This window comes from Polypterus senegalus, chromosome 1, assembly GCF_016835505.1.
Source record: "Polypterus senegalus isolate Bchr_013 chromosome 1, ASM1683550v1, whole genome shotgun sequence".
NCBI classification, from domain to species: Eukaryota; Metazoa; Chordata; class Cladistia; order Polypteriformes; family Polypteridae; genus Polypterus; species Polypterus senegalus.
The window spans coordinates 335,366,186-335,510,364 of NC_053154.1; the positions used below are offsets into that span (position 1 = coordinate 335,366,186).

Consider the following 144,179-nt stretch of genomic DNA (forward strand, 5'->3'; position numbering starts at 1 on the left):
TTTCTGTGCTGTGATTTGTTCTGAAACCCGACTGAAATTTATCAAGAATAGCAGGTTTATTGAGGTGGTCATTTAACTGCATAATGACTGCCTTCTCTAGAACTTTACTTAAGAAGGGCAAGTTAGAGATGGGTCTAAAATTTTCAAGAGCCAAGGGGTCGAGATTATGTTTCTTAAGTAGGGGTTTAACTACAGCAGTCTTAAGACAGTCTGTGAAGACCCCCGTATCTAATGACAAATTTACTATTTCAAGAACATTATCAATTAGCACGCCTGATACTTCTTTGAAAAACCTTGTTGGTATCGGGTCAAGGACGCAGGTGGAGGGTTTCAGTTGAGAGATTATTTTCTTTAAATCAGGTAAATCTATCCTGGTGAAAGAGTTTAATTTGTTTATAACAGGATGCTGGGGTTTAGGAGGATCCTTAGTGTTGGGGAGATATACTATGTTATTTCTAATATCATTAATTTTTTGATTGAAAAATACAGCGACAGCCTCACAGGTTTCACTGGAAGCACTTAGGAGGCATTCCTTTGAGTTACTTGGGTTTAGTAGGTGATCAATTGTAGAAAAGATCAGGTGACTGACTTGGCCATTCAAGAATTGTCCACTTCTTTGCTTTAATAAACTCCTGCGTTGCTTTGGCTGTATGTTTTGAGTCATTGTCCATCTGTATCAAGAAACGCCCGCCACCCAATCAATTTGACGTCATTTAGCTGATTTGAGCAGACAGTCTGACTCTGAACACCTCAGAATTCATTCGGCTGCTTCTGTCCTGTGTCACCTCATCAATAAACACTCGTGTCCCAGTGCCACTACCAGCCATCACACTGCCTGACTCCACCGTGTTTTACAGATGATGTGCTATGCTTTGGATAATGAGCTGTTTCACATCTTCTCCATACTTTTTTCTTGCCATCATTCTGGTAGAGGTTGATCTTGGTCTCATCTGTCCACAGAATGTTTTTCCAGAACTCTGCTGGCTTTTTTAGATGTTCTTTAGCAAAGTCCAGTCTAGCCTTTCTGTTCTTGAGGCTTATGAGTGTCTGGCACCTTGCAGTGCACCCTCTGGATTTACTGTCATGCAGTCTTCTCTTTATGCTAGACTTGGATATCGATACGCCGACCAAGCCCTGGAGAGTGTTGTTCACTTGGCTGGCTGTTGTCAAGGGGTTTCTCTTCACCATGGAAATGATTCTGCGATCATCCACCACTGTTGTCTTCCGTGGACGTCCAGGTCTTTTTGCGTTGCTCAGTTCACCAGTGCTTGCTTTCTTTCTCAGGATGTACCAAACTGGAGATTTTGACACTCGTGATATTGTAGTCATTTCTCAGATGGGTTTTTTCTGTTTTCGCAGCTTAAGGATGACTTCTGTCACCAGCATGGAGAGCTCCTTTGACCGCATGTTGTCTGTTCACAGCAAAATCTTCCACATGTGAGCACCACACCTCAGATCAACTTCAGGCCTTTTATCTGCTTAACTGATAAGACATAACGACGGACTTGAACACACCTGCCATGAAACAGCCTTTGAGTCAATTGTCCAATTACTTTTGAGCCCTGAAATGAAGGGATTGTGTTAAAAAAATACTTTAGTTACCTCACATTTTTATGCAATCGTTTTGTTCAACTCACTGAATTAAAGCTGAAAGTCTGCACTTCAACTGCGTCTGAGTTGTTTCATTTAAACTTCATTGTGGTGATGTACAGAACAAAATTGAGAAAAAAGTTGTCTCTGTCCAAATATTGATGGACCTAACTGTAACAGCAGGTCAGGTCACCTGGAGAAAGTCTCAGATGATTCTGCACTTTATGGGGGTTACTGATAAGGGGGATATGAGAGAAAGGAGAGGAGTTTCCCCTTGGGATTGATAAAGCTGATCTCATGTAGTCTCAATTAAACAGACAGCAAGACGTGAGAGCGCGCGACCTCATGAACTATCTGCTCAGGAGCACAAGCTCAAAGTTCTGTATCGCCCAAAGAAAAAACGACAACTGGAAATACGCTTTAGTTAAACAAGTGTTTATTTAAACAGAAACACAAAATATTTTATTAAAAAAAAAAAGGAAAGAAAAGAGATGGACCTCTCGAACCGCCGTAATTATAGTGTGACCCTCTAAAAACAGTGATTGCTTTCGATGAAAAAAATAAAATCCAAGCACATTCATACAATTAGAGACCAACATCGTTCTTTTCCTCCACATGATCAGAGTTTCTATCCGTTCAGATTCCCAGGGTGACCCCGGAAATAAGAAAAGTGACTTCACTCCATCCCGGCTGGCTGGCTGGCTGGCTAGCTGGCGCCTGCTGGCATTTCGTTTCGCAGTACGTCCGGTGTGACCTGCCGCCCGCCAGCTTTTGCAGAATTAGTTGAAAATGAAAATCCACGTAAACAAATGAGCAGCTAATTTGTGTTTTTCTAAAAGCCTACGACATACGGTGACGCCCTACCCGGGCAGCCATTTAAAAACCGGAGAGGGAGCTGAACGTATTTTAAGCATAATATGGAAATTAAGGGTAGGGGGTCATTTGCAGTGCCCAGCTGTTGCCAAGCAACTATGAAGAACTAGAAGGATGGCATAAAAACCGCAGAGTTGTGCATTGATTGCTGAATCCAGATCACTTTTAAAGAACAGGGCAGTGCCCACCTTAAAAGCTCAGGGTGCCCAGCATGCCAGTTGTACTTTAGAGGAACAAACCCCTCAAATTCACAGCATTTCAAAAATGACAAAGACAAGTGTGCAAGAGTCCCCATACTTTGATGCGACAAATAAAATGATTGCCATTCTAAAAAGTATGATGCGCTAAGTGCATAAAATCAGCTTATCCAGTGACCATAAAGACGTTCATTTTACAGACTTCTCCGATTCTCCTAAGCCTCGAGAAGGAGACGCCAAGGTGGCAAGGAGTGCAGTGGCCGACCTCGTTGGTGACAAAACAAAAGGCCGTCACGCCGAGAGACCCCACACGATACAAGAGGGCTGCGCTTGACACAAGTCTCTCATCCCGGGTGACCCCACTTAGGCTAAAACTGTGCCGGGCAGCGTTCAGGACTCGGACCCCACCAAGGTGTTCAGGTAGTGTGGACGCTCGGTAAACTTTACTCCTATTGAAAAGCGAAGCCAGGCTTTGGCTCATGGGGTCCGATGACGACTCTCTTGAGCTTCTCTTCACAGCTGATGCAAATGCCACCCCGTCACCCTCACCACCCCCCAAAACACAATGGAAACTCCACTGGCCAAGCGCGGCATTTCTGCCGTTGCTCTTCACACACCCAACCTCCTCTTCTGCTCAAAATAGGCGTTGAATCTCGCAAGAGCATAGTCCTGTTAAAAAATACAAAAAAAAACACAAAGTTAGAAAAAAGAAATAGTTTACTTAAAAATGAAACTTTTACATATGGCATCATCTCACACAATTGGTGAGCAACCAGAAGGCACACTGATGAAACAGACTGAAAATGGGCAGAAAACGGCTGGATGGAGATAAAAGCTAAAATGAACTCGGGATCACAAACACTGCCACCGTACAGCAAAAGAGAAGGAGAGAGCTTAGGAGTGGGCACTGATACAACACATTGCCACACCCGCCACACGACAAACCGACAGCCATGCGATGGGTGACACCTCAGCACCACACCAGTTCAGATGGAGTGGAACAGTGGGAGGTTTTATGGTGGCTGAGGTGCCAATGTTGGAGGGCCGACATGCAGGGCTGGATGCAGATTAACATCATACCCGGGATGGAGCAATTAGGCTTAAGGGCCCAGGGGTTTAAATGCCAGCTTGGGCAATAAAAGTGCAAGGCACTGCCATGGGTTTAACTCCCTCCTCCGAACAAGATGTATAGGAAGACACAATGTAATAGATAAGATAGATAGATAGATAGATAGATAGATAGATAGATAGATAGATAGATAGATAGATAGATAGATAGATAGATGTGAAAGGCACTATATAATAGATAGATAGATAGAAAGACAGACAGATAGATAGATGAAAGGTGCTATATAATAGATAGATAGATAGATAGATAGATAGATAGATAGATAGATAGATAGAGGAAAGGCACTATATAACAGATAGATAGATTGGTAAAAGGTGCTATATAATAGATAGATAGATAGATAGATAGATAGATAGATAGATAGATAGATAGATAGATAGATAGATAGATTGGTGAAAGGCACTATATAACAGACAGACAGTCCAGCACCTCAGCCGCTCTACTGCCCTGCACTGTTCAGCCACCTTTGGGTCGCAGTCGTCATCTTGTATCAAACTTTCTCCAGGACTCAGTAAAGGAAGTTGCCCCCCGAGCCCCTCTGGCCGTATGCCACATATTTTCTTAATTCCCGTCAGTCACAATGATTACATAAACCAGGCTGCTGTGCACTTGTGCTTAAAACAAGCTAATCCCCTGTTTGCTTTGGCATTACGCAACAAGCTTTTCCTTCCTGCTGTGTTTTAACATTTAGTTCACATTTCTCACAGGATGTGCTGGAAATTTACAGATAGCTGCCTTTATTTATTTATTTGTTTAATTAATTTTTTTTTTACCTAAAAGTATTGATGTAAACATGCGAGCTGAATAAATACTAACTTGGCATGGAAGCATACTGGCACACTGTTGCTTTGGATTCTTACTTAGGAAGGAGAAACTGGAAGACCCATCGATTAGCACCACAAGAGGCGCTGGGCACTAAATGAGTGACTGAAGGACAAAAGAAAACGGAGCCTTGGAATCAAAATGACACCTCTGGGGGAAGCTCACAAGATTCATTTGGTAGCACATCACTGACTGCGCTGCCCTAGACTGGCACACTGCACAGTGGGTGGTCTGTGGTTGAGTTGCACAATGACAGCCTGCAGATTCATTCATTTTAATAAAATGGGCAGCATTGTCATAAACAAAAACACACTCTGTTTGCACGACTGAAATCATAAGACAATAAAATCTATAGAAAGTGAAGGGGTCTGAATCCACTGTAATTGAAATGATTCACGCTGATGATGAAGACTTCCAATCGGCGAGGTGTGCGAGTTCACCCACCATTTAAGTTGTGTCACAAAAAGATCCGCCAATTAGTCACTAAGAAGGGCTCAGCCATCGAGCCCCAAGTGTAAATGAAAAGCTGCGAGGGTCGATGTGCACACCTGAGCAAAGGTATGGCAGATCACCAAGGGTACCTTCTGAATTCACTCTTTATAACTTAACATTCTGTTAGCCTTCTTAATGGCTTCTGTACAGTTTCTGGATGTTGTTTCCTACGACTCGTAGGTCCATCTAATGAGGGAAATAATCCACCTAATGAAAGAATAAGTGGCTGTGTGTCTATCAGGTTGCAATGTCGCTGTATTTCCAACAGATGGAGCATCACTAACATTAGATAGATAGATAGATAGATAGATAGATAGATAGATAGATAGATAGATAGATAGATAGAATTAACACTGCTCATACAAATCCCATACCAAATGCCATATAACACAGACATTTGCATTGCATTTGTCTTTCCAACAGATGGCACATTACACACATTTAGTAATATAGTAAAATAGTAATTTGGTAATAAAATGAATTGCATTGGTCATTCCAACATCACAAAAATTAAAAATGCTTTTTGCAAATGCCACACCATATTGCATACAACAAAGACATTTGGAATACATTTTATATTTCAAGACATGGTGCATCACAAATATTTGCAGTAATAAAATATACTGCACTTGTCATTTGAAGGAGTGGTGTATCACAAGCTTTAACATTGCTTTTACAAATTCCTTACCAAATGGCATATAACAAAGACATATACATCTCATTGGTCATTCTAACAGATGGTGCATCACAAGCATTTGTAGTACAAAGTAATAAAATGCACTGGATTTGTCATTCCAACAGAATACCACGAACATTAACACTGCTTTTTGGGAATCCCATACCAAATGGCAGATAACAGAGACATTTGAAATTTCATTTGTCATTCCAACAGATGGTGCATCACAAGCATTTGTAGTAATAAAATGCATCAAATTGGTCATTTCAACATCACACACATTAAAACTGCTTTTTGCAAATCCCATACCATATGGCATACAACAAAGACATTTGGAATACATTTTACATTCCAAGAAATAGTGCATCACAAACATTTGCAGTAATAAAATATACTGCACTTGTCACTCAAAGACGTGGTGCATCACAAGCTTTAACATTGCTTTTACTAATTCCTTACCAAATGGCATATAACAAAGACATTTGCATCACATTTGTCATTCCAACAGATGGCGAAACACAAGGATTTGTAGTACTGCATTTTATTACCACAAATGTTTGTAATGCACCATGTGTTGGAATGAAAAAACAAAAAGCATTTTACTTACTACATGCATTGCAAATACATTCCAACAGATGGTGCACTACAAAGGTCTACATTGATTATTTAGATTTCCACCCACTTGAGAAAGGCAGCACAGCTACAGTATACTTATAGCACAGTTGAATCATATTCTGGCCAGCCATTTGAAGCATTAAGATTTATTTCTTTTCCATCTTTAATGTATGACTCCTTTGGGCCTAACTGAAGGTCAAGTGCCAAAAATAAAGGACAACTTACCATATATCCAAACTCAATGGAGGAGATTCTGGCCTGTATGATGGACCACAGTCCCCAAAAGAAATGAGATGCCAGGGCAAACCTACAAGGGTTCAGAAGAAATTTTCATTACAATCCATTTATCTGCTGAACATTTGAGTCCAGATTTGGAGCTCTGTTTCCAAGTTTTCAGTTAATACATTTGCAGGTGGTGGAGGAACCCAACAGAGAAGTTAAAGTCAGGTTTGCCCTTTGCTGTGATAACGTTAAGGTGTTGAAGCTCACAGTTTGTTTCAACCCCACGTGCAAGAGACATGGTGGAGCAACACTTGGTGGAGGTGTCAGAATGTGCAACTTTTCTGCTGTGGGACTGTGAGAAGCCCTGGGGCGCGTATAGGCCCCCTAACCCCGACACAAACAGGCAGGACACCAATTGCCACACAGCACATGGTTCATTTACACAGCATTGCCACAGAGCCCAACACAGTCCCTTTGGCCACCAATCCTTCCACCACCACTCCTCCTCCCGACTCCGGCCATTGAGTGGTGGCGACTGACTCCAGGTACCCAACGAGCTTCTTCCGGCAGCACTTTGTGCCATACGCGGAAATAGGGCCCTATAAACGTCCAGGTGCCCCCTTGGTGGTGGCCACGGGCTCCAGCAGGGTTGAACTTCCATGCTCATAACCCGTGGGCCCACTGCAAGCCAAGGGGGGCTGCCCTCTGTCGGTCCTGGAGAGAAACGGTCTTGCAAATACTCTCTCCTCCTCCCGGTCCTTCAATATTCAGGGCATCCCAGCCAGGTAAGGGCTCTGGCCATCCGCACAACTGATATGCACGTGGACTAGAAATGGATGGATAAAGTGACTGGCTTTAAAGATGAAGAGTGAGAGATGAACAGGAGTCTGTGTGTTTGGTAATAAGGGTTGGTGCTAGTAAGACATGTGGCACTATATGATAGATAGATAGATAGATAGATAGATAGATAGATAGATAGATAGATAGATTAAATGTGCTATAAGATAGATAGATAGATAGATAGATAGATAGATAGATAGATAGATAGATAGATAGATTAAATGTGCTATAAGATAGATAGATAGATAGATAGATAGATAGATAGATAGATAGATAGATAGATAGATAGATAGATAAAGGCACTATATGATAGATAGATAGATAGATAGATAGATAGATAGACAGATAGATAGATAGATAGATAGATAGATAGATAGATAGATAGATAGATAGATAGATAGATATTAACACTACTTTTTGTGAATCCCATACCACATGGCATGTAACAGAGACATATGCAATGCATGTTAAATTCCAAGAGATGGTGCATCACAAGCAGTTGCTGTAATAAAATACACTGCATTTGTCATTCGAACAGGTGGTGCCCTACCCGGCCAGGGCGTGAACATTGTGGAAGGACCAGGGGAGAGAGTGTGGTCAGGGTGTTATCTCCCCCGGGGATACTTAATAGAATACTCCCAGGTGCACCTGCCTTCATTCTGGACGCCAGAGTCGGGAGGAAGAGGGTGAAGCTTGCCAGGGGAGGAGGAGGAGGAGGAAAACGAGAGAGAGAGAGAGAGAGACAAGGACAAAGACAGGAAGAAAAGAAAGTACTGTGTGTTGTACTTTATTGTACTACGCTGCTGAGGGGAGCGATTGAGGAAACGTTTCCCCTGAAAAATAAAGGTGCGTTGTGCCAGACTTGTGCCTGGTGTCTGCCCGTGTCAGGTTTGGGCGACTGATGCGCCCCCTGCAGACCACAACACTTCTAATATGAGAGGAAATCACAAAAATAGCCATTTGCAGTAAGACGGTGTGTGAACAGAAAATTTAAAGGTGATTTTTGTGATTACAGAAAAGCATATTCCCAAAGTTGATGATTTGCATTTATTTAAAGAGAATCAACAGCATATATGAAAATAAGCATTCTATCCTCGTGCACGTCAGTACAGCAAGGCTTAAGTCACAAAAAGGCTTGTGTCTGTATATTTTTTTTTTTCCTTAGCAAGCTGGAAACCACCAATATTTCATGAGCCAAGGTCAAGTGTGTAGAGAGCGGCTGACAGGCAGAACCCCCCCAAGTCTCTTCTTCCCAGGTGGTGAATGTGAGCCGAGGATTAGAGGACTAGAGATAATGGTGGCAGGAACTGGATGGGTTCAAGGTGAAGAGAGGGCCTGTCATGTGGGCATAATAGATAGAATAGAGTGCTGCGCTCATTAAGCTGGGAAACATTGGTGGAGCTAATTAAGAGGCAGGGCCGAGACGACGGGAAGGTGGGAGTCAGATAGGGGAGACAGATGAGCTGAGTGAGGAGAACGTTTGATAAGAAGTCTAATACAAGTAAGGCAGCCTCTGATTTGAGTTTGTATGTGCATTGATTCTGCTGCCTGTCCTGATGACTCCGAATGCCTTACTTGGACTAAAGGTGACTGCTGATTGCTGAAGTCCCCAGTTTAAGTGTCTGGGTTCCAATCCGCCAAAGCCTGTGCCACTGACCGCCATCCACGTCACATATCACCCGACTCCTATAGGGTGGTCCAGATCTACAAACCGGATTCCAAAAAAGTTGGGACACTATACAAATCGTGAATAAAAACTGAATGCAATGATGTGGAGGTGCCAACTTCTAATATTTTATTCAGAATAAAACATAAATCACAGAACAAAAGTTTAAACTGAGAAAATGTATCATTTTAAGGGAAAAATATGTTGATTCAGAATTTCATGGTGTCAACAAATCCCAAAAAAGTTGGGACAAGGCCATTTTCACCTCTGTGTGGCATCTCCCCTTCTTCTTACAACACTCAACAGACGTCTGGGGACCGAGGAGACCAGTTTCTCAAGTTTAGAAATAGGAATGCTCTCCCATTCTTGTCTAATACAGGCCTCTAACTGTTCAATCGTCTTGGGCCTTCCTCTTTATGATGCGCCAAATGTTCTCTATAGGTGAAAGATCTGGACTGCAGACTGGCCATTTCAGTACCCTGATCCTTCTCCTACGCAGCCATGATGTTGTGATTGATGCAGAATGTGGTCTGGCATTATCTTGTTGAAAAATGCAGGGTCTTCCCTGAAAGAGATGACGTCTGGATGGGAGCATATGTTGTTCTAGAACCTGAATATATTTTTCTGCATTGATGGTGCCTTTCCAGACATGCAAGCTGCCCATGCCACACACACTCATGCAACCCCATACCATCAGAGATGCAGGCTTCTGAACTGAGCGTTGATAACAACTTGGGTTGTCCTTGTCCTCTTTGGTCCAGATGACATGGCGTCCCAGATTTCCAAAAAGAACTTTGAATCGTGACTCGTCTGACCACAGAACAGTCTTCCATTTTGCCACACTCCATTTTAAATGATCCCTGGCCCAGTGACAACGCCTGAGCTTGTGGATCTTGCTTAGAAATGGCTTCTTCTTTGCACTGTAGAGTTTCAGCTGGCAACGCGGATGGCACGGTGGATTGTGTTCACTGACAATGGTTTCTGGAAGTATTCCTGAGCCCATTCTGTGATTTCCTTTACAGTAGCATTCCTGTTTGTGGTGCAGTGTCGTTTAAGGGCCCGGAGATCACGGGCATCCAGTATGGTTTTACGGCCTTGACCCTTACGCACAGAGATTGTTCCAGATTCTCTGAATCTTCGGATGATGTTATGCACAGTTGATGATGAGAGATGCAAAGTCTTTGCAATTTTTCGCTGGGTAACACCTTTCTGATATTGCTCCACTATCTTTCTGTGCAACATTGTGGGAATTGGTGATCCTCTACCCATCTTGGCTTCTGAGAGACACTGCCACTCTGAGAAGCTCTTTTTATACCCAATCATGTTGCCAATTCACCTAATTAGTGTTAATTGGTCTTCTAGCTCTTCGTTATGCTCAAATTTACTTTTTCCAGCCTCTTATTGCTACTTGTCCCAACTTTTTGGGATTTGTTGACACCGTGAAATTTTGAATCAACATATTTTTCCTTTAAAATGATACATTTACTCGGATTAAACGTTTGATCTGTCATCTACGTTCTATCACAGATAAAATATTGACATTTGCCATCTCCACATCATTGCATTCAGTTTTTATTCACAATTTGTTTAGTGTCCCAACTTTTTTGGAATCCGGTTTGTAATTATGAAACTTTTAATGCAATGCAGAAAAACAATACAAGACAATAGAATTGTTTGAAATATCTTAGAATAAACGAAAATGGACTTAATTCACTGATTTTGCATGTACTGCAGTGGGCTGGCGCCCTGCCCGGGGTTTGTTTCCTGCCTTGCACCCTGTATTGGCTGGCACTGGCTACAGCAAACCCCTGTGACCCTGTAGTTAGGATATAGCGGGTTGGATAATGGATGGATGAATTTTGCATGTAATGTGCCACTTGTCCTCTATTCAGTTGGATACAGCCTCGGAGTAATAAACTTAATAAGTTCTAGCATAATGAAAATTGCATAATCAGATCTGGACCACCCTGTATTCCTCCTGCAGGTGGTGGGGCTGACCCTCCACATTGAGAGGAGTCAGGTGAGGTGGTTCGGGCATCTGATTATGGATACCCCCACCACGAAGCCTCTCTGTGGTACAACCAGCTGGGAGGAGCCCCCTGATGTGGAGACCCAGGGCTTGCTGGGAGGACTGTATCTCCCCTAATGGCCTAGGAACACCTTGGGATCCCACAGTATGAGTTAGCAAGTTTGGCTAGGGAAAAGGACATTAGGTCTTCATTGCTAAGACTGTTGCCCCCCAACCCCATGACGACCACCTCGGATAAGCGGTGGAAAATGAATGAATGAATAGAACTAGGAATCAATTTCTATTTTGTATGCTGTGAGGTAACTGTCGTGTCCCCAGAATGTCTTCAATGACGTGAGAGCTTTTTAATGCCGGTGGCGATCGCAGTAAAATAGCAAGTTGAGGCGAAGCAGTAAGTTGTGTTCTCCTATATAAGGGGTCTCCAAAAACGTCCGCATGCTCCCTGAGCAAGGATGGGCCGAGGTTTGCCAACATACCAAAAGATGCATCAGTGCATAACGGTCCCCCAAAGATGAATCGATACAACCCGGGGCATTTCACCCTCGACATTATCTAATTAAAAGAGTCAAGGAATGCGGTCAAATCTCATTACGTAAAGGCCAAGGCCGAAAACCACTTCTGATTGTGTTTGATCTCCGATCCCTCAGACGTCACGGTCTTAAAAACGCTCACGCATCTGTAATGGATACCATGACATGGGCTGGGGAAGGCTCCAGAAAACCTTTTGTCAGTCAACGCCATCCTCAGACACTGCTGGCAAAGGCTTTTGCTATGCCACGCAGAAGACACACATCATCAACACTGTCCTGATGAGATGTCTTATCTCAGACGGGAAGTTGCGAGTGGAATTGCGTGTCAACATGTCAAAGAGTTTTTGGAGAAATCAGCTGTCGTGTTCTCTGGGATAAGAGAGAATAAAGACCACCGAGCTGTTATCAGCGTCAGGTCCGAAAAGCTGGAGTATGTTTTGGTATGAGGGTATGTCAGCGGCCATGGCATCTGGGAGGGCACCATGAATGCAGAAAGAAGTGCGCAAATTTTGGAGCAGCAGGCAATCCCATCCAGGCGCCGCATTTTTCAGCTGGACTACGCCAAAGCACATTCGGGCCGAATTACGAGTGTGTGGCGGCGTAAAGCGGAGAGTGTGGGTATGAGATTAGTCTGCCCTGTGTGGCACATTAAGAGGCCCAAAATACGTCAGCAACCCACATAATGGATGAACGAGGGAACATTCCGTTCAGCTCCTGGCACACCCTGGCGATGCGCGCGCATTGACCTGTCAGATCCTTACCCTCGGGTGTTAACTTGCTACTTAATGCTGGTTAGACTGGCAGTGCCATTCAGAGAAACAGGTTTCTCCATCTCCTTAGCATTAACGTGCCATCACTGCCAGCCATCAGTCTCCTCTCCTTTTCACCAAAACACTTGACCATGACGTCCCTAACTGAGTCTCTTCCTTCTTTCTACAGAAACGACTGCTTGATACTAATCAGTCAGGCGTCAAGAGCGGGCACTCTGCCAAGCTCCCTTTTGGTGACACATTCCAGCAGGTAAGAGCTACCAACACGTCTTATCTTCATCCTGCCAGATCCCTCCTCGGCCTTCAACACAATCAACCCTCATATCCTCCTTGCCACCCTGTCTGAGGCTGGCACCACTGGGACTGCCCTCAGGTGGTCTGAACTCTACTACTGCCCCCTGGCATGAAGCGATGGCATCAGGCGAGCCCCGATTCAGTGACACGTCCGCTCTTTGTCCTCAGCAGGTCCTATCACCCACTCCCATGGTCTTTCAAGTCAGGATGCCTCCATGTCACACTGGGAGGACTGGGGGAGCAAACACAGGCCAGAGCATTACCTCCCCATGAAGCGCTAGATGGCAGCCCACCACCGGGTTACAGCAGTGCCTCTGACTCCCACAGGGCAGGGCTTCATGGGAGTTGGAGTTTGGTGCAGCCCTTTTCGGACCTGTGAGCGCCACCAGGGGGTTCTGCAGGTGCTGCTGACCCTGTATGTCTTCCTTCTGACACACCCGGAATTAGGTCATCAAGCACCTGGAGCACTTCCGGGTGCCTTATAAAAGGAGCCAGAGTCGGGAGGAGGGAGATGAAGCTTGCTGGGAGAAGAAGAAGAAGAAGAGCATGGAGTTGAGGTGTGCTTGTGTCGAGAACTGTGTTTGACTTGTGGGGATTGTCCTGTCACACCTCTTTCCAAACGGCCCCTCAGACTGATGTTTACTCGATAACATTGACCTCTGTTATCAGTCACGAATAAGCAAATCAATGTAAATGTAAATGTAAATTACATCTGCAAAAGCTGTGAATAGTTTTGCATCCTCCGCACAGACGTGAGCAGACAAGACAGCCAAAGCATGGAAGACAGCAGCAGGCACTGTGGCCCTCAGCAGTCAAGACATCACCCAACTTACCTGTTGACTTCTAGCAACATCTCCTCCTTTATTTTAATCTGATCGTCTTTGCTTAAATGCAGATAACCTTCATCAGATTCTGCCAGGTAGCTCGTAAAGAAATGAAGCTGCAAAATGACAAAAAAGAAGGAGACATGAAGATGAATGAACAGCCTTAGCAATGTGCTTCACGCTCGGCAGATGTCACTGCTGCTCTTTTTCTTACTGTCATGACATCCTTTCGAGCAGAACCCTGATAATTTTAAGCAGGTTGTCACTATCCAAAATTTTTGCTTCACCAGCAAGTACCACATTATAAGATTTCAACTAAGGTTTAGATCAAGATTCTAGACTCAGTCGTTTGTAATTGTGTGATAGTAGGACACCATCCTTAACATTTAATTTTAAACTAGTTGTCTAAGATGGGTGGAAATCTAAGTAACCAACACAGACCTCAATGTTAACATTTGCAGTTGACCATTTATTAGAATGCATTTTGTAATAAATGTAGTAATAAAATGCATTGCATTTGTCACTCCAACAGATGGCACATCACAAACATTTGTGGTAATGAAATGCATTCCATTTGCCATTCCAACAGGGGGGGGCGCGTCATAAACATCTGTAGTAATAAACATTATTCAAAGTTTTTGTCTGCTTTTATATGCATTTTTATTACTCTTTACTCTTTTAATATTGTTTTTTGTATCAGTATACTGCTGCTGGATTATGTGAATTTTCCCTTGGGATTAATAAAGTATCTATCTGTCTATCTATCTATCTATCAGGCATTGCATTTGTCATTTCAGCAGATGGTGCATCACAAGCATTTGTGGGGTAATAAAATGCATTGCATTTGTCACTCCAACAGATGGCACATCACAAACATTTGTGGTAATGAAATGCATTCCATTTGCCATTCCAACAGGGGGGGTGGCGCGTCATAAACATCTGTAGTAATTAACATTATTCAAAGTTTTTGTCTGCTTTTACATGCATTTTTATTACTCTTTAATTTAATATTGTTTTTTGTATCAGTATACTGCTGCTGGATTATGTGAATTTTCCCTTGGGATTAATAAAGTATCTATCTGTCTATCTATCTATCTATCAGGCATTGCATTTGTCATTCCAACAGATGGCGTATCACAAAGATTTGTAGTAATAAAAGGCATTGCATTTTTCATTTCAACAGATGGTGCATCACAAACATTTGTGGTAATAAAATGTATTTAATTTCTCAATCCAACAGAATATATATATATTTATATATAGTTGTATTATAATTTCTGAGTGGAGTATTCCTCTAACAAATGAATAAATAAATCTGTAATCCTATCAAATGTAAAATATCAAATATAAACATTCAAAAAATATCAAACAGAACAATTACATTTCAGACAATACACTTAAATGTGATAATCTATGGTTTGTCCAAAGGCAAAATGAAACTCTAGTCTGCCCTATTGGAGAGGCAAAGAACATAGCGTACCTGTTGAGCTTTTGTGGGATAGCTCCTTAAACTGGCTTTGAAGAACGGGAACTTATCGTAGGTGTAGTCATACATCCATTCACAGAAATGGTTTCCAATATCAAAGCCTCTGAAAAAAGAAGAATGAGATGCACAACGTGTCACAAGAGCTGACAGAACAGAACAGAACAGAAAAGCAGAGCAACACACCTAATTCTGGGAATAAAGAAGCAGAAGCGCTGTTGGGGTACAAGTCTCATCAGCACAAGTCATTGGTCAGTAAGAAGAATTAACTTGCATTACTAATTTCTTAGCGGACATTAAATAATAGAATGATAACAATTCCCTCTTCTATGCCAATCCAATGGCTTTGATCAGTGCTATCCAGGTTGGCCCTTGCCCCCATGTAACCATACCCTACTGGTTGTAAGATGGACTCTCAAATGTAACAAGATGGGTGTGAGGCGTCCAACACAGAGCCAGAAGACTGGCCAGGGTCCAGCCCGGAGAAGGTTCACCCAGTCCAGCTTACTCAGAACTACGACTAGCAGGCTTCGGCCTCGCAGGGCCCAACCAAAGGAAGGTAGCAAAATAACCAGAAAAGTCAGAGAAAATAGCAAAGAGCCACACAAGAGGGAGGATGGTCGTAAACCCCTGGTGTTTACAAGATAAGTAAAACAAAGAATGTTTATATATTAGGATCTTTTATCACAAAATAGAAAAAAAAAACATAAAGAAATGTTCAAAAAAGCAAAAAGAGGGGAAAAAAAGGATTTATGAAGTCATGAACTGCTTATGAAGACAGGACTCTTAGCCAATTAATGAGGAGGAGAGGTCCTTTCTGGAATTAACGGTTAACAATATTTTAGCAAAAAATGCAGACGCTTTGCTTATTTTGAACATGTGACTGGCTAACGGACATGTAGATTACGCGGCATGGGTAACATTCTCTTTTTTCCATGGATGTTTATCTCATCGTTTGCCATTGTACAAAACAGGTCGCTACTAGATTCCACTACATTATAAGCTTTTCCCTCTGTTTCTGCGTGAAAACGTGAGATTAAAAACGTTTCTTGGTCATCACTAAAAACAAATTCCACGGGGTAAGCAACTCATTTTTGGGTGGCGTATGCCTTTCAAGACCAGAACACTCCAAAGAAAACATCACAACTTTCAAGACTCCTAACCCAAAGAAATGCAATACTCTCCTGATCTGAGCTCACTCTTCTCGGGCCTGCAAAAGTCAGAGGGTGGCCCCGCCTCCCGAGGCTCCACCCACAAAACACAAGAAAGGGAGGCACATTTAAACGACTGTACGTAATAATATTGGCTTGTTTTTGGGGTGGGGTTTGTTTTATTTATGATAATGTAAATGTTTTGCTGATTATTGATTAATAAAGTCTTTCTTCGACTGAATGTTTTGGTGGCTGCGCTTTGCTTTTTTTTTTGTTGTTTCTCAAAGCAGCTTGTAGTCAGTGGGCAGCAATGGACATGTGTGGGAGTTTCATTCATAGCAGAGGGAAAAGCGGAGAAACTGGGGGGGGCAGCGGTGGGCAAAGGGGTGGGGGGTCTTGTAAAGTGAACACTGTGCCAGTCAAATGTTTAATGAGCCATTTTCTCAGCAATGCAGTGAGGTTCAAACCTCGGAGCTCCATTTTATCACGTAGGCAGGGTCTTGGTCATAGCAGAAGTCATGGATATTTACTCAAAAAAAAGTCGCATTAAGACGCGGACGCCGGGTCAACAGGGCGAGCTTTAAATTGTTGCAATGGAGCCAGATGGGCTGCAGATTCCTGGGCATGAAGTGAGATACGTGTGAAAAAGGAAGTACGCCTCACGAGATGTTGTTCTTTTTAAACACGTGTGAACATATCAAGATTTCATCTTCATTTAAACAGGATCTTTAATAATAATAATAATAATAATAATCCTATAGTGAGTGGGGAGCCACTTGAACCACCACTAATGTGTGGCATTCACCTGGATGATGCAATGGCGGCCATTTTTGCACCAGTACCTTTGCCACACATCAGCTGTTAGGTGGTGTAAGGGTGACAGAGAGAAAGAGAGAGAGAGAGAGAGAGAGAGAATTAGAGACAGGAGGTGATTTGGGGGCCTGAATGACCAGGCTGTGGTGGGCAATTTAGCCAGGACATCAGGATACACCCTACTTTTACCAAGGATGCCCAGGAGGCTTTAATGACCACAGAGAGGATTTCGGTTTTCCATCTCATTCGAAGGACGTCGCCATTTGTACAATACACAGTTACCGCCCCCCCGTTGTCACTGCACTGGGGTATCGCAGTCTTCATTCGGACCACAGGGTACTGGCTGGGTAAAGACGATATAATACGATGAATGTCATACCACGTTTACATTTTGCAATTCATTGCTTAATTTCATTGGAAAAGTAAGTGCCCCCGTCTATTTACCACAACCTCAAATTAGGTTTACCTAATTAGATAACAGGGACTACTAAGGAGGGACAGAGGGATTTAGAAACTGTAGAGAGAGAAGAGCTGCCGAGATTAAATAGGCTGAAATGAAACAAATCACCAGGACCAGATAAGATCGACCCTCGAGTTTTTAAGGAGACTAGCGAGTGCAGATAGAAACCCTCAACGCATATTTCTAGGAAGTCACTGCGCACTCGAGAGATTCTGAAGGACTGGAAAATGGCAAAAAACGTCTCATTATATAAAAAGGGTGACCGGCCGGATCCATGCAAATATAGGCCAGTAAGCGAAACGGGCATCACTGGAAAATTAATGGAAGGAATTATTTATTTTTTTATTTTTTATTAATTTTATTACAATCGATACAAAGCAATCAAGTTTTTACAAAGAGAAAAATTGAGTTAAGAACAGATCGATGCCCACCCCTGAGAGAGAGAGCAAGCCAAACGGTGTTAAATTTAAGGCTTGTAAACAACACCTAAATTAATAAATTCTCTGTGCTTTATGAACTTATTTTAAAATATTACTGATTACTGATCACACAATGAGCTTAATTGGTGTCCATTTTTTTTAGTGCGTGATCGTGTGGTGAGTCACGTATACAGAGCAGAGAAGATTTGCTCCTTGGTTGGCAGGTTCTGCTGAGGGTCCCATTTAAAGACCCTCTGCCAAAGATGGCTAATGGCCAACCCACCACCAACTAAAGAACCTGCCTGTGATGTTTACCACGCAAAGCTTGTAGGCTCAAGACATTGCTACATTAAGCCCCCCATTACAGTAAATCTCATGGCTCTGACTCGATAATTTAACCCAGCTGGTCTGTGTGCCCGCGTCAACTGGCCCTGCCCTGCTGAAACCCACATGAAGGTTGCAGCAAGAAAGCAAGAAGTCTTTTATTTACCCGCTGCAGTCCATGGCTTCTTTCTCTTTCACTCATACTGCTCTCTGGCTCACTGCCCAAAACTTTTGGCTGTGACAAGCAGTCAGGCGCAACCTCATTTCCATTTTTTTATTTTTTTTTATCACAAGGGCTTCCTAAACCGTGTAGGTGCCAGGAAGGAAGGACAGGCATCCTGGCTGGCATAAAGACTGGCTTCATACCCAGCCAGGGGGGCATAACAGATGGACTGGGCAAAGTGGATTACCGGGAGCAGTTCATTTCCCCCACACGACAGGTGGCAGTGGCCCTCATGGCTGAACCCGATTAGGATGTCCGCAGGGTAGCACAGGAGTTAAGAGTCCAGAGATGTAGCCCTGTCGGGGTCTTTGGGTACCGCCAGAGGAAGGCAGCCGTGGTTTGTACTCTGGACGACCTGGCTGTGACACCTGAAGCAGTTTCTGGGTCAGATTCAAGAGAGCTGCTGCCTGCTGCCACACTTGATTGAGTCCGATTCGGGAGGCACCCTCATCTTATATAGCAAGGCCAGTCCGATGTCAGTGTTGAAGGGCTGGCCTAATCACAAGAGGCGGGGCCAAACATATCACAAGTGAAGAACCACCCTCATTCCAAGAGGCGGGGCTGGCCTAATGTCAACACTAAAGAACCTCCCTCATCTTATGTAGCAAGGCCAGCCTGATGTCAGTGTTGAAGGGCTGGCCTAATCATAAAAGGCGGGGCCATCCTGATGTAACTGCTAAAGGACCGCCCTCATCTTATATATTTTGGGGCTGGACAGTTTATCTTTCACTGGTTCATTAACATTTGTTACTCTAATATAAGGACTGATTTTATGAATTTTTGAATTTACAGCTCCTCTTTCGGATTACCATTGGCATTTGTTTGCGGTGTTTTGTTTTTTTTTGGTTTTGTTTTGCTATTTATTTGTTCTTTTTAGTAAATCTAAATATATTTCATTATTTGTAATGGGAGCATGGGGACAACGGTGTCTACAGCTCTGCCTCCTCACTGTTTTAGGATACCTGGCCCCTCGTTCTCCAGGTCTATAAATGCACGTTGGCTTCTTTCAGAGTTAATGGGGGGCTGTGTCAGCACACATCCCAGTGTTGAAGGGCTGGCCTAATCCTAAGAGGCGGGGCCAAAGTGATGTCACAGCAAAAGGACCACCCTTAGCCTAAGAGGCAGGGCAAGCCTGATGTCAACACTAAAGAACCGCCCTCATCTTATTTAACATGGCCAGCCTGATGTCACAGCTGAAGGACCACCCTCATCCTAAAAGGTGGTGCCAGTCTGACATCACGGCTGAAGGACCACCTTCATCCCAAAAGGTGGTGCCAGTCTGACATTATGGCTGAAGGACCACCCTCATCCCAAAGGGTGGTGCCAGTCTGACATCATGGCTGAAGGACCACCCTCATCCCAAAAGGTGGTGCCAGTCTTGACATCATAGCTGAAGGACCACCCTCGTCGTAAAAGGTGGTGCCAGTCTGACATCATGGCTGAAGGACCACCCTCAGCTTATGTAGTTTGGGGCTGGACAGTGGATCTTTTCAGTAGTTCATTAACATTACTCTATTATAAGGACTGATTTTATGAAAATTTGGATTACCATTGGCATTTGTTTACTGTGTTTTTTTTTTGTTTTTCTATTTCTTGGCTCTTTAGTAAATCTAAATATATTTCATTATTTGTAATGGGAGCATGGGGGGAATGGTGTCAACAGCTCTGCCTCCTCACTGTTTTAGGACACACGGCCCCTCCTAGCACACATTTTTTTTATGTGTTCTCCATGTCTACAAATGCACATTGGCTTCCTTCAGAGTTAATGGAGTTGGGAGGGGGGTTATGGGGGGGCTGCGTCAGCACACATCTGACAAAGGAATCAAAGGTAAAGTTTATTCCCACACCCTAAAATGGTTACGAAGAACAGAAACAATATGACTTGAATCTTCCTTATAATACATTTTTTTTTCAGCGTGGGAACTGCCTTTCTTTATTGTTCCTTTTTTATATTGTATGTGTATGAAATGAATCAATAAGTTACATTCATTGTACGATGTATTCATGTTTTTTGTCTGTTGTTGGTATAGGATTACTGTCACCAGTCTGAGGGAGACGTGCAAGGTAAGAATTGCATTGTTTTGTGCCGACATCACAATACATTCAAACGCGCCCTTTAAATTCTGATACTCCAGATCTTCTGTTCACATCCCAAAGACGTGTTAGATGTTAGGAATTGATCCTCAGATATGGAAAAAAGTGACTCCATAAAAGGACGAAAGGTAAACAAGGTGTTGTAACCAAGCCAAAAGTCACTACCCTGAACTTAGAAACCTAACGTCAAAGTCAAAACTCGGAACTAAACAAACAATAAACCCACAAACGACTTATTTTGTATTCTGTAACATCCACAAACTCAGACAATCCAGGAGTCAAAATCGCTGCCCTTATACAGCATATGTAAGTGTCAGGATTTAGCCAGGGTGTGTGTCACGCATACGTGTCATAGGGTCACCCTCTCAGAGCTTTCCAGGTGTGTACTACTATCCTGAGCCAAGAGGGGGCGCTGCCACTAACTGCTTATCTTTAACTGCCTTTTAGTTTTTTATGTATTTTGTGCTGTTCTGTTATGATCCTTGTACTTTATGGATGGAGACCTCAAAATATGGGGTGAGCACGATGTCACCCCTGAAGGAACACCCTCAACCAAATAGGAAGGGCCAGCCTGATGACAGTGTTGAAGGACTGGCCTAATCAAAAGGAGTGGGGCCAACCAGATGTCACAACTGAAGGACCACCCTCATCCCAAGAAACAGGGTGGGCCTGAAGTCTGTGTTGAAGGGCTGGCCTAATCACAAGAGGTGGGGCCAAACTGATGTCAACATTAAAGAACTGCCCTCATCTCAGTAGGCGTGGCCAGCCTGAGCTCATGCCTGAAGGACTGGCCTAATCACAAGAGGAGGGGCCAACCAGATGTCATAACTGAAGGACCACCCTGATCCCAAAAGGTGGGGCCAGCCTGATGTGAACACTAAAGAACCACCCTCATCTCATGTGACAAGGCCAGCCTGATGTCAAGCGGCGGGGCCAACCAGATGTCACAACTGAAGGACCACCATCATTCCCAAAAGGCAGGGTCAGCCTAATGGCAACATTAAAGAGCCGCCCTCATCTCAAGAGGCGGGGCCAACCTGATGTCAACATTAAAGACCTGCCATCATCCCAAAAGGTGGTGCCAGTCTGACATTATGGCTGAAGGACCGCCTCAAGCTTATATATTTGGGGGCTGGACAGTGGATCTTCCAGTGGTTCGTTAACATTCAAAGAGTTTTACTCCACTATAAGGACTGATTTTTCTGTTTTTTTTTTAGATTTATTACTTCTGTTTTGGATTACCATTGGCATTTGTTTGCTGCTTTTTTTTTTTACTTTTTTTGTTTGCTTTTGCTATTGTTTTTTGTTTAGTAAATCTAAATATATTTCATTATTTACTTTATAAAGGTTCTGCTTTGAACACAATTCTGGCATGGCACTACCACAATGTCCATGCCAAACATGCCACTGACCAGAGATAATCAGGCACCTGTCCTAAAGGGTAGGCACACAAGTGTTCAATCTGAGGACACACCAGACTAATATGCTCTTGTCCTGGAGGGGACGCCATCTTGTTTTCAGGGCACTTTAGTGCTAAATGAAGGCTCCCACCCGAGTGACCGGCGCCTGTTGCAGAAACAAGGCTCACTCGGATGCACTCCTGCATAATGTTAGATGTCACACACACGCACACACTATATAATACTGTATATTATGTATATCTGTCATTATGTTGATACTGTATGCATACACATTCCTTTTCATGAATAACAAAAATTCATTCAGAAATATAATCAAGTGGGCTATAGTTTACTGTAAATTTCTTTTTCTATGTAATTAATTTCAATTTGATAATTCATTTATTAAGCCCTGCAGGGATTAAAGTCAATTCCTAAAACTGATGATGAAAAACAGACTTCATCCAAGGACGCTAGTCATAGTGGACCCTAAGCTATCAACTTCCCAACAGTGTTCAGACGCCATTAAGAAGGCTAACAGAATGTCAGGTTATATAGCGCCTTGATGTGTGGAGTACAAGTCACAGGAGGTTCTGCTCAGGCTTTATAACACACTGGTGAGGCCTCATCTGGAGTCCTGGGTGCAGTTTTGGGCTCCAGGCTACAAAAAGGACATAGCAGCACAAGAGAAGGTCCAGAGAAGAGCGACTCGGCTGATTCAGGGCTACAGAGGATGAGTTATGAGGAAAGATTCAAAGAGCTGAGCCTTTACAGGAGATGAAGAGAAGGCCTGACTGAAGAGTTTAAAATGATGAAGGGAATTAGTCCAGTGGATCGAGACGGTGACTTTAAAATGAGTTCATCAAGAACACGGGGACACAGCTGGAAACTTGTGAAGGGTAAATTTGGTACAAACATCAGGAAGTTTTTCTTTACACAAAGAACGATAGACACTTGGAATAAGCGACCAGGTAGTGTGGTAGACAGTAAGACGTTAGGGACTTTCAAAACTCGACTTGATGTTTTCTTGGAGGAAATAAGTGGACAGGACTGGCGAGCTTTGTTGGGCTTAATGGCCTGTTCTTGTCTATAGAGTTTTCTAATGTTCTAAAATGGCATATTCGCCTGGGCATTCATCTACACAGAGGGGCAGTTTAGAGTCAACAGTCAACCTAACTGGCATATCTGGGAAAAAAAAACACACACAGACACACACGGGCACGGGGAAAACATACAAACATCGAACTCTTTCTTGTCTTTGGATTATGCGCTGCAGTTGTTTGCTTTGGGATGCCTTCTGATTCTTTAAGTAAATTCTTTTAGTAGCACAACTTTGTTTTGCCTTTTAGGCCTGAGGTTTACGGTTCCCCTCCCCTTTTGAAGGACATTTTTTTGTGTTTTGGTGCCACTGGTCTATTGCCAAGCTGTTGTTCTCCTGCCTATGGAAAAGTAATCTCAGATACCGGGAGTACTGGAGTCATCAGTTAAAAAAATTCTGTCATCAAATTCTGTTGTTAGAATGACCAGCACAGAGTGGCCAGCTAGTTGGCTGAGATCTCCAGCACTGTCACTGTGTGTGACTTTCTATCCATCCATTATCCAACCTGCTATATCCTCACTACAGGGTCACGGAGGTCTGCTGGAGCCAATCCCAGCCAACACAGGGCGCAAGGCAGGAAACAAACCCCGGGCAACAATTAATTCAAGGACCGATGTTGTCGGTTTCTATTTATGTTAATCTTTAATAACAGAACTTTGTCTTTTGTGTCCTTTCAGGCCTGGGGTTTACGGTTACCCTCCCCTTTGAAGGACCTTTTTTTTGTTTAGGTGCCACTGCTCTACTGCCAAGCTGTTCTCCTACCTATGGAAATGTCATCTCAGATACTTGGGAGTATTGGAGCCATCAGTTGAAAAAATTCTGTCATCAAATTGGACGGCCAGCACAGACTCCATATTAGAACGAGAAGCAGGGAGTGGCCAGCTAGTTGGCGGAGATCTCCAGCACTGTCACTGTGTGTAACTTTCCCCTTTACAATTTTCATCTTCTCTATTGTCAACTGGCCATAGTGCAACAATTAATTCAAGGACCAATGTTGTCGGTTTCTATTTATGTTAATCTTTAATAACAGAACTTTGTCTTTTGTGTCCTTTCAGGCCTGGGGTTTACGGTTACCCTCCCCTTTGAAGGACATTTTGTTGTGTTTAGGTGCCACTGCTCTACTGCCAAGCTGTTCTCCTACCTATGGAAATGTCATCTCAGATACTTGGGAGTATTGGAGCCGTTGGCTGAAAAAATTCTGTCATCAAATTGGACAGCCAGCACAGACTCCATGTTAGAATGGCCAGCAGGGAGTGGCCAGCTATTTGGCCAAGATCTCCAAGACTGTCACTGTGTGTGGCTTTCTCCTTTGCAATTTTCATCTTCTGTGTTGTCAACTGGCCATAGTTCAACAATCAATTCAAGGACCGATGTTGTCGGTTTATATTTACATTAATCTTTAGTAAGAGAACTTTGCTTTGCCTTTTATCCTTTCAGACCAGGAGTTTACGGTTACCCTCCCCTTTGAAGGACATTTTTTGTGTGTTTAGGTGCCACTTCTCCACTGCCAAGCTGTTCTCCTTCCTATGGAAATGTCATCTCAGATACTTGGGATTATTGGAGCCATCAGTTGAAAAAATTCCGTCATCAAATTGGACGGCCAGCACAGACTCCATATTAGAACGAGAAGAAGGGAGTGGCCAGCTAGTTGGCCAAGATCTCCAGCACTGTCACTGTGTGTAACTTTCTCCTTTGCAATTTTCATCTTCTGTGTTGTCAACTGGCCATAGTTCAACAATTAATTCAAGGACTGATGTTGTCGGTTTCTATTTATGTTAATCTTTAATAACAGAACTTTGTCTTTCGTGTCCTTTCAGGCCTGGGGTTTACGGTTACCCTCCCCATTGAAGGACATTTTTTTGTGTTTAAGTGCCACTGCTCTACTGCCAAGCTGTTTCTCTACCTATGGAAATGTCATCTCAGATATTTGGGAGTATTGGAGCCATCGGTTGAAAAAAATTCTGTCGCCAGACTGGACTGCCAGCACAGAGTAGTAGAGCATGTGGAGACACTACTGAGGTCCTCTGCTCCTTCTCGCCAATTCAGGTCTGCCAGTGAATGACGCCTGGTGATGTCACCTCTTTGTGGCCTCAAATCTCAATCCAGACACTTTTCATATGTAACTCCTGGCTGGTGGGATGAGCTGCCCACCTCCATTCAAACTACTTACTTCCCTCAATATGTTTATGGAGGGATGGAAGACCCTCGACTGGTGAATTTTTGCCTGATTGACATAAGTGGTTAGGTTTTGTCACTTAGGAACTGTAACTCGCTTGTAATAATCAATTTTGTCACACCCGTTCCCAAGCAGACCCCCTAGACTGATGTCTACTCGATTATGTGGACCTCTTCTGTATGCCATGCTCTGTATGCAGTGTCTGCTAAGTGAATAAACTTAAATGTATAATGGAGATGGACAGGGCCGGCTCAAGTCAAGGATACATGAGGCCCCTATGCAGTGTGGGTTACAAGTGCCCATCTACAAGGGAGTGCCCCTTTCAGAACCACAGTCAGATTGACGAAAGAGGATGGGGGGGGGGGTTTGTTGTCCCCCTTGGCCTTTTACTGGAGGGAGTTGGACCATTGTACTGGGAGGGGGGCATCGCAGCATAACTCCTAAACAGGGAGTGCTGGGAGATGAAGGGGGTAATGCCAGCAGCCAATGCCACATGCATGCGTCCACCTGAAGCTAAGCATGTTTAGGCCCAGCCAGACCACCTTAGAAAAGCTTGATTAGCTGCTGGAAGAGGTGTTGGCTGAGGCCAGCAGGGGGCGCGTACCCTGTGGTCTGAATGTGGACCCTAATTGCCCAATTGCAGTGACGGGGACACTGGGTTGTAAAGATGGATGAGACATAAAATCGACTTCTTGACTCTCTGTGGTCATAAAATATCCCTTCATAAAGATTAGGGGGTATCCAGATGTCCACTCTGCCACCCACCCAATAATCCCTTGGCTCTAGTTAGCTGTTTCTCTCACCACTTGCTCACCTAACAGCTCACGTGCGGCAAGTGGACTGGCACAAAATGGCTGCCGTCGTATCATCCAAGTGGGGGCTACACAATAGGGATGGTGGAAGTGTGCAAAAACGCTATATAAATGGAATATCCATCAATCCATCCATTATCCAACCCGCTATATCCTAACTACAGGGTCACGGGGGTCTGCTGAAGCCAATCCCAGACAACACAGGGCGCAAGCCCACTGCAGGGCACACACACACACACACCAAGCACACACTAGGGACAATTTAGAATCAATTATTATTATTGTTATTAATTCAAGGAGGGGCTTTGGCACCCCTAGGCCGGTGCCCGGCCCTGCAGGTGTGGATGCAGGAGCACAAGTATGTGTGTCACCATCCCATGACGGGAGATGGCAGACAAAAGCCACACAAAGAACTGATGACGACGATGGCGACTGCTGCTGTCACCTCTCCCTTACCTGTAATTGTAGCTGCTGTACTCAAAGTCGATCAGCATGAGTTTCTGCTTTTCGGATTTCTCTCGTCCCTTTAACAGTAAAATATTACCTTGAAAAGAGAAAATGGTGAAGATAAATAATTCAATTGTTCCTCCCACTTCAAAAAACACAACCTCCATTTCCCACAAAGTCCACTAATACAAAACAGCAGATGATCACGAGACACTTTGGCACAACTGACTTAGGGGGGGGTAGTGGGGGGAGGGGGGTGGTCTAGGGGGCCTTGAGATTTTTTAAAACATTCCTGAGAGGGAAAAGAAAAAAAAAAAAAAAAAAAAAGCACAATGGCATTCGGTGGCCAGCAGTTTGTGTGTATGGGGGAGGGGAGGGAGGGGACTTGCATGAAATGAAAGGCGGTGGTCCGGCTTCGACGGAGTGGGCCGTTCGTGCAGTAAAAGTGTAAAGCATGTAACCGAGGAGCAGACCTCGTGAGGACTGGGATGTGTTATGAATGCAGGGGGGGACACACAGAGGGGCCGATCCTGCACAGCTTAGGGTCTAAAGTGCAGTGGCCTTGATCACTGGTGGGGGGGGGACCTACGGGCTTCTCAAGGCCACACTGTCTTACATCTTCACCGTTGACATACTTCACAAATGGCCTGTCTTGGTCTGATTTTCTTTACCAATTTCAGAATGCTGTCTGGCGGCGGTCCCAAGGGCTCGCAGGAGCTGCCCAGTATCACTGTGTGAATGGGAGCAGCTGGCACACACAAGTGATGGCACACCATGATAAGTGGCCACAGGTGCACACTGTCGTGTTTAAGCCAGGTTTCCTCCTCTTGATAATATCTGAACTCTTTTTATTTAGATTTTTGTGGTCCGTCTCCCGGCTTCAAACAGTTTCCTGTTATGCGTCTCTCGGGTGGTTTCACCGTTTTAAGAAACTTCTCCATTTCCTGACATAACATTGTATCTGTCATCCCCTCCAGAAGACCCCACAGAATAGGCTGGAATCTCTACGTGTCTCACGGATATTCCAACCTGGATGGAGGTGGACCATCTCCAGCTCAACCCGACAAAAGAAAGACCCCTCTAGTCTAGTCATGGTGATGGGGGTAACAGAAGAAGATGACGAGGACAGGGAGATATGGAACAAGATGATCCGCTGTGGCAAATCCTAACGGGAGCAGCCGATTGAAGAAGATCAGCAGTACAGAGTAACACGGATTGTGGAAGAGAGCTGAAGAAGAGAGTGCAGGCAGGGTGGAGTGGGTGGAGAAGAGTGACAGGAGTGACTTGTGACAGACGGGTATCAGCAAGAATGAAAGGGAAGGTCTACAGGACGGTAGTGAGACCAGCTGTGTTATATGGGCTGGAGACAGTGCCACAGGAGACAGAGCTGGAGGTGGTAGAGTTAAAGATGTCAAGATTGGCACTGGGTGTGACGAGGATGGGTAAGATTAAAAACGAGGACATTAGAGGGTCAGATCAAGTTGGACGGTTGGGAGACAAAGTCAGAGAGGCGAGATTGCGTTGGTTTGGACATGTGAGGAGGAGAGATGAGGGGTATAACGAGAGAAGGATGCTAAGGATAGAGCTGCCTGGGAAGAGGAAAAGAGGAAGGTCTAAGAGGTTTATGGATGTGCTGAGAGAGGACATGAAGGTGATGGGGGTGACAAAAAAATATGAAAGAAGATGATCTGCTGTAGCAGCCCCTAACGGGAGCAGCCGAAAGAAGAAGAAGACAGTAAAGGTGGCACAGCCAAGTACTGTATTACTTTTTGGTGGGGGGCAATTACTTTTTCACAAGGATGACATTGGCGCAGGGTAACTTTTCTTTCCTTTAATAAATTGAATGACCGTTTTAAAACAGTGCATTGTGTTATCTCGGGTTGTTTTTTCTATCCTACAACATTTGTTGTGACGAAGTGTTCTGAATAATCCAAAAGTACAGAGTTGAAGGGGATAACAGCCCAGAGGCGATGCATCAGCACACAGACCCAACAATGAAACTCTAAGTAAGTTCTCATTTATACAATTGTCCTGGAATAACAAACCTAAAATGTTATCTTTTATTAAGACCCAATGGAAAGAATGTGTTTAGGTTTTCTATCCCCTCTTTCTCTTTCTATTTTTTAAGCTTTCTGGTCTTATTCCAATACGCAGTATGGTCCGGCTGAGCAAAATGAACACACATAAAGCCGTTGTCTTTATTTTTTTGACTCTCAATCAGTCTTCAGTGTTGGATAAATCTAGCTTTAATGGAATTTCTCATCTCGGCGGAGTGGTGGCTGGGAGGCTAGGTATCAGTACTGGCAATTGGAAGGTATGCCGGTTTGAATCCTGTAAATGCCAATAGGGACCCTTCTCTGTTGGGCCCTCAACCTGCAATTGCTAAGAGCTTTGAGTATTGAGAAAAGCGCTATATACAGTAAATGCAAAGAATTATTATTATTATCTTACCAATACAGATGAGATGACTGGCTTAGCACTGAGTAGCGTAAATACCATTGGTTCAAGAAGAGGAAGAGAGTGAGGATCAAATGGCGGAAGTTGTAAAAGGAAGACTGCAAGATTGAGTTTAGGGAGGAGGTGAGACAGGCACTGGGTGGCAGTGAAGAGTCACCAGATAGTTGGGCAACTACAGCAAATGTAGTGAAGGTGACAAGCAAGAAGGGTGCTTGGCGTGGCATCTGGAAAGAGGAATGAGGAAAAGGAAACCTGGTAGTGGAATGAGGAAATACGGGAGAGTATACAGAGGAAGAGGATGGCAATGAAGAAGTGGGATAGTCAGAGAGATGCAGAAAGTAGACAAGAGTACAAGGAGATAAGGCGCAAGGTGAAGAGAGAGGTGGCGAAGACTGAAGAAAAGGCATATTGTGGTATCGCGGGTCTGCGGCTTCCCGAAAAAAAGGTCGGGTTATTAAATCCGAAGAGTAGTGTCGTTCTCCATGGGAGCGATTGCACGACCGCGGGGAGTTAATGAGGTGATTGGAGCGAGTCGCACCTTCTCGTGTGGGTGCAGTCATTCTTGTTTGCCTCACCGGCTTCCTGCGGTGTGTAATTAAGACGCTGTGCCCACGGAGGCAGAGGTGTATGTATATACAAACGGAGGTACACCAGAGTGGGAGGATAAATCGTGGAAAAAAGAGAGATCGAGGAAGTAAAAATGAGGGGAATAGTCAGTCTAGGTGGGAGGATCTGGCCACCTATAAAGGAGACATAAGGAGGGATATAAGGAGCGTTTGGCCGATGCGCTCTGGGGCTAGTTTGCCCCGCTGACAATCAGTGAGTGGGGTGAGCAGGAGAGGCGTCATCCCGTTGGATCTGAGGAGCGACTACGGGTGCATGAAAGATCACGGGAGGAGAGATCAACCTTGTCGGTCTGGCAGTGATGTCCGTTTGGAGGCCAAGGCGGAGGTTGACAGAAGGAGCTCGTGGTTGTTGGGTCTCCGCGGCTGTGAGTAATGGTGACCCGGGGAGAGAGTGATGGAGGTGGGCCAGAGAATAACAAGGGAGTGAGAGACTGCATTTTTAACTTCTACATTTTTAACCTCAGATTTTAAAGGATATATCCCCTGGCTTTGAGAGATCTGTCCCCATTTGTCAGCTCGTCTCGGTGACATTATTGACGGTGTTGGGTTCAGGGTTCCCAAACGGACGAAGAGAGCATGGAAGAGAACCCGCATCGTCACACATATGATGAGTTGCATGAGAGGTTGGACACTACTATGGAGGGAGAAAAGGACCAATGGGATGCGACAGAGGGGCCGAGCTGGGAAAGATGTGCAGCAGGTTAGGGAGATAAAGGATAAAGATGGAAACGTACTGACAAGTGAGGAAGAGCGTGTGGAGCAGGTGGAAAGAAGACTGTGAGAGGCTGATGAATGAACAGAACGAGAGAGAGAAGAGGTGGGATGATGTGGAGACCGTGAATCAGGAAGGGCAACGGATTAGCAAGGAGGAAGTAAGGACAGCAATGAAGAGGATGAAAAATGGAAAGACAGTTGGTCCAGATGACATACCTGTGGAATCAAGGAGGTGTTTAGGAGAGAAGAAGAAGAAGAAGAAGAAGAAGTGTAAATACCATTGGTTGCCATAATTTGAATTTTTTTTTGTTTTCCTTTAATAAATGGTGCATCGTGTTAACTCGGGTTGTCTTTTCTATTCAACTACAGTTGTTATGAGATCAGAAGCATTAAAAGTGTTCTGAATATTCCAAAGTGGATGAAATCGCTGTGATACTTTTTCATGGCACCGTGTTTGTGTTCTCGCTTTGGATTTCTAGCTGGAGTCGCTCATTGCTGGCCGCGTTGGCGGACCTCACGCGTTTTATTCCCCCAGGTTTGGGGGAGTCAGGCCATGACGGAGAGACGCAGCCCCCGGCCTTTTTATTTTTGCCCTGACAGGAGAGACGTTTAGCAAATGACAGCTGGGTGGCTCGGCTATCAGAGATCAAACAGCTCGGTCGAGTCCTCCTGGAGTGGCAGATGCGATGTGATGACACTTTCGTTTTCAAATTTAGTCCCCCTTTAGGATAGCCATGCGACCCAACTGAAAAGCTGCCCAAGGACACCAACATGTTTGAGTGGCGGTTTGGGATTCCAAAGAAATGTCCTCAGGCTTGTGGATTTTAGAGAGGAAGGGAAGAAACACGTTAAAGACACCGAGGGTCAGACACCTACCTTCCTGGCAGTCGTTATGGCAGAATACCACCGGAGACGGGGTCATCTCAAGCAAAGCTCTGCCAAGGAAGAGAAGAGAAAAAGAAATCAATAAATAGTAAAAAAATGCTGAGCTTAACAGACGTTCTTCTGATCAATCAATCAATCAATCAACATTTATTTCTATAGCACATATTCATACAAAAAATGGAGCTCAAAGTGCTTTACAAAATGAATAGAAAAATAGAAGACACAATAAAAAATAAACATAAGTCAACATTAATTAACAAAGTTAAGGGTAAACACTAAACTTAACGAAAGTTAATCGTTAGTGGAATCTGACATCCATTGAAACGCATCAGTCACACTCATAGGGAAAAAAAGGCTTTCTCATTCTCAGTGCGCACTTTTAATTTCACAAATGTTGATAGTACGCAACGTCGGTATAAAACACAGTTACTTCATCACACCACTAGGGGCAGCACAGCCACAGCTCTCCTCCAGTGATGCGCCCGACAAACCTCCAATGAGGTGCAGCCGCCTTCGCCTTTATGTGGCAGACATGTTGGGCGACCCACCTGGTCTCAATTTTCGCACCTCATGCAATGTTCTTATTATGATCTTCGATTTTTATAAATTTATCTATTATGGAATTTTGAAAATAACAATATGTGATGGACACCCGGGCGTCAGCCTGCACAATATCAGCCTACACGATCACAATGATCAATTAAATCAGCGGTTCTCAAACTTTTGTATTTCGCGCCCCCCTTTTTCTACCTGGAATAATTCTGCGCCCCCCCCACATAATATAAGAGAGATGAGAGTAACCCGTGATACAACTAATAAAGGTATGATACTCGCGCGGTGTCGTGTCGCGGTATCCTATCATTTTTACTTCCATAAGATTTGCATGTGTTCGGCTAACTTCGATGAAATATTTGCAATTTATTTTTTTTATAGTGCCTTAATAACTGTTAAAATGCCTTGTGTGGTTTTTGGTAGTAATTCTAATCCCCAAAACAAAGAATAAATTATTTATTCTTATTTAATTATCTTTTTAATGTAAGGAAATTATTCCGTTTTTTTTTTAATTTTTAAAAATCTTGTAAACAAGGACACCGATGAAGTCAAACTGCGCGAGATGAACGTATTTTCATCTGACAAATATTAGACTGTTGTTAGTTGTATCATGAAAATAACCGAATACGCAGTAAATTATTTCACTCAATTTGGCAATATTGGCTACCCTGCCAATGTGGTGCAGTCGCGTCGCATTATCACCTGATCTACTGTCACCCGAATGTTCGCGACAGATAACGATACGTCTCGAACTTCCTGGATTGAAAATACGCGACTATAAAAGCAGCAGCAGCATCGGCGCCGCTCGTCATAGAAACAAACTTCAAACAGAAAAGGAGCTCCGAGTGTCTCGATATCTCGAGTATCAAACCAAACCTGGACAGGCCGTGTACTTTAAAGCTGGCACATATTAGTCATTAGATCTGTGCCTTAGAAATGTTTTATTTTAATTTTAGTTATAATGCATTCGTTGTGATTATATGCTTGCAAATTTAAATTTGAAATACAAATGTAAAAAATTAATTTTGATGTCTTGTTCATTTATTCGCTGCCCCCCTTGTACAGCTTCAGCGCCCCCCACATTTAAATGAATTAAATCAAGGTTTTATTTTAAATAGCTCCAAAAAGTACAGTCGACCCTTGACATACGACCGGCCTGACATACGAACAACTTGATTTACGACCAAAATGTTTATTTTGATTTACGACCAACATCTTGCGTTACGACCCGAATGCGGTCACGTGTATCCGATTGTGCGATTGTAAACAAACAGCCGAGAGCGTTCGTAAGCGCCAGTTGGAGCCCAGATACATGTGTTTGTGGACGTAATTTTGGTCAGTGCAGTGATTTATCTAAATATATAATTCACTAAGACCATGGCAAGCAAGATGCATAATTGCTAAGGAAGGAAGAGAAGGTAATGAAGGTAAAGAAACGAAGAAAGAAATTGTGCAGAAATATGAGAGTGGTGTTCATGTGACCGATCCCGCTAATATCGTATTTACTCATGTACCATGCACCCTCGTGTAAGACGCGCACCCTAATTTTTACAAAGACAATTGCGAAAAAAATTTTGCCCCGTGTGCAATGCGCGTTGTGATTGTATAGGAAGCGTTTAGAGAGAGAGCGAGCACTGTTGTGCGAGTGCCCGAGCAAGCGAGAGAGAGGGAGAGAGCGCGAGTGGGCGAGCGAGAGAGAGAGAGCGCGAGTGGGCGAGCGAGAGAGAGCGAGTGGGCGAGCAAGAGAGAGAGGGAGAGAGCGCAAGTGGGCGAGCGAGAGAGAGAGAGAGCGCGTGTGGGCGAGCGAGAGAGCGAGTGCGAGTGGGCAAGCGAGAGAGAGAGTGCGAGTGGGCGAGCGAGAGAGAGAGAGCGCGCGAGTGGGCGGGCAAGCGAGCGTGAGAGCGCGAGTGGGCGAGCGAGAGAGAGCGAGGGCGGCGGCGAGAGAGAGAGAGAGTGAGTGGGCAAGCGAGAGGGACAGCGCGAGTGTGCGAGCGAGCCCAAGCAGAAGAAGTTTCCACGTGTATGACGCGCACCTGATTTTCTAATGCTGATTTTTGGGAAATAAATACGATATGTACAGCATGTCGAAATCCATCATCTCGATAATTTTACAAAGAAAAGATTTGCATAAGGAGGCTCCTTCTAAACAATAACCATCTTCTGTTTCATTCTCCTTCTCCTCCCTTCCTGCAGCCCAAAGATGTCAAATTAAATGGCGAGTACAGTATGAAATTGTTGTTTTTGGTAGGCTACGCACTTTTTATAAGTTTTTGGTTAGTGCATTAGAAAAATTATTGGTGTTTTGGTAAATTACGCGCATTATACAAACACATTACTTTAACATGGCCTTTTTATAACTTCAGTTTATCTTAATACTCTGTATGTTCAATTCATCATAATAACTATTCATGGTGGCTCTAAAATCCGTACTGACCCCAACTCTCTCTTCTGTTTCTTTTTCCAGTTTCTTTGTGGTGGTGGCCTGCGCCACCTCCACCTACTCAAAGCATCAGGATGCACCAACAATGATGGATGGATTAAAAGCCAGAAGTCTATGTGACCATCATCATCAAGCCCTTCCATGTCAACCCTAAATCCGAAGAGGACTGTTTCATTTATGTCAGGTAGAATGCCCAGAGGGAACTGGGTGGTCTCGTGGCATGGAATCCCTACAGATTTTATTTTTTTTCTCCATCCATCTGGAGTTTTTTTTTTGTTTTTTCTGTCCCCCCTGGCCATCGGACCTTACTCTTATTCTATGTTAATTAATGTTGACTTATTTTATTTTCTTACTGTGTCTTTTATTTTTCTATTCTTCATTATGTAAAGCCCTTTGAGCTACTGTTTGTATGAAAATGTGGTATAGAAATAAATGTTGTTGTTGTTTTTTTTATTATGAAAAGGTTAAGTAAGTGTTGCTGCCAACTTGAGTTACAATCAGCCCTCGCGAACGAATTGAGTTCGTAAGTCAAGGGTCCACTGTATTACACAAAGCACAAAAACATGCTCCACAATATACCCTGTCATCACCGCACTGCCCCTCTACCTCCTAAATAAGGGAGTGCAGTCCCTTTTAATTGCAGACCCGCGAGTACTGCCGGTGCCAGGGCGGTTGCCCAGTGGAAGTACTTCCAGGTCACCTGGAAGTCCGTTATCAGAGTAAGGAGCTTGTTTCCCTGCAACGCCCTCTTGTGGCACCCCGTGACCCCAGCAGGACTGCCCTGCCATACTACATTTCCCACCATGCCCTGCTCTGCTGGACTACATTTCCCAGCATGCCCTGCTGGCTTCCCACTGGGTGTGGTTATCTAGCGTACTGGGGGATTACAATTCCCTAGTGATATCTCTACTTTTATATCTGTTCCTTCCAGGTCTGCTTCCTTGCAATATGTATGATAACAAAATTAGACAGGTGTATAAATGTGGGCCCCCCAACAGAGATATGACATCAATACTTAGTTGAGCCTCTACATGCTGTCCTCCTGTAGCCTCTGATGAGTGTCTGGACTCTGGATGGAGGTATTTCTGACCATTCTTTCATACAAAATCTCTCCAGTTCAGTTCAATTTGATGGACAGCCTGCTTTAAATCATCTCATAGATTTTCGATGATATTCAAGTCAGGGGACTGTGACGGCCATTCCAGAACATTGGACTTCTCCCTCTGCATGAATGTCTTTGTAGATTTTGAACTCTGTTTTGGCTCATTGTCTTGTTGGAATATCCAACCCCTGAGTAACTTCAACTTTGTGACTGATGCTTGAACATTATCCTGAAGAACTTGTTGATATTGGGTTGAATTCCTCCGACCCTTGACTTTAACAAGAGCCCCAGTCCCTGAACTCGCCACACAGCCCCACAGCATGATGGAACATCCACCACATTTGACAGAAGGTAGCAGGTGTTTTTCTTGGACTGCGGTGTTCTTCTTCCACCGTGCAAAGTGCTTTTTGTTCTGACCAAATAACTTGATTTTTGTCTCATCAGTCCAAAGCACTTTGTTCCCAAATGAATCTGGTTTGTCTAAATGAGCATTTGATACAACAAGCGACTCTGTTTGTGGTGTGAGTGCAGAAAGGGCTTCTTACTCATCACCCTGCCATACTGATGTTCTTTGTGCAAATTGCTCTGAATTGTAGAACGATGTTCAGATACACCATCTGCAGCGAGATGTTCTTGCAGGTCTTTGAGGTGATCTGTGGGTTGTCTGTCACCATTCTCACCATCCTGCTCATATGCCGCTCCTGTATTTTTCTTGGCCTGCCAGACCTGCTGTGTTGGTTTAACATCAACTGTGCCTGTGGCCTTCCATTTCCTGACTCCATTCCTTACAGTTGACACTGACAGTTTAAACCTCTGAGATGGCTTTTTGTAGCCTTACACTAAACCAGGAGACTCAACAATCTTTGTTTTCAGATCTTTTGAGAGTTGCTTTGAGGATCCCATGCTGTCTGTCACTCTTCAGAGGAGAGTCAAAGGAAAGGAAGCACAACTTGCAGCTGACCACCTTAAATACCTTTGACCACTCATGACTGGACACTCCTGTCTATGAAGTTCAAGGCTTGACGAGCTCATCCAACCAAGTAATCAGCATTGAGAAGTGACAGGCATTCAAATCAGCACAATGACAAGGGGACCCTCATTTTTGCACAGCCAGTTTTTCACATTTGATTTAATTTCATACAACTAAATACTGCGTCACTAAACATCTTTGTCCGGAAAACACCGCAGTGCTCAGATGTTCCTAGGAAATGAAAGGCTGACAGGCTGAGAGGGGTTCCCAAACGTTTTCATAGGACTGTAGTCTACTGATACGCATTTAACCAATCTGCCGTGTAACCAATCGCCAGTTTTCACATTAATTCATTTGATTTCATCGTTTCTCAGTGTTAGGATCGCCCATGTACTCATTTCTTCTGTTGATAACCCTTCGTGATGAAATTCAATAGGATTTGGACATAATATGTCTTCTTTAACTTAAAGTGAGGAAAACGTTAAAATTTATAAGAGCTGAGAGCGCAGGAACTCTGATGACAAAAGCATTGACACGAATGAGAGGTGAGGGGACTGTGGGCGTGGCCTGTTGAGAGGAGGGCGGGACTTGAAAAAATCTCATGGCCAAAGTCTCATCTCGCAGGACTTGATAAAATCTCTCTTCCAAAAAGTTTTGTCGCATCGAAAGATTTTTTTATATAATAGAGGGATTTGCAAAAAAAAAGTCCTGTTTTCACTGTCACTCTGGGGGTCTTGAGTGTTGCTTGATGAGGGGATAAAAAAAATGAATGGAAATGATTAACAAAATGTGAAAAAAAGTGAAGGGGCCCCAAGATTTCCTGAAGGAGTTATATAACATATTTTTATTACAATGCCCTTGTATTTAAAAAAAAAATGTTAGGTTTCAGCCCGATGAGATGGTGTGGAATGTCAGTAAAGTAACACAGAAAAAAAAATAAATCTGGAAACATCGCCGATGGCTCCTATAGTCGCACTCGTAAACTACAGCAAAAAAATAAGGCTGCAGTGCAAAGAATGAACCTGTGACTGGTGGCAAAAAAGAAACACAAATAACAAAAGGTTTCACTTCTCACTGGGCAAACAATGTGGGCACTCAGTAGTGGTGCCAGCCTCTCTTAGCAGCAGCAAGTTTGGCAAGCAACCTACATGTCCCCGTTCCTATTTATAGAGCAAGCAGAAAGGATACAAAAGAGAAGGGAAGGGAGCCAAAAGCATGCCATCTTTGTGGATTACATCCGTTCAGCAGACATCCTAATCCCCCCAACTGTGTCTCCTCTGCTAACAGGGCTTCAGATCAAACCCACCAGTTTGTTTTTTTTTTTATTAATTTTTGAAATAACAGTTTAACTAAAACCGAGAAAGTGGCGACGTGCAGGACTCCTCGATGTGACACGTCGTGCTCGAATTGCGCCGACTGATTGGCTGCTGGAGTGTTTGGTTAATCAATTCCATCACTCATTGGCTAGTGGATTCATTTATTCATCCATTCATTCATTGGTCAACTGGTCCGCCTTTGGATTAACTGACTCACTTTATGATTGGCTGCTAGAATGCTTGGTTCATCTATTTAATCACTCATTGGCTAGTCGCTTCATTTTGTCCTCCATTCATTCATTGGTCAACTGGTTGTTATTTGAATGATTGATTCATCTATTCAATTACTCATTGGCTATTGGCTTCATTTATTGTTAGCCTGCCCACCCTTTTGGATTAACTGGTTCACTGACTGATCGGCTGCTGGAGTGTTTCGTTCATCAATTCAATTACTCATTGGCAAGTGGCTGCATTTTTCCCCCATTCATTCATTGGTCAACGTGTCCACCTTTGTATTAAATGGCTAGCTTTCTGATTGGTTGTTTGAATGCTTGGTTCATCTATTCAATCACTCATTGGCAAGTGGCTTCATTTATTCATTTATTGTTAGACTGCCCACCTTTTTGGATTAACTGGTTCACTGACTGATTGGCCGCTAGAATGTTTGGTTCATTAATTCAATCACTCATTGGCTAGTGGCTTCATTCATTCATTGATTGACAGAGTGGCCAACCGACTTCTGATTGGATTCATTCATTGAGTGTTTGACAACTGACTGCGTGTTTATTGGATTCATTTTTCATGATTTGTGTGATGCCCGACTGACTAACTGACTCGTTCATTCATCCATTAGCAGATTGACGCACTCGTTTGTTAATTCAGAATCCCCAGTGCCCCAGTGAGGAACACAGCAGTCATTTCTGTTGCATCCACATGCGTTCCCCCACCCAGATATCAGATAAGAGAAGGAAGAGGGGGGCCTTACTTGAGAGTTTTCAATTCCTGCGGTAAGTTGTAGTTCAGAAGCCGATTAAATTTTCGAATGTGCGACTCCCTCGTGAAGCTCAGCCTCATCACTTGGTTCAGGTACCTGCAAGAGAGGAATTGAAAGGTGACACCATTAGCGCTCAGAGGAAGGCTCCTTCGGTGGCCAGCATTTCTGCTCAAGCGTGCCATTCGTTTATTGTCAAATTCCATTCCTTCATTGTCTCAACTCGAGTCCAAAGTCCCAACGATCAGCAGCTTCTGATTACAAGGAGCTTTTCTGTTTTCAACTGTCACGTTAACCAGATGAACTTTGTCTCCACCGTACAGTAATTGAGACTTTGGACCCCCGCATACCGTGATTTATACACGCAACACTTGCCTTTTGACCTCTGGGCAGAAATCGTGCAGAAAGGCACATCTTCACATTTCACGCTACAGTCCATCAGTGTCACTTTTTTTTAAAGTTCAAGCGCAGGCACGGCAAGGTGGTCTGCCTGGGGTCACAAAAGGGGGGCTTGGGGGAGGTGAGATGTACACCCTGGAAATCAGCGTAAAGCACTCAGAGGCCTTCAACCCTCTGCACACTCAAAATTGGATATGTTTGACATTTCTTCCCATCGATCTACACTCAGTACTCCGTAACAATAAACTTAAGACGTGTTTTCAGACAGATTCCCAAATTTATTAAAAATCAAAAGCTGAAATCTTTCATTCATAAAAGTATTCGGACCCCTTTACTGTCTGACTTATTGTGTTGTAAGTTTCATTTCAAATGGATAAATGTGCCCTTTTTTGCCCACCAATAACCCTTCAGGACAGAAAGATTTGCAAATTTATGGAAAATCAAAAACTCCTTCCTAGGTGGCACTCCACACTCTGCTCTGGTCCATTCTATTTGCTGTAATCCTCCTTGAGATCTTTCTAGAACTTGACTAGAGTCTGCCTGGTGGCAAATTCAATTGACTGGGCATCATTTAGAAAGCCCCACCTGTACCTTTGTATAGAGAGTACCACCATCCAAACTGCATGTTGGGACAAAAAACCAAACCATGAGGTCCAAGGATCAAACCTCCACGATCAAACTGTGATGAAGTGTGGATCAGGGCAGGAGGTGTGGCAGGCGGCTGGGGCTTCTGAGAGTGGAAGGACCGGGAGAGGAGCAGTATCTCCCCTGGAACACGAGTCGGGGCCACGGGAATAGAGCATGGACGACTCAACCATATGGGGGCCTGTGGCCACCACCAGGGGGCACCTGGACATTTGTTATGCCCTGGACTGCAGCACTTCCGCCACACCAGGAAATGCTGCCTGGAACAGGAACTAGGTACACCCAGAGTGCTTCCAGGTGACCATGCAGCACTTCCAGGTGCCCATGCAGCACTTCCAGGTGCCCATGCAGCACTTCCGCCACACCAGGAAGTGCTGCAGGAAGGTCATCAGGGAGCACCTGGAGGACATCTGGGTGATGTATAAAAGGGGCCACCTCCACTCCATTCAAGAAGCCGGAGTCGGAAGGCAGAGGATGAAGTTTACGTGTGAAGGAGTGAGGGCGGCAGAGAAGAAGAAGAGGATGATGAAGAAGAAGAAAGAAGGACTGAGCTGTATTTCCCCTGGAACACGAGTCGGGGCCACGGGAGTACAGCTTGGAAGACTCAACCCTATGGCTGTTGGTGCACTGTGTCAGGTGCTGTAAAGGACGGAGAAAACTAAAAGCATGTGTTTGGACTTCCATGTGTTCTGGTGTCTGTCTGTAGTCTGTAGATAAAACCATTTGGAAAGCCCAGGATCACAGTGGCCTTCAGAATTGTGAAACTGAAGATGTTTGGCGTCACCAGGACTCTTCCTAACTGAACAAGAATGGCCGTGTTTGGGGGAGCGGGGGTTGACCAAGAATCCAATGGTCATTCCATCTGAGCTTCAGAATATTATGTCCAGTAATTTGAGTCTGATGACGGGCAAACATTCAATGATAGACACTTGGGCCGGAAATAATGTTAACTGCATAGTAGTCTTTTTTTTTACTGAGAGTTCTGTCCAACAACTTTCATCCATCCATCCATCCATTATCCATCCCACTACAGTATATCCCAACTACAGGGTCACGGGGGTCTGCTGGAGCCAATCCCAGCCAACACAGGGCGTAAGGCAGGAAACAAACCCCGGGCAGGGCGCCAGCCCACTGCAGGGCGAACACACCCCTACACACCAAGCACAAGGATATCTCCAAACCCCACTGTAGTGCCCCCCTGCTGCCTAGAAATACTGCCCAAACATTATTATATTTATCTCAATACATAACACAGACGTCCACCACCGAGATGGGAGAACTTGTCAGAAGGACAGCAGGTTCTCCAGTCTCAGCAGTATTCCATCAATCAGCCGTTTAGGGTGGAAGCCCATCTTGAGCAGAACAAATATGACTGCATTTAAAGGTTTCCTTGAGCGTAAGGTCTGGTGAGACAACAACTGAACTCGTTGGGCACTATGACTGGTGAAGTCCAGGCACTGCTCATTAACTTAACACCATCCCTATAATGGGACATGGTGATGGCAGCATCACACCATGGGGAGAAGGAGACTGGCCAGCATTGCAGGATGCATGAAGACAGCCGAATACAGAGAGGTCCTTTAGGAAAACTACTTTAGTGTGGATGCCACCTCAGACTAGGGCAACAGTTCAACTTTCAGCACCACAATGACCCAAAGCAGTTAAGAGCATATGATAGCTAAAGGGACACTGAGACCACGAGGAGAAAGATTCTGTAGGTCTGATGGGTCAAACACTGAACTCTTGGGGCAGAAGTCCAAGCACTATGCCCAGTGAAGACCTCCATCCCAATAATGAAATGTGGTTGTGGCAGCATCACACCAAGAGGACAGGGAGACTGGCCAGAATTGAAGGAAAAGATGAATACAGCTAAATACAGAGGTGTCCTGGAAGAAGAGGCACATCACCTCAGACTGGAGTGACAGTTCAATGACATGAAGAATAAAGCCAAGACAACACTGGAGTGGCTTCAGGACAAGTCGCTGAGACTCCTTGAATGGACCAACACTGAAATGCCATACAACATCTGTAGAGAGAGAGAGACCTGAAGATGGCACTTTACAGACGCTTCCCATCTAATCTAAGGGAGCTTGAAAGAATCTACCAGGCAGAAGTGGATCAACTGCCCAAATCCAAGAGTGCAAAGCTTGTAGGGACTTATCAAGAAGACTCAAAGCCGGGGGCTTCTACACAGTACTGGATGAAGGGTCTTAATACTTCCAGGAATGAGAGATTTCAGTTTGTGATTTTTGAATGCATTTGAAAACCTTTCCAAAAACGCGTTGTCACTTTGTCATTACGGGTAATTAAGTGTAGATTGACGGGCACAAAAAAGTGGCAAAGTTCTCCATTTCAAATTAAGGGAAGTGGTCCGAGCACTTCCTGAATATGTTGCAAGGAATCCGTTGTCACTGTAACATCAGTTCCCTCACTTGGTTGCTGCGTCCAAGCCCATTTCATTTGACCTGGGCCACAGAAGAACGATTGGCACCCCACAAAAGTAAACTTTTAAAATACAGTAGATGGATGGTAACAGGAAGAGTCTACATTCTCTATTAGCGTGGACAACTGATTACTGGAGAGGCCTAACATTCTCCAATCAGAGTGTCAGAGGGCCACGGCAGACCCCAAAGGTACATCTTTGAGGTCCCACGATTAACATGTGCATTTTTGAGGGTTTAAGAGAGGTTAACCCACACTGACAGTGAAGAAGCACAAGACTTGGAGCTGTGAGGCAATGGCGCTAATCACTGCGTCACTGTACCACCAACAGACAGCAAGATGTGCCAAAGAAACCACACGTCTAAGAAATCTTTGAAGACCCCAGTCTGTGACTTGCTCCGAATCGGCTGCCTTCCAGACTTTCTGATTTTCAGCTCAGATTTGTGAATGTGTTGATGGTTCTTTATTTTCTTGTGTGACAAGATGGCCAGAGCCAATTACCCGGGCCGGGATTCTGGTTGGATGGAAGGACCAATGGAGAGACCGTATTGAGACCCGCCTGAACCCCGGTTGTTATAGCACCACGGATCCCTGCAGGGAATGCTGGGAGTTGTCGTCGAGCTGACTACGAGGAACCGCTTCCTCCAGACCTGGAAGTGCATCCGGAAGAAGGTCGTGAAGCACATGGAGCACTTCCGGGTGACCTATAATAGGAGCCGCCCCACCACCAGTCGAGGAGGACAAAGCTTGCAGAGAGGAAGAGAGAAGGCAAAGAAGAGAGAAAGAAAGGAGTGTGTTTATTTCTGTTTGGTATTTTGTATTGTGCTGTGTAGTGAGGAGCAGAAGGAAAACTGAAGAATAAAGAAACGTGCCATGCTGAACTTGTGTCTTAGCCGGTCTGTGTCGGGGTGGAGGGAGCTGTACGCCCCCTGGTGGGCGTCAGTCAGTCATTACCCAACCCGCTATATCCTAACACAGGGTCACGGGGATCCACTGGAGCCAATCCCAGCCAGCACAGGGTGCAAGGCAGAAACAAATCCCTTGCAGGGTGCTAGCCCACCGCAGGGCACACACACATACACACACACACGGGACAATTTAGGACGGGCAGGGTGCCAGCCCACCGCAGAGCACACACGTACACACACACGGGACAATTTAGGACGGGCTGGGTGCCAGCCCACCACAGGGCACACACACATACACACACACGGGACAATTTAGGACGGGCAGGGTGCCAGTCCACCGCAGGGCACACACATACACACACACACTAGGGACAATTTAGGACCGGCAATGCACCTAACCTTAATGTCTTTGGACTGTGGGTGGAAACCCACGCAGATGAGGGGTGAACATGAAAACTCCATGCAGGGAGGACCCAGGAAGCGAACCCAGGTCTCCTAACTGGGAGGCGCAGCGCTACCACTGTGCCACCGTGCCACCCACACTTGCAATCAATGTTATCTAAATAAAGATGAAGAGGCTTGCTCCTACTTCTCCATTGTTCCAAACAGCCACTTGGGTTCCTTGTTAAATGGCATTCTCATTGCATGGAATCTGGCCATCTTCTCCGCTATCTCCGCTGACATGTCTGGAAGGCTCAGCTCATCCGTGTCCAACTTGCGGCTCTGAAAAACAAGCACAGCTGGTCAGGGTCTTCTATTTGTGGTGTTAGCAAGTGCCGTCTTTGCCGATCTACAAGGGAAGGACGTTATTTTTGTTTTCCCCAGTCATCACCAGGGCACATTAATGAGGTCCGTAAAGTTGCTATGAAGGGTGCAGCAGCTCTGAGCTGACCCTCGAGTCGGATTCGTTTCATTTATGTATTTGGCATACGTCTTTACCCAAAGAGACTTACAACATTAATGATACAATTGATTATATTTCTTTTTGGTTTTCCGATTGGAGCGCAGGCAGGTCATGTGACTTGCTCAGGGTCACACAGTGTCAATACCGGGGCCATCTTAGGGTTTGAAGTCTTGAACCTTAACCACTGCGCCACACTGGCTGCACTACTGGTGGCAGGTGAAATTTATTATAAGTAAATGTAAGATTTTAAACATAGGAAGTACAACTTTGAGTTGAATCTAAGAGTGACACGAGAGTTAGCTGGACTAATTGACTTCATCATTTTAAACAGAGTCAGTCAGGTCTCCTCTTCATCTCCTTAAGGCTCAGCTCTTTGAATCTTTCCTCCTAACTCAACCCCATAGCCCTGAATCAGCCTCGTCGCTCTTCTCTGGACCTTCTCTTGTGCTGCTATGTCTTTATGGAGACCAAAACTGCACCCAGGACTCCAGATGAGGCCTCACCAGTGTGTTATAAAGCTTGAGCAGAACCTCCTGTGACTTGTACTCCACACATCAAGGCGCTATATAACCTGACATTCTGTTAGACTTCTTAATGGCTTCTGAACAATGATGGGAAGTCGATAGCTTAAGAGTCCACTACGACTCCTAAATCCTTCTCATAAGGTGGACTCTTGATTTTCCGACCGGCCATTGTGTATTCAAACCTCACATTTTCATTTCTTATGTGTAATTCTTTACGTTTACTGACATTAAATGTCATCTGCCACAAATCTGCCCAAGCCTGTCTGTGATGATTCAATGGATTCTCGATTATCTGCTAATCCACCTTTCTTGGTATCATCTGCTAACTTCACCAGCTTGTTACTTCGATTCCTATCCAAATCATTTCTAGATATTAAAAATATCAGCAGCCCCGGTACTGACCCCTGCTGGCCACCCCTCAATTCTGATGAGGCTCTTCACCCCATCACCCTCTGCTTCCTGTGACTGAGCCAATTCTGCGCCCATTGGCACTCCACACCCTGAACTCCCACTTCAGCTTAGCACAACAGATTGGGGTCTACAGCCTCTCAGACACCTACCCCAAGACTAGTCCCAAGTAACAACCGGGTGATCGAGGCAACGAGTTGAGCTATCAGACCCTCAGCATGGCGGAGAGAGCCGGAACTTACCGGAATGAACTGCTCAAGGCGACCTTGTGGGAAGATTCCAAAGAGCTTTGGGCCTAAAGCCCTCTCGGCCAGGATAGCAAACATGACGCTCTCCAGCACCGTCGCTTCAGCGCCCTGCAAGACAATGACAGGAATTCAATTAAGCAAGTGGACCTTTGAAAACGTTTGGAGTTTCCTCACTGAAACTCATTTTCTCCATTGTCTCAATTTTTATTTTAATAACTGACAAAGAATACATATATTTTTCAGATAACTTAAATAATCTGCAGATAAATATTATTCATTCATAGGCGTGTGATGGTCATCTATGAACGGGCTCACAGTAAGCCACCGCCTAGCCTAGCATCAAAAGACACAATGCAGTGACAGGCCCCACACGGGGTGACAGTCCATTCAATTACAAGACACAATCGGGTTGTCAGCCAATCGAAAAAATCATCTGGGGGCGTGGGGTGGATAACCCATGCAGACACAGAGAGGAGAATCAAACTGGGGTACAAGTGGTGTTACCAGAATAATGGACCAAGTAGAGTGGTAGACAGGAAAAAACTCGACTTGATGAGCTATTTTAGAGGAATGAAGTGGACAGGACTAGAGAGCTTTGTTGGGCTGAATGGCCCGTTCTCAACTAAATCTTTGTGATGTTCTTATGGCGTAAGGCGGCCATGCTGTCTGGCAAGGGGTGTGAGAAGGAGTCACAAACATGGTGAAAAGAGGTGTGTGCTCCCCCAGTAAGAGCCACAAAGCAGGCCAGGACCTTCATTAACCTTCCCAGGTAAGGCCTCACCGCAGACATCCAGTCCCCAAACACCACAGACAGGCTTTGGCTGGCAAAGAATTAAGAAGGCCCAGACATAAAAGTTCAAAATGCTCCTATAGGGAGAGGAACCATATAACCTATGGCTAGATAAGTCCAAATACAAAGATTCTACATGGTTTTCTGTGTTTCTAGCCAGGGTTTTTCTACTGGATTTCCCCCACTACGGGGCATTTTTGGAACTGTTTGAGACTTATGTGCTTGGGAATTCTCACATGGCATAACAAAGAATAACAATAAAATTCCAAAAATAAAAAGAACACTGAAAACAGAAGAAATGAGCCGCACTTGACCTGTGGGTCTCTTCAGCCCTTTGTGATGCTGGGGGCGGTTCCTCATCAAGACTGACAGGTGGAATCACCCACACACCACAAATAACACAAGGGAACACGTGACATTATATAGAAACTAAAAGTGCATACCAATGAAGTAATATACATGGAACATAAATTATAGCATGGGAAAGGCGCTATATGAATAAAATGTATTATTATTATTATTATTATAAATAAACACGATAGACATGAAAATATATGAATTTAAACAAAGATGATATAAAAGTGGAATGCAAGTAGAAAACAAAGGACATAAAAAGGAGAACTATGACAGTGTTATGACTGAGAGTACAAAAGTACAAAAGAGCTTCCAGAACACTTTCAAAAATGCCTACTAGAGGGGGAAATCCTGTCAAAAACCCCAGCTAGATACCAAAATATTTTTTTATAAAATAAAAGATTTATTCTGACAAAATGCTCTGTTACCCTGTAAAGCTCAGTTTCCAGCAACATGAGGCTATGCAAGTGAACAAAGTCTCAATGCAGAATCCAAGGTGAGGCAAAAAAAAAATGAAGCAGAGGTTCAAAATATTGAAATATTAAAATGACAGAAAATCACCAAGCATTCCCAACACACATTCGAAATGAACCATAAGGGAACTGTGGAAGACCCTCTGGATTTTTAGGGTGGAGGGCAGTTCCTGATGATGATTGGCAGCTGGTCCCGCCTCTTGGGTGACCACCCATAAAATGAATGGAACATCACACAGAAAACAAAAATGGACAATAAAGAAAAGTACCTTTAACATACCTTGATGACTCAAAAATGAACAAAACAGACATAAACCAAGAGAGCCTGGCAGCGCCTGGCAGGGCGGAGTGGTGGCTCTATGGTGAGGGATCTGCACTGGTAATCAGAAGGTTGCCCGTTCAAATCCTGTAAAACGTCAAAAGTGACTCTACTCTGTTGGGTCCTTGAGCAACATGCAACTGCCCCGTCCCGGGTATGACGTTAATCTGCATCCAGCCCTGCATTGTAGGCCCTCCAACCTGGGGGTTGGTGGCAATATTGGTACTCCAACCACCATTAAAAGCCTCATCCTGTTCCATTCCATCTAACTGGTGTGGTGCTGAGGTGTCACCCTCTGAATGGCTGTACTCGGGTCCTAATCTGGGACTCTGAGGTGGTGGATGCGGCAATGTGTGACCCCTACTCTCTCTTCTGTTTCTTTTTCCGGTTTCTCTGTGGTGGCGGCCTGCGCCACCACCAACCTACTCAAAGCACCATGATGCCCCAGCAATGATGGACTAAAAGCCAGAAGTCCACGTGATCATCATCATCATCATCAAATCCTTCAGTGAAAACCATAAATACAAAGAGGACTGTTTCATTTATGTTAGGTAGATTTGTCCAGAGGGGACCGGGTGGTCTCATGGCCTGGAATCCCTGCAGATTTTATTTATTTATTTTTTTTTCTCCGGCCGTCTGTTGTTTTTTTTTTTGTTTTTTTCTGTCCCCCCTGGCCATTGGACCTTACTCTTATTCTATGTTAATTAATGTTGACTTATTTTATTTTCTTACTGTGTCTCTTATTTTTCTATTCTTCATTATGTAAAGCACTTTGAGCTACTGTTTGTATAAATATGTGTTATAGAAATAAATGTTGTTGTTGTTGTTGCTCCAAGGGGCTGAGAGATAACAGACGAGGGTCCAGGCCTGCTTCTCACTCAACTTTTGGCCTCTTTGTAAAATAATCCAGAAGTGTAGTACAACACACTGAATTTAAGTTAACTTCAGCGCGATGTTTGTGTCAAACTGCGGTCACCGGTGGTTCTTGATGCCATTCAAAGAGCAAAAAAAGGAGGATTCCAGGGACGTTGTGCTCGGACTGAAGGATGGACTGACGTCTTAACATAAAACGCCAGACATGCGAACAGAAAGCACTCCGGTCCTATTGAGGTGGGAAACGACTGATTGTGCAAACCCTACGGCCAGTGACACGGTCCACCGTGGCGTACGAAGCACATTGAAATTGCTGGGCAGAAAGGTGACAATAAATGTACACATTTAGTGCAAAAAAAAAAAATGAACCAAATGTCTCAAATAGGGATAGCAGAGGGAAAGTGTGCAGAAAAACCAAATGACACGGCTGGTAGCATCGAGTGCCGTCCCATAAGCAGCACAGTGCTAACGTTTTGAGAAAATAAAAAAAAAAATCTAAAGATAGATATGAGCCAACTGCAGGCAGACCAGGCTGTCATTTTAGGCACAAAAGCAAAAACAGAGTCAGTGTAAAATGTAAACACAATGCCACCTGCTGCCTGCTGTTTTGACCTCCCTGACAGCCTCGGTAAGCGAGGCACACATTCCTGTGATAACAGGGATACGAAGAAAAACAAGTCAATGTCTTCTCTCTGTGGCGTTGTTTCAAACTGGCAAAGCCCTGGGGGTGGCAACGCGTGGTCACCTCTGTCACCATTTCGTCACTTCGACCGAGTAAAAGACGTGCCAACCTCAAAATGGCCAGAGACGAAATCCATGGAGACTGGCACTGGATGGCCACTGTCGTGAGCATTTCGTCTTCAATTGAGCACCAGAGTGTCCCAAGCGGTGCAACACGCCACTAAATGGCGGCCATTCCTGCAGTCAGCAGCACTTTTAAGGATCACTTTGGGATTCTTCAAGCCTGAACATTCAGGGTCTACATTAATTTGCCACAAGAAACTGAATTCTAAACTATAAACATTTTAATGAGATGCCAAGCAAAATGAAACCTTTTTATTGGCTACGATATGCAAGCTTTCGAGGCAACTCAGGCCCCTTCTTCAGGCAAGGTGGCGTTTTGCTTGACTTCTAAAAGCCTGGCGTGTTGCTCTTTCCCTGCTTAAAGTCATCCCTGATGGAGGATCGCAGGAATCGTGGGAAAGAGGGGTCCTTTCATCGGATTGGCTGGCCCAGCACTGTTTCAGCCGTGGAATGGCCAAATGGGGGAGGCAGCTTGATGGCCGAGGTCTCCAGGACTCTGAACAAATCCAAATCCTATTATGGGATGTCATCTCCTGTTAAATTCTGCTACGTACTTCTAATTTATTTTTATACTGTATTGTGGATTTGTTCTGTTCTGTGTACTGTACTGTATTGACTCCCCTTCTTTTTGATGCCCACTGCATGCCCACCCTACCTGGAAAGGGGTCTCTCTTTGAACTGCCTTTCCTGAGGTTTCTTTCATTTTTTCCCTAGAAGGGTTTTTCTTGGGAGTTTTTCCTCATCTTCTTAGAGAGTCAAGGCTGGGGGGCTGTCAAGAGGCAGGGCCTGTTAAAGCCCATTGTGGACCTTGTTGTGTGATTTTGGGCTATACAAAAAATAAATTCTATTGTATTGTATTATATTATCCCGTACGGGCCTCGGAGCAGAGGAGTCCCCCTACCGACATTCACAGCTGACCGTCCGGGTCCCTGCCGTCCCATGGCGATGGTAAGGCTCCCTCTCTGGGCCCAGGCCAGGGTCCCCAAATGCCATGGGGCTCACAATGAGCCTCTCAAGTCCAAGTCTCAGACTCCTGCTGCCCGCCTGGGCTTCTGCGACCACCTGATCACTTCACTACAGCAGCCCCCCTGGGCGATGGCCACATGTTCCTCTGCTGGGGATGCTTTAAGCATGGGACAGGGGCTATAGAAATAAAACGTATTATTATTATCACCTTGTCTCTACTTCATTTCAACTAACTTTCTTTATCTAAAGACCTGCAAATCTTTACTTCCTCCTTACTTAAAAACGCTTCCTCTTTTCTTTCCCCACCAACATTCTCGAGTGCTGCAAGAAATTTGCTGAACTCGTGAATGTCATTTGACTATTTGGAATCCTAGGATGCCATTCCTGGTAACTCTGGTCAGGAAATAAAACGTCTCCGTTTCCTGCGCTACTTGATCAACGCACGCCCTTTGACCTCTGGAAGGCACCAGCTCCCTCTCTTCTGCACAAATGGTAGTGCAACTCCCTGACTGGAATTGTGTCCTACTGTTTGATCAAGAACTTCCTGGGAGCTTCAAATATATAAATCTCGTGGATTTCTTTTTGCACACGTCCTGAAGATTGAGATATGTTCTGCCACTATTTAAGTAAACCAGAACTATGGCAACAATTATAGTGCACGTAGAAAGGAGTTTTAAAATAGTAAGAAGATGCAATATAAAATCAGAAGTGCCGCCGTGACCCTTATTTAATGTCTTAGCAAAGCAGTACTCCAGATGGAGACAGTCACCAAAACTACTGTAGTATGTGAGTGAGTGCCATGGCGGACAGCATGACCTCTGGGTAAAATGGAAGGTGCCAGGGGATGGACAAGCAGAAACTGGAGGCCAGGAGCAGTTAGAGATCCCCCACCATACGTAAGGTGGCAGTGGCTTACTGGAAGCGTCCCAGTTTGGACACCCACAGGGGTTTATGGGAACTGGAGTTCGGAAGCTCTGCCCTGTCTGGGGTCCCTGGGTGCTGCAAGGAGGCACTATTAGGAGAGGACTACCCTGATTCCCGAAAGTACTCCGCACAAGTCACGTCAGATCACCAGGGTCCAGCATAAAGTGAGCCGGGCAACTCTCAACTGGAGGTGGAAGGAGAGGATAGGCATTCATTAGATAATAATAATAATAATAAAAAGGCACTATAAAATAAGAGATAGACAGATAGATAGATAGAAAAGGCACTATATGATAGATAGATAGATAGATAGATAGATAGATAGATAGATAGATAGATAGATAGATAGATAGATAGATAGATAGATAGATAGATAGATAGATAGATAGATAGATAGATAGATAGATAGATAGATAGATAGATAGATAGATAGATAGATAGATAGATAGATAGATAGATAGATAGTGTAAGATATGGCCGGCCATGTACCCCGGCCAATACCCCCAAGCCGCCAGGTGGAGCCCTCCTTGCAGCATGGAGGTCCCCAGAAGACCAGCAGGGCATTATGGACCATGTAGTTTTTGTGCACCGCCCTGCTGGATGCCATGGGGGCCACGAGAGGGAGCTGCAGGGAGGACCGAAGAGTTCTTCATGCCCTATGACCCGGAAGTTCGTCATAGGAAGAGCGACGGCTTCCGGGGTGAGAAAAACATTATTTACCCTGACCCGGAAGGAATAAGGACTTGTGGACTGTTGGGAAGGAACACCTCCGGGTCAGGGAATATAAAAGGACTGTGGGAGCTCCCAGACGATGAGCTGAGTTGGGAGGCAGGGTGGCTAAGCGTCTGGGAGTGGAGGATTGTTTATTATTGTGGTTTATTGTTATTGTGAATTGTGGAGAGGAGCGTGCTTTGTGCACTTATTATTATAATAAATATCATCTTTGGACTTTTACCTGGTGTCTGACGTATAGTCTGAGGGTACAAGGGTGCGAGAAGCATCTTATTCTGTTACAATTGGCGTAGCTCCGGCAGGATTCTCTGGCCGTCAGTTTGGCAGAGGACCTGAATTTAAAAATTTATTGTGGACAGAATATCCCGGGAAGACAGCGTCACGACACACACAGAAAAATCGCCAGAAACCTCATCTTTATCAAGTCCGTCATGGGAAGAAGAAGACAAAGCAGAGCGCCAGCAACAGCGGAGGTCTAGCGCTCGGCATTGCCTGCGCTCAAGAGGAGCTATGGGCGGCTACGCATTTCGGAGAGATTTCGGAGGAGGGCGTCACCGGCGAGGTATGTACGGGAATGTACTGAATAATCTTTTAAATTAACACATGATGTCCCATGTACATACCTCCCAGATGTCCATCCGAAGGCTCTGCGGAGGCAGAAGACCGACCGAAGGCGATGCGCGCTCTCATTCAGGCAAGCGAGTAACCCGAAGCACTTCCGCATTACGGGTGCGGCGAGGACACGTGACCTACCACAAGGGATTCCAGGAAGGTGGCGTTCCGTATCCAGCTGTTTGTGGCTTCGCCCAAGAAAAGACGGACTTGAGTTTTTGAAGGGGAAAGGGAGGCGATCAAGTACCGCTCTCCTACAAAAAGGTAAGGAGGTCCGGAAATGATTGATCGGTCCGTCGATAAATTGATACAGACGGATCACAGTCAGCCAAAAGCGGCACCGCGGTCCTCGAAAAGAACTCCAAATCCCAGGCTCCCTTGCGGGACCTGTCTGAGCACGATGCCAGGAGCGGCCGTGTTTATTGGCTCCCACCCGGAGGGTAAGGCTAATGATGGCTCGAGCATGCCTCCGGGTGAATTAAGTAACTTTTGGGCGTGCACGAGCTGGAAAAGTTGCTTCAGCCCGTGCACAAATTTTACAGGTGGTGGAGACAATAAAGAAGATCACTGGGGATCTGGGAGCAGCGGCCGAAGCGCCTTTAAGGAGGGTGGATGAATTCCTACGGCGATTTGGTCAGGAGTCTCCCATTATGATTGATTTGGCGGTACAGGTGAGTTTTACGGTACCGTACAGAATAAGGGACACAGAGTGACGCGGGCCTTGGTTAATTAGTAGCGGGTGCCAAGTCACTACGAGCCCTACAAGCGAGTGTGGTGTGATGACAGAAGGGCGGTGGAAGCACTGATCGTACCAGAGCAGCTGAAAAGTGCTGTCTCGGAGCGATGCGGTGCTGAAGACGCCGCCTCTGGTTTCTTTAAAGTCAACGGGCATGCAAACAGCAAAGAGGCTCTCTTTCTCTAATAGAGACTCAAGCTGTCGCCGACAGAGTAAGCAGGAGATCCCCGAAATACACCGTGGGTCTCCTGACAAGGTGGGAAAAAGGGCGGAGAGCAGCGAGGCGGCCAGAAAACCCTCCTTGGCGGGGGAAAGGGTGGAGCTGACCGAGTTCCCGAGATGTTTCAGGTCTCGGGAAAAGAGCCAACCAGGAGGACTTCGTCGGTGCTACAATTGCCAGCGACCGGGTCACGAGTGGCGCCAATGTCCCCGGGGAGACAGGAGGTACACCGTCCCCCCAAGGTTTGCTCGAGGACAGGGGCAACGCAGTCAGAGCCCGGATGACGCGTCCTCTTGGAGGAAGACTTCCCTCTCGGGGCAGGCCGCTCCGAATCTTTATAATTCGTCGCTGGGGGGGGAATACTGTAAGATATGGCCGGCCATGTACCCCGGCCAATACCCCAAGCCGCCAGGTGGAGCCCTCCTTGCAGCATGGAGGTCCCCAGAAGACCAGCAGGGCATTATGGACCATGTAGTTTTATGCACCGCCCTGCTGGATGCCATGGGGCCACGAGAGGAGCTGCAGGGAGGACGAAGAGTTCTTCATGCCCTATGACCCGGAAGTTCGTCATAGGAAGAGCGACGGGCTTCCGGGGTGAGAAAAACATTATTTACCCTGACCCGGAAGGAATAAGGACTTGTGGACTGTTGGGAAGGAACACCTCCGGGTCAGGGAATATAAAAGGACTGTGGGAGCTCCCAGACGATGAGCTGAGTTGGGAGGCAGGGTGGCTAAGCGTCTGGGAGTGGAGGATTGTTTATTATTGTGGTTTATTGTTATTGTGAATTGTGGAGAGGAGCGTGCTTTGTGCACTTATTATTATAATAAATATCATCTTTGGACTTTTACCTGGTGTCTGACGTATAGTCTGAGGGTACAAGGGTGCGAGAAGCATCTTATTCTGTTACAATAGATAGATAGATAGATAGATAGATAGATAGATAGGAAAGGCACTATAAAATAAGAGATAGACAGATAGATAGATAGAAAAGGCACTTTATGATAGATAGATAGATAGATAGATAGATAGATAGATAGATAGATAGATAGATAGATAGATAGATAGATAGATAGATAGATAGATAGATAGATAGATAGATAGATAGATAATTAATCGCAAGGGGAAATTCATGCAGCACACTGATAAAAAACAATATTAAATTAGAGTGATAACAATGCAGGTATAACAGACAATAACTTTGTATAATGTTAACGTTTACCCCCCTGGGGGGAATTGAAAAGTCTCATAGTGTGGGGTCTCCTCAGCCTGTCAGTGGAGCAGGACAGTTGGCTGTGTTTCACATAAAAATGTGCTTGGAGGACTTAAAATGCATTATACTGTATGAATCTGTGACATTTCTGGATCTGGGGTTTGGGTCTTGGTGGTACCCGCTACTAGTTACACTTAGAAATATTTTGTATGTCCCTGCTAAGCAAATGGCCAGAAATCCTGCCGACTACGCTACTTGTAATTACTCCTTTTATGCTGGACCCAGGAATGGCTTATGGTGAACTGGCACGACTACAGGGGAGAGTTTCTAGGTTGTTTAGGAAATGGTAACAATGAATCCTAAAAGCCACACGAAACACGGAGAGTTCGGCCATTCACCTTACCAACATGCCAGCCATCACATACAGCACCATCAGCAAGTCATCTGATCAACGCTACTTTGCCTCAAAACAACTGAATCACAGGTTGAGCCAGGCCTCTTAGCCACAAGGTTTGTCAGCCTCATGTTGGCATCACAAATGACTTGTGCATTAATGGAATGTCACTGCTCATTGTTAACAAAAGCAGCGCCATTCTCACTAGGTGCCCTTATTGCGATACAAGGGCAGTCAAGTGCTCAGATGCATTAGGAGAAGCAGACACAGCTGCAAATTGACTTTTTATGTTGGAAAAATGCACGTTACGTTTCATGCATGTGCACCCACAGCATACTAAAACTGGGCGTAGCGCCTCACCGGTTGGCTTCCAGCATAGTGGGAATGATCATGCCATCCATCATTAGAACATTAGAACAATCTAGATGAGCACAGGCCATTCAACCCAACAAGGCCTGCCAGTTCTGTCCATTTAATCCTTCCAAAATAACACCAAGTCAAATTTTGAAGGCCCCTAAAGTCCAACTGTCCACCACACTACTAGGTCACTTATTCCAGGTGTCTATTAGAAGAACTTTCTAATGTTTGTGTGAAAAACTTTCCAGCTGTGTCCCCGTGTTCTTACTGAACTCATTTTAAAGTCACCATCTTGATTCACTGCGCTAATTCACTTCATCATTTCAAACACTTCAGTCAGATCTCCTGTTCATCTCCTTAAGGCTCAGCTCTTTTAATCTTTCTTCATCACTCATCCCCTGTAGCCCTGAATCAGCTGAGTCGCTCTTCTCTGGACTTTTTCTAACAGTGCTGTGTCTTTCTGGTGACCAAAACTGCACCCTGGACTCCAGATGAGGCCTCACCAGTGTGTTATAAAGCCTGAGCAGAACCTCCTGTGACTTGTACTCCACACGTCAAGGCACTATATAACCTGACATTCTGTTAGCCTTCTTAATGGCTAATGGACAGTGTCTGGAAGTTGATAATGTCGAGTTCACTACGACTCCTAAATCCTTCTCATAAGGTGGACTCTCGATTGTCAGAACCCCCATTGTGTATTCAAACCTCACATTTTTACCTCCTATGTGTAATTCTTTACATTTACTGACATTAAATGGTTAAAAGTCTCAACTCCATCAATCTTTCCTCATTACTCATCCCCTGTACCCCTGGACTAAACCTAGTCGCTCTTCTCTGGACATTCTCTAGTGCTGCTATGTCCTTTTTGTAGCCTGAAGACCAAAACTGCACCCAGGACTCCAGATGAGGCCTCACCAGTGTGTTATAAAGCTTGAGCAGATCCTCCTGTGACTTGTACTCCACACATCAAGGCGCTATATAACCTGACATTCTGTTAGTCTTCTTAATGGCTTCTGAACACTGTCTGGAAGTCGAGTCCACTAGGACTCCTAAATTCTTCTCATAAGGCGTATTCTCAATTTTCAGACCGCCTATTGTGTATTCAGACTTAATAAGACCTAAAACTAATGCAAGTGTTAATCTCCGCTCTTTCAATCTTTCCTCATAACTCACCCACTGGAGCCCTGGAGTCAGCCTGGTTGCTCTTCTCTGGACCTTTTCTTGTGCTGTGATGTCCTTTTTGTAGCCTGGAGACCACAAACTGCACCCAGGACTCCAGATGAGGCCTCACCAGTGTGTTATTAAGCTTGAGCAGATCCTCCTGTGACTTGTACTCCACACATCAAGGCGCTATATAACCTGACATTCTTTTAGTCTTCTTAATGGCTTCTGAACACTGTCTGGAAGTCGAGTCCACTATGACTCCTAAATCCTTCTCATCAGGTGGACTCTCGATTTTCAGATCTCCCATTGTGTATTCAAACCTCACATTTTTACTTCCTATGTGTAATTCTTTACATTTACTGACATTAAATTTCATCATCCACAAGTCTGCTGTCCAAATCCTTCTGTGATGATATAACGGATTCCACATCATTTGCTAATCCACCTATCTTGGTATCATCTTCACCAGCTTGTTCCTTATATTCCTATCTAAATCATTTATAGATATTAAAATACAGAAGTGGCCCCCGAGCACTAAGCCCTGCTGGCCACCACTCTTAACATCAGCCAGTTCTAAGAAGGTTCCTGATGAATGACACTTGTAACCATTACAGTATTAGAAGTTTGCTGACAAGAAGGTTGCATGATGTTTATAATTCTCCTAATATAATCTGACTATGTAACGTCAGCCACCTGTACAGCTCGACCAGCACAAAGTCCCCATCTAATACCACAGATTGTGTAAAGAGACAAATCCCGCTAAACCTCATGCCAAGGAAACAAAAGCGTCCTTGATCTAAAATGAGAAGTGGCAGCAAACAGAGGCTGTTTAAAGATCAAGGAAGGGGAATTCTCGAGTCAGCTCATTCTCGACAAAAATGGAACTACAGACGCACACGAGACATCGGCCAGCAGCTTCACGTGACAGGAGACGCCAGTGTGATCAACAAGAACGTCTCTTTACAAAGAAAACAGCCTGTCATTAATTCATTTCTTGAGTATCAGTTAAAATTATTGTGTATTTTAGTTTTTATGATTTTTTATCTTTTTATGTTTAATTTTACTTATTATTTGTTATTTGTATTCTGTTCCCTTTAAAAAAGTACCTACTTTCCCTTTGTTTTGTGGGAGGAGCCCTCCTCAGAAGGCGGGGCCACCCTGATGTCACAACTGCTGGCTCCTCCTCCTGGCTATTTATCTCCAGTCAGAAGGGAGAGCCAGCAGTCGAGTGTTTAATTTATTTGCCTGGCAGAATTTTTTTTTTTCCCCCCCAAAGTGACTTACAAAAAAGGGGCACTCTCCTTTGGATGTCACTTTTTGGGCACAGTGCATAGGGTGTTCAATGTACCCCTTGAGCTGGCTCCATCCACCTACATTATACATTTCCATTTATTGACTTAGCAGAAGCTACAAAATCAAGTAAACATCAGTCCTGGGGGGCTGTTTGGGTAACAAGTGGGACGGGACAAGGCGACAAAACTGATCACTACAAGTGAAGAGCTCAGAAAAAAAATACAAGCACGTTACAAGTCCTAGGTAACAAAACCATCGGTTAGATAGAAATCCGCCAAACGAGAGATGTCAAAAGCTTCTTAGTCATGATGGAGGTGGGCAGCTCGTTCCACCAGCCAGAAGCCACACATGAAAAGAGTCGGCACTGAGATTTGACACCACGAGGAGGTGGCGTCGCCCGACGCCATTCATCCACAGATCTGAGCGGCCGAGAATGGGACAGAGGAGCTCAAAAATGTGTCCATATCCATAGCTGCAGACCCACTGACTGGATTTGGATGCAACAGCGGGCTGCGGTGGGCCCACGGCCGGAGGACTTCACATGTGAATTGCGCCACACGAGTAACGTGAAATCCTGTTTTTTGAATTTTCATGGACGCCTGCATATTGTTGGCATCGGTCACCGCACGCTTCCTTTCAATTATAAACTGCATTCTGCACGAAAAAGTGACAATAAAGTTGTCGGCCATCGCTACGTGCTGCTAAAAAAAAAAAGGAAATCTCATTGCTGGATGGCGTATTCCTTTAAGGCCAAAAAAAAAAAAAATGGGAGTAGGACTTACGGCATTTCCTCCTGTGAAGCAAACTGAAAGGACATTCTTGTCATTTTAGCATCTGTGGTGGCCGGCTGGGGCTCATGGAAGGACCGAGAGAGGAGCAGTATCTACCCTGGAACACGAGGGGGCAGCCGCCCTCATGGATGTTAGGGCCACAGGAAGAGAGATTGGAAGGCTCAACCCTGTGGGTGGCCCGTGGTCACCCACAGGGGGCACCTGGACAGTCCCAGAGCCAAGGACTGCAGCATTTCCACCTCACCAGGAAGTGCTGCCAGAAGAGAATCCTGGCACACCTGGAGTACTTCCAGATGCCCATGCAGCACTTCCTCCACACCAGGAAGAGCTGCAGCAAAATCATCAGGGTGCACCTGGAGAACATTCACGGGGCATTACAAAAGGGGCCGCCTCACTCCATTCAGGGAGTCGGGAGGCAGAGGACGGAGCAAAGAAGTGAAGAAGGAGAGAAAGAAAGAGAAAGAAAAGGGCCGAGTTGTAGCTGGTTGGCGATAATGCAGTGCTGTAAAGGGCTGAAGATAAAAGGATAAAACGCGTCTGTCTGATTCTCCACACACCTTAACTTCCATCTTTATCGCTCCTGGTACGGACCAAGTCAACACATCCCGACATTCACTGATCAACGGCTAAATGATATCAAGTCATCCATCACGATTCTGAAACCTCCAGTGGGATTTCCAGAGTCACTGGACTCGATGGCAGATTTAGGTATGGGTGACACAGGCCACCTGCACCATAAAAGTTTTGGAATGGTGATTACAGCCTGAGTGCCATTTGTGACTGCTGTGCAGAGTGGAGGCAGAACCTCTGCGTTTTTCCCAGTTGATTCTGGGGTTCATCAGTGGTGTGTTCTGCTCCTTCTCTGTTTAGTGCGTGTATGGACTGGGTGTTGGTTAGGGTCGTGGGGCCCAGCGGCTGTGGGGCATCTGTTGGTGAAGAAAGGTTCACGGATCTCGACTTTGCTGATGATGCTGTGATCTTCGCGGAGTCAATGGAGGCTCTGATTGGGGGTCTCGAGAGACTGAGTGAGGAGTTGGAGTGTCCTGATAAAAACCAAAGAGCTGGCCTTTAATGACCTCTGGGGCACGGCCATCAGCAGTTTGTCTGTCTGCACAGAGAGTGTCGACCTCGTCATTGAGAGGTTCACTTACCTCGGCAGTGACATTCATGACTCTGGTGACTCTTTCTGTGAAGTCAATACAATGATTTGGGGGTCACGAGGTCACCACAAAGGGGTGTGTGGCACACCAGATATCTCTGTAATAGGACGAAGGTCCAAGTCTTTAGAGTCCTGGTGCTTCTTGCTTATGAGACATGGACACTATCCAGTGACCGGAGATGAAGATTGGACTCCTTCAGTACTGTGTCTCTCCGGAAAATCCTTGGGTACCGCTGGTTTGACTTTGTGTTGCTCCTGGAGTCCCGAATGATGCACATGACCTGCATGATGAGGGAGCGTCAGTTATGGCACTACGGCCATTGTACCAGTGCAGGCTCCCCAACTTGACTTGCCTTGCTTTATATTTTTCAACTGTCAAACCCAGTCTGGAGGGGAGAATCTGAAATGGCCATTTCTAACTCCAGGACAGTAGGTGGACCTTTAAAGTGGGATGTGGACCATGATAAAGTGTTTAGATTCCTGGTGCTCCCTGTTTGTGAGACATGGACGCTATCAGTGACCTGAGATGAAGACTGGACTCCTTCATGTGTGTCTCTTCAGAGGGTCCTTGGGTACCGCTGGTGTGACTTTGTGTTGCTCATGGAGTCCCGAATGAGTCACATGACCTGCATGGTGAGGGCACGTCAGTTACAGCACTACGCCCATGTGGCGTGATTACCCGAGGGCGATGCAGCTCGTAAGATCCTCGTTTTTTGGGGACCCGAGTGGCTGGACCAGGCCAAGGGGTTGCCCACGTAACACTTGGCTGCGGCTGATAGAGGGTCATTTCCAGAGGGTGAGACTGGACTGTGCGTCTGCCTGGGGGGCTGCCAACACGGAATCCCCAGTTGTTTTGTCGTGTAGTGGGTGTGGCAATGCACTGTACCAGTGCCCGCTCCCCAACTTGACTTGACTTGACTTGCCATTTGTGAAAGTTAAGGGGCACACCTTCATTATGTACACAGAGGGGCGCGCCATTTATATAACTACACTGTGGACAGCAGCAGTCGTCGGGGTCCAATACTGAGTACCTGCTAGGGCATTGAGGGACATCGAGGGACATCGAGGGCCTCCCGAAAATCCCGCCTAGGCCTCCAAATGGGCTTCAACTGGCACTGACTGGAATGCCAAATGATATGAAATCTTCCACCATCTTCCACTTCTGCTGTCGACTCATAACATCTGTAAAGTCCTCACAGTGGGACCGTCGATGTGTGCCAAGGCAAATAAGTAGTGAATTAAAAAAATAAAAGTCGGGGGGCAGACACAGCAGGACTCCGTTTAGCGGGGCACTGATCTTCGTCGTCATCCTCACGTTTGCACATTCGGCGGACATTTCAGAGGAGCACACATTCCTGCCACTTGCTTCTTGGCAGCCTTCCGTGGCACAACATCAGAGGAGGGAATTTAAGATGCCTGCTGTTGCTTCCGACTTCCTTGCCTTTGCTTTTATCCTTTAATTCTTTGCAGTGTTCAGTTGTGCCGCAATTTCCCTTTGTGACTGACGCTAATTCTTCTGCTTTGGCCGACGGGAATGCTAAATGTGGTCGGAGTCTATTTAAAAAGAGTAAAATGAGGCTTTGTAAGGAATGGAGGGGCATCATAAAGAAAGGGAGCTAAAAGACGAAGCTGAATTATCATTGCAATGGACTCGGACTGATCAAGCAGCTCACACCCCGTCGAGTGACTTGTCAGTACACACATCGGACTTCAACAGGCGTCTGTCCACAACCGAACAACACACCGCTGCCGATTCATGCCACGTTCTGTTAATACATTCGTGAGAAAAAAAGTGGTGACTGGCACTTCTGCAAAACCGTCATGCTTCGTAAAGCACAAAGCATTCAAACAGCTTGGGGGTGAAAACAAAAAGCAAACCCTCTACGTGGATTTAAGAAACGCCACATGGGACTGTCCAATACATTCACGTTCACATTTCATTTGTGTCAAGGTCTGACTCGGGGGCACCAGCAGTCACAAGGAGGGCAACCAACCCTGGCCGGGGTGCTGGCCCATCACACCACACACATGCCAGGGTGGGCCAACACTGCATTCACATGTCCATCCTGCCAGGTGCCAACTGTGCCAAATGGCCCTGACCAGACCTTGATGCCCTTTGTGATTTCTACAAGAGTTGCAAGCTTACTTTTCCACAAGTATTTCATTATAGTGGTACAGTATTTTCCTCTACGCCACCCCAAACCCCTAATTGGCACCTGACATTGGGCATTTTGAGCCGGTAAGACAAGTTGCTACTTCCTGTCACTTTTCTTTTTGGTGTTTAAAATGTCTTCTGATGGTGAGACCATCGTAAGGCTTCACAAGAAACTGAAATGGTCTGCTAATGAGAATATACGGGATTTAGGGTGCCATGGTGGTCTGTTTATTTAATACGTGTGGGCCCTCAACAATGAGGATCCTGTGAGCCGGGTCGCCCTCGGGTAATCGCGCCACCTGGCCGTAGTGCCGTAACTGAGGCAGGTCATGTGTCTCACTTGGGACTCCGTGAGCAACACAAAGTCAAACCAGCGGCCCCCAAGGATTCTCTGAAGAGACACCAAAGGAGTCCAATCTTCACCTCAGGTCACTGGATAGCAACCAGGGAGCACCAGGACTCTAAAGACTTGGACCTTCGTCCTTTTCAGAGGTATCAGGAGCGCCACACACCCCTTTCCAGTGACCTCATGACCCCCGTCTACTGACTTCATAGGAAGAGTCAGCAGAGACACGAATGGCACTCCCGAGGTAAAGATAAGTCAAGCAAAATGACGCCCTTTTATTGGCCAACTAAAAAGATTACACTATGCAGACTTTGAAGGCAACTCGGGTCCCTTCTTCAGGAAAGATGTAAACTTGCATAGTGTAATCTTTTTAGTTAGCCAATAAAGCGTTTGCTTGACTTCTCACTACATCCTTATTGGCTAACACCCTAATACTACCGAGGTAAGTAAACCTCTCAATGACGAGGTCGACACTCTCTCCGCAGACAGACACACTGCTGATGGCCGTGCCCAAGAGGTCATTAAAGGCCTGGCTCTTTGGTTTTTATCAGGAGCATCACAAGCCAAGATATTCAGACTCCTTACTCAATCTCTCGAGCGCCCTGATCAGAGCCTCCATGAAGATCACAGCATCATCAGCAAAGTCGAGATCAGTGAATCTCTCTAATCTTCTAATGATGAATCATTCAGCTGCTATGCTGGAGACGTCAACCATCAGAACAAACAAACAAAACCCTTATTAGTGGGTTCCCTTCCTGCACACTACAAGCTGGACCTCCTCTGTTCAAATGGAAATGCACAAACTGGTCAACCTACCCTGAGGGTCTAGTTATACAAGACATCGAGCTTTTTGGATTCTGACCCCATTTATGGCCCTTTAGACCCTCATTTAAAGGCCAAAGGAGTCCACTCTTCATCTCAGGTCACTGGATGGCGTCCTTGTCTCAAACAGGGAACACCAGGACTCTAAAGACTTGGACCTTTGTCCTTTTACAGAGATATCTGGAGTGCCACACATCCCTTTGTGGTGACCTCATGACCCCCAAATCATTCAACTGACTTAATAGGAAGAGTCACCAGAGTCATGAATGTCACTGCCGAGGTAAGTAAACCTCTCGATGACGAGGTCGACACTCTCTCTGCAGACAGACACACTGCTGATGGCCGTGCCTAAGTGGTCATCAAAGGCCTGGATCTTTGGTCTTTATCAGGACCCTAGCAAGCTCAGACTCCTCCCTTAGTCTCTCGGGACCCCCCGATCAGACTCCATTGACTTCATGAAGTTCACAGCATCGTCAGCAAAGTCAAGATCAGTGAATCTCTCTAATCTTCTAATGATGAATCATTCAGCTGCTATGCTGGAGACGTCAACCATCAGAACAAACAAACTCCTATTAGTGGGTTCCCTTCCTGCACACTACAAGTTGGACCTCCTCTGTTCAAATGGAAATGCACATACTGGTCAACCTACCTTGAGGTTTTTGGATTCCGACCCCATTTTTGGCCCTTCAGACCCTCATTTACAGGCCAAAGGAGTCCAGTCTTCATCTCATGTCACTGGACAGCGTCCATGTCTCACAAACAGGCAGCACCAGGACTCTAAGACTTGGACTTTCGTCCTTTTGTTGAGATATCTGGAGTGCCACACACCCCTTTGTGGTGACCTCATGACCCCCAAATCATTCAATTGACTTCATAGGAAGAGTCACCAGAGTCATGAATGTCACTGCCGAGGTAAGTAAACCTCTCGATGACGAGGTCGACACTCTCTCCGCAGACAGACACACTGCTGATGGCCGTCCCTAAGAGGTCATTAAAGGCCTGGATCTTTGGTTTTTTGAAGACACGACATTACAGTTTTTCTCGGCCAACATGTCATTTCCGGGTGGACAGCCACCAACACGGCTCACGAGGCCACTTACCTGAAAGTCGTTCTCTTTGTCGGCCTGTCTGGAGTCCCCTTTATTACAAGACATCTAATAACAAGAGAAAGAGCAGATGTTTATTAAGCAACAAGAAAAAAATGAAACGTCTGCCTTATTCTAAGCATTCAGACGATTGAAAAGCTAGACTGGCTCTTGCGTGGCAGCTCTGCCATCTCCACGTTTCCCTTCATCTGCCTTAACTTTCACTCTGCGGCAGAGGCAGCAGATGGCCCTGCAGTCGGCTTCCTTAGTGGCCCTTCTTCTCACTGCTCATGCCATTTGCTGCCACCGCCGCTGCCAACTCCACACAGCGCATGCTGGCTACAGCACTGCGTTCTTCATATCAGGTCTCAGACGACCGAAGAAAATGGCACCACAAACATCTCTGTTGCTTTTCCTCCAAACCAGACTTCTACATCTGGAGCTAAAGATTTGTTTTTGATGTTAAAACGTCCAAACCGGTGTCAACGAAGCCAACCTGAAGGGAGTTCCACTCGGTGCAAGTGAGGCAGCTTTGAACAGGATTTGGATCGCCTGCCCGACTTGTCGTGTGTAGTTTGCTTTGTCCGTTTTAGTCAGCAGGTGCTCTTTTCACATTTCGACTGAAATATCCAAGTTTATCTAATACTAGCCGTGAGATGTCATGATAAATTGTGGTGGACTGTTGGTCCAGCGCATAATCGAAGTGCAGAAGCGTCATCTAATTCAAACTCTGCTATTCTGCAATCAGGGCTGTCTTAACGGCATCATAGAGCCCTGGGTAAAGTAGAGCACTGGGACTCCTGTTTTGATAGCATACATCAGAAAAAATGTGGGCCCCCCTGGGCAACTGCCCAGCATGCCCATGCATTAAGATGGCTCTGTCTGCAATGCCTCAAATGTCACTCACAACAGGCTCACTGTTCTCGAAGTGCCCATTCTAAGACATTTGTCACATGCACTAATGATATCCATCCACCCATCCATCATCCAATCCGCTATATCCTAACACAGGGTCACGGGGGTCTGTTGGAGCCAATCGCAGCCAACACAGGGCGCAAGGCAGGAAAAAAACGCGGGCAGGGCACCAGCCCACCGCAGGCACTAATGATATGCACTTTTTTTTTTTTTGCATTCCAACAGATGGTGCATACAGTACTACCTCCATCCATCCATCCATTATCCAACCTGCTATATCCTAACTACAGGGTCATGGGGGTCTGCTGAAGCAAATCCCAGCCAACACAGGGCGCAAGGCAGGAAACAAAACCCTGGGCAGGGCACCAGCCCACCGCAGGCTCTAATGATATGCACTTTATTTTTTGCATTCCAACAGATGGTGCATACAGTACTACCTCCATCCATCCATTATCCAACCTGCTATATCCTAACACAGAGTCACAGGGGTCTGTTGGAGCCAATCCCCGGCAACACAGGGCGCGAGGCAGGAAACAAAACCCCGTGCAGGGCACCAGCCCACCGCAGGCTCTAATGATATGCACTTTATTTTTTGCATTCCAACAGATGGCGCATACAGTACAACCCAAGGAAAAAAATTTGAAATAGGCAAAAAATGATGGAAAAGGTGTCACGAGAATCAGATCTGTGGTCTGTGGCCTGCAGGGGGCACTCCAGCTCCAAAAACCTGACACAAGTCCAGTACGACACACTGGCTTTATTTTTTCTGTGGGAAGCGGTTCGGAACAGCAAAGTATAATAAGCACAATAAAACAGCACACAGCAACTCCTTCCCTTTATCTGCCTCCACTCCACGTCCAGCAAGAATTGTCCACAACCTCCTGACTCTGAATCCCATATGCTCGGTAAGGTGGGAGCTTGATGAAACAGAGCTCTGCAGCACCCCCTGGCAGCACCCATGGAGAACAACAGGGCCGAGTTGCCAAACTCCGTGTCCCATGGTGCCCTGTGGGAATTCGAGGCACCGCTACAACTCAAGAGGGCTGCCATCTAGCGATCCAGCAGAGAGAGAGAGTGCCCAATGTATGCTCTCTGCCCTGTTACTTTCCACTCCAAAAGCTTAAAGACCCTGGCTGTCTGCCACTGGTGGCACAAAATTAAAGTGCAGTAAGCTCAGTGGGCAGCGTGCATGAAGTTATTGAGTGGTGGAGTGGCTGTGGTGTGTTATTGAGGTGGTCAGTGGATCGTGCAGATGCGCAGTCTGGGCTGATAGCTTCATTGGCACTCTGGGGCACCTAGATAGGCACCTGTGCCCGTCAATATTCAAAAGGACAGGACGTTGCAGGATAAGGAGAGTGAGCTTCAAGGTAAGATCGGTGTGGCAAGCAAGCATGGAGAAGGAGAGGAGGCAGGGTGGTTGCGTCCCTGAGAGGGAGCAATGGTGCCCTGAGGGGTGTCCCCTGCTTAGCTTTAGTATAAAAGCAGGGACTGGGATTGACCCTCCCACGGTCCGGGTACAATGTATGGGATGATGGAGCCAAAGCTTAAAAAGACAGGCGGGATGAAGAGTCTGTTGATGACTGCAGCTGGGGGGACCCACCGGGGAGACAGACAGAGAAGGAGACGCGTTCATCTAACTACACTAATGAGAGCAGACCACCAGAGTGTTTGATGGACTCAAATGAGATTGGCACTCTTTATTTTCTGTTTAAAATATCCTTGATTAAGCTACTATCCAGGGGGCAGATCTACCATAAGAATGATCTGGGTGCAACTGATGGCAAGGGGACTGTTCATCAAGACCCCCCTGCCTGATGAAATGATTAAGTATCCACCAGCTGACACGATCAAGAGGGGATGCCACCCCACGTCTCACATCCACATCAAAAGTGAGAATTACTGAGCTGCTGTTGAAAGTACAATGCACTCTCTGTTAAGGAGCCCAGTCACCCAGGGGCCTGTGGGGGTCTTAATCTGGCTTTGCTACTGGCGGTGCTCCCCGGCTAAGACAGACGGACACTGAAATAATCAACGTTGATGTTGTGTTTTTATTTGATACAAGGGCTGTCCATTTGGTCTGGTATAATAATACGCACCCAGTCCCTTTCTCCGACGGCGGCCTTTTCCTCATCGGACAGAGCCGCCCGTTCTCATCGCTTTCTCTCTTAGAGTCAAAGTCTTGTGCTTGGAAAAGGCAGCTGTGGTTGCGACCACATTGGCCTGGTTTAGCGAATCTAGCGTAGTCGTATCGGGGCTTGGATTTCCCAATGTATGCACTGATTTATTGTTATTTTTTACTCGTCTGTTGCCCACCACAGAAAGTTATCAGCCATTAGCATTACAGCTGTAAACCTCATCACATGACTCAAGCGGGTACGTTGCAGGTGAATAACAAGATTAATCCGACAAGACCATTTTCTTGTTTTTAGACCATGATTTGGTATTTTTATTATTTATCACACTTACACATGTTTTGCCTATGTTTAATTTTTTCTTCCTAACCTGAGGAACCAGACAGACACGTGTTCTTTTATTCAGGGGTCGTAAGTGGATTCCTGTCAGTATGGTGGGGACTCTCTGTTAGACGTGTTCTATGCTAATATTTGCAGTGCACCAACCATTGGAATGCATTTTGTAATGCATGTAGTCATAAAATGTATTGCATTTTTTCTTTCCAACAGATGGTGTATCACAAACATTAGCACTGCTTTTACAAACCCCATACCAAAAGGCATATAACAGAGACATAGTAACAGGATGGACACACAACCATTTGTCCCTTTATTAAGGTGGATAAGCAGATTTCTATTCTCTCTTAATGTTAACAGCCGTTAATATTTATGGTACACTACCTATTGGAATGTATTTATTTAGTATTGCACATAGTAGTAAAATGCATTGCATTTATTTTATTCCAGAAATTTACGAATCCCATACCAAACGGTGTTTAACAGAGACATATGCATTGCATTTGTCAATTCCAACAGATGGCGCATCAGTAACATTAGCACTGTATTTACAAATTTCATACCAAATGGCATTTAGCAGAGACATATGCATTGCGTTTGTCATTCCAACAGATGGCACATTAGTAATATTAGCACTGCTTTTATGAACCCCATACCAAATGGCTTATAACTGAGTCTCAGCCACTTGTCCTTTTATTAAGGTGGATAAGTGGATTTCTGTTGGATGTATTCACCGTTAATGTTTGCAGTGCACTACATATTGGAAGGTATTTAATACTGCACATAGTAGTAAAATGCATTCCATTTGTCATTCCAACAGGTGGCACATCACAAACATTAGCACTGGTTTTACGAATCCCATACCAAATGGCATTTAACAGAGACATATGCATTGCATTTGTCATTCCAACAGATGGTGCATCACAAACATTAGCACTGGTTTTATGAACCCTATACCAAATGGCATACAACAGAGACATAGTAACTGGATGGACACACAGATAGACAGACACACCCACAGACAGCCATTTGTCTTTTTATTAAGGTGGAAAAGTGGATTTCTGCCAGTCCAGTAGTTATTCTGTGTTGGACGTGTTCACTGTTAATGTTTGTAGTGCACCATCTATTAGAATATATTAAGTTGTGCATGAAGCAATAAGATGCATTGCCGTTCTCATTCCAACAGATGGTGCATCACAAACATTAGCACTGCTTTTATAAATCCCATAACAAATGGCATGTAACAGAGACATAGCAAGCCGACAGATACATGTATGTCAGAGTAGATGACTGACCATCTCTGGCACCCACCATCAACTATCTCTGACTTGATAAGATTATGTAAGATATGATAAGATACGAAGGCTACAACTGAAAATCACTGGAAAATTCGTCAAATGTGACATGGCCTTAAGGGAACACTGTAGTCTTTTGGGACGTGAGAAAACCAAAGAGTCTGGTATTCCATGCCGATTTGTTGAGTATTACTGCTGCATTCATTCAAGGGGTGACTGTGTTATTTTAGTGTGCTATATAAACTAAATCTATTACTCTTCTTAACTGGAAGGGGGCAAATACTTTTGCACATCACTGTGATTTTTTGCACACCCAAGCTACTTGTACACCTCAATCCCCCACAGGAGGTCAGGATGTCCGTTGTGTCCCTCCCCACCGAAATCTGTTATGCAGTGTACGGCTCCCCCCAGCATCGCTGCCAAGTCATTTCAGTCTACCCAGTGCCATTCTTTCCAGTGAATGCCATGTTGCCAGGCTGCGGATCTGAGGGAGGCAAAAAATCCCACCCATTCCCCCTGTCAAAAGCCTTGGGGTCCTCATTCAGGTTGGCTCGCCGACACTCAAGAGTTGGCTGGACATCTTTTTCAAATCTCCCTCGGCTCGTTAACATATATGATTCTTATATCCCCCGGTGCCAGATAATTAAGGGGGCCGACAACAGAAGCGGCCAATCAGCATGCACTGTCTTTCTCTAGCTGGTCAAACACACAGAGATTCAAATGGAGTAAGTAAGCCCTGCTGCAGACTTAGCACAGGAAATATGCAAATGTATGCTAGAATATAACAAATCTAAATTAAGTCAGAAGGATCAAGAAAGGAGAAAGAAAAGACGTTTATGGGTTTACAAAAATAAATACATAAATAAATAAAATAATAAAAAAGTAAAAAATTAAAAAAGAGGTAATGCGTCAATCTTCAGAGATCTCATACTGTACCGTGCATCGTGTCTGTCACCTGGAAACCAGAGTGCGCTAGGCACGATCGCAGGGGGGGGGCACAGCCTACGGCAAAGAACACACGCATGTACAGCCATGGTGGTACATTAAACCCCCCACCCAGCCCCACCCCATACAATACACCACCCCCGCTCGGTGCAAACAAAGCTTATATTTTAAAAAAGACATGAAAACACCAACATATACTGTACTTCAATTGATCAAAATGAAATAAAAAGTCATGAAGGAAGAAGGACCACCCCACCCCAACCCCACCCAACCCTTTCCCCAATTCAACACTGCGCCTGATGGCTGGCATAACCTAAGCAAATCTATACGATAAAAGAGTTACAAACTAGTGGGCATCGGGCATTCCGGCTGCTCTGTATCTGAGATTCCTGCTCAGGGGTCTCATCACTCCATGACAGTGTCCAGTTTGAAGGTTCGAAACGCCAGACTTCAACTGCATCTCATCCAGCCTTTGGACTCAAGAGCGGGTGGCACTTGTGACCCGTGCTGCCCATCATCTAGCACAACGGGTGGACACGCCATCCAAGTCTGTCTGTTAATTAATTTATTCTGCACCCAACTTTGTCCGTTTTTGGGTCTTACTGTGCACATTTACTGAGGAGCCAAAACATTCCAAGCCCTCCCACGTGGAGCGATGGACGTCGATGATCTCGTAGCGGTGGCACAAATGGAGTTTGGGGATCTACGAGGGTTAAAAATAAAAGTAAAGGCAATCTGAATATTACACGGTAACCGCAGTGGCCGACGCAATACAACACATTCGTGGTTGCTTCTGGGTAATTTGAGCACATAAAGCACAGCCCTTCTTAGTGTCGTCAAGATCCAGTCCATGATGATCGTCAAGATGCGCTTCCCTTGGAGAATCGCCGCAGACATCACGGCAGAGCAATCTGGATCGCTTAACCAACCCGCGACTTACCCAAAAGTGACAACACAGGTTAACAACCTGTGGTGTAGCTGAAGACAAGGTCAAATGAACATGGACGCTCCGCTGCGGGACTGCACCATTGGTGAAGACGTGCTGTCGTGAGATTTCTTCAGGCAGAGTGTTGGGTGGCCAAGGCTCATCGATGTGAGAGGTCAACGAAGGCTGTCCTGTCTGGTACAAACCAACAGGAGGGCTACTGTGGCACAAATCTCTGACAATACTAATGTTGGTAAAAAATGGGAGTAGTGTGCCACGACACACGCTGCTGTGTATGGGGTGTGGGTGCCCGTGCTAACTCCCGTGGAACGTCGAAAGAGCTTACAATGGCCACGAGTGTCAGGACCGGACCTTGCATCGATGGAAGAAGGGTGTCTGGTCAGATGAATCCTGTGTTCTGTTGCATGATGTGGATGGCCGGGTACATGGGCATCATTTACCTGGACAAAAGATGGCATTAGGAAGCACTGTGGGAAAAAGCTAAATTGGTGGAGGGAGTGGGATACTTTGGGCAGTGCTCAGCTAAGAAACCCTGGATCTTGGGCATTGATTTGGATGTTAATTTGATGAGCACTTAGCATTGGTAATGGCAATCAATAGATATTGTGATGGGCGGCCGGGACACCCCCTCAACACTGGATCTGGGGGAGCAGCCATGGGATGCAGTCCCCCGGAACGCGTGGTGGCAGCCCTCCTGGGTTACAGGTGTGGGACTTCAGGACTTGGACCTGTTGGGCTCCGTGATCACCACCCGGAGGAGCTGCACGGCTTAACGAGCCATTGTGGGCTGGAATGCAGTCACACCCGGAAGTGCAGCCTAATTAGGCCGATTACCTCCTGGAGCACTTCTGGGAGGGCTGCAAAAAGAGACTGTAGCCATCACTCAGAGGCCAGAATCGGGAGGAAGAGGAAGAGGAGGAGGAGGAGAGGGGGTGGTGGTGGTGGTGGTGGTGGAGCCGGTGCCGGTGCCGCCAGTGGAAGGATTGCTGTGTTGGTATTGAGGTGCTTTGGGACTGTGTTATACCTGTGGGGTTCACGGGGAAGACGTGCCCAACAGGTGAAGAAAAATAAAAAGCCTTGTTATTGGCCCACGTGCCTCAGTGTGAATCTGTGCTGGATCGGGGACCTATATAGCGCCTTATTCACAATTGATAGCAGAGTTAGTAGAAGCTCAAATGGATCCAACACTTGACGGGATGTGGGTCACCTTCAGTGGTGGTTAGGTTTGGAGCATGTGCTGATTTACTTTCATAAATGGTCCCCCCTCAGTGTCCATGGCACATATTAAGTCATACGAAACTTCAAGGACCAGTGCATGGAGCACACACCCCTAGAGTTACCTGTGGAAGCATGGAGGTGTCTAGGAGAGATGGCAGTGGAGTTTTTAACAAGATTGCTTAATGGAATCTTGGAAAGTGAGAGGATGCCTAAGGAGTGGAGAAGAAGCACACTGGTGGGCCGATATTTAAGACTAAGGGGGATGTGCAGGACTGCAGTAACTACAGCGGGATAAAATTGATGAGCCACAGCATGAAGTTATGGGAAAGAGTAGTGGAAGAAGTGAGGCGATGATCAGTGAGCAGCAGGATGGTTTCATGCCAAGAAAGAACACCACAGATGTGATGTTCGCTCTGAGGATGTTGATGGAGAAGTTTAGAGAGAAGGCCAAAAGGAGTTGCATTGCATCTTTGTGGACCGGGAGAAAGCAAATGACAGGGTGACTGAGAGGAGCTGTGGTATTGTATGAGGAAGTCAGGAGTGGCAGAGAAGTAAGTAAGAGTGGTACAGGATATGAACAAGGGGAGTGTGACTGTGATGAGGTCTGCGGTAGGAGTGACGGAGGTGGGATTACATCAGGGATCGGCTCTGAGCCCTTTCTTATTTGCAGTGGTGATGGACAGGTTGACAGACGAGATTAGACAGGAGTCCCCGTGGACTGTGATGTTTGTTGATGACATTGTGATCAGCAGCGAGAGTAGGGAGCAGGTTGAGGAGACCCTGGAGAGGTGGAGATATGAGAGAAGAGGAATGAAGGCCAGTAGGACCACCAAGACAGAATACATGTGTGTGAATGAGAGGAAGGTCAGTGGAATGGTGGGGATGAGGGAGTAGAGTTGGTGAAAGTGGATGAGTTTAAATACTTGGGATCAACAATACAGAGTAATAGGGATTGTGGAAGAGAAGTGAAGAAGAAAGTGCAGGCAGGGTGGAGTGGATGGAGAAGAGTGTCAGGAGTGATTGGTGACAGACGGGTATCAGCATTAGTGAAAGGGAAGGTCTACAGGACGGCAGTGAGACCAGCTGTGTTATATGGGCTGGGGACGGTGGCACAGGAGACAGAGCTGGAGGTGGCAGAGCTAAAGATGTTAAGATGTGCATTGGGTGTGACGAGGATGGACAAGATTAGAAATGAGGACATGAGAGGGTCAGCTCAGGTGGGACGGTTTGGTGATGAAGTTGGAGGGGCGAGATTGCATTGGTTTGGACATGTGCAGAGGAGAGATGCTGGGTATAGTGGGAGAAGGATGCTAAGGATAGAGCTGACAGGGAAGAGGAAAAGAGGAAGGTCTAAGAGAAGGTCTATGGATGTGCTGAAAGAGGACATGGAGGTGATGGGTGTAACAGAGCAAGAAGATAGGAAGAGATGGAAAAAGATGATCCGCTGTGGCAACCCCTAACGGGAGCAGCCGATCGATCGATCTTCATTTGTCTGGTATTCCCCACTGGAATACCTGGAAGTATTATTACCAGGAAGTGTTATTACTGGAAATGTCATCTTTCAGCAGGATTATGCGCCCTGCCAGTCTGCACAAATTGTTCAGCAATGGTTTGAGGAACATGATAAAGAGTTCAAGGTGTTGGATTGGACTCCAAATTCCTCAGATCTCAACCCAATGAAGCCTCTGTGTGATGTGTTAGAACAACAAGCCTGACCCACTTCTGGATCCATTGCACAACCTACGACAGTCAGAGGGTCTGCCGTTAATGTTCGGGTGCAGATACCACATGGTGCCTGTGAAGGTCTTGCAGAGTCCATATTGGTGGCACACAGAGTCGCTGCAGCAGGGTAGATGGGTGTTCAGAAGGTTTTGGCTCATCAGTGTATGCAATAAAGCATGAAGACTCCAAGGGGACAGGTGCGCCTTCTTATCTGGTGTGTGTGTTTTTTCTCCATTTTGTATAAAGCGACAATTAATTAACAGACAGATTTTGTTGGGTTTCATTTATGTTAATTGGTTTTCAATGATAATTATATATAATATAATATAATATAATATAATATAATATAATATAATATAATATAATATATCCATCCATTATCCAACCCGCTACATCCTAACTACAGGGTCACGGGGGTCTGCTGGAGCCAATCCCAGCCAACACAGGGCGCAAGGCAGGAAACAAACCCCGGGCAGGGTGCCAGCCCACCACAGGGCACACAGTAGGGACAATTTAGAATCACCAATGCACCTAACCTTCATGTCTTTGGACTGTGGGAGGAAACCCACGCAGACACAACTCCATGCAGGGAGGACCCAGAAAGTGAACCCAGGTCTCCTTACTGTGAGGCAGCAGCACTACCACTGGGCCACCGTGCCGCCCTATAATATAATATAATATAATATAATATAATATAATATAATATAATATAATATAATATAATACTGTATCTGTGGTGGGCTGGCGCCCTGCCTGGGGTTTGATTCCTGCCTTGAGCCTTGTGTTGGCTGGGATTGGCTCCAGCAGACCCCCGTGACTCTGTAGCTGGGATGTAGCGGGTTGGATAATGGATGGATGGATGGATAATATAATATAATATAATACAATATAATATAATATAATATAGTGGGCTGATGCTCAATCCCAGGTTGGTCCTTGCTGACGTGATGCTCATGTGTCTGATGCGTCTGGGATGGGATTCATCCGGCCGTGTCCCAGAATTATATGACATTATACTTTATAATTTGGTATTAAAGTGATGGATTTGTCACATTATATATTTTGTTCAAATGTGGTGTTGCTTGTTGTGAAAGTTGCGATTATAAAACAGAGGTTGACCCACTAACTACAAAATTCTGAATTCTGGTAGAATCAGCAATGCTCCAATAAATTCCCAAAAGATTAGCCAGTACAGTTAAAAAAAAAAATAAAAAGAAGACAGGAATTATAAACAATCATGCTACGGAAGCCGAGAGAGGATGTGCAATATCGTTATTTTTTGAAGTTGTCTCCTCGAGATAATGGACTCATCTTATCGCGATCTTGAGAAAACGAAACTTACCCTTTGCTCCTGGCATCAGACTCGCTTAGATTGTGACGCCTATACAGCTGAAGCCTTGCTAACCGTCTTCTTAAATGGCGGACACTAATGTTATTATTTTCTAAACTAAGGCATAAACATATCTGAGCCTGCGTCAGCCCTCGATTGAACAAAGATGCGATGCGCTGATCAGTACTGTTCTGCTCTTCTGCCATTTCAAACAGGACGTGGTTTCAGTAAGCTAAACATTAAACGTCCGATACAATTACTTCATAATTTTGAGAAAACAAGATCTTTTGTCAAAATTTGTCCGTTATCTCGAGGAAACAATTAAAAAAAATAACGATATTGCACGCCGTCTTTCAGCTTCCGAATGATGAAATGAAAGGCTTGGGATTTTTTTTTTTTGGTCTTCCCAGTCACCTCACCCACTCTGCCCCCTGATTTTTCTGCCACTCGCAGCTTCCCTATCGTCCACCGTCATTCCCTGAGGCCCTTTGCCCCTAGTGGACCCACAAGATAGGACTGGCAGCTTTAGGGAATTTGAAGGAGGATGCCACGTTTGATGCCATGTACAAGATTAGTTAAACATTTGGGAGACACTGACATTCACTAGGACTTCACTGAACATTCTGCCCCTTTAGGTGTTTATCTGGGGTTCATTCAAACCTGCCGTGGTTTAATCCACAGCACACACATGCAGGTCTGAGTATAAAGACACCCCATCCAAGTCTAGAAGGGCACTGCTGAGGGCACAACACCCCCACCACCACCACCCCCAAACATCTCATCTCAAATAATAAACGGTCAGCCCACAGCAGTCGCCACTTCTCTTGACCTTCTCCTGACATTTCTTCATGCGCCACACTCAAATGGATAAAAGGACTCCTGGCAGCATCTGCCATCCCAGCAGCTGCTCAGGATTTACCTGGTGACCAAATCACCTCCATAGCCATTCCCAGGCCTCGTTCGACCAACTGCAGCAGCTCCATGCAAGAAAAGAAATCTCAGAGGAAAAAAATAAAACATAAATGACACAGACGGTCACGGCAAACAGGAGACTTATTTCCAACGCTTTCATGGGGAGGAGGACCAGAAAGTAGGCAGGGAGACACCTGGCCCCGGTGACACTGGGGTTGGGAATCGGGTGGCTCTTTGTCTTATTTATTTATACTGCGAGATAACATCATGAACAAAAGGCAGTCACCCCGACTCCAGGTTTAGACATTGTTAACAAAATAGCCCGCCGGACATTAATATTTAACATCTCCATGGCAACAAGTGCTGGTTATCAGATTGGGGGGTTTCATTTACCCTCAAAGGAAACCTAAAATACTTGGGCTATTCTAGAAATGCCCATTGTTACTAAAATTGAATTGTGAGCTGAGGTTACTTGTGAAGCACCTATTACAAGGCACTATACTATATTTGATATAGAATACAATGATGGGCCCGCTGATGGACTAGTGCCATGTCCGATGTTGGTTCTGAATTATAAATCATCTTCTTATGCTATAACACCTATTAAGAATTTGCTCAAGAAGAGACGTTAGGCGTTATATAATGTGACCCAATCATATAAGCCAATAATAATAAGAAGAAGAACAAGAAGAATAAGGACAAGAACAAGAAGAAGAACAACAACAAAAATAATAATAAGAAGAAGAGGAAGAATAAGAACAAGAAGAAGAAGAAGAGGAAAAATAAGAACAAGAACAAGAAGAACAACAACAAAAATAATAATAATAAGAAGAGGAAGAATAAGAACAAGAAGAAGAAGAAGAAGAAGAAGAATAAGAAGAACAAGAACAACAACAACAAAAATAATAATAATAAGAAGAGGAAGAATAAGAACAAGAAGAAGAAGAAGACAACATTTTATTTATAGATCACCTTAAACCCTATTAGGAGGGTAAATACAAACAGTGCTGGGCTCCACCATATTTATCAGTTGAATAGAACTCAGTATTCAAGAACACATGAAACAAAATGGACCCATACTAATACACCCTTGAGAAAATAAAACAAGTCATCAACTATTAGCAACGAGAGCTAAAAACATAACGTTAATCTAAGATGGCTATTCAAGAAATGCAGAAAGCTCAGTCGCGTAGGATTTACAGAATATCCCTGCTGACCCAGAGATACCTGCGGTCTCGAGTGTTGACGTGTACTGGACCGATCGATAAGAGTGAAGCCCAGTTCTTCTTGTATTTAACCTCGTAATACGAGATCTTGCTGATATGAACGAGTGACATTATATAATAACTGCCTTTTCTTCTTGATGTCGGTTCCAGCCTTGCATCTGATGCTGCCAGGACTGGCCAAGTCCCCCTGCCAACCTCGAATCGGCGAAAGAGTATGGCAAGCTGAATGAACATTTAGGAAGAGATCACAAAATGAATTTTGGATATCTACAAATAGGACCCTTTTCAATTTACGATTTCTGTAATTTCTCAAATGCATTTCAAGATATCTCATAATAATTACTTGTCTATTTCACGATATCTCAGATACATTTTCAGAGACTCAAACTGACCCTGCGTGCATTTTAAGGGATCACAAACACACTTAGAGATATCTCACAATCACGTGCTGTAAAATTTCCCTATCGTTCCATTGTGACTTGCTCTGTATTTTTGAGATATCTGAAAACATATTTGAGACATCTTGAATGATATAAATATTCAGATATTTTGAAATACGTTTGTCTTTTCCCAAGACATCTTAAAATGTATCTGAGATACCTTCTGGAATGGAGGTGAAACTGTGGCCAGCCGAATTAACATTTAGAGATTTCTCAAAAATGCATTTTAAGAAATGAATGACAGATATCTGCAAAATGTCTATTTCACGATATCCTAAATGCATTTTAAGAGATCCCAAAAAGATTTCAAGATATTCTGAAATGATATGTCATCAATTTTTTTGATATCTGAAATGCCTCCTATGGTATCTCAAATGCAATTACAGAAATCTTGACACAAGCTCCCATGCATTTTGAGATAACTCAAATACATTTTCAGATTTCTCAGATTGACCCTGCATGGATATCCGAAATTATATAGGAGATATCTGGAAATGATATTCAGATCTGTTGAAATACATTTCTGTCTTTTCAAAGACAATTTAAAATAATTTGAGATATCTTCTGGAATAGAGCCGAGATTGCACCAAGCAGAATTAACATTTAGAGATTTCTCAAAATGCATCTTACGATATGTGGACATGACTTTGGCAGGTCTTGAAATGAATTACAGATATCTGAAAAATGTCTACTTCAAGATATCCTACGTGCATTTTAAGAGATCTCAACAAGATATCTGAAATACCTCTTATGATATCTCAAATGCAATTCAAGATACCGTATTTTGAAATAAGCTCCTACGCATTTTGAGAGATCTCGAATTGACCCTGCATGTATTTTAAGATATGTGAAATTCGTTTTCAGAGATCTCAAAATCGCATCTTGTAAAATTTCCCATTCTTTCAATGCGTCTTCCTGTCAATTCTGCGAAATCTCGAAACGTATTTGAGATATCTAGCAAAGAAATGAGATCTCAAAATCGCATCTTGTAAAATTTCCCAATCTTTCAATGTCTCTTCCTGTCTATTTTGAGAAAAATCTCGAAACGTATTTGAAATATCTTGAATGAGCCAGTTATTTTGAGATCGCTTGAAATGGATTTCAGATATCTGAAAATGAGCAAGAAGCTATAATGGTAACGTGGAAATGTATTTGTGATATCTTAAAATTATATAGGAGTTATATCTGAAAATGATATTCAGAGATTTTGAAATACAGTAAGTTTGTTTTATCAAAGGTATCATAAAATGTATTTGAGATATCTTCTGGAATGCAGCAGAGACTGTGGCAAGCCGAAGTAACAGAGATTTCTCGAAATGCATTTTGATTTTGACATATCTTGAAATGAATTGCAGATATCTGAAAAATCGGTCTATTTCAAGATACCTGAAATGCATTTTGAGAAATCTCGAAAAGATTTCAAGGTAACGTGAATTGAAACGCAATTAAGTTTAAGATATCTGAAATGCATTTCACAGTATTTCAAATGCAATACAAGATATCTTGAAATAAACTGCCGTGCACTTTGACAGATCTCAAATACACGTCAAGACATCTTAAAATAAGTCTGTAATACGACACGCTAATCAACATTTCGAGATAACTTCAAAGTACATTTTAAGATATGTGGTGTGGACCACCAAGGGGCACACTGCCACCCAAACCTGAGACAGACAGATGCGGGGCACAAGTTCAAGGCGCACGTTTTTTTTAATTTTCTATTTCCTTGTGGGAAACGCCTTCCCACGTTTCCCACAAGCACAACACAAAACTCTTCTTCTTTCTCTTCCTCTTTCCTCCACTCCTCCTGGCAAGCTTTGTCTTCTTCCACCCGACTCTGATTCCCACAGAAGTGGCTGTCGACTCCAGGTGCTCGTTGTTCCGCTTCTGGCAGCACTTCCGGGTTTGGTGGAACATTCAAAGTGACGCACATCGCCACATTGCACTGGTGAGGCTGTTTCTGCACACGATGCAATCTGGTTTGTCCCTCTTGGCACTTAGTTGGCCTGTCTGGAAGTGGTCTTTGTGATGGCATTTCACGGTGGGTACCCCGGCCATCTCAGTCTGCAATGCCACGTAGCCCTTCATTTTATCCTTAGCTATAGGTTTCCACTTTGAGAATATGGTGAAAGTTCATCTGGAGGAATCAAAAAATTGTTGGGCTTATCTGTTTGTCTCATCACTCATAAACTCGAAGGCACTTTCGGGAAAAACACAGCTTGAAGTAGTCGAGTGGCTGGTAATCCGTAGCGTCCACGTTGTTTGGCGAGTTCCAGTGCCCAGCTTGCCTCCCACAGATCTCTCGGTCCGTGTAGTCCTCCCAGGGCGAATGTTGCCATAGGCACGTCAGCTACCGATCAGCTGATGCAGGTACCTCACTTTCATTTTCGAATCCAACATCACTTGCCTCACAATCAAGAGTCCGATAAATAAGAGTCCTGATTCAGCAATCATACGTAAAACGCGGTCGACAGAGTATTTCGCTTTCAGCGTTCGCTTTGGTCACTCGCCAGTTGACGATGCCATTTTAGATGTTGCTTACTCCATGCTACTCTACAGACGAACAGATATTCAAGATCAAATCAATGTCACTAACTGCCCTCTAGCAAACAGAGTCGAACTATAAGGCAACGGCGCCATTTGCTCGATGGGTACAACCGATTAGCGCCCTCTACTCCGGATTTCGACATTAGTTGACATTCGCCTTCACCCACTTATGCTGATGCAACTCAACTCCTGCCTCCAAAGTGTTACGATATCTCTAATACATCTTCAGATACCTCAGCGCATATCTGAAATGCATTTCAAGATGTCTCAAAATAGCACCCTGCTCATTTCCAGATACCTGAAATTCCCCTCCATTGAAAACACAGGCCTTTCCACAAGAGACCATTCTGAGACACCTTCGACTGTATTGCCGCTACTTCAGACTGCCTGCAGACTTACTTAAAGGCATCTCAAAATGCACAGTAACTTATTTCAAGATATCTTAAAGCTCATTAGCGATTATCTTGATCAAGATGTACGTCCAGATATCTGTAATTCATTTTAAGACCAAGCCAACCAAGACCAACCAAGACCAACCAAGACCAACCAAGACCAGCCGAGCAGGAGCAAGCAGTGCATGTCATGGAAATGCGGACGCTACGCTGGAGCCTGAGCCCGGCAGATCGTGTGATGAACGAAGACGTACAAAGAGTGATGGCAGTGGCGTCGATCGCACAGATATGCTGTGGTACGGTCCCATGATGCAGAGCGGCAACCAGGCGGTGGCCAAGAAAGCCTTTCACTTCAACCCTGGTGGCAAAAGACCATGCGGAAGACCGAAGAAGACATGGCTGGTTCAGCTGAACGAGGACATGAAACAAGCGGACGCCGCACCAGAAGGTGCCATGGAGAACAATAAGCCGAAAAGTGCATCCTGTGTCAGTGCGGGATAAATGTGAGGAAGATGAGGTTTTAAGAAATCCTAAAATGCTTTTTGAGAAATCTCTAAATGTTCATTCAGCTTGTCATATAAGAGGGGTTGAGAGTCTAATGTTATGATATTATCATAGCATAAAACACTCAAATCTCTTTAATCCAGCTAAGCGTCATAAGGGGAATGGAGCCAATCCAGTGGCACCGGACCCAACCCTGACAGGATACCAGATCCCAACCTAAGAGTGTACAGTCTATCGATTACATAGTGCCTTTAACATCTATCTATTAATCTATCTATTTATTATATAGCACCTTTCACTCTCTATCTTATCCTGCCAAATTTGCTAAAATTATTATCTGTCTATCTATTGTATAGTTCCTTTCACTCTATCTTATCCTGCCGACTACGCTAAAATTAATATCTATTAATTAGATAGTGCCTTTCATATCCATTAGTGTCTTTCATATATATCTATCTATATTCATGCCTTTCACTCTATCTTATCCTTCCAACTATGCTAAAATTAATATCTATCTATTATATAGCGCCTTTCACATCTATCCATCTATCTGTCTATCCCTTATTTTATAGGGTCTTTCATGTCTATCTATCTATCCATCTCTCTGTCTATCTGGTTCACACGTGGCCTATTTGGAACTGCAAACTGGTAAAATCCTCTCACCCACTGGGCTCCATTCAGAAGACACGTGCAATTCAGGATCTCTCATTACCAATAATTTTGAATTTACATTTCATTTACAAATTTTTACATAACTCAATAATAACAAAATCTGCATATTTTTTTTTTTTTTTTACTATGGTGCATGTGTGTTCCTGTCGGTGGCCACAGCATCAAAGCAGTTAAGGTCTCTCCCATGTAAAATGACACCATACCAGGGCTCTGCGGTACCAGAGACTCCTTTTCACCTCTCCACCCATCTTATATTTTTCTTACTTTATTATAACAAAATTTTGACAATGTACAAATCCCCTCTTTATTGCAGCTACTTGCAGCAACGAGTTAACCAATGAAGCAGCTGATGCAAGGAACTAAAACACAAAATTCAGAGTACATTTACATTTTTTTACTTGCTTGGCAGACACTTTTGTCCAAAGCGACTTACAAAACATCAAGTAACATTAGGTAATGAGTAGAATGATGGAGATATGACAGATTCATTTCAGACACAAACCACAGGAAAACAGGCAGTTGGGACCACCAGGGAATGTGGGTTTTCCAGTCCACACCCCACTACTGATACCAATTGTTGAACCAATTTTACAATATAAATGCAATATTTATCAAAATATAATTATTGACTGTTATTGAATGTTATTGACTTTTATACCTACCTTGGACTCTCCACCTTGCACTGCATTGTTATCACTCTTAAATAATATTGTTTTTTATCGGTATGCTGCTGCGGGAGTATGTGAACCTCCCCTGGGGGATTAATAAAGTATCTATCTATCTATCTTTTATATTACAGTGCCTTTCATATCTATCTATCTATCTATCTTATAGTGCCTTTCATATATATCTATCTATCTGTCTTTTATATTATAGTGCCTTTCATATCTATCTATCATATAGTGCCTTTCATATCTATCTTTCTATCTATCTATCATATAGTGCCTTTCATATCTATCTATCTATCTATCATATAGTGCCTTTCATATCTATCGTTCTATCTATCTATTATATAGTGCCTTTCATATTCTATCTGTCTTTCTATCTATCATGTAGTGCCTTTCATATCTATATAGTGCCTTTCATATCTATCTATCTATCTATCAATCATATAGTGCCTTTCACATCTATCTATCTATTGATCTATCTATAGATGTGAACTTGTCCTCCATGCAGCATGATGATTTGCCACATTACAGTAACGCGTGCCATTAAACTTTATTAAGCTTTATTACGATCACAGGCTCAGTCTTCTTCTTTTTCTTCTTCTCACTTCTATGAAGGGTCAATGTGCCTGAGCAGCCTTCCCCATACCTCTCAGTCCTGCACCCCCTTGCCAGTCAGACCCATTATTCCTTCAGATACTTTTACGTTCTCCATCCACCTCTGTTTTGGCCTCTCTTGCTTCCCCTTCCTTATCCCCATCACTTTCTTGCCCATATCTTCATCATCTTTCCTCATCACATGTCCGTACCACTTCAACCTGCTTTCCTATACTTTCTTAGATGTTTTTCCCACTTTCTCTCCAATTGTCTCATTTCTTATTCTGTCCTTTTCTGGAACTCCACACGTTCATCTCAATGCTCTCACTTCTCCTCTAACTTCTCATGCTCTCCTTTTACTGTTCACGTCTCAGCTCCACAGCTGGTCTTACCGCCGTCTTCAAAACCTGACCTATGAGCCTATCAAACAATGGCATCTCCTCATCTCTCCACCTTGTGCACCTCAGACAAAAAATATAAAAGCAAGGCAGGTCACTTGTGGAAATTCTCAGATAATTCTGCTCTTATTCAAACAAGCAGTGTGGTGTAGTGGTTAAGGTTTTTGACTTCAAACAATGAGATTGTGGGTTCAAATTCCATTAGTAACACTGGGTGACTGTGAGGAAGTCACTTCACCAGGCTGAGCTCCAAGAAAAACAAAAGAAGTGGAACCAATTCTATCTCAAATGTTGTACATCACCAGTCTGGCAAGTTGTGTAGCATAGTGGTTAAGGTGTCAGACAACAAACCCCAAGGCTGCGAGTTCAAATCCCACATGGACATTGTGTGCCCACGAGCAAGGGACTTCACCTGCATGTGCTCTGATGGGGACAGAACGACAGAAATGAAACCCAGATGATGTGAGCGGTATTTCTGGGAGACAGTGTGGCGTAAGTGGTTATGGATTTCAACTGCACACCCTGAGGTTGTCAGTTCAAATCTACTGCTACTGACAAAGTGTGACCCTGAGGAAGTCACTTCACTTGCCTGTGCTCCAGAGGGAAAAACACAAGAATGGAACCACTTGTATATCAAATGCTGTAAATCACCTTGGATAAAAAACATCAGCCAAATAATTATAATAATAGCAATTATAATAATAACAACAATTATAATGATAGATAGATAGATAGATAGATAGATAGATAGATAGATAGATAGATAGATAGATAGATAGATAGGAAAGGCACTATATAATGGATAGATAGATAGATAGATAGATAGATAGATAGATAGATAGATAGATAGATAGATAGAGTGGCCTAATGCCTCAAGCCGTACTTCGGCCCTCCCTTGTCCAAGGTTGAGGGGGTGGGGAATGTAGCGGGGCTACTTAGTAATAATAATTATAATAATAACAATAATTATAATAACAACAATTATAATAATAACAGCAATTATAATAATAACAATAATTATAATAATAACAACAATTTTAATGATAGATAGATAGATAGATAAGGCACTATATAACAGATAGATAGATAGATAGATAGATAGATAGATAGATAGATAGATAGATAGATAGATGAAAGGCACTATATAATAATAGATAGATAGATAGATGAAAGGCACTATATAATAATAGATAGATAGATAGATAGATAGATAGATAGATAGATAGATAGATAGATAGATAGATAGATAGGAAAGGCACTATATAATGGATAGATAGATAGATAGATAGATAGATAGATAGATAGATAGATAGATAGATAGATAGATAGATAGAGTGGCCTAATGCCTCAAGCCGTACTTCGGCCCTCCCTTGTCCAAGGTTGAGGGGGTGGGGAATGTAGCGGGGCTACTTAGTAATAATAATTATAATAATAACAATAATTATAATAACAACAATTATAATAATAACAGCAATTATAATAATAACAATAATTATAATAATAACAACAATTTTAATGATAGATAGATAGATAGATAGATAAGGCACTATATAACAGATAGATAGATAGATAGATAGATAGATAGATAGATAGATAGATAGATAGATAGATAGATAGATGAAAGGCACTATATAATAATAGATAGATAGATAGATAGATAGATAGATAGATAGATAGATAGATAGATAGATAGATAGATAGATAGATAGATAGAGAAATGCACTATATTATATAATAATAGATAGATAGATAACACTATATAATAATAGATAGATAGATAGAGATAGTGAAAGGCACTATATAATAATAGATAGATAGATAGATAGATAGATAGATAGATAGATAGAGTGGTCTAATGCCTTTGGACTGCACACCCTCAGGTTGCGGGTTCAAACCCAGCTACTGAGGAAATCACTTCCCCTGCCTGTGCTCTAATTGGGACCACAAAAGAAATGGCACCATTTGCACCTCAGATGTTGTAAGCTGCCTTGGATAACAGTGTACAGCAATGACAAGGTAATAATAGCAAAGTTAAAAGTATTTGCTGAGAAAATAAATGTGGCAAGTACACATAGATCAGCTCAACAGATGACACAATTTGGAAACACACAAACCGGTCCAGAATAAACATTTACTTTGAGATGTTTTGAATAAAACTAACAACTGACTTTCGTGTTTCAGTTCCTTATCTCATTAGCTGCCCTGTCCTCTTATAAGTCAGAATTCATAATGACACTCATGACAATGAGAGGGTACAAATGTATTATTTTAGGAATTTGGCTTGATCTGCTAATTTCGGTGTTGAAGAAGAGAACACGTAGGCGTCTCCCGGATACTTAACGTCCGATCGGCTCATTTCTGTTTCCTTGTGGTGGGAATGCCGTTTCATTACAATGCACGTGAGTGATTTAAGCCTTGAAAAGCCTACTGTTACAAAATGAAACACATCCAGTATAATGCACTTGTTACAGCTAGGGCCCCACAATTGATCTCCTTTTCCTAGTTTTCACTACCCCGCCGCCCCATGCCCCGCCCAGACTGACCTGCAGGATGGCACCATACAGACGGAGCAGCACATTCCTGGGCTCGTCCCCGGCGCTGTCCACAGTGTCTGGCAGGGAGCAGAGGAACAACATGTTGCTGAGCCCTCCTCTACAAGAAGAATACAAAAGCACATTTATTTTGAGTTTGCGTGACAGTACAGTATGGTGACAGTACAAAGATGCGGGCACCCCCCTTTGTATGCGCGCGCGCGCCTGCTTGCGTCTCTCCTCGGACTGGTGGGTGCGCGTGCCCGCCCCCTCCTTCTCGTTCCTGCGCTTTAAGTCTCAGCTCTACCCGGACCGACTGCCGAAGCCTACCTCCAACTTGGGGGGCACATCGCGCGTGTGAGACTTTTGCATACATATATTTCCCTCCCCCCTTCTAAATTTCCCCGTATATAACGGTTTCCGTGTTTTAGCGAAAGGACTTCCTCCAAAGCACACACAACGTGCAAATCCTCGTGCGGGTCACAGACACATATTCCAGGCGCCACACCCCCTCTTTCAGTCAGTGGCGCATTCACTGCGTGGCTCGTGTCTGCCTCACATTTATTCTTCTTCTATTCCGCATAATAAAACAGAAATGTGTTCATTTTAAAATTTTCTCACAAAAAAGAAAAAAAATGCCACACTCGGTAAAGAATCGCGCTTTAAGACTTCTCTTATGAATACTTTAACCTATCGACGTTACTGATCGCCTCCGTCTTCTATGAACACCGTACAGTACGGTCTCCGGATATCTGCGCTTACCTTATGATACTGATGTGAAATTCGTCTTCGTTGATCTTCTTCCACGCGCCATGCAAGAATTCCTTGCACCAGAGGTACGCCTTGCGTCGGGTCTGCTCGTCGGGCTCCTCGGCTCGGATCACGTCTTTGCATTCTGGTTGCGGATCGGGCTGAACGTGAAGCTCGCCCGAGTCTACCAGTAGGCCCAGAGTCAAGGATGGAGATGTGGAGACCCCGTTCATGAACTTGGTTTTCATTTTGTCTTCTGGAGGTACAAGACTGGTTAATTTAAACAGAAGTGTTGTGGGAGTAAAAATGATAAATCGATTGCTTTAAATAGATATAGACCTCTTATCAATTAAAATTACAGACACGAAGAAGCTGTTCAGATGTTTAGCTCTATTGAACGCAGATCCGTGCTTAAGTTTAAAAACACAAAAGGAAGCAAATGACAGCGAACAGAACCCTCTCTATCGGCCGCCCTCACTCGATCTGTGTCTTTTGAAAGCTGTGCGTACTGTATAGAGCCCGATGAGCACTCATTGGTGTTTACATGGTGACGTAACAGAGCACGCCCCGCTGACGATGATTGGTTCGCTCGAAGCTACGACATAATAAACGAAGTTTTTTTTTCTTTTGAGTTAATGGCAGACGCGCTGCGCTAGGATTGCTGCGCACTCCGTACCAGGAGGAGGAGGAGGAGGAGGTGGTGGAACCGTGAATCATGGCAGCCTGCGTGTACGGAGTTCGCCCAAATTCCACGGCGCTATCACCAGGCGCTTTATCAGCTGAACAAAGTGCTTGGCATGACTGAAGTGAGTCACGCATAGGGAGGATGCAAAGCCGCCATAACGCGACGTGTCCCAGAGCAGGCTGACTGCACTAGTCAGTCCCATTTTTAGACCCCATTTTCACAATCGCTCGGCTTGCTTTAGGGGCTTCCACCCGTGCATTTCATCAGAGCGCAAATTTTCCGAAGCCTTTGGTGTAAAAAATTAGAATGAGATCTTGGACGGGTCCGTATTTTATGCCGCGGAAGACGTAATATATAGTGCCTTTCACATATCTATCTAGATGAAAAAAAAAACATACCAGACAAGAAGGCATACCCGTCACCATGGAGACTTCATGCTTCATTACATACACTGATAAGCCAAATACTTCTGGCCACACATCTAACCTGCCGCAGCTCCTCCGTGTGCCACCAATGTGGACTCCCGTAGGTTGTGAAATGGATCCAGAAGTGGGTCAGGCTTGTTGTTCTAACACATCACACAGATGCTTCATTAGGTTGAGATCTGACATCTGTCATATCTATTTTATTTTAGAGTGCCTTACATATCTATCTATCGCTATATAAATAAAATGTATTATCTACCTTTTGCCTTCAGAAAGAAACAATCTATCAATTATTTCTGTATTGTAACAGATTAAAAGCACTGCTGCATTTCTTTGCTTTATTGTTGATGGATTTGGGAATTGTATTTGACAAATTCATTTATATTTTTGGAATGTCTGTGTCAAGAATTTGTAAAAGGGAATGTTTACTTTGCAATTTTGTAACAGCCGACCCCTTTCCCAGCCGGCACCTACACCTCCAAGACCTGTGGCCTGGATAAATTAATTACTGAGGCTGAATCTTGTATATCAATATATCAAGCCGTACGTCTAACAAATAAACTTTTCCCCACAATCGACGGTGTAAACATAAGCACAAAAGAAAAGCAGATATGTAAAAATAAGTGAATATGTTAAAACAGAACACAACAACACACTATTGCACATACAGTACCCCATGTAGAATATATATGTACAGTATATCCCTCCACCAGAGCCATACCGTGACAACACTATATATATATATTGTGGTATATGGCCGGCTTGTGATCCCAGCCAATACCCCCAGTGAATTTCCCCTTTGGGATTAATAAAGTATCTATCTATCACTATTTCTATTATATAGTGCCTTTCATATCTATCTATCTATCTATCTATCTATCTATCTATCTATCTATCTATCTATCTATCTATCTATCTATCTATCTAATGGAGGTGCCCGGAAGACCAGCAGGGAATCTTGGACAACAGAGTTTTTATCCACAGCCCTGCTGGATACCATAGGGGCCGCAAGAGGGAGCTGCAGGGAGGGGCAAAGAGTCACATGTGCCCTATAACCCGGAAGTGTGTCATAGGAAGACCGACGGCAGAAGTGATGTACTTCTGGGGTGAAGAAAAGGACTTGTACCTGACCCGGTAGTGATAAAGAATCACATGGACTAGGGATTGGGAATACTTCCGGGTCAGGGAGTATAAAAGGACTGTGGGAGCTCCCAGACGACGAGCTGAGCTGGATGGAAGGGTGGCAACGCGTCTGGGAGTGGAGGATTGTATTGTGTTTGTGATTAGTGATTTGTTATATGAGTATTGTGGAGGAGAGGGTGCTTTGTGCACTGTGGCTTATATAAAAGAATGTCAGCTATTGGACTTTTTCCGGGTGTCTGGAGTCTTGGACAGGGGTTCAAGGGAGCGATACTGCCCCCTATCTGTCACTATATATGAATATATATATGTATATATATACTCAATGACAAACCCCCCTTGCCCCAGTAACATATAATGAACACAAACCACAGATAGCAATAAATGAACACAGAAAATGGTAATGATATTGAACTTGAGTCCGAGTGTACAATTGTCCTGAATGCGGATGACTGGTCAACTCATAAGAGATGCGTTTGTATTTCCCAGAATAACTGGAGCAACCTCACTGTGAATCCTCGGCTGGTGGTGGATGATGTGGTGGGGGTCTCTAGTGATGAGGGAATTGAAGTCAGTCCGGCGTAATGAAAGCAAACTGGTTTCAATGGCGCGATGTGGTAAACAGCAGGTAAGTTGATGCGTCGTGGTGAACTGTGGTCCTCGTCTCTCTCCCCTGTTCTCTCCCGATTCTTTATATTGTACTGCCGGATAATTGCCACATTTATTTTCTCAGTAAATACTTTTAACTTTGCTATTATTACCTTGTCATTGCTGTACACTGTTATCCAAGGCAGCTTACAACATCTGAGGTGCAAATGGTGCCATTTCTTTTGTGGTCCCAATTAGAGCACAGGCAGGGGAAGTGATTTCCTCAGTAGCTGGGTTTGAACCCGCAACCTGAGGGTGTGCAGTCCAAAGGCATTAGACCACTCTATCTATCTATCTATCTATTATTATATAGTGCCTTTCACTATCTATCTATCTATCTATCTATCTATCTATCTATTATTATATAGTGCCTTTCACTATCTATCTATCTATCTATCTATCTATCTATCTATCTATCTATCTATCTATCTATCTATCTATCTATCTATCTATCATATAGTGCTTTTATCTATCTATCTATCTATCTATCTATCTATCTATCTATCTATCTATCTATCTATCATATAGTGCTTTTATCTATCTATCTATCATGCCTTTCATTTTCTATCTATCTATCTATCTATCTATCTATCTATCTATCTATCTATCTATCTATCTATCTATCTATCTATCATATAGTGCTTTTATCTATCTATCTATCATGCCTTTCATTTTCTATCTATCTATCTATCTATCTATCTATCTATCTATCTATCTATCTATCTATCTATCTATCTAGTGCCTTTCATCTATCTATCTATCTATCTATCTATCTATCTATCTATCTATCTATCTATCTATCTATCATTATAATTGTTGTTATTATAATTGCTGTTATTATTATAATTGTTGTTATTATAATTATTGTTATTATTATAATTATTATTACTAAGTAGCCCCGCTACATTCCCCACCCCTCAACCTTGGACAAGGGGGGGCCGAAGTATGGCTTGAGATTGGCCACATGGACAGTGTCTAACTTGGAGTCAGTGCCGAGACCCCTTTGAATTCGGAAATTAACTGGACCCGTTTGAGAAATGATTTTGGCTGGACCTAACCATTTAGGCGCTAGCTTGGCGGAGAACCTTTTGCTGACATCCGGGAGATGGTGAGCTCTAATCCAGACCAAATCACCCGGCTGAAAGTGCGCTTCCTTACGCCGGGCATTATACAACTTGCCATGTCTGGATGTCGAACTCATCAATCTCTGTTGGACTCTCCACCGCAATCCCTCAAGCTTGAATAAATTATTGTAACTGGTGGTTTCTGGACTAGTGGTTCTGGGAAGGAATCAGTCAAGCGGGCCCTTCAGCTGTCTGCCCAGCGCAACCAAAGCAGTCATCTCACCCGTGGCTTCATGCACAGTGGTGTTCAGGGCACACCAGAGCTCGGGGAGCCATTTATCTCAATCCTGATGGCGTTCACCCACATAGGAGGTGATCATGTTCTTCAGGGTCCGGTTCACTCGCTCTGTCATGTTGGCCTGGGGATGGTAAGCTGTTGTCAAGTTTTTCTTCACTCCCCAGGCTGTATTAAAGTTCATCCAATACAGAGCTTGTGAACTGCGGACCCCGGTCTGAGACGATGTTCTTTGGCATCCCCCAGCGGGTGAAAATTTCGTTCTTCAGGGTGGAGCATATTTTGTTGGTCTTAGCGTCTGTTAATGTAAACAGCTCCACCCACTTCAAAAAATAATCAATCACCACCATCAGGATGGTTTTCCTCGAGCTGGTAACAGGAAACAGCCCCATCAGGTCAACTCCCAAAGTCTCCCCTGGTCCATCAGCGATCATTGATTGTAAAAATCCTTCTGGTTTACCAGGTGGGTTTTTGAGTTGCTGGCAGGTTATGCACTTCTTCACGTGGTGGCAAACGTCTTTACGGATAGACGGCCACCACGCAACCCCCAGGATCTTCAATAAAGTTTTTGTCCTTCCAAGGTGACCACCTAAAGGACTGTCGTGGTAATAACTCGAGGATGAGCTCTTCTAGGACCACTACTTGGTGCTGTAGACCCCCAAGGGAGGATGGAGTGGTCCTGTACAGAATCCCCTGGAGGTCCACGAAGTGTACCTGGTCAGTGCGCTGTTGCTCCAGTCCTTCCCTGATGTTCTGGCAGAACGGACTGGTGACTTGTGTTTGAGCCAGGTCTTCAAGGCTTCTTGGCAGAGGGAGGACCATCTTCTTTACCTCTGCCAAACACACCATCCCCGGTGGCTTTGACGCCCTGGACAGAGCATCAGGCACGACATTGCCACAGCCCTTCCAATTGGTCACCTTGAAAGTAAAGTTCTGGAGGCGGAGTACCCACCTGGTTAGACGGGAGGAGGTCTTCAGGTCAGAGCGTGATGGTCTGCATACACTTCAAACTCAACCCCGAACATTCTTTTTCAGCCTTCGAATAATTCAGCTCAGTGCTGTGCAATGCTCGAGAGGCGTACACGATGACATGTTCAGCCTGCTGGACTTTCTGAGTGAGCACGGCGCCAAGCCCCAGGTTGTTGGCATTAGTTTGTACCTGGAAGGTGAGCCGTGGATCTGGCTGGGCCAGAACGGGCGGTTTTTGAAGATGGCTCTTTAGTTGCTCAACTGCATCCTGGCACTCCGTTGTCCACTCCCTCGGGACGTCTTGTTTTCTTAAGTAGTTCAAGGGAGCCGTCCTGCCATCCTGGAGATGAACTTGTGATACCACCCCACTAACCCAAGGAAACGTTGTAAACATTTCAAATCCGTGGGCATGGGGTAGTCCCGGATGGTTAAGGTCTTCTCGGGGTCTACAGCGACCCCCTCCGATAAAAGAATGTGCCTGAGGAAGCGGATGTGGGGTTGAATGAAGGTACATTTCTTCATGTTCAGCGTGAGGTGTGCTTGATGAAATCGTTGGAAGATGGTGTCCAAGTCTCGGAGATGTTGTTTAATAGAAGGGGAGTAAACAATGACGTTGTCGATGTAAACAAAGGAGATCTTGCCTATCAACCCCTGAGCCGCTGGAAGGTGGCCCCGGCATTTTTAAGCCCAAAAGGGACGACTTTGAATTGGAACAAGCCTTCAGGGATGATGACTGCCATCTTCTTCTCACTCCCCTCGTCCATCTGCACCTGCCAGTAGCCACTGCGGAGGTCCAGTGTACTGAAAACTACAGCTCCAGGCAGTGACTCCAGAATCTCATGAACCAGGGGCATGGGATATGCATCTAGGCTCGTCTTTCTGTTAACCCCCGTGTAGTCCACGCAGAAACGATATGTGTCATCAGTCTTCTTCACAAGGACTACAGGGGACGCCCAGGAGGAGGAAGATGCTTCGATTATTCCCTCTGCGATCATTTGATCAAAATGTTCTTTAATTTATGCCCTTCTTTAGTGGAGAAACACAGTGCCTTACTGGAATTTCATCCGAGGTGTGGATCACGTGGGTAACCCCACGGGCGACTCCTAATTTTTCAGTCTGCACCTCGGCCCATTTCTTTAGCACCGGCCTCACCTCTTTGGGCTGTTCCTCCACAGGGGCTGCTGCTGAGGTTCTTGCGTCGCTCCTCACTGCCGCGTAAAAACCAATGAAGTCTGAGCCCAGATCTTCTTTTGATGTATAAATAAATTCGCATACCCCTTTCCCTGGCACTGTATAACCCCTGGGACTGAGATGGATGCTCATCTTCATGGTGGTCAAAGAATCCAGCCCAAGGAGTAACAGGACAGACAGGTGCCGGTCATCCAGGACATAGGTTTCCATCTCTCAGGTGGTGGAGAGTGCACTGTACCTCAAGGGGACTTTGCCCAGGGCCCTGTGTTCACTCCCATCTGCCAATACAAATCGGACAGACGGGGCAGATGTTAAGTTGTCTGATGGTCGGCTAATCCTCTTCCAAATACTAAAACGTATTAAGGTGTGATGGCTCCCTGTATCCACCACCGCATCCACCTGCCACCCCCGCAACTTCACTGGGACTAACAGGAGGGACGTACTTGCTTCCATGATGGCGAGATCAGCTTCCGACTGGCAAGGTTTGGCTTGCTGGGGTTTTAGGGGCTGGGTTTCTCGTGTACTGGCTTGTACTTTGTTCCAGTACATTTTTGAGTTTCCCCAGTCCCTTTCCACTTGCGAGCCCACCTACACCAGGTCTTCCACCGACCCCACAACCCCCCTGAGACTCCCAGCTAACCACAGGTTACAGGCATTAAGGATGCGGTGGACCACCTCTTCTTCAGACATAGCCGGCCGCCACTTGAAACACAAAGCCCGATATTCATAGGCGAAGTCCTGGATGGATTGTGAAGGCAGTTGCACCATGGATCACAGCTTGTCCTCCGGTTCGGATTTGTAGTCTTCCGGAAGAAAAGCAGTGAGGAAAGATTGGTGAAAGGATCCCCAGTCTTAAATATTCTTCTTGGCCGTCAACCACCAGCTCTGCACCGGTCCCGAGACTCCCTCTATCACCCCCATAAGCTCTTCTGGGGTTAAAGGGTTAACAGCCAGATACGCCTCCCCTTCTTCCACAAAGTTGAGGACATCATTGATGTTATATTGAGCCCCCAATTTGGGAAAGGAGAGACGCACCCCAGGGATGGAGGGCCGATTGATGTATTCACCTCACCCCCACGGGACCCATACGGCGTAGAATGACAGGGTGACTGACGCAAATTCTGGAGACTCCTTCAGACCTTCCCCTGAAGAGATTCTTTCCACCCGAGCGCACTTTCAGCAATGTTGTGGACTGGGCTGGCACCCTGCCCGGGGTTATTTTCCTGCCTTGTGCCCTATGTTGGCTGGGATTGGCTCCAGCAGACCCCCATGACTCTGTAGTTAGGATATAGCAGGTTGGATAATGGATGGATGGAGGTTGCACTGTATGCGCCATCTGTTGGAATGCATAAAATAAAGTGCATATCATTAGTGCCTGTGGTGGGCTGGTGCCCTGCCCGGGGATTTGTTCCTGCCTTGCGCCCTGTGTTGCCGGGGATTGGCTCCAACAGACCCCTGTGACTCTGTGTTAGGATATAGCGGGTTGGAGACAAATTTCCTGTTCAAATAGAGGGGAGAAACATTAGGTGCGGCAGCCACGAGCCTCACCTCACTTTGGACTGCGATCTCCTCACACACTGACGGGGTTGATGCCTGTGATTGGCGCGGGCCTGTTGCTGTCTCTCTGTATGTCGCCAATAAAAGTTTTTCAGACATGTTTATCATACCAGGAGAAGGTGGGAGCAGAGGATGCCATCATCTACATGCTACACCGATACCTCTCCCACTTGGACAGAGGCAGTGGTGCTGTAAGAATTATGGACTTCTCTAGCGCCTTCAGCACCATCCAACCTCTGCTCCTTAGGGACAAGCTGATAGAGATGGGAGTAGATCCATACCTGGTGCCATGGATCGTGGACTATCTTACAGACAGACCTCAGTATGTGCATCCCAGGAACTGCAGGTCTGACATTGTAGTCAGCAGCACAGGAGCGCTGCAGGGGACTGGACTTTCTCTGGTCCTGTTCAGCCAACATACATCAGACTTCCAATACAACTTGGAGTCCTACCACGTGCAAAAGTTCACTGACAACACTGCTATGGTGGGCTGCATCAGGAGTGGGCAGGAGGAGGAGTACAGGAACCTAATCAAGGACTTCGTTAAATGGTGCGACTCAAACCACCTACACCTGAACACCAGCAAAACCAAGGAGCTGGTGTTGGATTTTAGGAGTCTCAGACCCCTCATGGACCCCGTGATCATCAGAGGTGACTGTGCAGAGGGTGCAGACCTATAAATACCTGGGAGTGCAGCTGTTTGACAAACTGGACTGGACTGCCAATACTGATGCTCTGTGTAAGAAAGGTCAGAGCCGACTATACTTCCTTAGAAGGCTGGCATCCTTCAACATCTGCAATAAGATGCTGCAAATGTTCTATCAGAAGGTTGTGGTGAGCGCCCTCTTCTACGCGGTGGTGTGCTGGGGAGGCAGCATAAAGAAGAGGGACAAACTGGTGAGGAAGGCAGGCTCTATTGTAGGCACAGAGATGGACAGTTTGACATCCGTGGCAGAGCGACGGGCGCTGAGCAGACTCCTGTCAATCATGGAGAATCCACTGAACAGGATCATCTCCAGACAGAGGAGCAGCTTCAGCCACAGACTGCTGTCACCATCCTGCTCCAGTGACAGACTGAGGAGACCCCACACTATGTGACTTGGGGGGTAAACGTTAACATTATACAAAGTTATTGTCTGTTATACCTGCATTGTTATCACTCTTTAATTTAATATTGTTTTTTATCAGTATGCTGCTGCTGGAGTGTGGGAATTTTACCTTGGGGATTAATAAAGTATCTATCTATCTATCTATCTATCTATCTATCTATCTATCTATCTATCTATCTATCTATCTATCTATCTATCTATCTATCTATCTATCTATCTATACACCCTGATTTTCCACAGTCTGGCGTGTGTGACATATTTTGTCTTGCTGATCGGACATAAAACCGCAGTGAAAAGGCACAAGGTGAGGCAGGCAGTACCGAGCCGCCCTGAGGGGGAGCATGAGAGCCCAACAGGTGCTCGTTGCTGCTGTTCTTCTATGCAGAGGCGCCACTAACGCTGTTGGCACTTTTACAGCCCAAGTAATCCTCGGGTCTAACGCTTATACAAGACGTGTCTATACAGTTGCCTGAGTGACGCTCGGGTCTGATGTAAAGTTTAGGTTAGCAAAAACTGAAATTTGAGAATATTACAAATGGGCCTTCTTCAGGGAACAGCTAATGGGTTACAACCTACAGATCTTCTGCAGCAATTCAAGGAAATGAAGCCTTGAAAGTTGAAGTAAACAATTTGCACAGGTGTCCCAACTTGTGTTGATTACTTCAAAACCCTCTGTGTGTCTTAAAGCAGAGCGGGTGCAGACTGTGGTAAGACACCCTCCGAAGTGCTACTTGGACAATATTACAGAGATAATGTTAAGAAAATGACAATTAACAAATGAAATGAGACAGAGCAGCATTACACTTATAAGTGTAGGCCTTTCATTGAGAGAAGTTGCAAAAAAAACAAAAATCAAAGTGTTGGTGAGTCCATGGATGTCCTGCACAATCTAAAGGCAACTGGAAACTGGAAGAAGCTGTGATAGGAAGAGAGCCAAAGTCACAAGCCAATCAGAAGACAAGTTTCTAAAGGGTCACCACCTTGCATGACCGTAGGTGCCTCACAGCGCAACAGCCAGCTTAACAGAACAGGTCAGTCTGTACTGTGAAGGGGTGCTGGTTTGACAGGCCGAGTGGCAGGAATAAAGCCGTTCTTTACCTTAAAGGGCCTTGAAAGACCACCTGTGGACCACAAGTCTTATGGGCCGACGAATCCAAATTTGAAATCTTCGGTTCAACGTGCAGTGTTTGTAGGCCATCAAGTTGTGAAAGGGTGGCTCCTCAGGGTGTGACACCAACGGTCAAACATGGAGGAGGAAGTGAGAAGGTCTGGGGTCCTTTAGCCGGAGGCAGAGTTGGTGACTTGCACAGAGTGACTGGCATTGTGAATCACAAGGGGTTAGCACAGTTTGGCTGCTAGATCAGCAAAAGGCACAGGCTACTAAATTCAAATTCTGTACACTTAATGATTCCTTGACTTGTTCTTTTATTTGCCATTGTTTATTTGCTCTATGCCTTCATTTCATGAAACATTAAGACATTGAGGTTCAAGGTGGCTTTATTTAGTTCTGTTTACACAAGAAAACATGAGGTTTGCCTTCTCAGGTGCATCTAAAAACAAGACAGAAGGGAATGAAACGAAACAAATTGAGACGAGACGGGTTAAGGTCAGGCAGTTTGATTGATTGTGCATATTTACACAAAAATGGTTACAGGATGGGGTGGCACAGTGGTAGCGCTGCTGCCTCGCAGTTAGGAGACCTGGGTTCGCTTCCCGGGTCCTCCCTGCATGGAGTTTGCATGTTCTCCCCGTGTCTGTGTGGGTTTCCTCCCACAGTCCAAAGACATGCAGGTTAGGTGCACTGGCCATCCTAAATTGTCCCTAGTGTGTGCCTTGCGGTGGGCTGGCACCCTGCCCAGGGATTTGTTCCTCCCTTTTCACCCTGTGATGGCTGGGATTGGCTCCAGCAGACCCCCATGACCCTGTAATTAGGATATAGCGGGTTGGAGACGCATTTCCTTTTCAAATAATAGGAAGAAACACGAGGTGGGGCAGCGACGAACCTCACCTCACTTTGGACTGCACTCTCCTCACACACTGACGGGGTTGATGCCTGCGATTGGCGCGTGCCTGTTGCTGTCTCTCTGTATGTCGCCAATATAAGGTTTGCAGAGATATTTATTAAACACCCTGACTTTCCACAGTCTGGCTAACATCTTTAATGAATGTGTGCGACATATTTTGTCTTGCTGATCGGACATAAAACTGCAGTGAAAAGGCACAAGGTGAGGCAGGCAGTACTGTGCCGCCCTGAGGAGGGGTGCATGTGAGCCCAACAGGTGCACGTTGCTGCTGTTCTTCTATGCAGAGGTGCCAATAAGTTAGCGATATCAGAAAGTCACGTGCACTGCAGCAGGCCATTATTTTTATTTTTTGTTCCGACTCACTGACAAAATCGAAGATTAACACTAGAATTAATAAAGCCTACGAAAAAACTTGTAACTCTGCCTCACCTTAAATCCCTTCGTACCTCTCCGTCAGCATCTTTTGTCTTGTAAATGTGTCGATAAGCAGCAAGCAGCCTGCTATGACATCCCCCCCACCTCCTACAACCATCGCCGCACAAAGTTTTCTCAGCTCAAGTGTGTTTACCTCTGTTGTCAGTCGCTTAGAGTTGTATAGACTAGAGGAAATACTATATTGTTATTTGGAACACATGCGTGTCTTGTGTGTTCCATGTCTACAGCAATCTATGTAAACACCGTTAGAACAGAAACGTTTTTCATGTTTTAGTAACAATTGACAAAATGTAGAGATGAAGCGTATAATGTGTGAAGACATCCATCTATCCATCCATCCTCTTCCGCTTATCCGAGATCGGGTCGCGGGGGGCAGCAGCTTGAGCAGAGATGCCCAGACTTCCCTGTCCCCGGCCACTTCTTCTAGCTCTTCTGGGACAATACCTCCATCGTGTCCTGGGTCTTCCCCCGGGCCTTCTCCCAGTTAGACGTCCCCGGAACACCTCACCAGGGAGACGTCCAGGAGGCATCCTGATCAGATTCCCGAGCCACCTCATCTGACTCCTCTCGATGCGGAGGAGCAGCGGCTCTACTCTGAGCTTCTTCTGGATGACTGAGCTTCTCACCCTATCTTTAAGGGAAAGCCCAGACAACCTGCGGAGGAAACTCATTTCAGCCGCTTGTATTCGCGATCTCGTTCTTTCGGTCACTACCCATAGCTCATGACCATAGGTGAGGGTAGGAACGTAGATCAACTGGTAAATTGAGAGCTTTGCGTTACAGCTCGGCTCCTTTTTCACCACGACAGACCGATGCAGAGCCCGCATCACTGCGGATGCCACACCGATCCGCCTGTCTATCTCACGCTCCATTCTTACCTCACTTGTGAACAAGACCCCGAGATACTTGAACTCCTCCACTTGGGGCAGGATCTCTCCCCCAACCCTGAGAGGGCACTCCACCCTTTTCCGGCTGAGGACCATGGTCTCGGATTTGGAGGTGCTGATTCTCATCCCAGCCGCTTCACACTCAGCTGCGAACCGACTCAGAGAGAGCTGAAGATCACGGCCTGATGAAGCAAACAGGACAACATCATCTGCAAAAAGCAGTGACCCAATCCTAAGTCCACCAAACTGGAACCCCTCAACACCCTGGCTGTGCCTAGAAATTCTGTCCATAAAAGTTATGAACAGAATCGATGACAAAGGGCAGCCCTGGCGGAGTCCAGCTCTCACTGGGAATGGTACAGGGACCGAACAGCTCTTAGATAGATAGATAGATAGATACTTTATTAATCCCAAGGGGAAATTCCCATACCCATACTGATAATAACAATATTAAATATCAGAGTGATAACAATGCTGGTATAACAGAGAATAACTTTGTATAATGTTAACGTTTACCCCCACCCCGGTGGAATTGAAGAATCACATAGTGTGGGGTCTCCTCAGTCTGTCAGTGGAGCAGGATGGTGACAGCAGTCTGTCGCTGAAGCTGCTCCTCTGTCTGGAGATGATCTTGTTCAGTGGATTCTCCATGATTGACAGGAGTCTGCTCAGTGCCCGTCGCTCTGCCACGGATGTCAGACTGTCCAGCTGCGTGCCTACAATAGAGCCTGCCTTCTTCACCAGTTTGTCCAGGTGTGAGGCGTCTCTCTCCTTTATTCTGCCTCCCCAGCACACCACCGCGTAGAAGAGGGCGCTCGCCACAACCGTCTGATAGAACATCTGCAGCATCTTATTACAGATAAGTCTTCTAATGAAGTATAGTCGGCTCTGTCCTCTCTTACACAGATCATCAGTATTGGCAGTCCAGTCCAGTTTATCATCCATCTGCACTGCCACATATTTATAGGTCTGTACCCTCTGCACAGTCACGTCTGATTATCACGGGGTCCATGAGGGGCCTGGTCCTCCTAAGATCCACCACCAGCTCCTTGGTTTTGCTGGTGTTCAGGTGTAGGTGGTTTGAGTCGCACCATTTAACAAAGTCCTTGATTAGGTTCCTATACTCCTCCTCCTGCCCACTCCTGATGCAGCCCACCATAGCACTGTCATCAATGAACTTTTGCACATGGCAGGACTCCGAGGTGTATTGGAAGTCTGATGTATGTTGGCTGAATAGGACCAGAGAAAGTCCAGTCCCCTGCGGTGCTCCTGTGCTGCTGACCACAATGTCATACCTGCAGTTCCTGAGATGCACATACTGAGGTCTGTCTGTAAGATAGTCCACGATCCATGCCACCAGGTGTGAGTCTACTCCCATCTCTGTCAGCTTGTCCCTAAGGAGCAGTGGTTGGATGGTGTTGAAGGCGTTAGAGTAATGTGAAGCCTGAAGTCCAAATATCAGATAAACAATTACACAAAAGGTACAAGTATAACAAAAAAAGTGTGTTTCTATTCATGAATATAACTGCACTCTGGGCCCCCTCCAGTTTGCCTACCATTGCAGCAGGTCCACTGAGGATGCCATCTCCATAACACTTCACACCACCCTGTCTCATCTGGAGAACAAGAACTGTTAAGCCAGGCTGCTGTTTATGGACTACAGCTCTGCATTTAACACCGTCATTCTATCCCAGCTCATCGCTAAACTCCTATATCTGGGGCTTAGCTCTGCACTGTGTAACTGGGTACTGAACTTCCTCACTGGCAGACCTCAGCAAGTGCATATGGGTGGAAAAACCTCCTCCATCATCACCATCAACACTGGCACCCCACAGGGCAGCGTGCTGAGCCCCCTGCTTTACTCTCTCTACACCCATGACTGCGTAGCTAAGCACAGCTCTAAAACCATCCTCAAGTTTTCTGATGATACCGCTGTAATAGATCTGATCAGCAATGACGATGAGACGGCCTACAGGGAGGAGGTCAGACTCCTTTCAGAATGGTGTCAGGACAACAACCTCACCCTCAACGTTAGCAAAACTAAGGAGATGATTGTGGATTTCCGCAAACGGGCAACAGAGCACAGCCCCATCTACATCGGAGGTGAGGCTGTGGAGCAGGTCAGCAACTTTAGGTTCCTCAGAGTCACCCTCACTGATGACCTTAGATGGGCAAGTCACACTGCGGCAATTGTCAAGAAAGCCCAACAATGCCTCTACTTCCTCAGGAGACTGAGTAAAGCCTGGATGTCCCCCACAACCCTGTGCAGATTCTACAGGGTGTACTGTGGAATCCATCCTGACAGGAGGCATCACGTCCTGGTACAGCAGCTGTTCAGTTCAGGACTGCAGAACTCTACAGCGTGTAGGCACATAACATCCACACTACACACTGTCTCAGGAAAGTGAACCGCATCAGGCGGGATCCCCAGCCACCCTGCACTGTCACTTTTCACCTTCCTCCCATCTGGGAAGCGACTAGTCCATTCGGATGCACACCTCCAGGTTCAGGAACAGTTTCTAGCCAACTGCAATCAGACTCGTGAACAATCGTTTACCTTGTGCTGGCTGGGATTGGCTCCAGCAGACCCCCCCGTGACCCTGTATTTAGGATATAGCGGGTTGGATAATGGATGGATGGATTTCTTACTGCTGTATCACTAAGGGAGGGGTATCGCCTTTTTATATTATACTAGCTGATTACCCAGTGGCTTCGCTCACTGAGTGCAAGGGATAAAAATAAAATGTAGTATATAAATTATTAAAAAGTAAAACATTAACATGTAAGAAGTAAAGATACATTGAGCAGTACTGGAGTACATTTGAAAGGCGCTATAACACAACAGGTAAGTAGCACTGACAGCACCTTAAATGTATTTGGATCTTCTCTCGGTAGCAGATCCATCGTGAAAGGCGCCACACAACCGCTGTGGTATAGAAATTACATTTTCTATGCGATCCTGCAAATTTCTGCCTGACAACCTTGCACTACGTGCCTGTGATTTAAGAGAAATATTATTCTGAGAAATGTGGACGCTGCCCTTCCGTGCTTAACGGGCAGAAGGTCCAATCAATTCCCAAGTCCAAAACTTCACATGAAGAGGTCGGTACATCTTCTTAGATGCAAACCCTCCATCTTCTTAAAATAATTCACCACAAAAGCAACCTTGAATGTTATGGGGTTTAAGTGACCCGAACTCACCTAAAGGGACAGTAAGAAGTCGTGCAGCACAATTTACAAAGAGACTTTCGCTTCGATTCATTGAGTTGTGATTTCCACACTCCCAGGAGCCGACGGGGCACTCGAAGTGTCACAAACTGTGCGAGAAGAGAGGACGCCGCCCGAAACGGTGAAGCTCTCGACCTGTCGCAGCAGCCCGACATTCCGCACCTTCCAGCGTCCACTTTGTTGTCACGACCCCTCGCCGCTGAAGGCGGTCTTCTACAGCTTGGCGCAGTTAAAAAGTAGAAAGACGCAAAGCTGTTTTCTTCATCTCTTCTTCTATCAAGTACTGCCAATTAAAAAAAAGTTACAATGTGGCAGTTTCCGCGACAGTCACTTGGACGAATAAATAAAACTTTTCTGTCAGAACGCGCCTGGCGGTGGACGGCTCAGCGCTGGAGTCCAGAGAGGAGGGCTGGGAGAGGGAGATGCGGGGCGCACTTCTATGGGGTAGATCGGCGTGTTTGTGTTTACTTCTTTTTAATATCAGTAAAGTAACTCTCACACAATTAATAACAATTCATAAAGACGATATATAAATGGCGTCCACAAACAAAGTGATTAGTTCCTGTATTATAATATGTTCTGTGGTCATACGTAATTTCCGTTTCAAACGCGAAAAGAATTTTATATATATAGATCTATATAGCTTCGGGTTATGTCGCAATTACAAAAGAACTTATTCCAACAAAGGAGCTAGCGCCCCCTGCTGGATACACCCCCCCTTTTTAAATTGAATACATATTGGTATGTCCCTTTAGCTCCCTTTTTGCTACCGGCGCTGCTGTAGTCATTGCTTTACCTTCCGCCGTATTGTACTTTAGGTTAAGGATATCCTGCCTTGTGCCCTGTATTGGCTGGGATTGGCTCCAGCAGACCCCCGCGACCCTGTGTTTGGATTCAGCGGGTTAGAAAATGGATGGATGGAAGTCAAAAAGTCAAAGCGAACTTTATTGTCATCTCAACCCTATACAAGTATACAGAGAGACAAAATTGCAAAGCTCAGGGTCTGCAGTGTAACAACATGAAGGGCAAATAAAAAATAAAAAATTAAATTAAAATTAGAATTAGAATTAAAATTAAAATTTTAAATTTAAGTTTACAATTTGCAATTTAAAATAAAACATAAACAAGACAAGACATTGTGCAAAGACGCGACAAAGAAGTAGCAGCAATATTGACGTGTAGTTAGCAATATGAACATTAATGCAATGTATGGTATTTGCGATCTAGATACATAAATATAGACAACAGATATGTAATATAATAAATGAATAATAGATATAGATAATACAGAAATGATCAGTGTATGATGAGAGTTGTTTAAGACGTATAAACAATGACAGGTCAGAATGTTTCACAGCAGAAGGATATCAAGAGGGTCCAAATCCTTAAAGTTCAGTATGAGATTTTCAGTTCTTTTCTACCTGCACACTCGTCTTTGTAGGAAAGTGGCTGCCATGTATAAAAGTTCTGTTCTTAGAGGTGGATGAGGCCGTGTGGAAGATCCCAGGGGACAGCCTGGTGTTAAGGAGTCTGACAGCTTAGGGGTAAAAACTCTCCTGCAGCCTGGCAGATCTGGCTCTGATGCTGCAGTATCTTCTCTTGGATGGCAGAAGTGTGAACAGTCCATGTGAGGGGTCCTGCACAGGCCTTGCGGACACTGCGTTTGTAAAAAAAAAAATAATGTTAAATTTGCGGTAAAAAAACTGGCAGCTGGGGTCACCAGAATGACAATATTTTTAGGTCTACAGTATAATTTTGTAGTAAAAACTCTTTGCCACAAATTCCAACAGAAGGGAATGTTTAACCATAACCAGAAATTCATGTTGTGTGATAAATATGACAATCAACATACAATACTAGGCTGACCCGCCTTTTAAGGCGACCGACTCTTAAGTTGACCACTTCTTAAGGCAATTCAATATGTTGATCAATTTGATATTTTATACAAACTCATTAATTTGGTTATATTGCATTTGAGCGGTATTACTTTAATTCTCGTAGTTTCTGTTATTTTTGTGATGAAATTGAAACTTTTTTTCTATATTGAGGTCGCCCTTTTGAACCCCCCTGATATTTACTACGCGGTGAGGCATTTGTACTCCATCAACATGAATTATTTCCAGAGACATAATTTTGTCTATTTTTCCAGCGCATCGCGCACAAAAGCAAGGGAACGATGGGAGCACCAGAACTCTGCTCACATCATGTCGCCTCGCACCGCAAGCTGCAAGTAGTAAGTCTGTGATAAGCGGAATACCGCTACGCTTTCCACTCACGGGACGGAAGGACAATCCTGACCGCTTTTATATAGTAAGAAAGAAGAAGAAGATGTTGCACAGTCTGGAGTAGAAAATCATCTTTTACCTGAAAAAACGAAACTACAAATCCCATCGTGCATTGCAAAATGGACGGGGCTTGTGTGAAAGTCCGCGCCTGCGTAGCACTCACGGGACGGAAGGACAATCCCGACCGCTTTTATATAGAAGGATGTATTGGCAGGGTCAAACCCCAGTACACCGTTTGCATCAGTAAAGTAACGACAACCAATAGCAAGCATGTACCATTTAATTACATTGAATATTGAAAACAATTTAATGTTTAAGGAAGTTACGGCACGTTGTCTGGTGGGGAAGTAAAGTTTTCTTTTGTGGTGTATGGTGTCCTACTAATCGAATACAACCCATGTCACAAAACGAGACAAAGACAGATAAAGGGTTGGGGCAGCCACCCATATAATTTGGTATCCTGGCTGCAAAAAGTCATTTTTTTTAAAGTAACTGGCACTGAAGTGCATACAATGGAGTCCAAAACCAGACTGCAGGAGAAGGGAAAAGGGTAGGCTTTTAAAGGGGAAGACAGGAAGTGAGGTCATAAGGGTCGGGCGCGTGTTCATTATTCATTGGATCAGGCCCGGATGTGACATCAGGGGGGGCCGGAGCTGGTAAGGTCTGTTTCCATTGGTTCGGTCCCAGAAGTGATGTCAAGAGAGCCAGGTGGAGCCTCCCGGGTTTGGTCTACAGGGAAGTGAGAAAGAGAGTCAGTGCACTCTGCCACATTTAGTTCACTCGAGCCCTTTAGCTGCCTCCCATGCGCGCGTGCGTGACACCCACCATAAATCAGCTTCCATACCTCAAAAAACTTCAGCACGTGCTAACTTAGGTGAAGTTTTTTTTTCCTACTATTCAAAGGTATGCGGTTCACCAGGAACAATATTTTAAAAGGGGCGTGTCCTTATGCAAATATCGTAACCGGTTTTACTGAAACAGTGATTAACCGTTTTACGGTTGTTTACCTTCGTTATTTAACAGGTTTACACTGTAAAATTAACAGATTTTTTTTCAGTATAACTGTAATGCATCAAGAAACGGTATTTAGCATATTTTGAAGGTAGAAAAATATTGATTTTACAGAACTTGGCTGTAAAAAAAAATGAAATGTATTGTTTAAGATATACAGTAGAGATAATTTTCAGTAGAACATAAGGTAACTTTCGTTTTTTTCAGAAAAGGTCTTTTACTTTCACCATTTACAGTATTTGTACCGTTAGATTTACTGACATTTTTTACCGTGTACGTTTGTAAAATCTGTCCTGTAGTGAAGGGAGAGGCCACCAATAATGTTCTCTGCTGTCTTCACTAGCCTTTGCAGGTTCTTACGGTCGGATGTGTTGCAGTTGCCATACCAGACAGTGATGCAGCTGGTCAGCACACTCTCAATGGTGCCTCTGTAGAACATGCTGAGGATGGAAAGAGTCTGCAGAATTCTGGGAAAAGGTCTTGTGGACAACCACATCAGATTGATGACAAGAGCAAAGGAACTGCCCGAGATCCAAAGCAGACCACCTCATCAGTTAAACATGACATCGCTGGGGGTGTCACAGCTTGGACGTGTATGGCTGACACAGGCACTGGCACACTTCTCTTCATTGATGATGTCACTGCGGATGGCACAATGAATTCTGTTGTGTTTAGAAACGCCTGATCTGCTCAATTCCCAGTAAAGACCTCCAAACTTATGATAAAGATCTAAATACACAGCTGAGGCAACACAGGGGTTTATCAAAGCTAAAAAAATGGAAAATTCTTGAACGGCCAAGCCAGTCCCCTGATTTCAATCCAATTGAGCAGGCCTTCCATACGCTGAAGAGAAAACACAAGGGGGACAAGCCCCCCCAAAACAAGCAGAAGCTGAAGATGGCTGCATGAGAGGCTTGGCAGAGTGTCAGCAGAGAAGACCCCCAGCACCCGCTGATGTCTGTGAATCGTAGACTCCAAGCTGTCATTGCACATAAGGGACATGTGACAGACTCCCAAATATGACAATGACTTGGATAGACCTGCCATTGCCGTGTCCCAAGCATAGAAAAAGTGTGGTGTGACCGGAATATCTGCAAATCCCCTTGAATGAAAGTCTGCCATGTGCACTGCAGTCACGATGTCTGAATTGTTGGGGCAGGGGGGCAAATCAGGGACCACTGTATCTTTTTGTGAAACATTATGGAGGGACATTGTTTGTTAACAATAAAGAAAATAAAATGTAATGACACAATACAGGAAACGTCAGACCACATTCACATTTCATTGCCTATTGTCAGTCAGTCATCTTCCAACCTGCTATGTCCTAACTACAGGGTCACGGGGGTCTGCTGGAGCCAATCCCAGCCAACACAGGAAACAAACCCAGGGCAGGACCTCAGCCCACCACAGGGCACACAATTTAGGATCGCCAATGCACCTGACCTGCATGTCTTTGGACTGTGAGAGGAAACCCATGCAGACACGGGGAGAACAAGCAAACTCCACGCAGCGCTACCACTGTGCCACCATGCCACCCATTACCTATTGTTTAACTGAAATAAACATAAAAGCAAACTTTGCAGTTGGACAAAGTAAGTCCACCTCTCCCTCCGTTTCTCACAGCCTCAGATAGTTCAGATTAGAGTTTCACCACAGAGGATTAGACCATCTTGAGCGAGGATCTCGTCTGAACCCGTCCTCTGATTTAAACCTCAGGGCACTGCGTTCAGGTCTGACGTGGGCATTCATCTCCACGCCGAGATCAAAAGAGCTCCCTGAGGCTTTCACAAAGAAGGAGCCTGGGAAGGGCGTTAAGAAAAAAAAATACAAAATTGCAAACAATTAGAAATCCGATATTTCACTTTCGGGCGGCACGGTGACACAGTGGGTAGCGCTGCTGCCTCGCAGTTAGGAGACCCAGGTTCGCTTCCCAGTGTCCTGTGTGGGTTTCCTCCCACAGTCCAAAGACATGCAGGTTAGGTGCATTGGCGAACCTAAATTGTCCCTAGTGTGTGTGCTTGGTGTGTGGGGGTGTGTGCGTGCCCTGCGGTGGGCTGGCGCCCTGCCCGGGGTTTGTTTCCTGCCTTGCGCCCCATGTTGGCTCCGGCAGACCCCCGTGACCCTGTTCAGATATAGCGGGTTGGATAATGGATGGATGGATATTTCACTTTCTGGAAGTGAAGATTTCAAACAAATGCCAGCATGGCCAGGCCAGGCTGAGCCATCCCAGCAAGTTCAGCCTTGAGACTGGAGCGTGAGATTTGGTGAGAAGTCTAGAATTTCATCCCAGGACCTCCAGGTTGGTCTTGAGGTCTAAGTGCACAAGTCTACTATTACAGGAGTCCTGCACAAATGACATTTAGATGGGAGGAAACCAGAAAGAACATCAGGTAAGGTGTGTCTATGGACATCTAAGCAAGGACCAGGACTTCTGGAACAAAGTGCTCTGAACAGACAAGACAGAGATGAAGTTAGCTGGTCACAGTTACAAGATGATATGTTTGGTGACAGCATTTGACCAGAAGAACCTGATAGCAACCTGATAGTGGAAATGTTCTGGTTTAGGGCTGCTTTGGGGTCTGGGCAGCTCACCATCATAGAATCCATTAGGAATTCTTCATTGAGGATAATGTGAGACCACCTGTCAGAACAGTGAAGCTCAATTGAAGTGGACCTTGCAATATGACAACAGCCATAAACATACCAATAAATCCACCAAGGAATGGCTGAAAAGAAAGAAATGGAGGCTTCTGGGATGGTCAAGCCAAAGACTGGAGTTGAATCCCCTCAAGATGCTTTATTGAAAATGCAAGACACCCCCTCAAACATCACACAGCTGAAAGAATTCTGCATGGAGGAGTGTAAAGAACTTTCCCTCACATGATGTCCAAGACTGATGGACAGTTTGAGGAAACGTCGAGATGAGGGGGCAATATCAGCTTTTAGACCTTGGTGGGGAGGAGGGGGTCTTTTTCCACAGACATACCAGTTCGTTTTTCACTAATTACATTTTCAAATTGTCTTTGTTTTGTTTTCAGTTACATCACCTTGATCTGAAGATACTGTTTAAATAAAGATCAGATGCAGATATTAGCAGACCCTTTTTATCCAAAGTGACTTCCAAAATGAGGTCAACATAATCAAGTAAACATCAGTCTGGGGGGCTGTTTTGGGAGCAAGTGTGATGGGACAAGGTGTCAAAACTGATCGCCACAAGTGAAGCGCTCAGAACAAAATCCAAGCTGGTGTCCTCCAATGTAAATAAAGAAAGCGCATTTCATGGGGTGCACTTACTTTTTCACAAGACTACAAATGGAGCCCAGCAAAATCTGTCCATTAATGAATTTCTGAATTACTACCAGTTCCAGAAAACCTGAAGTTTAATGGTATGCAGCGGGAGCCCTTCTAAAATCAGGAATCCAGTGGTATTTTACAAATCCATTATCATCTGTTCATGGTTCTGTATATTACCAGTAAATAAAAATTTCCTTCTGGAACATTCATGCAGAGGGGCCATAAGAGAACCAAAAATAGTCACTCTGAAGAACTACTTTGGCACCTTAATTTTTAAATGTGTGCCATCTATACTCTACCTTAATTAAAGGATAAGTGTCGGCTTGTCTGAGTATCTATGTGTCCCTCCTGTTGCTATGGCTCTGTCATTCCAACAGATGGCACATCTCAAATATTAACATTGCTCTTACAAATCCCATAATAAATAGCACATAACATAGACATATGCATTGCATTTGTCATTCCAACAGATGGTGCATCAGAAACATTTCTAGTTATGCATTTTATTTCTACAAATGTTCATGAAGTTCCATCTGTTGGAATGATAAATGCAGTGTATTTTTTACTACATGCGTTAAAAAAAATACATTCCAATACGTAGTGTACTGTAAATGTTAATGCTGAGGTCTACATTGATTATTTAGATTTTAACCCATTTTAGGAAGGTAGCACAGCTAGTTCACCTTAATAAAATGATAAGTGTGTGTGTGTCTGCGTGTCTGTCTGGTTGCTATGTCTCTGTCATTCCAACAGATGGCACATCACAAACATTTGTACTTATGCATTTTATTTCTACAAATATTTATGAAGTGCCATCTGTTGGACTGACAAATTCAGTGTTTTTTACTACATGCATTACAAAATACTTTCCAGAAGATAGTGCACTGTAAATGTTAATGTTGAGGTTTATGTTAATTACTCAGATTTCAACCCGTCTCTGACAGGTAGCACAGTCCACTCTGATAAAAGGTGTCAGTGTATCTGTTTGCCCATCTGGTTGCTATTTCTCTTTCATTCCAACAGATGCAACATCATAAATATTTTTAATGATGCATTTTTTTAACTACAAATGTGTGTGATGCACCATCTGTTGGAATGACAAATGCAATGCATTTTATTACAGCATGCGTTACAAAATTCACTCCAATAGATGGTACACTACAAATGTTAACTTCTGATGACTACGTTGATTGAGGTTGAGGTTTCAACCCGTTTTAGCCAGGTTGTTCAGATGGTTATAAAAATAATTTGCTTATCATGGGAATTTGCCTCTTTGTGGAAAATGTGAGCAGCTCACATCAATGCACTTCATGGGCTCTGTGGTCTCCTAGCAGTCACAGAATCTTTTCAAATCATTTCTTGATGGTATTATTATTATTATTATTATTATTATTATTATTATTACTGTGCTTAATGAAGGACAAGCAGCCCGCCCAGAGTTGGTTCCTGTTAGTGGCGTTTAGTGGAAGAAAATGAACTGCCAATGAGTCTGGGGTCCCTTGGAGGTCTGAAAGGGCAGAGTCATGCTTAGGGGTAACAATAGCTGAAAGGAATGTGTGCAAACTAACCGATTGTTTTCATAAATAATAAGGTTTGGTAATACAATACAATGCAATTTATTTTTTGTAGAGCCCAAAATCACACAAGAAGTGCAGCCATTTTACAAGTACGGAGCAGAATTTAACAGTAGATGATGTCACAAGGAATGTGGGCTGAGGTGGACCTACCGGTACTCATATAACGCAAGAATGGGCGCGTGCCCGTCCTGAGTTCAGGTTCGTGTTCCGCTCCTGATGCTGCCGGAAAAGACCTTGGATTAGACAAGTTTCAAAGTGTATGTACTATTATTATTATTATTATTATTATTATTATTATTATTATTATTATTATTATTATTATTATTATTAATAATAACGATGGACAAGCGTCCTGTCCAGGATTGGTTCCTTTCTTGCACCCGATGCTGCCAGGAAAGACTCCAGGTTACCGGAGTGGCCGGGTTTCAGAGTGTTTGTCCAGTATGCTTATCCTTCTTCATGTTCTTCTTCTTCTTCTTCTTCTTCTTCTTCTTATTATTATTATTATTATTATTATTATTATTATTATTATTGTTGTTGTTGCTGTTATTGTTATTACTGGATGCCTAATTCGTCCTCGCTGCTTTGCCAAGTGGCCTTTCCCCGCTCCTGTGACTCATGTGCTGCGCTGGCAGCGCGTGATCAGTAGCCTTTTTTTTTTTGACGTTTAACTGCGCCAACAAAAAAAGTGAAATTCGAGTTTACTCCTTAGCTAAGTTGACTAAACAGGTGGAGGAACAATAACAAAAGAAAAGAAAAAGAAAACAAAAGACAAGATAAGAAGAAGCCAGCAAGCCGATCAGTCAGCAGGTGCGCCAACGCCTTCTCGGTGCCGGCCGAAGCTTCCTTGGTGCCCTAGGAGGGGTGGGGCGGATGGCGCACCTCGTTGTCGGTGTCATTAGACGTCGACGACCGGTGTCCCACTCGTGTCCGGGGCGCGCGCCCCTCCGGTAACACAAACGCCGCGCCTTTGCTGATACACCACGGACTTTAAAGGATCATTCGGCGCGTGCGCACTTTTACTTTCATTAACGGGTGACCGCACACACTCAGTGTCATTAGAGTTCGACGACCCCGAGATCACGGCGTCCTAGCCGTCAGCGTAAGTTGCCAAATGGAGTGGCCGGCTCAGCGTCTTCCACAGGCACAGAGAAGCCCGCAAGCCGACTTCCAAATGTGAATACATTCTCTTTGTGAATAAAGGTGTCAGAAAAATCACCGGCTTTTCGTCGTTCAGGCTGTTAAATACTTCACCGTGAAAAAAGGATTTGCTCCCTCCCTTATTTCTGCTATTTTTGCGCATTCACAACACTTCATTGTTTCTGATCTCTAAACAAATTAGTAGAATACAACAAACAACCTGAGTAAGCATAATACGCTGTTTTTAAAATGACCATTTGACCTTTAAGGGGAATTAAAAGTTCACCAATACCTATATCACCAATGTGAAAAAGTAATTACCCCCTTAAACTTCATACTTGGTTGTGCCACCTCGAGCAGCAACAACTGCAATCAAATGCTACCAGTAACAGGAGACGTAAAGCCACACAAATTTCCAGGTACCTCATGTCTTGTCGTACGTAAGTTTTGTGCTCGGTTTTGCAGACTGGTGGCACCCATATAAATGCACAACCACAGGGATTAAAATCCAAAGCCCTAGTGCCTTACACATCTATCTATCTATCTATCTATCTATCTATCTATCTATCTATCTATCTATCTATCTATCTATCTATCTATCTATCATACAGTGCCTTTCACATCTATCTATCTATCTATCTATCTATCTATCTATCTATCTATCTATCTATCTATCTTTTATAGTGCCTTTCACATCTATCTATCTATCTATCTATCTATCTATCTATCTATCTATCTATCTATCTATCTATCTATCCTGGTGAAAGAATTTAATTTGTTTATAATGGAGTACCGGGGTTTAAGAGGATCAGTGTAGGGGAGATGTACTATATTGTTTCTAAAATATAATAAATTTTTGGATAAAAAAAAATACAGCAATAGCCTTTTTCCATTGAGTGACCTGAGTTTAGCAGATGATTAATTGTAGAGAATAAGTGGATTACTCTGGGGTTACTAGCATTGTTATTTATAATTTTAGAGAAATCACAGCGCCTCTCAAGACGGACCGTGTTGTTGTATTCTGTTATTTTAACCTTCAATTTCTCGTAGTGGATAATCATTTTAGTTTTTCTCCATTTACGCTCAGCTCTCTTTAGATCAGACACTCTTTGGGTCTTCCATGGTATAACAGTGCTAGAAGATTTAAAAAAAAAGAACTCAGCCCATTTCCATTTGAATGGTTGCATAAATAAGCAAAACTTTCACAATTGGGCTGAAACCAACCCTGGTGAACTTCGTCAAAGACCCCCGCACAGCGAGCACACGTGTTACAGTTTGGTGTGCCGTTACAGAAATTGGCATAATAGGCCCTTACTTTTTTTGAAGAAGGGGGGACCAACGGTCACCGTCACTTCATAACGTCACATTGAAATGCTAGAGAACTGGAAGAAACGGATGTGGTGGATGCCTGGAGCGAGAGCTCATACGTCCTACGCGGAGATCCATGCAAGGTTGGCGGTAGACGTTTCCGGGAAGCTGATCTCCCTGCGCGGTGATGTCGGGTGGCCTTCATGTTCGCTTGATCTCGCTTGTGGTGGGGTGGAGCCCAGCCGGGACGCACAGGAGGACCGGAGGAGGCCTTGTGCCTCCTCCAGACCACGAGGGGGCGACCACCCTGGTTGTGTTGGGGGACATGGGTAGAGGATATGGAAGCCCAACACTGTAGGGGCCCTTGGCCCCTGCCAGGCGGCGCCCCAGTGCCTGAAGAACCCTGGACCACAGCACTTCCGCCACACCAGGAAGTGCTGGGGGAAGAGGACTGGGAACACCCGGAGGGCTTCCGGGTGTGCAGCCGGCACTTCTGCCACACGGGGCTGTGTCTGCGGGGGATTGCCGGGGAACGAGCTGGAGCCCATCCGGGTTGGTATTTAAGGGGCCGCTTCCCTTCCGTCATCAGCAAGAGTCGGGTGGAAGTGGACGGAGCTCGGAGAGAGGAGTGGAGGCGGCCAGGAAAGGCACTAAAGACTGTGAGGCCTGGACTTTGGGGGATCGGTGCTGGAGGCACTGGGACATGCACTGAACTTTACTGTAAATATTGTCCCTGTAAATAAACGTGTGTTGGGTGAACAACGATGTCCGTCTGTCTGTGTCCAGGGCCAGTTCCACACGCTCCATGTGGTGCTCTCTCAAGTTGAAGGTCTACACACACACCGACCTCAAAACCTTGAAGCCCTCAAGGACACGATTCCCCCTGAAATGGCCAAACGAGTCATGTGAGCGTTCAGATATCGTCTCAAGGAGTGCATCGCTAATGATGGCCACCACCTTGAAGACATCATTTGTAAAACACAGTGAAAACAATCTATTTGGTAACCCCTTTCTTGTGTCGTAATGACATTTATTTTATCTTGTAGCATTTATGTAGAATAAAAGTTTGAAATGTGGTATTTCTTTTTGGCTCACCCTGTACATCCACCCAATAACGATCCTATTAAATCCCAGTATTCCATTTTAAGCGAATTAAATTCTTTCACTAGCATAAATCTACCCGATCTATACAGTATAATTTCTCAACTGAGACCCTCCACCTGCGTCCTTGACCCAATACCAACAAGTATTTTCAAAGAAGTATCGGGCGTGCTAATTGATAATATTCTTGACATAATAAACTCGTAATTAGATACCCCGACTGTCAAGACTCAAGTCAAGTCAAGTTGGGGAGCAGGCACTGGTACACCACGTTGCCGCACCCACTACATGTCCCACCCTCCAGAAATGACCCCCTATCTGCTGTAGCCAGGTGTTACGTGGGTGACCCCTCGGCCTGGTCCAGCCACTTGGATCCCCAACAATGAGAATCTTATGAGCTGGATCACCCTCGGGGAAACGCATCACATGGCCGTAGTGCTGTAACTGACGCTCCCTCACAACGCAGGTCATGTGTTTCATTCGGGACTCCATGAGCAACACAAAGTCAAACCAGCGGGACCCAAGGATTTTCCGGAGAGACACAGTACCAAAGGAGGCCAGTCTTCATCTCAGGTCACTGGATAGCATCCGTGTCTCTCAACCATAAAGCAAGACAGGAAGCACCAGGGGCCTCATGTATAAACGGTGCGTACGCACAGAAATGTTGCGTAAGAACTTTTCCACGTTCAAATCGCGATGTATAAAACCTACACTTGGCGTAAAGCCACGCACTTTTCCACGGTACCTCATGCCTTGTCATACACAAGTTCTCCGCTCGGTTTTGCAGACTGGCGGCACCCAGCGTCAAAGCAGTGCTACTGTTCTTGTGTGATTACTCTTTATTTTCATGACGCGGCTTTATAAATACACAGAAACTAACCGCATATTGTTTATTAGTGTAATGCATCTGATTGTAATTAACTCGTAACAATATAATGGTCCAGAGAACAGCCATAGTATTCCAAATACCAGAACTGCTTTAGCGTTGTTACTCTCACTTCTTCTTCTTCTTCTTCTTCTTCTTCTTCTTCTTCTTCTTTCAGCTCCTCCCGTTAGGAGTTGCCACAGCTGATCATCTTTTTCCATATTACTCTCACTGCACGACTCGGAGTATTTATATCACTGTATCTGAGTGTGAATCACAGCAGCAGCTGATCGGAAAGAGAATTATCGGTATACAGCTTTAAGGACACGCTGTCTCAGCCACGGCAAAACGTTTCAAAGCCTTTCCTGTACGGACCTCGCGGTTCAGAAACAGTTTAATCCCAAGAACTTTAAAAATTTGCTCCTTGTAGAACTGTTAGGACTTATAAGTACAATCACCTCACTCTAAACTTGCACTACAGTTATAATATCTCACAACCTGAGCCACTTTATAAAGCGCGTATTTACATATGATGACGATATCATTTTTAAGATGAAATGCAGCAAAATATGTTTGATAAATTATACAGATAAAACTTTAACTTCATTTAAATAATCTATATTCTTCACTGGGAGTGTCGTGAAGGATAGAATAATTAAACATGTACTACGAAGATATTTCAATGTTCTTTAAACGTTTTGAAGAATCGGCGCTAAGCTTACAGATGGCTTAACGTCTATTACAGAGCTGATTGTGTGGCGATCGGTTACTTGGGGAAAGAAAAGCAAGGACTGTAGTGACGGCTACGCCAATATATATTGAATATAAAACAGAAAGAGAAAATAACAACACAGCTAAAAACGCAGCGACAAATTTCAGCAAAAGTTAAATGCTTGTGTCATGAGCACGAGGCGGCTATGCAGTGTCTGCAACAGACGTGGGCATCCACCGTGCATAAGCTACCTTACTGACATTGGCGGGCGAAGGGGTCACCGATTCTTCCTCTGCCCAGTGCCACCACAAGCCTAGAGCCGCCCCTGAGTACTGCTGCAATAAATTATTTCATCGGAGGTCGCACACAATCACTGCGCCGTGAAACTCATGTTTAATAACGTGCTTTAACTCCTATCATCATGAAAATGACATCACGTATACATCTCAGTATTTGAGTTATTCAGAGAACTGTAATATCACAAATGTCATGGACTCTGTGTCCAGTTGGAGAAAGAGAGCCAGTTTAAGAAGCAAGTAGTGATTCACACACACAGATCACATACGAGTAGAAGATCAAATACAAAACAAAGCATTTAACGTGCGACTTTATTTACGATGTGATTTGAGAAACTGGTTGATTAAACGATTTTAAGATGAAGTTTACAATGTTCTACTTTAATGACAAAATAAACTACGTGATTAAAGTGGAAATGTCGAGATTGAAGTTGACATTTCGTGCTTTTTCCCCACTGTGTGCCTTGTTTCTCTGTACCCTAATAAGCTTTCATATGACACTCAGACAGTGGGCTTACAACTCGGCTTTTCACGGCGACTTTGATATGGGACTTCTTTTTTATTTCCGGCACTGTGCGATTTTGTGAATGTGAGCTTTCAAGTTTCTCCAACACGCTATGCCACTCGATCAACTTCATTTTGTTGATTATTCCACGGTTTATTTGAACAAATAGTATGTTTTTCCTTTGCCTCCACTTGGTATTCGCTGAAATTCTTATATTTTCCCCCCGTGCTTTTCCCATTGTCTTTTCACAGAAGGCTGAGCTTAAGGGCGATTTATATTGATTTGCATATTCAAAGAGGCGTAATTCTGGGAGGAGTTGGGCCGTTACATAATGCGGCGTGAGCGTTAGTTTTCACGCTGATCGGGATTTATGTAGCGGAAGAACATGGAAGTTGGAGTACGCACAGATTCCTGCATCTGGATTTTTCTGTGCGTAAGCACATTTCGGCTTTGTGCTTACGCCATGTTATAGTGCGAGTTCTACGCACGCCGTTATACATGAGGCCCCTGATGACTGTAAAGACTTGGACCTTCGTCCTTTTGCATAGATATTGGGAGTGCCACATACCCCTTTCCTGCGACCTCATGACCCCCGTCTACTGACTTCATAGAAAGAGTCACCAGAGACATGAATGTCAGTGCCAAGGTAAGTAAACCACTCACTGACGAGGTCGACTCTCTCCACAGACAGACACACTGCTGATGGCCATGCCCAAGAGGTCATTAAAGCCCTGGCTCTTGGTTGTTATCAGGACCCCAACAAGCCCAGACACCCCGTCTCCTCACTCAGTCTCTCGAGCGCCCCGATCAGAGCCTCCAATAAACTCTGCAAAGATCAGAGCATCGTCAGCAAAGTCAAGATCCGTGAATCTTTCTTCACCAACAGACGCCCCACAGCCGCTGGACCCCACGACCTTGCCCAACACCCAGTCCATGCCAGCACTGAACAGAGTAGGAGCAGAACACACCGCTGACGAACCCCAGAATCAACTGGGAAAAACACAGAGGTCCTGCCTCCACTCTGCACAGCACTCACAGTACCATTGTACAGGCCAGCCATGATATCCAGCAACCTCAAGGGGATCCCGTGAACCGTCAGGATGTCTCGCAGGGAAGCTCGATCAACTGAGTCAAACACTTTGTGAAAATCGACAAAGGCTGCAAAGAAACTCTGCCAATATTCACGTTTGTGCTCCATGAGAACCCTTAGTGCCAGGATGCGGTCGATGGTCGACTTCTTAGGCGTAAAACCAGACGGTTCCGGTCACTGGTAGGTGAGCAAGTAATCACAGATTCTATTGAGGACAACCCTAGCAAGGACCCAGCACCTTTGAGCAGTGTTATCCCCTTGTAGTTGCTGCAATCCAGGCGATCCCCCTTCCCTTTCCAAATAGGGATGACAAGTCCCGTTTTCCAGTCAGTTGGGATGATGCCAGTCTCCCAAATGGAAGCAAAGATTGCTTGCAATGCCAGGAGGACAGCCTGACCACCAGCCTGGAGAATTTCACCCTGGATACCACAGATCCCTGCAGCCTTTCCCCCCACTTGTTGTGGTGATTACACTTTGGTGACACTTGATATTCTATATGGTGGTCCACAAGGGTCTATCCAGGGTCCACAGCTCTTTTTGATCTCTGTAGTTCCATTAGTTCAGATTATCCCAAGGCATAACATGAGCTACCACAGCTATGCTGACGACACACAACTGTATTTATCAATAGCGCCTGATGACCCCGACTCTCTAAGTTCACTGACTCCAATGTCTTACTTGTGTTGGATGAGTAGTAATTTTCTCAAACTAAGTAAGCAGATAACAGAAATCTTAGTGATTGGCAAAAATGGAAATAGTGGGAATATTAAAAATAAACTTGATCCATTAGGCCTCACGCTCAAGACAGAGGTAATGAATTTAGGAGTAATTATTGATTCTGACCTGAATTTTAATTCACATATTAATCAGATTACCAGGACTGCATTTTTTCACTCAAGAAAGACAGCAAAAGTTTGACCTCTTATAACTTGGCAAGATGCCGAGAAATGAGTTCACGCTTTTGTTTTTTAGTCAACTAGATTACTGTAACACACTCCTCTCAGGACCACCAAAAAAGACATCAATCGATTGTAATGAGTGCAGAATGGAGCTGCTAGAATCTGAACTGGGAAAAGAAAATCCGAACACATCACACCAGTCTGAGCGTCGCTACACTGGTTACCGGTGCCATTTAGAATTGACTTTGAAATTCTCCGTATCGTTTCCAAAGCTTTAAATAATCTCACTCTGGTCTTATATATCAGAGTGTCTGACATCTTATATTCCAAATCGTAACCGTTGATCTTCAAATGAGGGTCTGCTTAGAATTCCAAGACCTAAACTTAAAAGAAGTGGTGAGGCGGGCGGCCTTCTGCCGTTATGCACCTAAAACGAGTTTACTGATAGAAATTCGCCAGGCTAATACGGTGGAACGATTTAAAAAACTGGTAAAAACTCATTATTGTAACATGACTTTCTCATAGCTTCATTTGAGTGTAACTCTTATATTCTGTATATGCATTGAATTATTATTTTTATCATATCTCTGCACAATCCTTACTAACCCCTACTTTCTCTGATGTTCTCTCTCTGGTGGCACCACCACCTGCTCAAAGTACTGTTCAGTCCCTACATCGATGGATTGAAGGCTAGAGGTCCACATGACCATCATCATCTAAGTCTTCCACGTAAGGCCTGTAAACCATTGGGACTGATTGAGATCATTGATGTTATGTTAGGTAGGGGCTGGGTGGTCTCGTGGCCTCTGCACCCCTGTAGATTTTGTTTGTTTTTATACTCCAGCACTCTGGAGTGTATTTTTTTTGGCTTTTTCTGTCCTCCTGGCAACCTGGCCTTACTTTATTTGTTGTTATTTAGCATTGCCTAATCATATTTTTATATTTTTCCTTTTTTCTTTATTCATCTTGTAAAGCATTTTGAGCTCATCATTTGTTTGAAAATGTGCTCTATAAATATTTGTTATGTTACAGCCTTATTCCAAAATGGATTCAATTCATTTTTTTCTCAGAATTCTACACACAACACCCCATAATGACAATGTGAAAAAAGTTTACTTGAGATTTTTGCAAATTTATTAAAAATAAAAAAACAGAGAAAGCACTTGTACATAAGCATTCCCAGCCTTTGCCATGAAGCTCCAAATTGAGCTCAGGTCCATCCTGTTTCCCCTGATCATCCTTGAGATGTTTAACTGGAGTCCACCTGTGGTAAATTCAGTTGACTGGACATGATTTGAAAGGCACACACCTGTCTATAGAAGGTCCCACAGTTGACTGTTCATGTCAGAGCACAAACCAAGCATGAAGTCAAAGGAATTGTCTGTAGACCTCCGGGACAGGATTGTCTCAAGGCACAAATCTGAGGAAGGTTACAGAAAAATGTCTGCTGCTTTGAAGGTCCCAATGAGCAAAGTGGCCTCCATCATCTGTAAGTGGAAGAAGTTCGAAGCCACCAGGACTCTTCCTAGAGCTGGCCGGCCATCTAAACTGAGCGATCGGGGGAGAAGGGCCTTAGTCAGGGAAGTGACCAAGAACCTGATGGTCACTCTGTCAGAGCCCCAGAGGTCCTCTATGGAGAGAGGAGAACCTTCCAGAAGGACAACCATCTCTGCAGCAATCCACCAATCAGGCCTGTATGATACAGTGGCCAGACAGAAGCCACTCCTTAGTAAAAGGCACATGGCAGCCCACCTGGAGTTTGACAAAAGGCACCTGAAGGACTCTCAGACCATGAGAAACAAAATTCGGGTCTGATGAGACAAAGATTGAACTCTTTGGTGTGAATGCCAGGTGTCACGTTTGGAGGAAACCAGGCACCGCTCATCACCAGGCCAATACCATCCCTACAGTGAAGCATGGTGGTGGCAGCATCATGCTGTGGGGATGGAACTGGGAGACTAGTCAGGATAAAGGAAAAGATGACTGCAGCAATGTACAGAGACGTCCTGGATGAAAACCTGCTCCAGAGAGCTCTTGACCTCAGACTGGGGCGACGGTTCATCTTTCAGCAGGACAACGACCCTAAGCACACAGCCAAGATATCAAAGGAGTGGCTTCAGGACAACTCTGTGAATGTCCTTGAGTGGCCCAGACTTGAATCCGATTGAACATCTCTGGAGAGATCTTAAAATGGCTGTGCACCGACGCTTCCCATCCAACCTGATGGAGCTTGAGAGGTGCTTTAAAGAGGAATGGGAGAAACTGGCCAAGGATAGGTGTGCCAAGCTTGTGGCATCATATTCAAAAAGACTTGAGGCTGGAATTGCTGCCAAAGGTGCATCGACAAAGTATTGAGCAAAGGCTGTGAATACTTATGGACATGGGATTTCTCAAGTTTTTTTATTTTTAATAAATTTGCAAAAACCTTAGTAAACTTTTTTCAAGTTGTCATTGTGGGGTGTTGTGTGTAGAATTCTGAGGAAAAAAAATAAATTTAATCCATTTTGGAATAAGGCTGTAAAATAACAAAATGTAGAGAAAGTGATGAAGCGCTGTGAATACTTCCTGGATGCTCTGTACATGTCACTCCTCCCCCTAAATCAGAAACTCCAGTTCTCCCAGAAACTCCAGTTCTCTTCAGAACCTATTTGCAAATTCAGCTTCTCAGGGGGACGCACAATTCTTTAAGAGTGTTGATGGAGAAGTACAGAGACGGTCAGAAGAAATTTCATTGAGTGTTTGTGGACTTCGAGAAATGTGCGTATGATGGTGACCAGAATGAAACTGTGGTACTGTGTGAGGAAGTCGGGAATAGCAGAAAAGTATGCGAGGGTGGCACTGGATTCGTATGGGGACAGCGTAACTGCGGTGACATGTGCAGTAGGAATGACAGCCTGGTTCAAGGTGATAGTGGATTACATCAGGGATCGGCTCTGAGCCCTTTCCTGTTTGCAATGGTGATGGACAGGCTGACAGATGAGGTCAGACAGGTGTCCATAGACTATGATGCTTGCGGATGACATTGTGATCCGTAGTGATAGGAGACAGCGGGTTGAGATGATCCTGGAGAGGTGGGGCATGAAACAAGGGAAACGAAAGTCAGTAGGAGTAAAATGGAGTCCGTGTGCATAAATGAGAGGGAAGGTGGTGGAAGGGTGTGACTACAAGGAGCGGAGGTGGTGAATGGAGATGAATTTACATATTTGGGTTCAACAGTCCAAAGCAACAATGAATGCAGCAGAGAGATGAAGAAGAGAGTGCAGGCAGGGTGGACTGAGTGGAGAAGAGTGTCAGGAGTGATTTGTGATAGCAGAGTACCTGCAAGAGTGAATGGGAATGTCTATAAAATGGTAGTGAGACCAGCTATGTTGTATGGTCTGGAGATGGTGGCACTGACGAAAAGACAGGAGGCAGAGCTGAAGTGGCACAGTTGAAGATGCTGCGATTTTCGCTCGGAGTAACAAGGGTAGGCAGGATTAGGAATGAGAATATTAGAGGGACAACACAAGTACCACAGTTTGGTGTCCAAGTGTGGGAGGCTGGATTGAGATGGTTTGGGCACATGCAGAGGAGAGATGAGGGGTAGATGGGAAAAAGAATGGTGAAGATGGAACCACCAGGCAAGAAGAAAAGAGGGAGGCCAAAGAGGAGGTTTATGGATGTGGTGAGGGACGACTTGAAGGTAGAAAATGATATGGAAGACAGGGAGAGATGGAGACAGATGATCCTCTGTGGCAAATCCTAAATGAGAGCAGCCGAATGAAGAAGAAGAAGAAGAAGAGGGGGGCACACATTTTCTTTTGACCTACAATTTACTGCTGCTTCTGGTTCAACACCATTTTGGTCTTTCATTGTTCTCAGTGCATCAGGGTACATGACTGGCCCTCCTCGTTGACCACTCGGACTGTCTGATCTTTTCTGTGCGGGTGAATCATCCCAGAAATTAAACTGAGGTTCGGATTTATTCTCCAACTGTGGTCTGATCAGCTAGTCCACATGTCTCTTAAATACAGGGTGGCGTAGGGGAACAGAATATTTTCAACTGACATTCAATGCACCTATAAACACATTAAAAAATACATTTAATGATGAATTGTATTGAACAGGATATGCAATTAATGGTGGTAATCGATATTCATTCAAAATTCATTGTTGTTGTGGAAATTCTGCATTGCTCGGCCTAACATGTCAGCGATTTCCTCTTCAATCCTCCTTTTTAGTTCAGCAATGGTAGCAGGACGTGTCAATTGCACCATAGATGAGGGTGTTGATGGAGAAGTAGAGAGAAGGCCAGAAGGAGTCACATTGTGTCTTTATGGACCTGGAGAAAGCACATGACAGGGGCCCTCGAGAGGTGCTGTGGTATTGTATGAGGAAGTCGGGAGTGGCAGAGAAGTAGGTAAGAGTTGTAGAGGATATGAACGAGGGAAGTGTGACTGTGGTGAGGTCTACAGTAGGAGTGACGGAGGTGGGATTACATCAGGGATCGGCTCTAAGCCCTTTCTTATTTACAGTGGTGATGGACAGGCAGACAGATGAGATTAGACAGACTGTGAGGTTTGCTGATGACATTGTGATCTGTAGGTGGAGGAGACCCTGGTGTGGTGGAGATCTGCTCTGGAAAGGAGAGGAATGAAGGTCAGTAGGACCACCAAGATAGAATACATATGTGTGAATGAGAGGAAGGTCAGTGGAATGGTGAGGATGATGAGGGAGTAGAGTTGGTGAAGGTGGAGGATGAGTTTAAATACCTGGGATCAACAGTACAGAGTCATGGGGAGTGTGGAAGAGAAGTGAAAAAGAGAGTGCAGGCAGGGTGGAATGGATGGAGAAGAGTGTCAGGAGTGATTTGTGACAGATGGGTATCAGCAAGAGTGAAAAGGGAAGGTCTACAAGATGGTAGTGAGACCAGCTACGTCATATGGGCAGGAGATGGTGGTACAGGAGACAGAGCTGGAGCTGGCAGAGTTAAAGATGCTAAGATTTGCATTGGGTGTGACGAGGATGGACAGGATTAGAAATGGGGACATTAGAGGGTCTGCTCAGGTGGGACGGTTTGGTGATGAAGTTGGAGGGGCAAGATTGCATTGGTTTGGACATGTGCAGAGGAGAGATACTGGGTATAGTGGGAGAAGGATGCCAAGGATAGAGCTGACAGGGAAGAGGAAAAGAGGGAGGCCTAAGAGAGGGTTTATGAGTGTGCTGAAAGAGGACATAGAGGTGATGGGTGTAACAGAACAAGAAGATAGGAAGAGATGGAAAAAGGTGATCCGACCCCTAACGGGAGCAGCCAAAAGAAGACAGACAGACAGACAGACAGATAGATAGATAGATGTAAGGCACTATATAATGGATAGATAGATAGATAGATAGATAGATAGATAGATAGATAGATAGATAGATAGATAGATAGATAGATAGATAGATAGATAGATAGATAGATCTTCATTTGCATTGGGTGTGACGAGGATGGACAGGATTAGAAATGGGGACATTAGAGGGTCTGCTCAGGTGGGACAGTTTGGTGACAAAGTCAGAGAGGCGAGATGGCGTTGGTTTGGGAGATGCTGGGTATAATGAGAGAAGTCGTTCCCGGTACCCACTTTTCACTCTCCCTACTAGTAGTGCTTCTTGAGGTTCAAAAACCCCTCACAGTCAGAATTAAATGAACGTTTCACATAGCATCTGAAAAACGAAGCTTAATTAAAGAAGAACTCGTTCTCAGTTCTCTTTTCAGTGATAGCTCTGCAGGTACTTTGCCAGCGGCACTGTAGGGAGAAAATAAAAAGTAATGTAAGCAGTTGTCAGTAATGAGTTCTCTTGGCAACCCGTAGGCAGCAAAGAATCTTCTGATGAACTCTGCACTGTTTTCTCTGCTGTGGCACTCGTCATGCACTCAATCCCCGGCCAATTAGAAGAAAAAAGAAACTGTCAATCAAGACAAGAAATGTGTACTTTCCACTTTCCACAAAATCTACCTGAATACATTCCTGCAGCCTACCTACGTAGTCCCAAGGGCAAACTGGTGCAGTTGCTGGTAGGCCTCTATTTACTTGACAAGGCATGACACTCTGAAACCATGGCGTCAATGTCCACAAGCAAGACACCTTTATTGTCACTGTACAGTACAATGAAATGTCATTTGGAGCAAGCCCAGGGGTGCCTTATATAAAAGTACTAGCTGTCCCCAGCGGCTCTTTAAACATTTTAGAAATCAATAAACAAGCAGGTATCGCAAGCTAAGCCGAGGCGAGGTACACTCCAAGACATGGCGAGAGGCACACCAATTGGATGGCACATGAGTGAGGAGGGCCCCACCTGCCCCGCCTACTCCTGAGGTACCGCCTCCCCCTTCCCTCAGCCCACAGCTTCTCTCTTGGATTCACACAAATAAATAAGCGAACTCTGGTACTTAGCGCGATGAGAGAAATTGCAAAATCAAACGGAATGTTCAAGCAAATTTGAGAAAAAACCCGATCTAAATCCGTTAAGTAGTTCTCTCATTCAGTAGCTAAGCGGATGTAAGGAACGTCCTGAGGTTGGCATGTGAGTGTGGAGGGCCCCCCTACCCTCCCATCAGCCCAGTGCGTCTCTCTTGGATTTGCGCAAATAAATTGGTATCGCAAGTGAACTGTGATACTTACCACGATGAGAGAAGTCACAAAATGAACTGGAATGTTCAAGCAAATTCTAGAATCAAAATCCGTTAAGTAGTTCTCTCATTCGCTACCTAAGCATAGGCCAGGTCCGCTCCAACATGTGGCCAGAGGTAAAGCAACTTGAACAGAGGCTGGCGCTTGAGTGACGATGGCCCACCCCGGTTCCCCACTCCTAACGTCACACTTACCCTTCTCTCAGCCTGCAGACTATCTCTCGGATTAGCGCAAATAAATAAGCAAATTATGATACTTAGCGCAATGAGAGAAATCGCAAAATCAACCAGAATATTCAGGCAAATTCTAGAAAAAACCCGATCTAAATCCATAAAGTAGTTCTCTCATTTGCTACCTAAGCATAGGCCAGGTCCGCTCCAACACGTCACAAGAGTTAGACTGACTCGAACAGAGGCTGGCACATGAGTGAGGAGGACCCAGCCCGGCTCCCCACTCCTAACGTCACACTTACCCTCCTCTTGGCCCACAGCCTCTCTCTCGGATTAGCACAAATAAATAAGCAAATTATGATACCTAGCGTGATGAGAGAGGTTGCGGAATGGTCAAGCTAAGTAGTTCTCTCATTCGCAAGCTAAGCGGAGGTAAGGAACACCCCAAGGCCCCAATCCCCCTCCCCACCCATCATCCCGCTGCATCACTCTTGGATTTGCTCAAATAAATCAGTACCACAAGCGAACGGAGATATTTAGCGCGATGAGAGAAGTCGCAAAATCAACCGGAATATTCAAGCAAATTCTAGAATAAAACCCGATCTAAATCCGTTAAGTAGTTCTCTCATTCGCTACCTAAGCATAGGCCAGGTCCACTCCAACACACGGCTAGACGTAAACCTACTTGAACGGAGGCTGGCGCGTGAGTGACGATGGCCCAGCCTGGCTCCCCACTCCTAACGTCACACTTACCCTCCTCTTGGCCCACAGCCTCTCTCTCGGATTCACGCAAATAAATAAGCAAACTCTGATACTTAGCGCGATGAGAGAAATTGCAAAATCAACCGGAATATTCAGGCAAATTCTAGAAAAAACCCAATCTAAATCCATTAAGTAGTTCTCGTGTTCATTGGGTAAGCAGACGCAAGATACGCCCCGAGGCTGACACGTGAGTGAGGAGGGCCCCACCCCCCTCCCATCATCCCGCTGTGTCTCTCTCGGATTTGCGCAAATAAATCGGTACCGCAAGTGAACTATAATGCTTAGAGCGATGATAGAAGTCACAAAATCAACCGGAATGTTCAAGCAAATTATAGAATGAAACCCGATCTAAATCCATAAAGTAGTTCTCTCATTTGCTACCTAAGCATAGGCCAGGTCCGCTCCAACACGTCACAAGAGTTAGACTGACTCGAACAGAGGCTGGCACATGAGTGAGGAGGACCCAGCCCGGCTCCCCACTCCTAACGTCACACTTACCCTCCTCTCGGCCTGCAGACTCTCTCTCGGATTAGCGCCAATAAATAAGCAAATTATGATACTTAGCGTGATGAGAGAGGTCGCGGATTGGTCAAGCTAAGTAGTTCTCTCATTCGCTAGCTAAGCGGAGGTAAGGAACACCCCAAGGCCCCAATCCCCCTCCCCACCCATCGTCCCGCTGCATCACTCTTGGATTTGCTCAAATAAATCAGCACTGCAAGCGAACTGAGATATTTAGCGCGATGAGAGAAGTCGCAAAATCAACCGGAATATTCAAGCAAATTCTTGAATAAAACCCGATCTAAATCCGTTAAGTAGTTCTTGTTTTCGTTGGGTAAGCAGAGGTAAAATACATACCCCCCTCCCATCATCCCGCTGCGTCTCTCTCGGATTTGCACAAATAAATCGGTACCACAAGTGAACTATGTAGTTTAGTGCGATGAGAGAAGTCGCAAAATCAACCGGCATGTTCAAGGAAATTATAGAATGAAACCCAATTTAAATCCGTGAAGTAGTTCTCTCATGAAAAGCGGAGAGAAAGACAGCCAGACGTTGGATTTTATATAGAGAGAGACTAGCCGTCCCCTGCGGTAGTAGTGAAACAGGACAAACATTAAAAATCAATTAACAAAAAGGCATCATTAGCTAAACTGAGACAAGATACGCTCCAAAATACAGAGGTGGAGTGACTCCCCACTCTTGACGTCATGTTTCCCCCTCCCCTCGGCCCGCAGTCTCACTCTCGGATTTGCACGAATAAATCGCTCCTGTAAGCCAAACTCTGATACTGAGAGAAGTCGCAAAAATCAACCGGAATGTTCAAGCAAATTCTAGAATAAAACCCGATCTCCATCTGTTAAGTAGTCCTCTCGTTTGGTAGCTAAGCGGAGGTAAGGAACATCCCGAGGCTGACGTGTGAGTGAGGAGGGCGCCGCCCAGCTCTGTACTCCTGATGTCAATCTTCCCCCTCCCATCATCCCGCTGCGTCTCTCTCGGATCTGCACAAATAAGTCGCTCCTGCAAGCGAACTATGATACTTAGTGCAATGAGGGAAGTCGCAAAATCAACCGGAATGTTCAAGCAAATTCTAGAATAAAACCCGACCTAAATCGGTTAATTAGTTCTCTCGTGAAAAGCGGACAGACATACAGACAGACATTGGATTTTATTTATTGTGAAAATGAAGAGCCTTGACACACACAGTAAAGGTTTGCAGCAGCCACCCGTATACTTCCAGCCTGGCTTCTAAAAGGCAAATAGGTTGCACAGATGTGTACAGAGCTGAGGCCAAAACAGAATTGAGGTTACTGGGAAGTTGTCTTGTATTTAAGGGGAAGTGATGTCATCAGGGCTGAACCAGGCAGCATTTCCCATATCTGGTATACAGACATAAAATAGGAAGGTTTAGTGCATCCCACTACCTCCTGGATTGGCGTGGAATTACCTTCATTTGGTCCATTTAGCTGCCTCCCATGCACACGTGTGTGACAATATATAGAGGTTGTGAAGGACAGCTGGGTCCCATGCCCGGCAGGGACGCCCCTGCTGCTTATGTTCCAGGGGAGCCACCATGGGCAGTTCAGTAGCTCCCCTGGGACGCTTGGTGGCAGCCTCCCTGGCTGACGGTGATTCCTTAACCACCCGCAGGGCTCCATGGGAGCCAGCCTGGTTGGGGGCTCGGATGGCCACTAGGGGGAGCAGCCTGGCTGGACGATATCTTCAGCCCCACCCGGAGGTGCAATTAGGACCAGGTGGTCAAGCACCTGGAACACTTCCGGGTGGGTTATATAAAGGGCCAGCCACTACCACTCAAGTAGCCAGGGTCGGGATGAGGAGGAGGACTAAGCTTATGGAGGAGTGGTGGTGGTTAAAGGGACAGTTGTTGCTGTGTGGTGGAATAGTGCTTGGGACTGTGTATTGCCTGTGGGTCACAGAGAAGACGTGTGCCCATGGGTGAAGAAAAATAAAGTCTTGTTGGTTTTATACATGTCTCTGTGTCCTTCTGTGTCGCGTCAGGTGCCTATATAGCGCCTTTTGTTACAAGGTATACAGTATATCAGGACTCACGTCTTCTAAAAAGTGACACTGTTTGGACTCCTCAGCCTACAGAACATTATCCCAAAAGTTTTCAGGGGTAATCAAGGTGTTTTTAGGAAAACGATAGACAAGCGTTTATGTTCCTCTTGTTTAGCAATCGTTTTCTCCCCTGTGACTCTCCCATGGATGCCATTTTTGCCCAGCGTCTTTCTAATGGTGGGATCATGAACGCTGACATGAACTGAGCTGATGGGGAGCCTGTAGTTCCTCAGATGTTTGTGTGGGTTCTTCTGCGTCCTCTCAGAAGTGTTTTCTGTGCGCTCCTGGAGTCAGAATCTCTCGGACAGATTTGCCACTGTTTCAGGTGTGGAGATGATGGCTCTGATGGTGGTTTCACTGGAGTCCCAAGGCTTGTGAGTCTTTCCCAGCTGATATCATTCAGTCTCTCTCTTTCTCACGTTTTCTAACATTTCTTTTGGTTACGGCGTGCAGTGCCGCTTCACGAGACCTTTTAGTGAACTTCACATTGCTGAACAGGTTCTACTGACATGATGTTTAGGTTCAGTAGCACTGGCAGCAGTGAACCTTGGGTGTGTCAAATCTAGTCGAACCAGTTATCACTTACATTTATGTTATTAGTTGACTGAGTGACCAACAGGGCAATGACTTTATCACTACCTAAGCGTTAGTAAACTATTTTTCCTTCATTAAATCTAATGATCCTTTAAAAATAGTGGATTGTGTTTAATCAGGCTGTCTATTGTATTCTGCTACATTTGTTTGGCTATCAAAAACGATTCTGTACTATGACTAAGTGAAAATAGAGGACATTGGGAAGGGGCAAATACTTTTTCACAGCACACTAAAGTGCCATTCTTCTGCGCTTTGCAGGTTCAGTATAAAATGGTTACCAGTATGAGATGACTCATTCAAGTTTGGTCGGTGCTTTTCATGGTTAGCACGTCCCAAGGATGTCTCATTATGTGACTTCTAGTCAGAGGGGATGTCAAACCTGGTGACTGGATGTTGCTGATCTCATTTCCAGAGGATGTCAGACAACACGACCAGCCACCACAGGCTATGCCCAGTTATTATAAATTACTTTCCAGCAGAGGTTCAGGTTCCAAAGTATGGTGAGCCTCCTCCAAAAACATTATTGGCTGGGCACACAATACTTTGGATGTGTCAAAGTGAGTGGGAATAGCTGGTAGGGAGTAATTTAATTTGTCATGTCTTGTTGTTAATAATGTGAAAAATTGACATTCACAGGTGACGAGACCAACAACAGCTGTCATCAAGTGTGACATACCTGATCACTGAAAAGTCGTGTAATGTGACATCAGCTTTAGTCGGTATGAGTCACAGACTGGTTGAACTGAGTCAACTGATGTCATGACAGCACAATAACTCACTAGAGTTATACAAAATGAAGTCTCTGACTGAAAATCACTTTAGAAGTAACATGACAGACCATTTATGTACAATTACTGCATGTAATGTATTTTGTCATGCATTTAGCAATAAGATGCATTGCGTAAATCATTCCAACAGATGGTGCAACACAAACACGTGTAGAAATAAAATGCATTACAACAAATTTTTGTGAGGCGCCACCTGTTAAAATGACACATGCAAACCATATGTCTCTGTTGTAAGCCATTTGTTATGGAATTCATAAAAGCTAATGTGCAAAATGTCATCTGTTCAAATGACAAATTAAATGCATCTGTCTGTTATTTGTTATTTGGTATGGAATTCTTAAAAGCAGTGCTAATATTTGTGATGTGCCACCTGTTAGAATGACAAATGCAATACTACAAATGTATGTGATGTGACATCTGTTGGAATGAAAAATGCAATGAATACGTCTCTGTTGTATGCAATGTGATACCGATTTGATTCGGTGTGTGAATGTTTATGATGTGCCATCTGTTGGAATGACAAATGCAATGCATTTTATTACTATAAATGTTTGTGGAGCACTCACCTCATTTTGACCATGACAAAGGCACACCTAGATACTGCTTATGTCTGCAGACATGTACAGCAGTGTGAAAAAGTAAGTGCACCCCCATGGAATGTTCTTTCCTTTTTAACATATGTGGACATTTCACACCATATTGATAGATAAAAATTATATAATATAGCAAAAATCAGGCCACATTTATATTTTGTAGTTTGTCGTATAATTTAAATGAACATAAATGCTAATTTGCAAATGAAGGAAAAGTAAGACCACCCCTCCAATTCTCATTATCTCAAATAATTTACATTGCTGCAGGAAAGAGAGAAGAGAATACCAATAGCAACAGCGCCCTCTCTCGTTTCATGCTTTGGTTGAACCCAGGAGGCGGTCCTCAGATGCACACGCATGACAACACAAAGGGACACCATTTGTGCTACTGAAAGGGAGTGCACTGCGGACCCCTCACAGGTCATCAAAAGTGTAATTATACTGACTACCCGCTATGGACAATGAGGGGTGGCATCCATCCACCCTGCCCAGGGCTCCAGCAGGGCTTCGACAGGCACTGCATGGAGGGATTGGAAATGTGTATCTGTAGATGTTTTAAAATGAAGATCAGATCTTGATATGTCCATACATTTAAAAAAAAAAAAAAAAAATCATGGGGTGCACTTACTTTCTCACACAACTGTAATTGAGCATGAGTGGCCAAGGAAAAATCGGAATACTCTTGGATATGATCGCAGAGGCCTTGATATTTGAAGTTAACCTGAGGAACCAAACAGTGAGAATGCAGCAAAGTGCTGGGGCAGCGGACTTTTTGCTTCTACTCAAACTGTGTACATTAAATTAGAAGACACCCGTGACCTTGTAGTTAGGATATAGCAGGTTGGATAATGGATGGATGGATATATATATATAAATATATAAATATACATACATAAATACTGCTCAAACAAATTAAAAGAAGACTTTGTAATTTGAGTATAGCATCAAGTCAATGACACTTGTGGGCTGTTGATCTGGTCAGTGAAGAAGCAGAGGGGCTTTTTCATCAGTTTCAGCTGCTTTGGTGCACTAGAGGGGCAACAATGAGACGACTCCCAAAACAGGAATGAATGGGTTAACAGCTGACAATTTTCCCTCATCTGTTTTGTCACTCGTTTTGCATTTGGCTACAGTCAGTGTCACTACTGGCAGCATCAGGCCATACCTGGACCCTACAGAGGTGGACATGGCCCCTCGTAGAAGGTCCTTAACCCATCAGCAGGACCCACCACTATCTGCTCCTTTGGGCAAAGAGGAACAGGATGAGCACTGGCAGAGCCTACAAAATGACCTCCAGCAGGAAGGCTGGCCACTGGTGTGAATGTCTCTGAGCAAACAATCAGAAACAGACTTCATGAGGGAGGCCTGAGGGCCCGATGTCCTCTAGTGGGCACCGTGGAGCTCGATTGGCCTTTGCCATTAGAAAAGCAGAATTGGCAGGTCCACCACTGGCACCCTGTGCTTTTCACAGATGAGAGCAGGTTCACCCTGAGCACATGTGACAGACGTGAAAGGGTCTGGAGAAGCCGTGGAGAACGTTATGCGGCCTGTCACATCATTCAGCGTGACTGGTCTGGTGGGGGCTCAGTGATTGTCAGTGTAGGGAGGGACACACAGACCTCTACAGGCTAGACAATGGTGGGCACCTTGACTGCCATTAAGTATTGGGATGAAATCCTTGGACCACCCCTTGTCAGATTGTCAGACCCTATGCTGGTTCCTCCTGGTGCACGACAATGCCCGGCCTCAATTGGCAAAAGGATGAAGGAATTGATACCATTGGCTGTACCCCCAACCCCCCCACACTCACTCACCTGACCTCATTCCAATAGAACACCTCTGGGTGGGACGTTATGTTTGGGTCCATCTGACGCCTCAGCCTGTCCAGGAGCTCAGTGATGCTCTGGTCCAGATGGTCAATCACGGGGGGCGGCATACAAACTCCTGAGCACGATTGTGAGTTGCTGCAATGACATTTTGGCCAAATGGACTCGCCTGCCTGTCTGCCTGCCATATCATTTGTTCCCTTTGATTTTCAGGGTGTCTCTCTCTGTTGGTTCATCGTTTTCATTTCCATCCTCTCGTTCCTCACACATCACCATATCAGTCCATAGCAGTAGAGATGGCCAGCAGGAGTTTTCCCCATTGAGATCTGATGTGTGCTCCTTTAATTTCTTTTGAGCAGTTTATATACAGTACATGATATCTACTCTCCACATATAAAATCCTAAGCCTAAAGAGTGCAATGTTTTATGTCACGTTTTAAATCTGGCTTTTTTTAAAACCTACATATACTGTATATGTTTCGTATCATTCTTTTCAGAATTTATCAAACTTTAATTTGATGGTGTTAGATTTTCAGATTCTTATAAACTAAAAAATATCAAGAACTCACGAGACGAGACTTTGTGCCAAGACATTCAACCAGGCCCGGGGCTGGAAATAAAAGACAAAGAGTAGGACAGCTGCTGTACAGGCTTTTAAATGTTCAAAACACCGTGCAAGATGCAGATCACACGGCACGGTGGCAACAGCAAGCCAGCAGCTGATCGAGCAAAGAGGAGTTAAAAAAACTGGATTTGTTTCCCATTGCATCACCACTTAAGAGGGGGTTTGGGAGGAGCGACTGCGTCTCCTTGGGGTGCGTTCAGCCCCCCTCTTCACAACCCGAGCAGCAAAGACACAAAGTGATTGGCATGTAGCACAGGCCGGGGGGGTTGGCAAGCGAAGTGAGCGGGGGGAACCCCCTAATATATTTATATATAGATTGTGGTATATGGCCGGGCATTCATCCCGGCCAACACCCCCAGGCCACCCTTCCTGTAGCATGGAGGTGCCCCGAATTCCAGCAGGGCATCATGGACATTGGAGTGTTTATTCACAGCCCTGCTGGATACCATGGGGGCCGCCAGAGGATGCTGCAAGGAGGACCAAGCATTATTTGCCCTACAGCCCAGAAATACGTCCCAGTCATGTGGACAGAGGAAATGAAGTATTTCCGGGTTGAAGAAAAGGAGTTTTTATCTGACCTGGAAGTGTTACCAGTCACATGGACAGAGAGAGAGAAACACTTCCGGGTCAAGGACTATAAGAGACTGTGGGAGATCCCAGACAGGTGAGCTGAGTCAGGTGGCAGGGTGACAACGCGTCTGGCAGGTGTGGAGGATTGATTATTGTAGTGATTATTGATATAGTTTATGAGTACTGTGGAGTGTAGGGTGCTTTGTGCATGTTATTATAATAATAAAACAAATTATTGGACTTTTATCTGGTGTCTGGCATCTGATCCGAGGGTTCAAGGGGACGACAGCGCCCCCTATCTGTCACAATATATATATAAAGGAAGCTCATCAGCATATCTATTTTAATCCCAAATGAAAACTTCTGAGGAATTATTTTGTGAGACATGACATCAGTGTTTTAGTGTTTCCCCGTAATGAAATTCTCTAAATTTCCCCGATGCTGTCATATTTTACGAATAAATTACACAAAGCAAGGCCTGTATGGTAGAGTGGCCAGACGGAAGCCACTCCTTAGTAAAAGGCACCTGGCAGCCCGCCTGGAGTTTGCCAAAAGGCACCTGAAGGACTCTCAGACCATGAGAAACAAAATTCTCTGGTCTGATGAGACAAAGATTGAACTCTCTGGTGTGAATGCCAGGCGTCACGTTTGGAGGAAACCAGGCACTGCTCATCACCAGGCCAATACCATCCCTACAGTGAAGCATGGTGGTGGCAGCATCAAGAACTGGGAGACTAGTCAGGATAAAGGGAAAGATGACTGCAGCAATGTACAGAGACATCCTGGGTGAAAACCTGCTCCAGAGCGCTCTTGACCTCAGACTGGGGCACGGTTCATCTTTCAGCAGGACAACGACCCTAAGCACACAGCCAAGATATCAAAGGAGTGGCTTCAGGACAACTCTGTGAATGTCTTTGAGTGGCCCAGACTTGAATCTGATTGAACATCTCTGGAGAGATCTTAAAATGGCTGTGCACCGACGCTTCCCATCCAACCTGATGGAGCTTGAGAGGTGCTGCAAAGAGGAATGGGTGAGACTGGCCAAGGATAGGTGTGCCAAGCTTGTGGCATCATATTCAAAAAGACTTGAGGCTGGAATTGCTGCCAAAGGGGCATCGACAAAGTATTGAGCAAAGGCTGTGAATACTTATATACATGGGATTTCTCAGTTTGTTTATTTTTAATAAATTTGCAAAAACCGCAAGCAAACTTTTTTCATGTTGTCATTATGGGGTGTTGTGTGTAGAATTCTGAGGAAAAAATGAATTGAATCCATTTTGAAATAAGGCTGTAACATAACAAAATGTGGAATAAGTGATGTGCTGTGAATACTTTCTGCATGCATTGTATTATTAATTTGATTTGTTGTTGATGGTTCTTTAATGTACATGATATAATATAATAATAATAATATAATATAATCCTTGTCTTGTGGGTTACTCCTCAAATATCCATCCCCATATCTGAGTACACGAGAAAGTCGAGGGGAGACCAGTCACGATTTTTGAAAATAAAACGGTGCTGATCTTGTAAGTCATCATACAAGTTCAGCTTATTGTTGCTGACCAATCACTTTTGCTGTAAAAACGTCGCTTAACAACAAAGCGACACAAACCTTGTAAAACTCCTGAGTTGTCAATGTCTCTATTGAACTACCAGGGACGTTCTTAGGCATATGCCCGGCCCGACTTAATTTTTTTATTTTTGTTTTGTCGGGCTGTGGGCCTGGGGCCCCTATCATGCCCCTGGCACTGCAGCCGTTTGTGCCAGTCCCTCACGATACCCTGCTCATCCTAAATTTTATCGTTCTGAGTAGAATTCGGAGGGGAAGGGTAGGAGCAGGGGGCGTGGCTGTGGGACTGGGAATGTATAAATATCGATCGCTTAGTCTGGAAAAACCATTGCATAACGTGGATTGGTGGCGGATGTAGACTATCATATATTATTATTTGGATTATTAGTTAAACGTAAAGCTAATATATCACATAGGCCCTACATCCTAATCCTCGTTCCACCAGGGCCCAGTATTAGCTAATCCCTACCAAACTTGCTTTGGTCTTTGGTCGTCGGTTCCTGTAAGCTTACATACTTGGTACTGGTAGGCCATTTTGATTTTCTGTTTACAGTAACTCTGCAAAGTTTGCAATTCGCATACGAGAATAGCTTGCAAGATTCTTTCCCGAACGTGGTAACGGTCGCATCTGCTGAGCGCAGTTTTTCCAAGCTCAAGCTAATTAAGAATGATTTGAGGACCAGCATGACCCAAGAGCGACCGAATGGTTTGGCATTAATATCAATTGAGCAAGATGTTGGACAAACCCTTGATTATTCAGAACTGATAAAAGATTTCTCCAGGATGAAAGTGCGAAAAGTAGATTTTTAACGTTAATTAAAGTCTTCAGGAAATTCAGTTCAGTACATCTCTTAGTCTTATTAACAATGGTAATTTATTATCCAAATTGCAATCTTTACCTAAATCCCTAATAATATTGTCACGCCGTTGTAACTGCCAAATGCACTATAGCAAACGTTAATTTTAGAGATTCGTTTTGGATTCATTCAGAGAGATCCCCATAAAATCATGAAATATCCCTATATTACCGGCCTTTACCACATCCAGAACAAAATCAATATTTTACCACCCTGCATACACACAAGCATACATGTAGGCCTACTGGTCATGTAAGGCCTTTTACGGACGTTTTATTAGAACACCTTCCTGAGCTAAGGGGGGGACCCCCCCCCCCCCTACGGGGCCTGCACATTTCTGAACCGCATAGGGCCCCCAAACTGCTAAGAACGGCCCTGGACCTACAGGGAGTGGGGAAGAGAGTCTGCCAAGTGGTGAAAAGCTAAACATACTAATTTGTTTTTGTATTTATTTTATATTTATTAATTGATCTTTTTTGTTTATATTCACAGCTCAAAATACAGTACCTGATATTGTGAAAATAATCCAGTAGCAGAATTATGCTTTAAAATATCTGTCCAAATTTTTTCAGTGTTTCTCTCTCTCTCAAATCAGAAAGCTGAAATGCCATATTCTTTTTGTTCTTAACATCAGCCTTATCATATATATTGCATACCAGGGATTTTTCTTGCCTTCCATCCAAACCTGCTGCGGTAGGCTCCAGGTTCCTGCGATCCTGCTCTGGATAAACAGGTTTAGATAATGCATACATTGTTCATAATCTGAGATGCTGTCTCTGTCATTTTGTGGCTGTCTATACTCTTATTACCTGCTCTTGTTCTGCTCATTAAGTGTTTACTGTTCTTATGGTGGGCTATTCAAGTCTCACTGCCCCTAACCTTGACACTACATGCTTGTTTCTCTTTGTTTCCCTCGATACAGCTAGGTGGCGTCTGCACACTGATTCGAGCCTAAGAGCCTTGTTCTTCCTTAACCCCAGTGATTTTCAGGGATACACCTGTCAGAACTCAGTAGAATCTCTTTTCTCATTTTTTATATCTTTTCAGTTCTGCAGGTGCAAAATTCTGTCTATAAATTGTTTGTGCCAGAGATTGAATCAGAGATCAGTATAGCTGGTAGAAAATAACAAAGCCCAGTGTTTGAGATTTCCATCCATTATCCAATCTGCTATATCCTAACTACAGGGTCATGGGGTGTCTTCTGGAGCCAATCTCAGTCAACACAGGGCGCAAGGCAGGAAACAAACCCCGGGCAGGGCGCCAGCCTTCCGCAGGGCACACACACGGGACAATTTAGAATCGCCAATGCACCTAACCTGCATGTCTTTGGACTGTGGGAGGAAACCCACGCAGACACGGGAAGAACATGCAAACTCCACATGAACTGGGAAGCGAACCCGGGTCTACTAACTGTGAGGCAGCAGCGCTACCCACTGCGCCACTGTGCCACCCAAGATCAGTATAGCTGGTAGAAAAAAACAAAGCCCTTGAGATTTTTGAATGCAATATTGAAGGCATTCATTATAAGCACATTGTCGTTGGAGCAGGATATGATGTGTGTTGTAGACATTTAGAGTAAGAAAAACTCTCACACCTTAAAATTCACCTAGTTTTCATTATTCTGGGCAATAAAAGGAAAAGAAAAAAAGTGCCAACAGTCAGTGCAGATTTGTTCAGCACAAACGACATAGAAAATATTTAAAAAATGATAAAATTGTGTAAAATTGTTCATATTCAGTATCTGGCTTTTATCATACAAAAACAAAACCAAATAGTAAAATGTGTTGTGTAGTGTAGTAAGCTTCCACTAACATTAAACTCGTATTATATCCAAAGCCATTAAGTGTACAGTTCTGTCTCATTGTGACACAAAAACTAAACTCCATAGTAGTTCTTTAACCGTGCTATAATTACTAAAACTAAAACTGAAACTAATATATATATATGTATATATAAATAAAATAGAAATGTCTTTGTAAAATAAAAACTAAAGTACAACTAAAAATATACGATGAAGGAAAACTAAAACTAAACTGAATTTCCAAGTAAGGTCAGAAAAAATATAGAAATAAAAACTAATATAAAAAGGCAAAACTATAATAACTTTGGTGTGCACGGGAAGAGTGTGTGTGTGGGGGGGATCGGCACGAAGAGCATTTTGAAGCATTCTGATGCCTCGACTGGCCCACAAAAATCCCCAGATTTAAGTCCCATAGAAAATCTGTGGGACTATTTGGAACAACAAGTGAAGGGCTAAAAACCGATTTGTCCAAACTGTGGGATTTGGTGCTGGGAAGAGTGGATGACAATCGATGTCACCACAAACCGATGGCATCCAAGAAGGTTTTCAGTCTCACGGAAGAGTTCCAGATAATATTTAGTCGGGTGATTCATTTTCTCGTCCAGTGAGCCTACTTGTGGATGGTCCCCCAAGAGATGGAGCCACCTGTCAATCACCACCGGCAACTTCCTTTTGTCTATAAATCTGGAAGGTTCTCCCACAGTTCCTGGTGGTTCAATTCGAATGTGCTTGGTATGTTGGTGTGCTTCTTTGCTGAATTCTGTGCTTTTGTGAATCTTTTGATTCTTTGTCCTTATCGCCCCTTTTTTTGATCATTCTTTGATGGTCTGCATTGGGACATTTGCATTCCACGTTGTCCCCAAGTGAGCAGTGTGCCCGTGGATCTGGGGACTCCGGCGCAAACTCCGGCTTGTGTAGAGAGGGAAGTTTAGTAGGGACATAGCCTGCATAGCATCCGCTAAAGGACCGTTCTGCTCTCTCAGATTGTAAGGCTGTCCTGGTGGTTTCTACGAGCCTGATGAGCTCATCCATACTAACAAATTCCCCCCAGACTGGCTGGGTGAAATGCTCAGGTATGTTGTTGTTCAGAAAGGTAAAACAGGCCACCTTTCTCACGATTTGAAAGGCAGAGCACTCAGAGGGTTTTAACCACTCCGCCACCTTTTCCCAAAGAGAGAATCCCCACTTTTCTCTGGAACCTTGGCCTCAGCAGGGAGGACAGCCCTCTTGTCTGAGAGGGCATAATAAATCCCTGTCGCTTCCCCCACAGAGACCAGCCCACTTCCATGTGTCCCATCGACACTCTCCCTATGTATGTGGCCCAGAACTAGACAAATGGAGTGGAGTCTGCACTGGTTCTTTCTGAAATCCGGGACGACCCAAAAACTCGGCCCCGGCACTCTCCCACCTGCTCAGAATTCAGGTTTCCTTCTGGGATTCTTACATCCTGCTGGCTACGCCACTGTAATAAGAATGACCAAGAGTCATTGGAAAGGCTTGGGGCAGCCACCCGTATAACATTTCTTGGAAGCAATATTGATTAAATAGAACAGACATGTTCACACGCCTGAGTCCAAAACAGAACTGACTGTTGTCTTAAGAAGGCGGGTTTTAAATGCACATAGGGGATGTGATGTCATCAGGACTGGAACTGGGCGGGATTTCTGCGAGAATGGTCTGCAAGGAATTGACAGAGAGAATCAGTGCACTTTGCCACCCCCTGCTCCAGCATGGAATTACTTTTATTCAAGCCTTTTAGTTGTGCCCTAACCACGCGTGTGTGACAGTGCCTTCGATTACTCTTTGTGTTACAGGCAACTCCATTTAACGTTTTGTGCTCCTATGGAGCATCAATCTTGTGGAAGAACATTTTTTGTGAATAATAAATTGTTTGGTTTATAAAGATTCAGTGTTTGCCTTTATTACTAGCTAGAGTTCGATGATGATAACCCCTTCTAGTGGACATTTTTGGAAGTGTTTTGGGACAACTGTGTGTCTTGGGACTCTTAGTCAGAGCACACTGTGTGACCGTAAGTAAGTCACCTCATCTGCCTGTGTTGCAATGGAAATAACAAAAGAAATGTCACCAATTGTGTCTCGGACATTGTTAAGACACTTTGGATAAAGGCATCAGCAAATTAATAGTAAGAGACAGAAAAGGCGCTATATAGCAAATAGATAGTGTGAAAGGCACTAAATAATAGATATATACATAGTAGATATATAATATCATATAATATTATATGTATAATATCTATATTATTTATTGTTATTATTATTATGTATATCTAGTCAATAATATAATTTCACATAGTATAATAGATAGATAGATAGATCAAAATTAGTATTATATTTATAACATCTATATATTTATTACTATAATTTTTATTACATATAATATCTTATTAATAATATATCATATAATAGATAGATAGAAAGGCAGTATATAATAGATATATATAGTAAATATATCATAATATATTTATAATATCTATATATTTATTATTATTATTATTATTATTATATGTATAATATCCTATTAATAATATTATGCTGTCACATATAATAGATAGATAGATCAATATTAGTATTATAACATTTATATATTTACTAGCAAAATACCTGCGCTTTGCAGTGGAGAAGTAGTGTGTTAAAGAAGTAATGAAAAAGAAAAGGAAACATCTTGAAAATAACGTAACATGATTGTCAATGTAATTGTTTTGTCACTGTTATGAGTGTTGCTGTCATATATATATTGTGGCCCCCGGCTGGGGCTGGAGCCCCGCCGGGACGCCCAGGAGGACATGAGGAGGGCTTGTGCCTCCTCCAGACCGCGAGGGGGCGTCCGTCCTGGTTCTATTGGGAGCCACGGGTCGAGGGCATGGAAGCCCTACCCTGTAGGGGCCCGTGGTTGCCGCCAGGCGGCGCCCCGATGCCGGTTGATCCCATGCAGTCGCCGGCCGGAGCTGGAGCCCGGCCGGGACGCCTTGGAGGACGAGATGAGGGCTTGTGCCTCCTCCAGACCGCGAGGGGGCCCGCCCTGGTTCTGTTGGGGCCACGGGTTGAGGGCATGGAAGCCCTTCCCTGTAGGGGCCCGTGGTCACCGCCAGGCGGCGCCCGATGCCGGTTTATCCGCACGGTCGCGGCTGGGGCTGGAGCCCGCGGGACGCTTGAGGACAAGAGGAGGGCGAGTGCCTCCTCCAGACAGAGTGGGGGCGTCCGTCCTGGTTACGCAGGGGGCCTCGGGTACAGGGCATGGAAGCCCAGCCCTGTAGGGACCCGTGGCCACCGCCAGGCAGCGCCCCTGTGCCTAATTATCCCGGGAGCCCGGCACTTCCGCCACACCAGGAAGTGCCGGGGGGAAGACTTTATGTGGCGCCCGGAGAGCTGCCAGGAAGGCAGCCAGCACTTCCGCCACGCTGGGCGTGGCCAAGGAACAGGTGCCGGAAACACCTGGGGCTCATCCGGGAGCCTTATTTAAGGGGCCGCCTCCAGTCGGTGGTGGATGTCGGGTGGAAGTGGACAGAGCTGGAGAGAGGACAGGAGGCGGCCAGGACAAAGGCACAGAGACTGTGGGCCTGGACTTTGGGGAAATCGGTGCAGAGGCACTGGGGTCGTGTGAGTGTCCACTGGACTTTTATATTGTAAATAGTCTGTAAATAAACAGTGTGTTGGGCAAAAATATGCTGTCCGCCTGTCTGTGCCGGGCCAGCGCTCACAGTGGCGTAGTCGGCGGATGATCCGCCTGGTACAAGACGGGACCTGCTTTGTTAATAACAAATATGTCTGTGAACGCCCGCGCAGCAGCGACCCACACACTGGCCGCAGGAGCGCCCCGGCACAGCCCAGGAGCGTTTACCCGGAGACCGCCGCGGACCGCATTATGGCCGAAGCTTCCCAGGTGCGGAGGAAGGACCATGGCATTGCTGGAGTGCAGCGGCTCCCGCAAGCACGCCGTGGCAGAAGGCGCCGGGACGGCAGGCGCCTATCGAGGCCATGCCGGGACGCTTCCCGGACAGACAGGACCCGGAGGTAAGTTTCCTGCTCGCAGGGAAGGGCCCGCGTCTGTTTTTTCTTTAACAGGCAGGGGCCGCCCGGATCCTTGTCGGTGGCAGGGGCCTGTCGAACCGCGGTGCCTCGTTAGCGCCGCAGCAGCCGGGAGAGCTGCTGAAAGGGAGACGCTGCAACCTGAAGAGCCAGCATGTCGCCGCACTAGGGAGGAAAGAGCAAAAAGGCCGCGGGCGGATGTCCCGCCCGCTGACAGGCACGGGGTTGGCTGGTGTGTCTAGTGTGCCCGCCAAGGATTGGATGGAGGCGGGACCTAGGAACGCCAATCTCGTGCCAAAACGAGACCCGATTGGGCCAGAGGGAGTGGCCCAGAGGAGGCAGGCGCCGCGTGGAGCCGATCGACAGGTAAGCTCACCGACGTCTGTCTCTCTCTCTCCACCAGCGGCTCGGCGTGTGTCGGAGGAGTCCCTTCGGCCCGCCAAGCCGCCCTTAGAGGAGCTGCTACGTGTTCTCGCCGCCAGTGTGAGCAGCTGACGGGAAAGGCGGTCGCGTCGGGAGAGACGCCGCGTGAGACGGAGGATCGGCGCGGGCGCTGGAACCGAGGCCGGCAGAACACGGCGGGGTGGTGAGTATTACCGCCCCGTAAAGCAAGCGGGAGGTTTGCCGAACATGGCTGTGACCGTTACGGACGATCAGCTCCAAGTAAGCAACCTCCCGACAGCAGACGCCGCGGTGCAGACAGCTAGCGAGGCGAGGAGCTCGAATATGCAGGGGCGGTAGGATCGGGCTGCGGAGTGCCCTCGGTCCTAGCGCCCTGCGCTCCAAGCCTGCAGCTGTCTCCTGTCGCTCTGCCTGGACGCAGACGGGGCTGGATTTGAGCTTTGCTGTGCTCAGACCCAGACCGCCAGCACGCCCAAGAAAAGAAGGAGGAACCGGCGGGTGAATGCCGGTTCCTCCGATAGGGAGAGGGCGCGGCGCTGGGTGCGCGCGTCCCGAGAAGGGCCGCCCTCTGTGCGGGCAGAGGAGATCCCCTGGGCGGCTGGGCGAGCCGCCTGCGAGAGCGTGTGCGCGGACAACAGGCGGACGGGCATGGAACCTGCGACGGAGGACTTCAGCAGGCAAGTCAGGGGCTGTCGGAGGGGGCAGGAGCACTGCGGTACGGAGACCGGCAGGGCACTCGGGTGAGTGTCCTGGCAGTGCTTCTGGCCCTCTTTTCCTTTTCCACAGGCCCAAGCCCCGACGAGCGCTGAGGACGACGCCGCCAGGGACCTGCCCTCCTGGAACGGGCCGCCGCTGGAGGGCTCCACGCCGAGAGGCCAATAGTGTCCCAACTGCGGGAACAGCGGGGCGAGCGGCGCAGACCACAGGGGCGCGTTTGCGCCGGCGGGGGTGCCGAAGACGGATGTCCCAGGGTGCCGTGTTGGACCCTGGGGGCATAGTAGGACCCTCGCCGGGACGTGCTGCCCTTCGGTTGTGCCGCTCGACCCACGTGTCCTCGCTAGCGGTGGGCACTGTGGTCCCCGGCCGGGGCTGGAGCCCGGCGGGACGCCCAGGAGGACATGAGGAGGGCTTGTGCCTCCTCCAGACCGCAAGGGGCGTCCGTCCTGGTTCTATTGGGAGCCACGGGTCGAGGGCATGGAAGCCCTACCCTGTAGGGGCCCGTGGTTGCCGCCAGGCGGCGCCGATGCCGGTTGATCCCATGCAGTCGCCGCCGGAGCTGGAGCCCGGCCGGGACGCCTTGGAGGACGAGATGAGGGCTTGTGCCTCCTCCAGACCGCGAGGGGGCGTCCGTCCTGGTTCTGTTGGGGCCACGGGTTGAGGGCATGGAAGCCCTTCCCTGTAGGGGCCCGTGGTCACCGCCAGGCGGCGCCCGATGCCGGTTTATCCCGACGGTCCGCGGCTGGGGCTGGAGCCCGCCGGGACGCTTGAGGACAAGAGGAGGCGAGTGCCTCCTCCAGACAGAGTGGGGCGTCCGTCCTGGTTACGCAGGGGCCTCGGGTACAGGGCATGGAAGCCCAGCCCTGTAGGGACCCGTGGCCACCGCCAGGCAGCGCCCCTGTGCCTAATTATCCCGGGAGCTCGCACTTCCGCCACACCAGGAAGTGCCGGGGAAGACTTTATGTGGCGCCGGAGAGCTGCCAGGAAGGCAGCCAGCACTTCCGCCACGCTGGGCGTGGCAAGGAACAGGTGCCGGAAACACCTGGGGCTCATCCGGGAGCCTTATTTAGGGGCCTCCCTCCAGTCGGTGGTGGATGTCGGGTGGAAGTGGACAGAGCTGGAGAGAGGACAGGAGGCTGCCAGGACAAAGGCACAGAGACTGTGGGCCTGGACTTTGGGGAAATCGTGCAGAGGCACTGGGGTCGTGTGAGTGTCCACTGGACTTTTATATTGTAAATAGTCTGTAAATAAACAGTGTGTTGGGCAAAAATATGCTGTCCGTCTGTCTGTGCCGGGGCCAGCGTTCACAATATATATATATATATATATATATATATATATATATATACACATACATACACACACACATTATATATATATATATATATATATCTGTATATATATTTATCTATATATATATATCTATATACAGTACAGGCCAAAAGTTTGGCCACACCTCGTCATTCAATGTCTTTTCTTTATTTTCATGACCATTTCCAGCACTCCATCACTCTCCTTCTTGGTCAAATAGCCCTTACACAGCCTGGAGGTGTGTTTGCGGTCATTGTCCTGTTGAAAAATAAATGATCGTCTAACTAACCCGACTTCTGCACAACACAACTGCTGGTCCCAACCCCATTGATAAAGCCAGAAATTCCACTAAATAACCCTGATAAGTCACACCTGTGAAGTGAAAACCAGTTCAGGTGACTACCTGTTGAAGCTCATCGAGAGAATGCCAAGAGTGTGCAAAGCAGTAATCAGAGCAAAGGGTGGCTATTTTGAAGAAACTAGAATATAAAACATGTTTTCAGTTATTTCACCTTTTTTTGTTAA

At 45.0% G+C, this 144,179-nt stretch overlaps 1 protein-coding gene across 1 annotated transcript; it reads right to left on the reverse strand.

Annotated features, from left to right (window-relative positions):
- Positions 1 to 2,009: 2,009 nt before the first annotated feature.
- chka (choline kinase alpha) lies at positions 2,010 to 86,549 on the reverse strand. The gene is made up of 12 exons (XM_039738914.1): positions 86,064 to 86,549; positions 85,314 to 85,422; positions 63,594 to 63,647; positions 44,993 to 45,106; positions 43,504 to 43,637; positions 38,515 to 38,619; positions 31,141 to 31,199; positions 26,477 to 26,564; positions 15,050 to 15,158; positions 13,579 to 13,685; positions 6,620 to 6,701; positions 2,010 to 3,329 (listed from the first exon to the last, which is right to left on the reverse strand). The coding sequence occupies exons 1-12, from the start codon at positions 86,297 to 86,299 to the stop codon at positions 3,270 to 3,272; spliced, it is 1,257 nt and encodes a 418-aa protein (XP_039594848.1). The 5' UTR covers positions 86,300 to 86,549; the 3' UTR covers positions 2,010 to 3,269.
- Between the last annotated feature and the right edge of the window lie 57,630 nt (positions 86,550 to 144,179).

Excerpts from the sequence above, each read along its gene's own strand:
- chka (XM_039738914.1), bottom strand. The coding sequence starts at position 86,299 with ATGAAAACCAAGTTCATGAACGGGGTCTCCACATCTCCATCCTTGACT. Across the intron at positions 31,200-38,514 it reads CAGGAATTGAAAACTCTCAA|AGCTTTGCTTGAGATGACCC; the intron begins GTAAGGCCCCCC and ends CTTCCTTGGCAG. Across the intron at positions 26,565-31,140 it reads CCATAACGACTGCCAGGAAG|GTAATATTTTACTGTTAAAG; the intron begins GTAGGTGTCTGA and ends TCTCTTTTCAAG.